This window comes from Pleurodeles waltl, chromosome 9 (genome assembly GCF_031143425.1).
Source record: "Pleurodeles waltl isolate 20211129_DDA chromosome 9, aPleWal1.hap1.20221129, whole genome shotgun sequence".
NCBI classification, from domain to species: domain Eukaryota; kingdom Metazoa; phylum Chordata; class Amphibia; order Caudata; family Salamandridae; genus Pleurodeles; species Pleurodeles waltl.
The window spans coordinates 623,520,978-623,664,240 of record NC_090448.1 but is presented as its reverse complement, the minus strand read 5'-3'; positions in this window follow the sequence as shown (position 1 = coordinate 623,664,240).

Sequence of the window (143,263 nt, the reverse complement as noted above, 5' to 3'; positions counted from 1 at the left end):
TTTGCAAAAAACACCTCTGTTTTCTGTCAAAAAATGGGATTTGTCCACATTGTGTTTTGGGGCATTTCCTGTCACGGGCGCTAGGCCAACCTACGCAAGTGAGGTATCATTTTTATCGGGAGACTTGGGGGAAAGCTGGGTGGAAGGAAATTTGTGGCTCCTCTCAGATTCCAGAACTTTCTGACACCGAAATGTGAGGAAAACATGTTTTGTTAGCCAAATTTTGAGGTTTGCAAAGGATTCTGGGTAACAGAACCTGGTGAGAGCCCCACAAGTTAGCTCATCTTGGATTCCCCTAGGTCTCTAGTTTCCAAAAATGCACAGGTTTGGTAGGTTTCCCTAGGTGCCGGCTGAGCTAGAGTCCAAAATCCACAGGTAGGCAGTTTGCAAAAAACACCTCTGTTTTCTTTGAGAAAATGTGATATGTCCACTTTGTGTTTTGGGGCATTTCCTGTCGCAGGCACTAGGCCTACCAACACAAGTGAGGTATCATTTTTATCGGGACACTTGGGGGAACGCTTGGTGGAAGGAAGATTGTGGCTCCTCTCAGATTCCAGAACTCTCTGTCACCTAAATGTGATGAAAAAGTGTTGTTTTAGTCAAATTTTGAGGTATGCAAAGGATTCTGGGTAACAGAACCTGGTGAGAGCCCCACAAGTCACCCCATATTGGGTTCCCCTAGGTCTCCAGTTTTCAAAAATGCACAGGTTTGGTAGGGTTCCCTAGGTGCCGGCTGAGCTAGAGGCTAAAATCCACAGGTAGGCACTTTGCAAAAAACACCTCTGTTTTCTTTGAGAAAATGTGATGCGTCCACGTTGTGTTTTGGGGCATTTCCCCACAAGTGAGGTACCATTTTTATCGGGAGACTTGGGGGAACATAGAATAGCAAAACAAGTGTTATTGCCCCTTGTCTTTCTCTAAATGTTTTCCTTCCAAATATAAAAGAGTGTGTAAAAAATACATCTATTTGAAAAATGCCCTGTAATTCACATGCTAATATGGGCACCCCAGAATTCAGAGATGTGCAAATAACCACTGCTCCTCAACACCTTATCTTGAGCCCATTTTGGAAATACAAAGGTTTTCTTGATACCTATTTTTCACTCTTTATATTTCAGCAAATGAATTGCTGTATACCCAGTATAGATTGAAAACCCACTGCAGGGTGCAGCTCATTTATTGGCTCTGGGTACCTAGGGTTCTTGATGACCCTACAAGCCCTATATATCCCCGCAACCAGAAGAGTCCAGCAGACATAACGGTATATTGCTTTCAAAAATCTGAAATCGCAGGAAAAAGTTACAGAGTAAAACATAAAGAAAAATGGCTGTTGTTTTCAGCTCAATTTCAATTTTTTTTTTTATTTCAACTGTTATTTTCTGTAGGAAAACCTTGTAGGATCTACACAAATGAACCTTTGCTGAATTCAGAATTTTGTTTATTTTTCAAAAATAGTTAGCTTTCCGGGATCCAGCATTGGTTTCACACCCATTTCTGTCACTAAGTGGAAGGAGGCTGAAAGCACAAAAAATAGTAAAAATGGGGTATGTCTCAGAAAAATGCCAAAATTGTGTGAAAAATGTGGTTTTCTGATTCAAGTCTGCCTTTTCCTGAAAGATGGGAAGATGATGATTTTAGCACAGCAAACCCTTTTTTGTTGCCATTTTCAGGGGACAAACCACAAGCCTTCTTCGGCAGCCCTTTTTTTCATTTTTTTTTAAAAGAAACTAAATGTTTGCTCTATTTTGGCTAATTTCTTGGTCTCCTCCAGGGGAAACCACAAACTCCGGGTACCTTTAGAATCCCTAGGATGTTGGAAAAAAAGGATGCAAATCTGGCATGGATAGCTTATGTGGACAAAAAGTTATGAAGGCCTAAGCGCAAACTACCCCAAATAGCTAAAAAAAAAAAAAGGGCTCAGCACTGGGGTGGGGTGGGTGGTGGGGGGGGGGGAACAGCCCAGCAGCTAAGAGGTTAACATCTATTTGAAAGTAAAATATTGATGTTTAAATTCCGCAATTTATAAAAAAACAAAAAGGGCAGGGCGGTGGATGCACATTTGTTATTTCTGCTCAAAACCTAGCCACATTTGGGCAAGTGTTGGACTTTAAAGACATGTAAACTTTTACCATTCAAACCATAACAAAGATAAGACAATAAGTATATAAAAATGTTAAAATAATCAATTTCATAACTTGAAACAATTCAACATTTTCATATTAATTTAATTAGATACAAATGTTAAACACAATTATTAAACAACAACAAAATAAACAATTTATTGCAGAGTTGAAATAATATTAACACCACCCACATCCATAACCATAATATATGTAATCTATGGATAATTACATTAAATAACAACAAAATAACTTTAGAATTAGAAAAAAACGATGATACTATTCATTTAACTAATCCAAATGTATAATTTATAAATTAACAATCTCAAATATATAGCAGAAATAAATCAATTAATCGATTGAAATAAAAATATTATTACTATCTGGAAACAGTAAATACATTTAAAATAAAAAAGGAAAAATAAAGCATCAACTAAATGTTTTAATGAATTGATGCACTATATCAAGTAACTGTAGGAAGTTGAGATAGTGTGCACAGAGTCCAAGGGTTCCCCTTAGAGGTTGATCGTGGCAAAATTAGATAATACTAATGCTCTATTTTGTGGTAGTGTGGTCGAGCAGTAGGCTTATCAGAGAGTAGTGTTAAGCATTTGTTGTACACACACACACAGGCAATAAATGAGAACACACACTCAAAGACTTAAATCCAGGACAATAGGTTTTTATATAGAAAAATATGATTTTCTTAATTTATTTTAAAAATACAAGATTCATAAATTGTAAGGTACTTGGCATAGGTAAATATGGAACTCTGAATTAAAACAGTAATGTACACAGTTTTGGCAAAAACGTCAATAAGCTATTTTAAAGCGGACACTGCAAAAATCAACAGTTCCTGGGGGAGGTATGTAGTGGTTAGTTTTTCAGGTAAGTAAAGCACCTACAAGTTCAGTCTCCAGAGCTTAGGCAGCCCACCATTGGAGGTTCAAGTCAACCCCAAACACCCAGCACCTGCAACACATGGCCGATCAGGTGCAGAGGCAAAAGATTAAGGGTGCTCCGGTTCCAGTCTGCTAGCAGGTAAGTACCTGCGTCCTCAGGGAGCAGACCAGGGAAGTTTTGTAGAGCACTGGGGTATCACAAATAGGCACACAAAATACATCCTCAATGGCACAGGGGCGGCTGGGTGCAGTGTGTGAAGTAGGTGTCGGGTTTTAGGTAGAAATCAATGGAGAAGACCAGGGGGTCATTCTGGCGATGCAGGCAGAGCACGTGGGGGCTTCTCAGGCCAGCCACCGACTGGGCAAGTATGAGGGCTGCCTGTTGGTCACTCCTGCACCGGTATTTGGTTTCTCTTGGGCCTGGGGGCTGCGGGTGCAGTGCTTCTTTCAGGTGTCGGGATCTTTGTTACCGGGCAGTCGCGGTCAGGGGAATCCTCTGGATTATCTCTGCAGGCGTTGCTGTGGTGATGCGGGGAGGTCGTCTCAGGGTGTCCACGTTGTGGGAGTTGCCTGGGGGGTCCTCTCTGCAGTGTTGGTTCTTCTGGACACGAGCTGGGAGTGTCGGGTGCAGAGTGTCTGCGACTCACGCTTCCGCAGTGAGGCTGGAGTCCCTTTAAAGATGGTTTCTTTGTAGTTGTTTGAACAGAGCCGCTGTCCATGGGAGTTTCTTGGTCCTTTGGTTGCAGGGCAGTCCTCTGAGTCCTTAGAGGTCGCTGGTCCTACTGCATGCGGGGCTGTGCAGGTTCTTTGAGTCTGGAGAGAGGCTGGTAGGGCTGGGGCCAAGTCAGCTGTCGTGTCCCTCGTCTCTGGGGGCTTTCAGGTCAGCAGTCCTTCTTCTTGTGGCAGGTCGTCAGGAATCTGATTTCCTGGGTTCAGGGTCGCCCCTAAATACTCAATTTAGGGGTGTGTTTAGATCTGGGGGACAGCAGCTAAAGGCTACTGTCCTTGAGGGTGGCAACACCCTTTTGTGCCTCCTCCCTGTGGGCAGGGGGGCACATCCCTAATCCTATTGGGGGAATCCCCCAAAGCAAGATGAAGGATTTCCTAAGGCAGAGGTCACCTCAGCTCAGGACACCTTAGGGGCCGTCCTGGCTGGAGGGTGACTCCTTGTTTTTCTCATAACTCCTCCGGACTTGCCGCCAAAAGTGGGGGCTGTGTCTGGGGGCGGGCACCTCCACTAGCTGGAGTGCCCTGGGGCGCTGTAACACCAGGCTTGAGCCTTTGAGGCTCACTGCCAGGTGTTACAGTTCCTGCAGGTGGAGGTGTTAAGCACTGCCACCCAGTACAGGCTTTGTTCCTGGCCACAGAGTGACAAAGGCACTCACCCCATGTGGCCAGAAACCCGTCTGGATGTGGCAGGCTGGCAGAAACTGGTCAGCCTAGCAATAGTAGTTGGACAAGTATACAGGGGGTATATCTAAGATGCCCTCTGTATTCATTTCTCAATAAATTCCACACTGGCATCAGTGTGGATTTATTGTGCTGAGAAGTTTGATACCAAACTTCCAAGTATTCAGTGTAGCCATTATGGAACTGTGGAGTTCCTGTTTGACAAACTCCCAGACCATATACTCTTTTTGGCTACCCTACACTTACAATGTCTAAGAATTGGCTTAGACACTGTCCTCACCTGTGGGATAGTGCACCCTGCCTTAGGGCTGTAAGGCCTGCTAGAGAGGTGACTTACTTTTGCCACAGGCAGTGGGTTGTCGGCATGGCACTCTGAGAGGAGTGCCATGCCGACTTAGTCTTTTTCTCCCCACCAGCACACACAAGATGTGAGGCAGTGCATGTGCTGAGTGAGGGGTCCCCAGGGTGGCATAATACATGCTTCAGCCCTTAGAGACCTTCCCTGGCCACAGGGCCCTTGGTACCAGGGGTACCATTTACAAGGGATATATCTGTTTGCCAGGGCTGTGCCAATTGTGGAGACAAAGGGAGTCTTCAATTTCTAAGTGGAAGAACCTGGAAAGGCCAACTGCATTGGCATGGGCAGTCTCAGGTCTGTGTTCCACCAAAAAGTCAATTCCCTGTAGGGATATGGACCACCTCAACAGTTTAGGGTTCTCTCCTTTCATTTGCATAATTCATCTGAGAGGTCTGTGGTCAGTTTGAACTGTGAAATGAGTACCAAGCAGGTATGGTCTCAACTTCTTCAGGGACCAAACCACAGCAAAGGCTTCCCTCTCAATGGCACTTCAACATTGCTCCCTGTGGGGAGTAACCTCCTGCTAATAAAAGCAACAGGCTGATCAAGGCCATCATCATTGGTTTGGGATAGAACTGCTCCTATCCCATGCTCAGAGGCATCAGTCTGCACAATGAACTACTTAGAATAATCTGGACCTTTCAAAACTGGTGCTGAGCACATAGCTTCTTTCAGGGTGTCAAAGTCCTTTTCACAATCCAAGGTCCAGTTAACCTTTCTGGCCATTTTCTTGGAGGTAAGTTCTGTGAGCGATGTCCCTTCACAATCCTCCTATAGTAGCCAGTCAAGTCAAGGAATTCCCTGACTTGAGTCTAGGGGTTTGGAGCTTCCCAGTCCAGAATAGTCTGGATCTTGGGTTGTAATGGCTGAACCTGGCCTCCACCTACAAGGTGTCCCAAGTATACCACTTTGCCCTGCCCTATCTGACATTTGGATCCCTTGATAGAGAGGCCTGCTGCTTACAGGGCCTGCAAAACCTTCTTCAGGTGGACCAGGTGATCCTGCCAGTTGGAGCTAAAGACAGTAATATCCTCAAGATATGCTGTACTAAAGGACTCCAAGCCATGAAGGACTTGATTTGCCAACATTTGGAAGGTGGCAGGGGCATTCTTCAAGCCAAAGGGCATAACAGTAAACTGATAATGCCCATCAGGTGTAGAGAATGCTGTCTTTTCTTTTGCTCCAGGTGCTATTTTTATTTGCCAGTACCCTGCTGTCAAGTCAAAGGTACTTCAGAATTTGGCAGCACCTAATTTATCATTCAACTCATCTGCCATTGGTATGGGGTGAGCATCTGTCTTGGTGACAGAGTTGAGCCCTCTGTAGTCCACACAAAACCTCATCTCTCTCTTTCCATCCTTGGTGTGAGGTTTGGGGACCAAGACCACTGGGCTAGCCCAGGGACTGCCAGACTGCTCTATCACTCCCAATTCCAACATCTTGTGGACTTCCACTTTGATGCTTTCCTTGACTTGGTCAGACTATCTGAATATTTTATTGTTGACAGGTAAACTTTCTCCTATGTCCACATCATGGGTACACAGGTGTATCTGACCAGGGGTCAAAGAAAAGAGCTCAGCAAACTGCTGGAGGACGTGCCTGCAGTCAGCTTGCTGTTGGCCAGAGATGGTGTCTGAGTAGGCAACTCCATCTACTGAGCCATCTTTAGGGTAGGTTGAGAGGAGGCCAGGGAGAGGTTCACTCTCTGCTTCCTGATCCTCATCAGTAACCATCAGCATGGCTAAGTCTGCCCTATCATTATAGAGTTTAAGGCGGTTAACATGGATCGCCCTCTTGGGTGTCCTGCTAGTGCCCAGGTCCACCAAGTAAGTGACCTGACTCTTCTTTTTTAGCACTGGGTAAGGGCCACTCCATCTGTCTTAAAGTGCCCTGGGAGCCACATGCTCCAGAAGCCAGACTTTCTGCCCTGGCTGAAACTGAACCATTGCAGACTTTTGCTCATATCACAGCTTCTGGAGTTGTTGGCTGGCCTCAAGGTTTTTGCTTGCCTTTTCCATGTACTCTGCCATCCTGGAGCGGAGGCCTAGTACATAGTCCACTACATCTTGCATAGCCTCATGGAGAGGTCTCTTCCAGCCTTCTTTTACAAGTGCCAGTAGTCCCCTTACAGGATGGCCAAACATAAGCTCAAAGGGGGAAAACCCTACTCCCTTCTGTGGCACCTCTCAGTAGGCGAAAAACAGACATGGCAAGAGGACATCCCATCTTCTTTTGAGCTTTTCAGGGAGCCCCATGATCATGCCTTTCAATGTCTTGTTAAATCTTTCTACAAGACCATTGGTTTGTGGATGGTAGGGTGTGGTGAATTTGTAAGTCACCCCACACTCATTCCACATGTGCTTCAGGTATGCTGACATGAAGTTGGTACCCCTGTCAGACACCACCTCCTTAGGAAATCCCACTCTTGTAAAGATACCAATGAGTGCTTTAGCAACTGCAGGGGCAGTAGTGGACCTAAGGGGAATTGCTTCAAGGTATCTAGTAGCATGATCCACTACTACTAGTATGTATTGCTTCCCTGAGGCTGTGGGAGGTTCAAGTGGACCCACTATGTCCACACCCACTCTTTCAAAGGGGACCCCCACCACTGGAAGTGGAATGAGAGGGGCCTTTGGCTGTCCACCTGTCTTACCACTGGCTTGACAGGTGGCACAGGAGACACAAAACTCCTTTACCTTCTGGGACATGTTGGGCCAATAGAAATGGTTAACTAACCTTTCCCAAGTCTTGGTTTGTCCCAAATGCACAGCAAGTGGAATATCATGAGCTAAGGTCAGAATTAACTTCCTAAACTCCTGAGGCACTGCCACTCTCCTAGTGGCACCAGGTTTGGGATCTCTTGCCTCAGTGTAAAGGAGTCCATCTTCCCAATAGACCCTGTGGATTTCTCTGACATTACCTTTTTCATGCTCAGCCGCTTGCTGTCTTAGGCCTTCAAGAGTGGGACAAGTCTTTTGTCCCTGACACAGCTGTTCCCTTGAGGGTCCCCCTGGGCCCACGAGCTCTACCTGATAAGGTGCCAGCTCCATGGACTCAGTTCCCTCAGGGGATAGAACATCTTCCTGAGAAGAGAGGTTCTGTTTCTTGTGCTGTGAAGAAGCTGGTCCCCCAGTCTTCTTTCCTTTCCTCTTGTAAGGTTAGGCCATTTTTCGAGACTCCAACACTTCTTTATCACCCTGTGCTCTGCATTGTGCTCATGTCTTGACACACACCAGTTCAGGGATACCCAGCATGGCTGCATGGGTCTTGAGCTCTACCTCAGCCCATGCTGAGGACTCCAGATCATTCCCTAGCAGACACTCTACTGGAATTACAGAGGAGACTACCACCTGTTTCAGGCTAGTGACCCCTCCCCATTCTAAAGTTACCATTGCCACGGGATGGGCTTTAGTTTCATTGTCAGCATTTGTGACTGGTTATGTCTGTCCAGCCAGGTACTGTCTTCGGGAAACCAGGTTGTCTGTCATCATGGTGACACTGACACCTCTATCCCTCAGGTCTTCTACCTTATTTCCAATTATCAAGAGTTGCTTCCTGTAATTTTGCATGTTAGGCGGCCAGGCAGCAAGTGTGGCTAAATCCACCCCACCCTCTGAGACTAAATTAGCTTCAGTGTGGACCCTGATTTGCTCTGGGCACACTGTTGATCCCACCTGGAGACTGGCTATTCCAGTACTAACTGAATAGTAGTTGTGGGACTGTTCTTGGGACAGGCCTTGTCTCCAGTTTGGTGCCCATGCTGTCTACAGTTGTGACACCAGGCCTTCTTGGGATCAACGTTTGTACCCTTATACCCATTTGTGGACTGTGAAGAGTCTAGGGGCCCACACTCCTGATCAGGTTTTTGGGGTGCTATAGAAGAATCTTTGTTTCTGTCCTTGGAGGTCTCATCACCCTTCCCCTGGGGAGGCTTTGTGACCCCTTTCTTTTGGTCACCCCCCTGTGGAAGTCTTGGTCACTGTTGTCTTGATCCAGTGGTCTGCCTTCTTTCCCAATTCTTGGGGAGACATTGGGCCTAGCTCTACCAGATGTTGATGCAGTTTGTCATTGAAGCAATTACTTAACAGATGTTCTTTCATAAATATATTATAAAGTCCATCATAATCACTTACACCACTGCAAGTTATCCAACCATCTAGTGTTTTGATTGAGTAGTCAACAAAATCAACCCAGGTCTGGCTCAAGGATTTGTAAGCCCCCCTCAAGCTAATCCTGTACTCCTCAGTTGAGAATCCAAAGCCCTCAATCAGGGTAGCGTTCATAAGGTCATAGGATTCTGCATCCTTACCAGGGAGTGTGAGGAGTCTATCCCTACACTTTCCAGTGAACATTTCCCAGAAGAGAGCTCCCAAGTGAAATCTGCTTACTTTTCTGGTTGCACAAGCCCTCTCCAAAGCTGTGAACCATTTGGTGATGTCATCACCTTCTTCATATTTAGTTAAATCCCTTTGGGGATTTTTAGGATGTCAGCATTCTCCCTGACCCTATTTAAATTGCTGCCACCATTTATGTGAGTTAAACCCATTTCTTTTCTTTCCCTTCTATGGCTAGGAGCTGCTTCTTCAAAGCCAATCTCTTTGCCATCCTTGCTAAAAGGATGTCCTTTTCATTGAGGCTGCCCTCAAAGCTTACAGAGGTACTGTTCTCCCCTGTGGAAAAACCAGGTTATCTGACTATGATTTGAAGAGACAGGGTTCTAGGAGCCCTGTTCTCCCTAATTAGGGCAGGAGGGGTAAGTCTCAGGGTGTCCACATCGTGGGAGTCACCTGGGGGTCCCCTCTGCAGTGTTGAGTCGTCTGGACTCGAGCCGGGAGCGTCGGTTGCAGAGTGTTAGGGAGTCACGCTTCTGGAGTGAGGCTGGAGTCCCTTTAAAGATTATTTATTTGTTGTTGTTAGGACAGAGCCGCTGTCCACAGGAGTTTCTTGGTCCTTTGGTTGCAGGGCAGTCCTCTGAGTCCTCAGAGGTCACAGGTTCTGCTGGAGGCGTCGCTGTGCAGGTTCTTTGAGTCTGGAGACAGGCTGGTAGGGCCGGGTCCAAGTCAGTTATCGGTTCTGTTGCCTCTGCGGGGCTTTGAGGTCATCAGTCTTTCTTTTTGTGGGTCATCAAGAATCTGATTTCCTTGGTTCAGGGTCACCCCTAGATACTCAATTTAGGGGGGTGTTTAGGTCTGGGGGAAGTAGGCAATGGCTACTCTCCTTGAGGATGGTTATACCCTCTTTGTGCCTCCTCCCTGTGGGGAAGGGGAGCACATCCCTAATCCTATTGGGGGGAATCCTCCAAAGCAAAATGGGGGATTTCCTAAGGCATGTGTCACCTCAGCTCAAGACACCTTAGGGGCTGTCCTGGCTGGAGGGTGTGTGGCAGGCTGAACGGTATACACCAGACAGAGATCCGATATTCTGGTAAATAAAAATTTATTGTATAGACGTTAACTTTTGTTAATTCAAGTTTATATCATGAAATATGGCGTAGCCCAGTTAAATGTCTCTTCTTTAACTTGGTCTTCTTTCTCTCTCTTTTCTTCCTTTATCAGGTTTCTCGAGTGACGTGGTAAGGTTCCAGGGAGGTACCGACAAGAAAACAAAAGAAGACTTGGGTAAGTATATAGGTATTCACTGGGGCTCTTCCTAGTGGAGAACGAAGAGGGAGTGGGTAAGTAGGGGAATAGAAGGCAAAGTGCGTTCACCCGTGAATTGTGCTAAAGCATAATTCCTTCTGTGCTTCAGATAAGTCATAAGGTGCACCCGAGAGGTTTTTGGTAATTGTTTAGTTAGACTGTGCCCTTTTCTTTCTCCCTCTCCCCTCTTACCCCTGTTACCCCTCCCCACTCCCCTTTTCCTAGCGTAGTTTTAGGGTTCCTGCCCCTTGCCCCTAGGAGGGACCGTACCTTTGTGAGCCACGACCCTCCTGGGTCGTGGCTAGGCTCCTTCGTCTGTTTGTCCTGCTCTTCGGGGATCTTCGGCTCCTGGTGCCTGGTGTTCTGATCCTTCGCGTCCTCACTGGCCTCCGTCCTCCTCTCACTCCCGGCATCCTGCTCTCCGTCGTGGGTCTCTCCCTGTGGCCGATCCGCGGCTGTTTTCATTATGAGCGTTTCCCCGGAAACGAGGAAACGCAGCTGTGGCGCGTTGCGCGTCCCCATGGTTACATGGGGACGCGGAAATGACGTATCGGGTTCGCCCGACACGTCATTTCCTACGGCTGCTGTCACCGTGATCGGGTTCGCCCGATCACAGGGTGATTCCTAGTTGTTTTTCTCATTATCTCCTCTGGACTTGCTGTCAAAAGTGGGGGCTGTGTCCGGGCGGTGGGCATCTCCACTAGCTGGAGTACCCTAGGGCGCTGTAACACCAGGCTTGAGCCTTTGAGGCTCACCGCCAGGTGGTACAGTTGCAGCCTAGTACTAGTAGTTGGACTGGTATACAGGGGGCATCTCTAAGATGCCCTCTGTGTGCATTTCTCAATAAACCCCACACTGGCATCAGTGTGGATTTATTGTGCTGAGAAATTTGATACCAAACTTCTCAGTATTCAGTGTAGTCATTATGGAACTGTGGAGTTCGTGTTTGTGAACCCTGCCTTAGGGCTGTAAGGCCAGCTAGAGGGGTGACTTACCTATGCCACAGGCAGTGGGTTGTGGGCATGGCACTCTGAGGGGAGTGCCATGTTGACTTAGTCTTTTTCTCCCCACCAGCACACACAAGCTGTGAGGCAGTGTGCATGTGCTGAGTGAGGGGTCCCCAGGGTGCATAATACATGCTGCAGCCCTTAGGGACCATCCCTGGCCATAGGGCCCTTGGTACCAGGGGTACCAATTACAAGGGACCTATCTGTGTGCCACGGCTGTGCCAATTGTGGAGACAAATGTACAGTTTAGGGAAAGAACACTGGTGCTGGGGTCTGGTTAGCAGGGTCCCAGAACACTTTCAATCATAACTAGCATCGACAAAAGGCAAAAAGTTAGGGGGTAACCGTGCCAACAGAGTCATTTTCCTACAGCAACCACCTATTAATTTATCCCAAAACCATTTATAAGTGGGTGAGTGTATTATACTTCCTATCATTCTTCCCCATTAGTCCAACATCCTGGCCCAAAAACTATAATAAAAAACCTGTATAATTAGATGCTATAAAATAAATATTACAGGTCAAAGTAGGTGTGATAAATGTGTACACAATAAATAAACCAAAAAGTATAGAAATACGCTGAGAACAGAAAAAAAAGTATATATATAGCATTACCTAAGCAATAAATATTACTTACATCAATAAGTTCTTCTAAGTAAAGAAAAAATATGGTTTTACCTACTATACTAAGTTCAATAATATTCTTGAGATCATGATATTTCTTCCATGATATTATCAACCTATGATTTGAGTCATCATGAAGTTAGAATACCAGTACAACTACTCTCCAGATATGTCTCTCCTCTGTTCTTTTCGTAGCTTTCCTCCAGTGTGAAATTAAGCTTTTGAGGGCAGTCTCATCCAGGTCTACATATGTGAGTCACTCAGAGCTGGCTTTTGCTAATTTTTCTTCAAATTGTGTTTTTATGTGGTCTTGTTTGAGGATAGTTTCTAAAACAGTATCCATGGGTCACTACAGTCAATCACAATGCATTGTACTGCAAGTGCACGTCATTGTCACTATTTGTCTGCTCGTTTGGACATGATGATAATTCACTTTCTTTCATTACCATGCTGTACACCGACAATTGTCTTCAAATGTTGGAAGTGTTTGAGTCGTGGTAATATCTTTTGAGTACCATTGTAAGGAAGGTCTCAAAATCTTAAGTAGTACCGTACTCAACTCAATGCAAGCCCCCTATCTCCAGTACTACCCTCATTCTCCTTGCAAAAGTTTGTGAGTCCGAGGCAGGTCCAAGTGGTAGGCAGTAGATCATGCATTCCTTTATTCCACACCTGGCAATGATTCCATCCGAAAAACAGCCTATCACTTGTTCAAATATTCTTACTTGATCAGCCTTTATGGTGCTACTTCTTTAAGATATAGGCCCTCATTATGAGATCTGACCACCGGGCGGCCGCACTCCCGCCGCAGTCATTATGAGATCCCTGCTGGGCCGCAACATAGGAGCCGGCAACCACAGTTGCACCCGTTGCGCTTTTCACTGTCTGCTATGCAGACAGTGAAAAGCTGCATGGGGCCCTGTCTGGGGGCCCGCGACTCCCCGTAACGCCAGCCTTTTCCTGGCTGTTCAAACCACCAGGAAAAGGCTGGCGGTCGGGGACTCGTAATCCCCTGGGCAGCGCTGCAAGCAGCGCTGCACAGGCAGATTATCACCACTGGGGCAAATGTGGCGGGAAACTTCTGCCGCGGTCATAGTTCCCTGGATTGCACCGCCAGCCTGTTGGCGGTGCAATCGCCACAACAGCCATGGCGCCAGGGTTGTAGTGACCCCCATAATGCTACTTTCCTCCAAATCTGATGTACCAGATCAGATCCTTCTCACAAAACAAAGAGAGTGGTTTGAAATATCTTTAGTACTCTTCCATTGTGTTTCTATACTCTAACCAGAGATTAATGTTTCCTGATCTTTCATAGATTTTGCATGCTTTCTACTCATGCTGGGACTTTCACATCAAATCTTATGTAGAGCAGTATTAAATACTTCAGTACCGTTTTCACTTCTGTGCTTAGATTTGCATACGTGCAATTGAGGTGGATACTCTGTAATTGAACCCACACTCCAAAAGAGGCCACCATGTGTGACGTAATATCTCATGAGCGAGCTTTAGAATTTTGTGACTTTTCAAGCATTTTGGTATGTCAATAGCTGGTATTTTTTGTGTTGCAGAAGATATTTGTGTCTCCCTTGTAGAACTTCCCAAATTGTTGTGGACCGGAAGGCATGTCATAGGTTGAGTTGCAGTGGTAGCGATAGCCTTTGCAGGAAAAACTACCGTAAAAAGGAGGTCTCAGAGTCAATGTCTGGTAATGTCTGGTTTGGTGTGTACAAACACTATAGCATTAAGTGGGTCATTAGGAGTTTTTCTGATGGAAACATCCGTCCGCCAAACTCCAGACGAGGAGACCACCACGGTGCTGGCGGTCTCCCCATGGCCCCATTACAACTTTCTCACTAGGCTGACCGACAGAAATCAAGATATCCGCTGGTCAGCCCAATGGGAATGGTACAGCAGCATTGTTCCTGGCTCATAATTGAGCTGGCGGCAATGCTGCCACACACAGCGTGCACCGGCACCCTGGAAATGTACATGGTCTGCACAGCATTTTAAGGGTGCTGGGCAGGGAGACCCCTGCACTGCGAATGCCATCGGGATGGGCCCACCTGGGGCCCGTGTACTTGTTCTCCACCAGCCTTTTCATGGTAGTCAGACTACCATGAAAAGACTGGCAGAGAACAAGGTTGTAATCAGCACAGCGGCGCTGACTTCAGCACCACCATGGCTGATTGCAACCACAACCGCTGTCACCCCGTCAGGATCACTGATCCTGGTGGAGACAGTGGTCTTTTGACAGTCCAACCGCCAAACTCTTAACTTGATGGTCAGGCCGCGGCAGTCCGGACTGCCACCGTGAGTCTGGTGGTCTAGTGACTGCCAGACTCGTAATTAAGCCCTAAATGTATGTGTTAGGGAATTATATAACATTTTACTGGGTGGTCTGTTTGTTTAAACTATGTGACTCTACAGAAGGTCAGTTCAGGGCAATTGTGAAAATCTGTATAGAGTTTAAATTATTTTTCGCTCCTGATCTTGTTCTTCTAATGAAAACCCTCTATATGAGTTGTTTGTCAGCATAGCCTCTAACCATAGTCTGTTTTTATTGATAGCCTATATCTCCAGCCCAATATCATGCAGGCATGATGTCACATAACATCCCTGCCAGAGAGACTTTTGGTAGAAGTTATTTACCTTGCCCATACAAACAAACATCATGTGTACAAGTTCCTACCAACACTTTTCAAACTGAAGAAGAGGTTCATTGATTGGCTTAACAATGTATTCATAAATAATAAATGGGGTGTTTATTGTTTGTTATTTGTCATTTGAAGGATGCTGTCCCTTGTATATGTATAGAGGTCTATTATCCAAACTCTGTAAGTAAGATCAGCTTGAACATGCCTGCTCCATCCACAGCCAAGTGTGTGTGTTCCTTGGTTTAGCATTCTTTCCAAAATTTATAGACCGTGACACCAATCCTCATCCATCTGAAATGTTACTTAGCTTTCTTTATTGGGCCAGTGTGTCTTTTCTTTTCACTTGGGGATTTATGACCCAGTGACCACACAGGTACCAGTTCAGTAGGGTAATAAAACCTTTTCGGAGGCCCCCTACAAGAAATGAAGAGGGGGGGGCCATAAAGCCCACATTTTCTCAGTCCCAAACCACTCTGTAAAAGTACTTCATCTTTGCTGCCTGCCTCCGCATGACATCAGCAGTAGTTTCCATGATACATTTAGCGGCAAAGAGAAATAAGCATTGGCAAAGCCAATAGGTCTCGTCAATACGAGAGCTATTTGCTTTGCGAACGTGTTTTAGCCATGTTGTAAACCAGCGTGGCATCTGTTCAACATGGCTAAAGATTTGGGGCATAGAGGAGACTGGCATGGCATAGAGTGGCGTGTCATAGAGTGGCACAGTGTGTTGTAGTGTGGCATAGAGTAGAGTGGAATGCTGTAGAGTGGAGTGGCATAGTGTGTCATGGAGGGAGTGAAGTGGAGTAGCATGGGACGGTGTAGAGTGTCAGAGTGGAGTAGTGTAGAGTAGAGAGGAGAAGTGTTTTGCAGAGTGGAGTAATGTGTTGTAGAGTGGTGTGGCAAAGAATGTTGAAGGTAGAGTGGAGTGTTGTAAAAGGAGTTGTGTACAATGGAAAATAGTGTTGTGACGTGGAGTTGAGTAGAGTGGATTGTCATAGAGTGGCATTGAGTGGCGTAGAGCAAAGTATCGTGGAGTGGAGTGGGATAGTGTTGTAGAGTGGAGTGGCATAGTGTTATTGAGTGGAGGGGCGTAGAGAGATGTGTCATGGAGGGAGTAGAGTGTCCTGGAGGGGCATGTTTTAGAGTGGAATGTTATAGAGTGTTGTAGAGCTGAGTGGAGTGGCATAGACTGGAGTAAAGTGGCATGGACTGGTGTAGGGGGATTTGCATAGATTGGAGTACAGTGTTGTGGAGTAGATTGGCAAAGACTGGAATAGATTGTCATTGAGTGAAGTGTTGTAGAGTGAAGTGTTGTTGAGTGGAGTTGAGTAGATTGTTGTAGAGTGCAGTGGGGTAGAGTGTCATAGAGTGGAGTGGCATAGAGTGTCATGGAGTGGTAAAGAGTGTTGTGAAGTGCCGTGGAGTTGAGTAGAGTGAAGTGTCATGGAGTGGCATAGAGTGGAGTACAGCAAAGTGTCGTGGAGTGGGATAGTGTTGGAGAGTGAAGTGACAGAGGAGGTCATTATGACCCCAGCAGTCGGTGATAATGTGGCGGTAGTACTGCCAACAGACTGGCGGTACATGCAGCCACATTATGACATAGGCGGGTTGGCTGCAGCCAACCCACCAATTTACCACTCTGACCACCATGGTGGTAGCAGCCGTCGCGCCGGAGATAACAATCTCCAGCCCGACGGCCGCTAGTGTTCTGCCTGCGGTATTTTGACCCTGCCTACCACCATGGTTTGGTAGGCCCTACAAGTGACATGGAATTCCCTCCCTGTCACTGGTAGGAGGCTCACCCCCCCTAAACACTCCCCAGATGCCCCCAACCTCCCCTCCATCCACGCTCTCCCCTTCAAATCCCCCACCCCTATTCACACACACTCACAGACAAGCACCACACATACACACACTCACACAGGCATATATTCACTCATGCATCCATTCACTCTTGCACGCATCCGTACACACATTCACACTGACACGCAGACATGCATTCACATTTCCATTCATGCACACATACACCAATGCACACAACACTACACACACATTCGCATTCACGAACACACTCACACATTCATGCACACACCCTCACACACAAAAACCCCCACCCGCCACCTGTTTGAAACGTGACTTACCTGCATCCAGTGGGTTTTCGGCAGGGACGGGACGGGGCGCTGCTACCGCCAGTAGCACCCGCCAGCAGAACACCGCAAGGTCCGTATTATTTGTCATAATACAACTGGCGGCGGTCTACTGGCATGGCGCTGCTGGTGGTAGCAGCGCCACCTTAACACCATCCACCAGTATGGCCACAGCCGGATTTCTACCCTTCTTGTGGTGGAAATCCAGCTGTGGTCATAATTAGGCGGACAGATGTTAGCCGCGGAAGCGGCCTTTTGGCGGCCATCGCCATGGCGCTAGGCGACATTTACTGACATTCTTATAAAGAAGGCCATAGTGTTATAGAGTGGAGGGGCGTAGAGTGGAGTGTCATGGAGGGAGTAGAGTGGAGCACAGTGGAACTGCATAGAGTGGAGTAGATTTTCGTGGAGGGGCATGGCATAGAGAGGAGTGGAGTGTCATAGAGTGTAGTAGAGCTGAGTGGAGTGGCATAGAGTGGGTAAAGTGGCATGGACTGGTGTAGAGGGAGTTGCATAGAGTGGAGTTGTGGAGCAGAGTGGCGAAGAGTGGAGTAGATTGTCATTAAGTGAAGTGTTGTATAGTGAAGTGTCATTGAGTGGAGTGTTGTAGAGTTGAGTAGATTGTTGTAGAGTGCAGTGGGGTAGAGTGTCATAGAGTGGAGTGGCACAGAGTGTCGTAGATTGGAGTGGCGTAGGGTGGAGTGGTGTAGTGGAATAGAGTGGAGTAGTCTGTCTTAGAGTAGAGTGGAGTGGCATAGAGGGTGTTGCATAGAATGTCATATAGTGGAATGAGTGTCGTAGAGCAGCATAGAGTGTTGTGGTGTAGAGGGGAGGGGTAGAGTGTACATGGGAGTAGCGTGTGGTAGAGTGGAATGGCATATATTGGAGTAAAGTGTTGTAAAGTGGAGTAGAGTTGAGTGTCATAGTTTAGAATGGGGTAAAGTGTCATGGAGTGGAGTGGCATAGAGTGGGTGCTTAAGGGCTTAAACCTGAGGGGCCCAGGTCGAAGTAAATGGGTGATGGTTTCCTCGTCACTCAGGGGAGGGCCTTGAGGCACCTTTGGTGAGCCGAGGAGGTCACACCCATAGGAGCTGTGACCTCCTCAGCCCAGCAAAGTTCAGCTCAGGCAGCCAGGAGTATGCGCAAATCACGCATGTCTGCTCCTGGCTGCCTGACCTGAACATGAAGAGTGTCTGTCAGGCTGACCTTTGTTTAGCCTGACAGACACTCTTCATGAGGGGCAAAAGGAGGGGGGGTTGGCCCCTCCGCCCTAAAGGATGGGCCGCGCCTGATATATATATATATATATATATATATACATATATATATATATATATATATATATATATAGACATACAAAGCCACATTTAAACATTCTAAGCAAATATGTACGTGGGTATATCTAGAAAGATAGATAGACATGCACAGATACTTGTATTTTATTGTCCCAGCGAAACAAAAAAATAGAAAGCCATATATTTTTCCCCTTATCAGAACATACTTTAATACAGTTAATGTAAGAATAAAACACTTTGAAATGTGCACAAGAGCTGCCTTAATGACTCAATTGATAATTTAATAAAAAAACAGAGGTCATATTAAAATAAATACAGACAATTTCATATACTAACGCTCTTTGTATATTTTCCGTATTACTGCAAGGACTCTATATCTTTATGAAAACAGAGTTCGCAGCATGACTAACCCCACAATGCCTAGTGGTGATGCGGGAATGGCTAAATTCCTGAAGTTACTGAAGGCACTTTTAATCCTGGCATTCCTGTCTCCCTTGGCTTCTGCTCTGAGATGTACATTCTGGTTGGATGACACTGTATGTAGGGCTCCGCCTTGGTGTCTACCGCTGCCCTGATGGAGTGAACCATACTCATGTGATCAGGCAGTCTATGGTGTGGACTCATATCCCTCTCACTGGGCTGATGCAGGGCCACGAAAGCAGAGTCTAGTAAGGGTGTGCCAAGACATACACTTGGCATAGGGCAAGTGGACCTCTCCACCCACCCATATGCCCTGCCTCGCAGTACACCCCAGACAGAGACATCTGATTTAGTTCCACCTCAATGTTTGGACTTTAGAAAGAGACCCTGTTTGTGAGCCTGCAGATTCCTGTGGCAATGACAGACTCTGGCCTGCCCATACCTGACTTATTACTTGGGCCATTGCAAACACTGCAAGAATGCAGTCATCGGTCTTGGCTGACTAAATCCGAGGTGGGAGGGCTGCACTGACAGCATGGGGCAAAGACTGCCACAGATTACAACATGACACATTGGTGGGCCCCTATGATGAACCCCACATACCCTCACTGCAGCAGCACAAGTGATCAAGTGATGTGCTTCTGCTATCCTATATATCAGTGGTATTCAAACTTTTTAATGTCATGCCCCTCCCAGAGGAAAAAAATCATTGTGCCCCTCCGAATTTTTCACTATTGTTCTATTAAATTGTGAATGTTTAAATATAGCTACACTTATTTTTAAACATTGCAGTTAAGTTCTGCTGCTGTTTTAAAAATGCAATGAAATACATAATGCCAAACACAATTCTGGTCAGGCACATGCCCCCAGCTTGGATGTAAATGACAAAACAGGTTAGTGATGGTGGTTTACTGCTGCTCAGTTTTTTTCTTTCACTTTAAAACAAAGTCCTTTTATTAGCATAATGCTGCTTTTGGCCAGAGCCTGCCCCCCCTACCCCGGATCACTTGAGGCCCCCCAGTTTGAAGACCCCTGGTATATAATCTCAACGGTTCTGATATCTTGCAGTTGCATGAAGAAAATAACGCAAGAATGTTTTAATGCTTCACTAAACATCAAATCTATTCACAGTGGCTGCGCCATTTGGAAAAACACTTGCTAAAGACATTTGAGTAGGAAGTTAGACACAAAAATCATACTTTTGATTCAAGTGCAACAGATCTTTCAGGTCTGGTGCCTAATTAGGCAGTTTAAAACATGTTTATTCTTTGCATTCAGGGAGTCCTAGTCCTAAATTTAGAATAAGATAACCAGAACCACATGTCCCAGAATGCAACTAAACTAGGTAATGGAATTAGAGACTCCCACATGGAACTAGGAAACCAGAGCTCAAATGTCACTCATAGGCAAACTAGAAAGCCATAAATATCACTCATATTTATTCTTTGACCTTGACAGCTATGTACACAGTTTTACTTAAATATTATGTTGGGGCCTTTTCAGAACATTAAAACGTGTACAGACAGCAGCTGTTTTTCTCTGGGAAAGGTGACAACCTTTATTACCTCTGCATTAGTCTGTTCTGTGCTGCCTCTTCCCCTCTCAGAGGAGCAGTGCCCTGTAGAAGACGCTCTCTGTGAGGAAGCCCAACATCCCCTTGTAAAGTGCCTGCTATGCGGGGATTGAAAAGAAACAAATACATTGCTATTTTGTTTCCCTTCATGTCAGGGTCAGTGCGAGTCAGCTCTGAGCATGCTGCACACAACAGCTGCTTTAGAGAGACACACAGCACTGCATAAACAAGCTGAGTGGACCACCCTTCATTTACAGAAGACTGGGGGCTCCCCCGCATCATAGGGGCTACGGAGGTGTCCAGTACGGCCCTGCTGCCGACATCTTTCGCTACGCTACTTTTTTAAGTTGCATTTTTCAAATTTGTATTATTTAAATTATTTGCAACTGGTCTGCCGGAGCTGTGGAGTTAGGGAGCTCCCATGCACTGCGGAGGCCTCCATTATACTCCTGTTGTAGAGACCTGTTTACAAGCAAAATACACCAAAGAGACTGGAAGCGGAGTCTTTAAGCTTCTACTATGACTATTACATTGCTATACATGAAAGCTCAGCTTGAGTCATTTATTCATATTAATGCACTCAACGCATACTTCAGAAAGATTTGGCATTAAACAGACACACGAAACTGGTGATAAATAAATGTAATATGTAATAGATTACGTCCTATTTACAGCATGAATCACCTGAATTCTCCTGAATGCAATGGTTACTTCACTCATTTTTCCAGTCACACTGACAGTCGTTTGATCTTTCCTTAGCAGTTTTCATTATGGCAGCTTGTCAAGTCACCAATTAATGTAAACCTAAATCTTACATTCTAATGGATAAGCATCAACTTTTCACTCAGCCTGCTTAATATTATAGAATGGGCTTCATTATTTATTTTTAATTTTTATTCCTCATATTGATGCCACCATTAAGCTCCAACTACTTGTGAGCTCATGAAAGACACGTACCTCTAGGTCAGGGGATGGAATAGATTTCCAGCCTAGCCAGTCAGGGGCGACTAATCATCGTACCAGAAAGCACTTTGAACACATAAAAACTTTAGAAGGTCCCAGAATCCTTTATCATTCCGCTTTACTTCTCTTTTGTATACTTCTCTAAAGAAAAACACAATATCTTTTCCATGCATGCCAACTAGGTGCATTGGCTTGAACCTAACTTATACAAATTTCTCTCCTTGCAAGTAATATCAGGTAAAACACCCGGCCTCTATGGTGTGGATTGGGGGGGGGGGCAACCAATTTTCAGAGGCAAAATCCCAATCATAATTAAACGGGGGCTCACCTCAATTATACAGTCCAAGGAATCAGAGATTGTCTTACCCACCACAATCCAAAATCCCTCTAGTTTCAGACAAGAGGCGAACATATGAACGTGGTCCACCTTGCTGCTACCACACCTCGCTGCTACCACACCTCTTACATTGGGAGATTGCACTTCCTCTTATCTTTGCCAGTTTTAGAGGCCTCCAATACGCTCTACTGTGAGTTAAAAAATAATTTCTTCTTAAGGTGGCAGACTTAACCACTAAATATAATATAGCTAAGAATACTTGTCATAACTGCTCCTGCTCCTCATCAGACAGGTATCCACTCCACCTGGAATAGAGTGCTTGCATTGAGTTCACCACTGCTGTTAAAAGATACTGGTTCCATGTGCGACTTCCTTCTTTATGGCCCAGAGTGTCTGTAGATCTAGCTTCATTTGAGTTTGTTCAGGGCCCAGAACCCCCTGGCTCCTAAGCCATCCATTGACCTGGAAAATCCTAAACGTAGATATAGGCGGTCATTATGAACATGGCGGGAAAGACCGCCAACAGGCGTGTTGGCGGTGACCAGAATCCCGCCGTTGGCGGCGACTGGAAACCCGCCATATAATGATTGAAAAACCCAACCCTGCCAAAAATTCCCAGACCACCACTGTAGGAAGTTGGCTCTGTATGTACTATTTCAAAGTAAGAAATAGCATGCACAGAGTCCAAGGGTTCCCCTTAGAGATAAGATAGTGGCAAAAAGAGAAATGTTAAGCATTTGTTGTACACACACAGGCAATAAATGAGGAACACACACTCAGAGACAATTCCAGGCCCATAGGTTTTTGTATAGAAAAATATATTTTCTTAGTTTATTTTAAGAACCACAGGTTCAAGATTTAAAAGTAATACTTCAAATGAAAGGTATTTCAGGTAGGTACTTTAGGAACTTTGAATTACCAAATAGCATATACAGTTTTCACATAAATGACATATAGCTATTTTAAAACTAGACAGTGCAATTTTCAACAGTTCCTGGGGGAGGTAAGTATTTGTTAGTTTTTGCAGGTAAGTAAACCACCTACGGGGTTCAAGTTTGGGTCCAAGGTAGCCCACCGTTGGGGGTTCAGAGCAATCCCAAAGTTACCACACCAGCTGCTCAGGGCCAGTCAGGTGCAGAGGTCAAAGTGGTGCCCAAAACGCATAGGCTTCAATGGAGAAGGGGGTGCCCCGGTTCTAGTCTGCCAGCAGCTAAGTACCCGCGTCTTCAGAGGGCAGGTTTTGTAGGGTACCGGGGGGGACACAAGTCCACACAGAAAGTACACCCTCAGCGGCACAGGGTCTTTGAAGCAGGCAGTCGCGGTCAGGGGGAGCCTCAGGGGGGTCAACTCTGGCTACTCACGGTCTCGCAGTCGCCGGGGAGTCCTGCCTGAAGTGATTATTCTCCACAAGTCGAGCCAGGGGCGTCGGGTGCAGAGTGCCAAGTCTCACTCTTCCGGCGGGAAACGCGTCTTGTTTCAAAGTTGCTTCTTTGTTGCAAAGTTGCAGTCTTTAGTGAACAGAGCCGCTGTCCTCTGAAGTTCTTGGTCCTTCTAGATGCAGGGCAGTCCTCTGAGGCTTCAGAGGTCGCTGGTCCCTGTGGAAAGCATCGCTGGAGCAGTGTCTTTAGAAGTGGGGAGACAGGCCGGTAGAGCTGGGGCCAAAGCAGTTGGTGTCTCCGTCTTCTCTGCAGGTTTTTTTCAGCTCAGCAGTCCTCTTCTCCTTAGGTTGCAGGATTCTGAGTTCCTATGTTCTGGGGAGCCCCTAAATGCTGAATTTAGGGGTGTGTTTAGGTCTGGGTGGTTAGTAGCCAATGGATGCTAGCCCTGAGGGTGGCTACACCCTCTTTGTGCCTCCTCCCTGAGGGGAGGGGGCACATCCCTAATCATATTGGGGGAATCCTCCATGTGCAAGATGGAGGATTTCTAAAAGTTAGAGTCACCTCAGCTCAGGACACCTTAGGGGCTGTCCTGACTGGCCAGTGACTCCTCCTTGTTTTTCTCATTATCTCCTCCGGCCTTGCCGCCAAAAATGGGGCCGTGGCCGGAGGGGGCGGGCAACTCCACTAGCTGGAGTGCCCTGGGGTGCTATAACAAAGGGGGTGAGCCTTTGAGGCTCACCGCCAGGTGTTACAGTTCCTGCAGGGGGAGGTGTGAAGCACCTCCACCCAGTACAGGCTTTGTTACTAGCCACAGAGTGACAAAGGCACTCTCCCCATGTGGCCAGCAACATGTCTGGTGTGTGGCAGGCTGCTAAAACCAGTCATCCTACATGGGTTGTCCGTTAAGGTTTCAGGGGGCACCTCGAAGGTGCCCTCTGGGGTGTATGTTACAATAAAATGTACACTGGCATCAGTGTGCATTTATTGTGCTGAGAAGTTTGGTACCAAACTTCACAGTTTTCAGTGTAGCCATTATGGTGCTGTGGAGTTCGTGCATGACAGACTCCCAGACCATATACTCTTATGGTTACCCTGCACTTACAATGTCTAAGGTTTTGCTTAGACACTGTAGGGGCATAGTGCTCATGCACTTATGCCCTCACCTATGGTATAGTGCATCCTGCCTTAGGGCTGTAAGGCCTGCTAGAGGGGTGACTTATCTATACTCTATAGGCAGTGTGAGGTTGGCATGGCACCCTGAGGGGAGTGCCATGTCGACTTAGTCGTTTTATCCCCACTAGCACACACAAGCTGGCAAGCAGTGTGTCTGTGCTGAGTGAGGGGTCCCCAGGGTGGCATAAGATATACTGCAGCCCTAGAGACCTTCCCTGGCATCAGGGCCCTTGGTACCAGGGGTACCAGTTACAAGGGACTTACCTGGATGCCAGGGTGTGCCAATTGTGGAAACAAAAGTACAGGTTAGGGAAAGAACACTGGTGCTGGGGCCTGGTTAGCAGGCCTCAGCACACTTTCAAATCAAAACTTAGCATCAGCAAAGGCAAAAAGTCAGGGGGTAACCATGCCAAGGAGGCATTTCCTTACAACCACTCCCTGCCAGGACTCTGTCGGTGGGAATCCCGGCCCACCCGCCACCGCCAAGCACACCCACATCCTGCCCTCCAAATAATGATGCACAAATCACCTCGGCGGACAGTGGAGGCCAGGCGAACATTGCCGGCTGCGACCGCCACGGGCGGCAAGTGGACACAACAGCAGCAAGTGCACACATTGGATAGGCGTATCACCCACACATTCAGAACCCCATAAAACACCCCCAGACACACCCCACAATACCTTGCAATGAAACCAGGACCAGAAGACTGAGAGCACCAGAGCCAGACAGCGAACACCATTATACAGAAGACGCATATCGACCCACACAGGAGCACCCATACCCCGTCCCTAGTCCAGACGCCACCCACCACACTCACCATGTCTGCCCCCCGAAAAAAAAATCCTCACCGAAAGGGAGCTAAGGACCATGGTGGACGAGATCCTGAAGGTTGAGCTACAAATATTCAGCTCCGAGGTGCAGCACACACCCATCGCGAGGAAATTGGAGCTGTGGCAGACCATTGTCAACAGGGTGAATGCAGTGGGACACCATCCACGCACCAGGGACGACATCTGAAAGAGATGGAATGACCTGCGGGGGAAGGTCAGGGCCATGGCATCTAGGCACCACCTCGCAGTGCAGAAGACTGGGGGAGGACTGCCACCAAGACCACCCAACTACACTGACTGGGAGGAGAAGGTACTCGCCATCCTGCACCCAGAGGGACTCACTGGACTCTCTGGAGGAATGGACTCGGGTAAGTCATCTACAATTACCCCATAAACAACCTATCTGCAATGCATGCACCACCACACCCCACCCACACCCACCTGGACCTACACCCCACCCAGCCATTACTCACCACATCCGCCACCTGGCATCACCTACAACCCACTAACAGGCCCACATCACTTCTGGTGTGCACAGCCACCCACCCCTGCATGTACCCACAATGGAATAATACCCCCCACCACAATGAAACCCCACCTCTGCCACTAAATGCAATGTCTACCTCACAAAGGCACCCTGGAAGGCCACTGAAAGTAACACCAGCCCAAAATAGCCCAGTTCTGTACACCTCAAACCTTCAGGCATATGTAACAGACATGTCTATGTGCCCCAACAGGCATCACCATCCATGCAACCCTAATGGAGGGGACAAGGAGTGCCACAGCCCTCCAGGGAGACAGAGGCACATCACAAGACCTTGGCGAAGGATCCCTGGACACTGATGAGCAGGCAGGCCCCTCACACAGTCCTGGATTCTCACCATGCAGCAGCCCCACCCAGGAAACCACTGTCACCCCTAACACCCAGTCAAGACCAGCAGGCCAGGTGAGGCGTACCCACACCAGTGTACCCAGGGCACAGACTGGTGGAACACAGCTACAGGGGCCACAGTCTCCCTCTCCCAACATGCAGGAAGGCGAGGGCCCCAGTAGAAGTGTCATGTCCAGACCTGTGCAGGGGACACAGGCACAGGGGGCTACGGCAAGTTCAAGTGTCCCAGTGGGTCAGGGGGTAGGGCACCGGATGGATGCAGCAGCCCAGGACGTTATTGAAGAGGTATTGGGGGCCTACCAACATGCAAAGACAGGTTGGCACAGGTTGTGTCTACCCTGGAGCAAAGTCAGAGGATGCAGCTGGAACAACACCAACAGGCCATTGAGCAGTGGAAAGAGCACAATGCCACAATAGCCACCATTGCTGGAGCACTGCTGCAGTTGGTAAAAAAACAGTCTGACACCCACACTGGACAAGAGGCCCCCACAACAGCCCAGGACAACCAGCAACAGATGACCTAAGCAGCAGAAACAGCACAGGAAATACCCTCCCAGGAAACACAAGAGCCAAACATGACACCACAAGTAGCTCTACAGCAGGCACCCAAACGTAGTCCTAGGCCAAGATATGGCACTGGAAACCCAGCTAAGAACAAGCCCCCTTCCAACAATTGACATTGCTACTAATGCAAAGCAACCATCCCACCCATTCACCAACAACACTTAGCTGAGGGCAAATTGAAGTACTGTTCTAAAAAATTGACCCATCTAAGACATCCAACAGGGCTGCCACCAAGTAGGTTTTGAGCACACCCAACCCGTATGACTCCCATCATTGTATATAACACAATTCACTCTATTCTACCAATAAAACACATTTCACACCTGTAACACTGTCCCCTGTCTTCAATGTTGAACAAAGTGGAGTATGGATGCAACTGGCAGAGAACAACTTTATTATCAATTAGTGCTTGATGGTGGTACTGTGTGTTTAAAATTAGGCAAGGAGGGAATGCATATATTTTAGTCAGTACCATGCAGAAGTGGTCCAAGTATCGACTATCATGACCAATCCCCCCTATGTGACAGAGCACACTGACAGTATTAGTCACTAACCCAATGACAGGCTTAAGTCCCACACAGTTATTGGAAGTAGAGTTGTATCAGTTGGTTCCTGGAATGGACATCTTCCCTTCCTCATCCTCACCATCACTCTCCTCACCTATCTGAGGTAGCTGATCAGGACCTATAGCACCCTCCAACTCCAAAAGGGGAATAGAATGTCTCACTGCCACCTTGTGCAGAATGCAGGAAGCCACCACTATTCTACACACCTTATCATGCCCATAGGCCAGGGAACCCCCAGAGATATGTAGACACCGGAATCTAGCCTTCAGGAGACCTATAGTACACTCTATGACCCTCCTAGTACGTCCATGGGCCTCATTGTATTTCCTCTCTGCATCCGTCCTGGGATTCCTCACTGGGGTCAGGAGCCAACGCAAGTTTGGATAGCCAGAATCACCTAGAAAATGGTTCAATACAGAGTCGTCATTGTAATGTTCCTTAGGCAAACTTACCTATGATCCACCCTCTGTACTCTTGTAGTTGTTCCATCTTCTGTGGCACACTACTGTTACTCAACACAAATGAATCATGGACTGAACCCGGAAACATGGCATTCACATGGGAAATGTACTGGTCTGCAGTACACACCAATTGGTTGTTCATGGAGTGAAAGTTCTTCCTGTTTCTGTACACCTGTTCACTCACTCTTAGGGGGATGATGGGTACGTGTGTACCATCAATGGCACCTATGACATGGGGAATGTTTGCAAAGGCATAGAAGTCAGACTTGATGGCAGGAAGGTCAGTACTTTGGGGAAGTCGCACATAGGATTGCAGATGTTGTACAAATGCATTCAGAAATCTTGTCAGTACCTGGCTGAACATTGGCTGTGAGAAACCAGCACCCATGCCCACTGTCACTTGAAAAGAGCCTGTGGCCAGGAAATGGAGTGCGGAGAACACCTGCACCTCAGTTGGAATGGCATGCTGATTATGAATTCCCGGAGTTAGTGAAGGATCCAGTAATGCACAAAGGTCCTGAATAGTTGCACATGTGAGTCTGTAAGTGATAATGATCTGATGCTCCACCATGGTTTCCATATCCACAAGTGGTCTGTACACCGATGGTGCCCTTCCTCGCCACAAGGGTCGGTACCTACAAGAGGTTACAAAAATGAGTGATGTGCACACATACATAGGCAAAATTTGCAAAATTCATGCACTGCATTGTTCATAGTAGTGTCTGTACAATAACTGCTACCTGACAGATGTACATGTACATCACTAGAAGGGAACAGAGTAATTCATGTGTTCTACTATACGGAATGGATAGAGGCCTAGGTGCTACATGTGGCTAGTAGGCATTGGATTGTGAGTAGTAGGAATTTCAAGATGCGTAGGGGATGCCAAAATGTCTGCCCACTGTAGATCTGCCCCTTCGTTCTGGAAGTGACCTCATACCGCTAGCGGCTGACGTTACAGCGTACAGCAGTGTTGACCGCTGTTCGCACCCTCAATGGCTAACATGGATGCCAATGGGCAATCCTGGCGTATCATGATCGCCGCCGGCAGTGATGGTGCATACTGCCACGGAACGTACACAAGTTCATCATCGTTTGATCACTTGACTCCCTGATCTCTTGCGGACAGGTACTCCGCTCTGTACTGCTGTGGCCTGCCTCTGGCTATGGATGTTCCACGTGGTGCAGGGGAAGGGGCCCCGGCATTCACCCAGGAAGAACTGGAGAAGCTAGTGGAATGGGTCCTGCCCCTGTACGGCAGACTCTACAGACGGCCCGAGGTACAGGTGAGTATGGGTTTGGGGGCACTGTGTGAGTAATGGATGGTGTGGATTGCACATATGTGTGCTCCTCTGAGCCTGGATGGGCCATGGTGCATGGAATGCTGCGTGTCACTGTCCTGTATGTCTGAGAGTACTGTCAGTCCTATGTTGGACAATTTGCCAGCTGTTCCTATCGTGCAAGTGCCTGACCTATGTGTTCCATTTCTGTGTCACCCTTGGAGGTCAGCACCCACCAGAAGAGGGCACATTGGCTTGCAATCACTAAGGAGGTGTGGACCCTGGGGGTCTACAACCGTCAGAGCACCCACAGTCGAAAGAGTTGGGAAGACCTGCGGCGCTGGGCACAAAAGATCATTGAGGCCCAGCTGGGGAGGTCCTCCCAACTTGGAAGGGGTGCCCGTCGGGCACTGACCCCCCTCATGCGACGGATCCTGGCGGTGTTGTTAATCTGTTTCTGTGATTTAAATTCTACTTAAAAATTGTCTCCCTGTTTTTTTTGCCTTTAAACAAGCCCGATTTCAGAGTGCATGCCCAGCAGTATTCCAGTGTTTGTTTCTTAAACAATCTCTCCCTTACCTGGAAAGTAGACTATGCTAGCTAGGAAGTGTGGATTTAGCCTGTCTGTATCCAAGGAGATTCTGAATCAAGCAGCAATTGCCTTTGCCCCTGACCACAGGGACTGGACTTAGCTGATTGGCTCCCTGAGTCCCTGTTGCACCTGAGGCCCGCCCCCACACCTGCTTTGGCCCCTTAAGTTTGTGGAGGAAAGCCCAAGACAGCCACCTCCATTTTGTGAGCCTCTACATCTCCCCTGTGTCCTGATACAGCTCAGTGTTCAAGGATTGCAAAAAGACCTAGGTAAGGAGCCCTGAGATTTTTCAGGGTAAATAGTATTATTTGTTCAAAAGTGTTTATTTTAGCTACCTGTGTCTGTTTTACTGTGGACTCTCTGTGTTTCAGGCAGCCTGGCCTCTTTTAAAGTGGTGTTTTTTGTTTTTATTGTTTTTGCGGTGACTGTGTGAATTGCCTTGCTAGTTTGTGGCACATAAGCCCCCCTTTTTTTCGCTCAAGTAAAAAGGCTACATACATCTTGCAGAGTGTGTTTTTAGGAGACTGTTTTAATCAGTTTCTGTGATTTAAATTGTGCTTAAAAACTGCCTGCCCCCTTGTTTTTTGCCTTTAAAAAAGCCCGATTTCAGAGTGCGCGCCCAGCAGTATTCCAGTGTTTGTTTCTTAAACAATCTCTCCCTTACCTGGAAAGTAGACTCTGCTAGCTTGGAAGTGTGGATTCAGCCTGTCTGTATCCAAGGAGAATCTGAATAGAGCAGCAGTTGCCTTTCCCCCTGACCACAGGGACTGGACTTAGCTGATTGGCTCCCTGAGTCCCTGTTGCACCTGAGGCCTGCCCCCCCACACCTGCTTTGGCCCCTTAAGTTTGTGGAGGAAAGCCCAAGACAGCCACCTCCATTTTGTGAGCCTCTACATCTCCCCTGTGTCCTGATACAGCTCAGTGTTCAAGGATTGCAAAAAGACCTAGGTAAGGAGCCCTGAGATTTTTCAGGGTAAATAGTATTATTTGTTCAAAAGTGTTTATTTTAGCTACCTGTGTCTGTTTTACTGTGGACTCTCTGTGTTTCAGGCAGCCTGGCCTCTTTTAAAGTGGTGTTTTTTTTTTTAATTGTTTTTGCGGTGACTGTGTGAATTGCCTTGCTAGTTTGTGGCACATAAGCCCCCCTTTTTTTCGCTCAAGTAAAAAGGCTACATACATCTTGCAGAGTGTGTTTTTAGAAGACTGTTTTAATCAGTTTCTGTGATTTAAATTGTGCTTAAAAACTGCCTGCCCCCTTGTTTTTTGCCTTTAAAAAAGCCTGATTTCAGAGTGCGCGCCCAGCAGTATTCCAGTGTTTGTTTCTTAAACAATCTCTCCCTTACCTGGAAAGTAGACTCTGCTAGCTTGGAAGTGTGGATTCAGCCTGTCTGTATCCAAGGAGAATCTGAATAGAGCAGCAGTTGCCTTTCCCCCTGACCACAGGGACTGGACTTAGCTGATTGGCTCCCTGAGTCCCTGTTGCACCTGAGGCCTGCCCCCCCACACCTGCTCTGGCCCCTTAAGTTTGTGGAGGGAAGCCCAAGACAGCTACCTCCATTTTGTGAGCCTCTACATCTTCCCTGTGTCCTGATATAGCCTAGTGTTCAAGGATTGCAAAAAGACCTAGGTAAGGAGCCCTGAGATTTTTCTGGGTAAATAGTATTATTTGTTCAAAAGTGTTTATTTCAGCTACCTGTGTCTGTTTTACTGTGGACTCTCTGTGTTTCAGGCAGCCTGGCCTCTTTGAAAGTGGTGTTTTTTTTTTTTAAATCGTTTTTGCCATGACTGTGTGAATTGCATTATTAGTTTGTGCCACATAAGCCCCCCCTTTTTTTTCTCCTCTAAGTGAAAATGCTACATACGTCATGCAGAGTGTGGTTTTTGGAGAATGTTTTAATCTGTTTCTGTGATTTAAAATGTGCTTAAAACTGTCTGCCCCCCTGTTTTTTTGCCTCTTAAAAACCCTGATTTCAGAGTGCGCGCCCAGCAGTATTGCAGTGTTTGTTTCTTAAACAATCTCTCCCTTACCTGGAAAGTAGACTCTGCTAGCTTGGAAGTGTGGATTCACGCTGTCTGTATCCATGGAGATTCTGAATAGGTCAGCAGTTGCCTTTCCCCCTGACCACAGGGACTGGACTTAGCTGATTGGCTCCCTGAGACCCTGTTGCACCTGAGGCCCGCCCCCCCCCCCCACACACCTGCTCTGGCCCCTTAAGTTTCTGGAGGGAAGCCCAAAACAGCTACCTCCATTTTGTGAGCCTCTATATCTCCCCTGTGTCCTGATACAGCCCAGTGTTCAAGGATTACAAAATGACCTAGGTAAGGAGCCCTGAGATTTTTATGGGTAAATAGTATTATTTGTTCAAAAGTGTTTATTTCAGCTACCTGTGTCTGTTTCACTGTGGACTCTCTGTGTTTCAGGCAGCCTGGCCTCTTTTAAAGTGGTGTTTTAAAAAAAAAACATTTTTGCCGTGACTGTGTGAATTGCCTTGCTAGTTTGTGGCACATAAGCCCCCCTTTTTTTCTGCTCAAGTAAAAAGGCTACATACATCTTGCAGAGTGTGTTTTTAGGAGACTGTTTTAATCAGTTTCTGTGATTTAAATTGTGCTTAAAAACTGCCTGCCCCCTTGTTTTTTGCCTTTAAAAAAGCCCGATTTCAGAGTGCGCGCCCAGCAGTATTCCAGTGTTTGTTTCTTAAACAATCTCTCCCTTACCTGGAAAGTAGACTCTGCTAGCTTGGAAGTGTGGATTCAGCCTGTCTGTATCCAAGGAGAATCTGAATAGAGCAGCAGTTGCCTTTCCCTTTGACCACAGGGACTGGACTTAGCTGATTGGCTCCCTGAGTCCCTGTTGCACCTGAGGCCTGCCCCCCACACGTGCTCTGGCCCCTTAAGTTTGTGGAGGGAAGCCCAAGACAGCTACCTCCATTTTGTGAGCCTCTACATCTTCCCTGTGTCCTGATACAGCCTAGTGTTCAAGGATTGCAAAAAGACCTAGGTAAGGAGCCCTGAGATTTTTCTGGGTAAATAGTATTATTTGTTCAAAAGTGTTTATTTCAGCTACCTGTGTCTGTTTTACTGTGGACTCTCTGTGTTTCAGGCAGCCTGGCCTCTTTGAAAGTGGTGTTTTTTTTTTTTTTAATCGTTTTTGCTGTGACTGTGTGAATTGCTTTGCTAGTTTGTGGCACATAGGCCCCCCCTTTTTTTTCTCCTCTAAGTAAAAAGGCTACATGCATCATGCAGAGTGTGTTTTTAGGAGAATGTTTTAATCTGTTTCTGTGATTTAAATTGTGCTTAAAAACTGCCTGCCCCCCTGTTTTTTTGCCTTTAAAAAATCCTGATTTGAGAGTGCGCACCCAGCAGTATTCCACTTTTTGTTTCTTAAACAATCTCTCCCTTACCTGGAAAGTAGACTCTGCTAGCTTGGAAGTGTGGATTCAGCCTGTCTGTATCCAAGGAGATTCTGAATCAAGCAGCAGCTGCCTTTCCCCCTGACCACAGGGACTGGACTTAGCTGTTTTGCCCCTTGAGTCCCTGTTGCACCTGAGGCCTGCCCCCACACCTGCTCTGGCACCTTACGTTTGTGGAGGGAAGCCCAAGAAAGCCATCTCCATTTTGTGAGCCTCTACATCTCCCCTGTGTCCTGATACAGCCCAGTGTTCAAGGATTGCAAAAAGACCTAGGTAAGGAGCCCTGAGATTTTTCTGGGTAAATAGTATTATTTGTTCAAAAGTGTTTATTTCAGCTACCTATGTCCCTTCTACTGTGGAGTCTCTGTGTTTCAGGCATCCTGGCCTCTTTGAAAGTGGTGTTTAAAAAAAAAACATTTTTGCCGTGACTGTGTGAATTGCCTTGCTAGTTTATGGCACATAAGCCCCCCCCTTTTTTTTCTCCTCTAAGTGAAAATGCTACATACGTCATGCAGAGTGTGGTTTTTGGAGAATGTTTTAATATGTTTCTGTGATTTAAAATGTACTTAAAACTGTCTGCCCCCCTGTTTTTTTGCCTTTTAAAAACCCCGATTTCAGAGTGCGCGCCCAGCAGTATTGCAGTGTTTGGTTCTTAAACAATCTCTCCCTTACCTGGAAAGTAGACTCTGCTAGCTTGGAAGTGTGGATTCACGCTGTCTGTATCCATGGAGATTTCGAATAGAGCAGCAGTTGCCTTTCCCTTTGACCACAGGGACTGGACTTAGCTGATTGGCTCCCTGAGTCCCTGTTGCACCTGAGGCCTGCCCCCCACACCTGCTCTGGCCCCTTAAGTTTGTGGAGGGAAGCCCAAGACAGCTACCTCCATTTTGTGAGCCTCTACATCTTCCCTGTGTCCTGATACAGCCTAGTGTTCAAGGATTGCAAAAAGACCTAGGTAAGGAGCCCTGAGATTTTTCTGGGTAAATAGTATTATTTGTTCAAAAGTGTTTATTTCAGCTACCTGTGTCTGTTTTACTGTGGACTCTCTGTGTTTCAGGCAGCCTGGCCTCTTTGAAAGTGGTGTTTTTTTTTTTTTAAATCGTTTTTGCTGTGACTGTGTGAATTGCTTTGCTAGTTTGTGGCACATAGGCCCCCCCTTTTTTTTCTCCTCTAAGTAAAAAGGCTACATGCATCATGCAGAGTGTGTTTTTAGGAGAATGTTTTAATCTGTTTCTGTGATTTAAATTGTGCTTAAAAACTGCCTGCCCCCCTGTTTTTTTGCCTTTAAAAAATCCTGATTTGAGAGTGCGCACCCAGCAGTATTCCACTTTTTGTTTCTTAAACAATCTCTCCCTTACCTGGAAAGTAGACTCTGCTAGCTTGGAAGTGTGGATTCAGCCTGTCTGTATCCAAGGAGATTCTGAATCAAGCAGCAGCTGCCTTTCCCCCTGACCACAGGGACTGGACTTAGCTGTTTTGCCCCTTGAGTCCCTGTTGCACCTGAGGCCTGCCCCCACACCTGCTCTGGCACCTTACGTTTGTGGAGGGAAGCCCAAGAAAGCCATCTCCATTTTGTGAGCCTCTACATCTCCCCTGTGTCCTGATACAGCCCAGTGTTCAAGGATTGCAAAAAGACCTAGGTAAGGAGCCCTGAGATTTTTCTGGGTAAATAGTATTATTTGTTCAAAAGTGTTTATTTCAGCTACCTATGTCCCTTCTACTGTGGAGTCTCTGTGTTTCAGGCATCCTGGCCTCTTTGAAAGTGGTGTTTAAAAAAAAAACATTTTTGCCGTGACTGTGTGAATTGCCTTGCTAGTTTGTGGCACATAAGCCCCCCCCTTTTTTTTTCTCCTCTAAGTGAAAATGCTACATACGTCATGCAGAGTGTGGTTTTTGGAGAATGTTTTAATATGTTTCTGTGATTTAAAATGTACTTAAAACTGTCTGCCCCCCTGTTTTTTTGCCTTTTAAAAACCCCGATTTCAGAGTGCGCGCCCAGCAGTATTGCAGTGTTTGGTTCTTAAACAATCTCTCCCTTACCTGGAAAGTAGACTCTGCTAGCTTGGAAGTGTGGATTCACGCTGTCTGTATCCATGGAGATTCTGAATAGGGCAGCAGTTGCCTTTCCCCCCGACCACAGGGACTGGACTTAGCTGATTGGCTCCCTGAGACCCTGTTGCACCTGAGCCCGCCCCCCCCCCCCACACACCTGCTCTGGCCCCTTAAGTTTCTGGAGGGAAGCCCAAAACAGCTACCTCCATTTTGTGAGCCTCTACATCTCCCCTGTGTCCTGATACAGCCCAGTGTTCAAGGATTACAAAATGACCTAGGTAAGGAGCCCTGAGATTTTTCTGGGTAAATAGTATTATTTGTTCAAAAGTGTTTATTTCAGCTACCTGTGTCTGTTTCACTGTGGACTCTCTGTGTTTCAGGCAGCCTGGCCTCTTTTAAAGTGGTGTTTTACAAAAAAAATCATTTTTGCCGTGACTGTGTGAATTGCCTTGCTAGTTTGTGGCACAAAAGCCTCCCCTCCCCCTTTTTTTTCTACTCTTGGTAAAAAGGCTACATACATCTTGTAGAGTTTGTTTTTAGGAGACTGTTTTCATCTGTTTCTATGATTTAAATTGTGCTTAAAAACTGTCTGCCCCCCTGTTTTTATGCCTTTAAAAAATCCCGATTTCAGAGTGCGCGCCCAGCAGTATTCCAGTGTTTCTTTCTTCAACAATCTCTCCCTTACATGGAAAGTAGACTCTGCTAGCTTGGAAGTGTGGATTCAGCCTGTCTGTATCCAAAGAGATTCTGAATAGAGCAGCAGTTGCCTTTCCCCCTGACCACAGGGACTGGACTTAGCTGGTTGGCTCACTGAGACCCTGTTGCATCTGAGGCCCACCTCCCCACACCTGCTCTGGCCCCTTAAGTTTGTGGAGGGAAGCCCAAGAAAGCCACCTCCATTTTGTGAGCCTAAACATCTCCCCTGTGTCCTGATACAGCCCAGTGTTCAAGGATTGCAAAAAGACCTAGGTAAGGAGCCCTGAGATTTTTCAGGGTAAATAGTATTATTTGTTCAAAAGTGTTTATTTCAGCTACCTGTGTCCCTTCTACTGTGGAGTCTCTGTGTTTCAGGCATCCTGGCCTCTTTGAAAGTGATGTTGCTAAAAAAAACATTTTTGCCGTGACTGTGTGAATTGCCTTGCTAGTTTGTGGCACATGAGCCCCCCCTTTTTTTTCTCCTCTAAGTGAAAATGCTACATACGTCATGCAGAGTGTGGTTTTTGGAGAATGTTTTAATCTGTTTCTGTGATTTAAAATGTGCTTAAAACTGTCTGCCCCCCTGTTTTTTTGCCTCTTAAAAACCCTGATTTCAGAGTGCTCGCCCAGCAGTATTGCAGTGTTTGTTTCTTAAACAATCTCTCCCTTACCTGGAAAGTAGACTCTGCTAGCTTGGAAGTGTGGATTCACGCTGTCTGTATCCATGGAGATTCTGAATAGGGCAGCAGTTGCCTTTCCCCCTGACCACAGGGACTGGACTTAGCTGATTGGCTCCCTGAGACCCTGTTGCACCTAAGGCCCGCCCCCCCCCCACACACCTGCTCTGGCCTCTTAAGTTTCTGGAGGGAAGCCCAAAACAGCTACCTCCATTTTGTGAGCCTCTACATCTCCCCTGTGTCCTGATACAGCCCAGTGTTCAAGGATTACAAAATGACCTAGGTAAGGAGCCCTGAGATTTTTCTGGGTAAATAGTATTATTTGTTCAAAAGTGTTTATTTCAGCTACCTGTGTCTGTTTCACTGTGGACTCTCTGTGTTTCAGGCAGCCTGGCCTCTTTTAAATTGGTGTTTTAAAAAAAAATCATTTTTGCCGTGACTGTGTGAATTGCCTTGCTAGTTTGTGGCACATAAGCCCCCCTTTTTTTCTGCTCAAGTAAAAAGGCTACATACATCTTGCAGAGTGTGTTTTTAGGAGACTGTTTTAATCAGTTTCTGTGATTTAAATTGTGCTTAAAAACTGCCTGCCCCCTTGTTTTTTGCCTTTAAAAAAGCCCGATTTTAGAGTGCGCGACCAGCAGTATTCCAGTGTTTGTTTTTTAAACAATCTCTCCCTTACCTGGAAAGTAGACTCTGCTAGCTTGGAAGTGTGGATTAAGCCTGTCTGTATCCAAGGAGAATCTGAATAGAGCAGCAGTTGCCTTTCCCTTTGACCACAGGGACTGGACTTAGCTGATTGGCTCCCTGAGTCCCTGTTGCACCTGAGGCCTGCCCCCCCCCACACCTGCTGTGGCCCCTTAAGTTTGTGGATGGAAGGCCAAGACAGCTACCTCCATTTTGTGAGCCTCTACATCTTCCCTGTGTCCTGATACAGCCTAGTGTTCAAGGATTGCAAAAAGACCTAGGTAAGGAGCCCTGAGATTTTTCTGGGTAAATAGTATTATTTGTTCAAAAGCGTTTATTTCAGCTACCTGTGTCTGTTTTACTGTGGACTCTCTGTGTTTCAGGCAGCCTGGCCTCTTTGAAAGTGGTGTTTTTTTTTAAAAATCGTTTTTGCTGTGACTGTGTGAATTGCTTTGCTAGTTTGTGGCACATAGGCCCCCCCTTTTTTTTCTCCTCTAAGTAAAAAGGCTACATACATCATGCAGAGTGTGTTTTTAGGAGAATGTTTTAATCTGTTTCTGTGATTTAAATTGTGCTTAAAAACTGCCTGTCCCCCTGTTTTTTTGCCTTTAAAAAATCCTGATTTGAGAGTGCGCACCCAGCAGTATTCCACTTTTTGTTTCTTAAACAATCTCTCCCTTACCTGGAAAGTAGACTCTGCTAGCTTGGAAGTGTGGATTCAGCCTGTCTGTATCCAAGGAGATTCTGAATCAAGCAAGCAGCTTCCTTTCCCCCTGACCACAGGGACTGGACTTAGCTGATTTGCCCCTTGAGTCCCTGTTGCACCTGAGGCCTGCCCCCACACCTGCTCTGGCACCTTACGTTTGTGGAGGGAAGCCCAAGAAAGCCATCTCCATTTTGTGAGCCTCTACATCTCCCCTGTGTCCTGATACAGCCCAGTGTTCAAGGATTGCAAAAAGACCTAGGTAAGGAGCCCTGAGATTTTTCTGGGTAAATAGTATTATTTATTCAAAAGTGTTTATTTCAGCTACCTGTGTCCCTTCTACTGTGGAGTCTCTGTGTTTCAGGCATCCTGGCCTCTTTGAAAGTGGTGTTTTAAAAAAAAATTTTTTTGCCGTGACTGTGTGAATTGCCTTGCTAGTTTGTGGCACATAAGTCCCCCCCTTTTTTTTCTCCTCTAAGTGAAAATGCTACATACGTCATGCAGAGTGTGGTTTTTGGAGAATGTTTTAATCTGTTTCTGTGATTTAAAATGTGCTTAAAACTGTCTGCCCCCCTGTTTTTTTGCCTTTTAAAAACCCCGATTTCAGAGTGCGCGCCCAGCAGTATTGCAGTGTTTGTTTCTTAAACAATCTCTCCCATACCTGGAAAGTAGACTCTGCTAGCTTGGAAGTGTGGATTCACGCTGTCTGTATCCATGGAGATTCTGAATAGGGCAGCAGTTGCCTTTCCCCCCGACCACAGGGACTGGACTTAGCTGATTGGCTCCCTGAGACCCTGTTGCACCTGAGGCCCGCCCCCCCCCCACACACCTGCTCTGGCCCCTTAAGTTTCTGGAGGGAAGCCCAAAACAGCTACCTCCATTTTGTGAGCCTCTACATCTCCCCTGTGTCCTGATACAGCCCAGTGTTCAAGGATTACAAAATGACCTAGGTAAGGAGCCCTGAGATTTTTCTGGGTAAATAGTATTATTTGTTCAAAAGTGTTTATTTCAGCTACCTGTGTCTGTTTCACTGTGGACTCTCTGTGTTTCAGGCAGCCTGGCCTCTTTTAAAGTGGTGTTTTAAAAAAAAATCATTTTTGCCGTGACTGTGTGAATTGCCTTGCTAGTTTGTGGCACAAAAGCCTCCCCACCCCCTTTTTTTTCTACTCTAGGTAAAAAGGCTACATACATCTTGTAGAGTTTGTTTTTAGGAGACTGTTTTCATCTGTTTCTGTGATTTAAATTGTGCTTAAAAACTGTCTGCCCCCCTGTTTTTATGCCTTTAAAAAATCCCAATTTCAGAGTGCGCGCCCAGCAGTATTCCAGTGTTTCTTTCTTCAACAATCTCTCCCTTACCTGGAAAGTAGACTCTGCTAGCTTGGAAGAGTGGATTCAGCCTGTCTGTATCCCAAGAGATTCTGAATAGAGCAGCAGTTGCCTTTCCCCCTGACCACAGGGACTGGACTTAGCTGGTTGGCTCACTGAGACCCTGTTGCATCTGAGGCCCACCTCTCCACACCTGCTCTGGCCCCTTAAGTTTGTGGAGGGAAGCCCAAGAAAGCCTCCTCCATTTTGTGAGCCTCTACATCTTCCCTGTGTCCTGATACAGCCCAGTGTTCAAGGATTGCAAAAATACCTAGGTAAGGAGCCCTGATATTTTTCTGGGTAAATAGTTTTATTTGTTCAAAAGTGTTTATTTCACCTACCTGTGTCTGTTTTACTGTGGACTCTCTGTGTTTCAGGCAGCCTGGCTTCTTTGAAAGTGTTGTTGTTTTTTAAAATCGTTTTTGCCATGACTGTGTTCATTTCCTTGCTAGTTTGTGGCACATAACTCCCCCCCCCCCTTTTTTCTTCTAAGTAAAAAGGCTACATACATCTTGCAGAGTGTGTTTTTAGGGGACTGTTTTAATCTGTTTCTGTGATTTAAATTGTGTTTAAAAACTGTCTGCCTTTAAAAAAGCACGATTTCAGAGTGCACGCCCAGCAGTATTCCAGTGTTTTTCATTTATAAACACATTTTTATTGTTTTTCAGACATATATAGAAAAGGAAGGAAAAAACAGGTTGAAGAACAAGGCAAGGACGCATGGAATTTGGACATCTTATCATTGTTTTAGTATCGTTGTTAGCCATCAACAATAATGGGTTGTGGTGCTATCAACAGATCTAGCCATCGTAGTGTCCCCTTGAAACATTAAGTATCCTATTACGTATCTGGTTTGTGTCATCAATTCTAGCCATCGTCCCCATATCTTTTCGAATTTCTGTGGGCACCCTCTAGACTCAAATACCAGTTTCTCCTGATTGGCACACCAATCCACCCCCTTCCTCCATTTCTGGATCAACTGGCCTTCTGGGGACATCCACGCTGCAGCGATATCTCTATTAGCGACTAATAATGCCGTAGCTGTCAGTGTTAGTTTAGCACATGTTCCTCCCATTTCTTCCTTTACCTCCAATATGATTAGCTTAGCTGATTTTTGTATTTCTTGACCCAATGCCTTTCCTATATCTCGGATCACCCCTTCCCAGTACTTTTGTATTTTTTGACAGGTCCATACCATATGAAAGAAGTCTGATGGTTCATTCGGGCATCTTGGGCATTTGGCAGAAGGGCGGGCTCCCATTTTGTGTAGTTTGGATTGTGTCAGATAGGCCCCATATAAATAATAGAATTGTATCATGCGGAACCTTGCTGATATTGCCAATACCTTGGGCGCCATCAAGGGTTCCCTCCTTTCCATTTCTTCTAGGGGTCCGAGCCATGATTCCCTCTCAGTCCTAAAAATGACTAAGTTATCAGGAGTGTTGTTGATTAGTGTTTTGTAAAGTTGAGAAATGCCTTTCCCCTCCATATTTCCCATGAGTATTTTGGCTTCCAGTGGGTTAAAGTCCGGTATAGGGCTTGTGGTGGGCAGATGGGTTCGCAGTGCGTGTCTTAGTTGAAGGTATCTAAAGAACTGTGTCTGGTTTAATTGAAATTCTGCTTGTAGGTCTTGGAACGATTTCATGGCCCTCCCTTTCCATATGTCCCCAACCAGGGAAATGCCTATTAGGTCCCATGTTGCGAATCCCTCTAGCGTGGCCGAGGCATACATCCATTTCCTTCTCCATAGCGGAGTCTGGAGGGTGATAACGGTATTCCAGTGAGTGTGGCGTAACGCGGCTCGCCATGCCAGGAAGACCACTTTGGTTGTTTCCTCCATGTCACGAGGAAGCGATGCTCCATACAGCATGTCAAGAACCTGTGGAATCCCCAGGAGTGTCAATTCTGTCCTATACGCCGGGTCTTCCCAGACCCCATTAAACCAGTCATGGACAACTATCAATTGGGTAGCCAGGTAATACAGATAGGGATCTGACGCACCCAAACCTCCATCATACAATCCTCTCCGGCAATGTTGTATCGCTACTCGATGTCTATTACCTCTCCATAGAAATCTTCCGGTGATGCTTTCGAGATTTTGGAACCAGGAGTGGGGGATGAGGATGGGAACATTTTGGAATATGGATAGGAGTCTTGGCAAGATCATCATTTTGTATAGGGCCACCCGCCCCATCACATTCAAGGGGAGGGTTTGCCATCTCTGCATGTCCGTTTTGATTCTTGTTAGCAGAGGAGATAGATTTTTGGCCCATGTTGATTCGGGCAAAAGGGTTACCCAGATCCCTAGGTATTTAAAACTTAATTTGCATATGGGTATGGTATTTTGCCAATCGAAGCAATCACGTGTGTTTGCTAGCGGCATCAGGATTGATTTGGTGGAGTTCATCCTGAGACCTGAGATTAGTTCGTATTTCCTTAGAAGGCTAAGGCTCCTTGGACCCGTTATACTGGGTTCCTCCAAATATAACAGAACATCATCTGCATATAGAGCTATCCTGTCTTCATGAGATGGACCCCATTTCTATCCTCTGTATACTGAGCCCGCTCTGATCATCTGGGCTAGCGGCTCAATGGCCAGGGTAAACAAAAGAGGGGATAGATAGGGGACATCCCTCTCGAGTACCTCTGCGGATGTCGAACCTGTGGGATATGGTCCCATTAACCTGTACACAGGCCGAAGGGTTGGTGTATAATGCTTTAATTAAGTGCTAAAATTGTTTTTCTCTGCCTGCCCGTCGGAGCACCAGTAGAAGGAAACCCCCAGTTAACCGAATCAAAAGCCTTTTCAAAATGTATGAGCAAGAGGGCCAGGCTTTGGGGCGACTGGCGTCTCTCCACCAAGGCTACGTGTAACCGGCGGATACAGTGTTGTGTACTGCGGGTTGCCATAAACCACACATTGGTCAGGATGGATTAGCTGCGGCAGGACCCTTTTGATGCGAGTGGCACGGACAGAGGCGAAAATTTTAATATCTGTATTAATCGATGATATTGGTCTGTAATCCGTGCAGTGAGGCGAAGGGGGCTGGGTTTTGGGAGGCACCACGATCATTGCTGTATCTAGTTCAGGAGGAAAGGATCCACCCTTTCCCATTTCTGCGAAAAGGCGTACGAGACGTGGGGTCAGGTCTTCTCTAAACACGTTATAATATTCTGGGGGGAACCCATCGGGACCAGTCGTCTTGCCAGCGTTTAATGACGAGATTGCCGCCCCAATTTCTTCCTCTCTAATGGGTTCCTTCCTCTAAAAGCTGTGCTTCTATCATAGGTAACTGTGGGAGGGGGATCTCGTCAAGTAGTTGACGTGTTTGATGTGAATCTATTTGTGTAGATGCTTGGTAAAGTGTATGATAATAGTTGTCAAAAGCATTTGCAATTTCGGTGTGGCCCGTAACTAGGGCCCCATCCCCGTCATAAATTTCAGGGACGATCTTGGAGGCGTGATCGCGGGAGATCAACCAGTACAGCATCTTCCCGGTCTTGTGCCCCCAGCCATATATCGTTCCAGTGCTGGCCCTCCATAAATGATTTACGGCCTCCAGGGATTGACCCCATATCTCCTCTCAGATTAGGAGTTGTCGCGTCAGTTTCTCGCTTGGGATTATTACATTGTCTCTTTCGAGGTTTATTGTTCGGAGCTCTAGCTGTGTGATATGTAGCGTTATGGCACGTTCCTGATGATGTATCAGATTTTTAGCCATACCTCTTAATACCGCCTTCCCTGCCGCCCATAGAGTGCCCTCTGAGGTTACCGAGCCTTCGTTTAGGTGGAAGTATTCTGCTTGTGCCTGACGTAATTGTTCCTTAAAGTGTTCATCTTGGAGATACCATGCATGTAGCCGCCACATGGGGCGACGCCGGGGGCGGGCCGGGCCTAGTATGAGCCGGAGAGGGGCATGGTCAGAGATACCTCTGGCTAGAATCTTGATTTGTGAGAGGGTTGTACAATCTGTGCTCGGAAGAAGCATCAGGTCTATTCTGGATTGGGAGCCATGGGTTGCTGAGGTGTGGGTGAATTGTCTCTGCCTCGGATGCCATATCCGCCAGGCGTCACATAGTCCATGGCAGATAACCACCCCTTAATTTTGGTTGCCAGTGTACGTCTATATGTGGTGAGTGGGCCGTCTACATCTAAGGTTGGGTCCAAGGTTGCGTTGAAGTCGCCACCTAGTATAGTCTGCCCAGGGGGTAGGTCAGAGAGAAGTTTTGTGAGTGGCTGGAGGGTTGAGCTGACCATGGAGGGAGGGGTGAAGATACTTATTATATTAAAAGTGATTCCTTCTACCTTACCGGTAATGGCTACAAACCGCACCTGTTGGTCTCTCCGTACTTGGGTGTGTGTCATAGGGAAGGTACGATGCAATAATATGGCTACTCCTTGTGACCCATGTGTGTATCCTGCATGGTACACTCTATCAAATCCTCGATGAGTCAGGAATTGGTATTTATCCCCCAAAAGGTGGGTTTCCTGCAACATGAGTATTTCTGGATGGTATCTATGTATGAAGGTGAATACTGCAGTACGTTTAATTTTATCTAGGAGCCCGTTGATGTTCCATGACATAATTTGTACTTGATTCATGGGGGGTGTGTGATTGTAGGTGGAATTTTGCATTTGTTGAGCCAACCTTTAGCTACTAGTTTGTGCGACTCTGAAGGACTTATCTTTCTATCTTCCTGCTGCCGATTCTCAGACTCTGTTATATCTGTTGAGTCATTAAGCATCCTGCCCTGTGCCTCAATTAAAAAAAAATATGAATCTTGCCTTCGCATACAAATTCTAACATTGGCCTTTAGAACGAGGCCGGAACCCCCTTGCCCCCCAACTCCCTCCCCACCCCATACTTTCCCCCAGAAGCATCTGTCGCCCATATACATAGCCCCTCACTTCTAAAACTGGTGAGATGGCTTTCGAGTGGTAAGGCTGTGGTATTGGTGGCAGTGGACCCCTCCCTAGTATCGGATCATGCATAAATGTATAATACTCGATGTGTGATAAAGTTAGGCATAACGCTTCTATTTCTGTGTTCATTGTCTTAAGTCTTTCCCAGAATAAGTTCCACCTATGCAGTCACAGGATTGGACTACTGGATAAGTCAGAGTCTTCTTGTGTCTCTAGCTGGATCTTGGTTGGGTCCTGTGGTTTCAGGCTTGTCAGGGTGGCTCTGGAACTCTCTTTTGATTGTGGGTGTCTGGGTTCCGATCGATGAGCCCCGGGAGGGGAGTCCGAACTGGATCTATGTCTTCCTCTTCGTTTCCAAGAGCGTGTGCGCTGACTGTGCATCGGTTGTTGCCCCCTTGGGTGAGCTGGTGTTGTCTTAAGTGGTGGCCGTGATCCTGTTCTGTGCATATCTAGTGGAGTTTCTTCCGTTAGCCAGGTCCATGCCGCGGTTGGCTGCTCAAAGAAGTAGGTTTTATTATTATAGATCACCTGGAGGCTGGCTGGAAACAGGAGACTATACTGCATGTCCATTGATCTAAGCTTTTGTTTCACTTTCATGAACGAGCGGCGTTGTTGTTGTACCTCTTATGTGTAATCCGGGAAAAGGAGTACTTTTGTTCCATCGCAGAGGAGGTCTCCCCTGGAGCGAGCCTCCCGCAGGACCAGGTCTCTGTCTTTGGAGTTGAAGAGGCAGGTTATTACTGGTCTGGGTGGGGAGCCGGGCGGAGGCCTTGCGCACAGCGACCTATGGGCTTGTTCGATTGTGAACCATGGCGTGAGGTGGTCTGCTGGCAACCAGGACCAGAACCACTCCTCTAGGACTGTATCCAATGATGATTCTGCAGTGGCCTCGGGAAGATCCACTAGGCGAAGATTGTTACGTCGAGATCTGTTTTCGGAGTCTTCAGCCCTCCTGTGTAGATCTGAGGTGCGTTTGGTCAGCATTGAGATTTGGGTTTTTAGAGTTGTTATTTCATCTTCTGCCGTGGAGATTCTCGACTCGTCCTCTGTGATTCGGGATACTGCATTGCGGAGATCTTGCTGGATCAGGGCGACATCCACTCTGACCTCCCCTATTTTTGATTCAACTGCTGTCTGGGAGGCCTGAATCGCCTGCAGGATTGCTGCCAGCTCGCTGGACGATGTTTGTGGGTAATTACCGCCATTTGTGGTTGGGCCTTCCGACCGTGGGCCCACTGTACCAGTGGTGAATTGGTCCATACGAGTTTGTGCCATTGTTTGTTTGATCGCTTTGTCTTTGCCCATGATGTTGGGTGTGGTTCTAACCTCTCTAGGGTTGCAGTGATCGGTCAATTTTGTTCTGCCCTACTGTAGGGACCGATGGGAGATCCCTGGGGATTTAATCTGACTCCCCCTGTGGTATATCCTAATTTATGAATCTATTAGCTAGTTCCAGGGATATTGGGGGAACACGGTGTTGCAGAGTTTATTTCATCTTACTGTTTCGTTTTGTTATTGTCCAATCCCCTTCTATGTCCTCTACCCTGGCGGCATTTTTATTCACTCAATATGGTCCCGGGACTCCTACTTGTCCAGCCGGTAAGGATGCCTGGCGTCCGGAGGAGGGGCAGTCAGAGAATAAGGAAAGGGTGAAAAGGGAGGCACTACTTGTAATCCCTAACGTGTCACCTTCAGACTGCACCCCACCGTGGTCCGAAGGACGGAGATCGGGCCCCTCTCTGCTCACGGGGCCCAAAGGTCCAGATTCACCTCTCGGTATCCCAGTGTTTGTCCCAGCTCACGTTTGTGGTTGATGCTTGTTACTGTTACTTAACTTCTTCTTTCTCCTCTCCCGGGAGACCAGTGGGGAGCGTGTCACCGCAACACGATCCGTAGTTGGCCGCCCTCGAGGCGATGTAATGTCTAGGCCCCGGACTGCAGCCAGCCCTGGTCTCCAAAACCCTCTCCCGGGCTCCAGCCGGGGGGCCCCTCGCTGCCACGGAGTCTCTTATCTTGTGGGGGAGGGGGGGTAACGAGCCCGCTGGTTCGGTCCTCCGGCTCATCACACCCCTGGTTGGCCCTCCATCCTGGCCCCACGTCCCGGCTTATAGCAGCATCAGTAGGTATCCCCGTGCCCCGGTGAGCACCCGTCCACTCAGGCGGCCCTCCCAGCGGTCTGCAGGTCTTCCTCCTAATATCGGGCTTTGGGCCTGGCAGGGCCCCACACAATTCGGGGCCGAGCACCCCGGCCTCCGGCCCAAGGAATGCACCCCTTCCCAGGCCTCAGTCACCATGGGAAGGGAGGGAATAAATCAGGGGGACAAGTTAATCATGGTGCCTGCTGGCCCGGGGCCTACCTTGATTTCTCCCAGTCACAGCAGCCCGGGCCGCGACCCGCTACTTCTCTGGCTCGGGGTCCGCAGCCCTGCCTCCAGGCCGTCCGGGCTGCCGCCGCAGCGGGCCGCGCCTCAGGTCCGTCCCTCAGCCGCCATCTTGATCAGGGGAAACAGTGGTCGAACGCTGGGCAGCCAAAACCTCGGTCTCACGGGGCCGGGAGGGCCGGGAACCCGCCACACGAGACGGGGCACAATTAAGGAACCCCGATGAATCGTTCAGGGTGTTGATGTGTACGGATAGTGATTTTATGAGAGGCGGATGACGGAGTGGTCCTGAGCACTACAAAAGTGCGACCGCCATCTTGACGCCCTGAACACGCCCCCTCTAGTGTTTGTTTTTTAAACAATCTCTCCCTTATGTGGAAAGTAGACTCTGCTAGCTTGGAAGTGTGGATTCAGCCTGTCTTTATCCAAGGAGATTCTGAATAGAGCAGCAGCTGCCTTTCCCCCTGCCCACAGGGACTGGACTTAGTTTATTTCAGCTACCAGTGTCTGTTTTACTGTGGACTCTCTAAAAGAGGCCAGGCTGCCTGAAACACAAAGTGGTGGTTTTTTTTAATTTGTTTTTGCCGTGACTGTGTGAATTGCCTTGCTAGTTTGTGGCACATAACAGCCCCCCTTTTTTCTCCTAATTAAAAAAGCTACTTGCATCTTGGAGAGTGTGTTTTTAGGAGGCTGTTTTATTCTGTTTCTGACATTTAAATTGTGTTTAGAAACTGTCTGCCCCCCTGTTTTCTGCCTTTAAAAAAGCCTGATTTCAGAGTGCGCACCTAGCAGTATTCCAGTGTTTTTTTTTTAAACAATCTCTCCCTGACATAGAAAGTAGACTCTGCTAGCTTGGAAGTGTGGATTCATTCTGTCTGTATCCAAGGAGATTCTGAATAGAGCAGCAGCTGCCTTTCCCCCTGCCCACAGGGACTGGACTTAGCTGATTGGCTCTCTGAGTCCCTGTTGCACCTGAGCCCCGCCCCCCAGACCTGCTTTGGCCCCTTAAGTTTGTGGAGGGAAGCCCAAGACAGCCGCCTCCAGTTTGTGAGCCTCAGCATCTTCCCTGTGTCCTGATACAGCCCAGTGTTCAAGGTTTGCAAAAAGACCTAGGTAAGGAGCCCTGAGATTTTTCTGGGTAAATAGTATTATTTGTTCAAAAGTATTTATTTCAGCTACCTGTGTCTGTTTTACTGTGGACTCTCTGTGGTTCAGGCAGCCTGGCCTCTTTTAAAGTGGTGTTTTTTTTTAATCTGTTTTTTTTTATCTGTTTTTGCCATGACTGTGTGAATTGCCTTGCTAGTTTGTAGCACATAACCCCCCCCTTTCTTCTTCTAAGTAAAAAGGCTACATACATCTTGCAGAGTGTGTTTTTAGGAGACTGTTTTAATCTGTTTCTGTTATTTGAATTGTGTTTAAAAACTGTTTGCCCCCCTGTTTTTTGCCTTTAAAAATGCTCGATTTCAGAGTGTGCGCCCAGCAGTATTCCAGTGTTTGTTTTTTAAACAATCTCTCCCTTAACTGGAAAGTAGACTCTGCTAGCTTGGAAGTATGGATTCAGCCTGTCTCTATCCAATGAGATTCTGAATAGAGCAGCAGCTGCCTTTCCCCCTGCCCACAGGGACTGGACTTCGCTGATTGGTCTCTCTGAGTCCCTGTTGCACCTGAGCTCCGGCCCCTTAAGTTTGTGGACGGAAGCCCAAGACAGCCACCTCCATTTTATGAGCCGCAGCATCTTCCCTGTGTCCTGATACAGCCCAGTGTTCAAGGATTGCAAAAATACCTACGTAAGGAGCCCTGAGATTTTTCTGGGTAAATAGCATTATTTGTTCAAATGTGTTTATTTCAGCTACCTGTGTCTGTTTTACTGTAGACTCTGTGTTTCAAGCAGACTGGCCTCTTTTAACCCCTTCTGTGCCGCGGACGTAGTGGTTACGTCCTGCGACACAGTGCTGCTGTGCCGAGGACGTAACCACTATGTCCTCGGCACACAGCCCAGAGGGAGCGCTCTCGCTCCCTCTGTGTGCTTCCCCCCACCCCCCAAAGTCAGGGATGGAAGGGGAAGCCCTTCCCCTTCCACCCCCGACACCCCCCACCCCCCTATAATGACGTCAGCGCGCGATCGCGCGCTGACTTCATTATGGGGATATCGCCGCCCCCAGGAAGCCATTTGCTTCCTGTGCGGCGTGGAGTGAAGAGGTGAGTTCCTCTTCCCGGTGGGTGGGGGGTTTGGGCTAAAGAGGCACCGGGGGAAAGGAAAGGCTTTTCCTTTCCCCCGGTGTCTCTTTGAGCATTCCTGCTGCCCGATCGCATTGCGATCGGGCAGCAGGAATGCCCACTAGACACCAGGGATTGTTTTTTTTAAATTTATTTGGCGATTTTGGCTTGCGGGGAGCGGCCCCTTGGGCAAGGGTCGCTCCACTTTAGGGGGCAATTACTTAGGCCATTTCTGCCCCCCTTGGGGGCAGATTGGCTACTTTTTAGCCAGATCTGCCCCCAAGGGGGCAGAAAACACTAGATCAACAGGGATTTATATTTGTATGTGCATTTATGTGTGAGGGGGTGCACCCTTGGGCAAGGGGCGCCCCCCCGAGGGGGCAGAGAACTGTTGGCCTTTTCTGCCCCCCTTGGGGGCAGATCGGCCTATTATTTTTAGGTCCATCGGCTCCCAAGGGGGGCAGAAGCCACTTAGGCACCAGGGATTGTGTGTGTAGTGGATGGGGGGGCGCCCCCTTGGGCAAGGGTCGCTCCCCTTTGGGGGGCATGCATTTTAGGGCCATTTCTGCTCCCCTTGAGGGCAGATCAGCCTATTATTTTTAGGCTGATCTGCCCCAAGGGGGGCAGAAACCACTAGAAAGCCAGGGATTTTTTTTAATGTGTTTATTTTTGTGGGGGGGCGTCCCCTTGGGCACGGGGCGCCCCCCCAAGGTGGGCATTGACCTGTTGGCCATTTCTGCCCCCCCTGGGGGCAGATGGGCCTATTTTTGTAGGCCCACCTGCCCCCAAGGGGGGCAGAAGCCACTTAGACACCAGGGATAGTGTGTGTGTGTGTGTGTTAGTGGATGGGGGGGGCCTTGGGCAAGGGTCGCCCCCCACTTTGGGGGCACATGCACCCCTTGGAGACAGATCAGCCTATTATTTTTTTATTTGTTTATTTTTGTGGGGGGGCGTCCCCTTGGTCACGGGGCGCCCCCCCAAGGGGGGCATTGACCTGTTGGCCATTTCTACACCCCTTGGGGGCAGATGGGCCTATTTTGTTAAGCCCACCTGCCCCGAAGGGGGGCAGAAGCCACTTAGACACCAGGGATATTGTGTGTGTGTGTTAGTGGATGGGGGGGGCCTTGGGCAAGGGTCGCCCCCCACTTTGGGGGCACATGTACCCAGGCCATTTCTGCACCCCTTGGAGACAGATCAGCCTATTATTTTTAGGCTGGTCTGCCCCCAAGGGGGGCAGAAACCACTAGAACGCCAGGGATTTTTTTTTATTTGTTTATTTTTGTGGGGGGGCGTCCCCTTGGTCACGGGGCGCCCCCCCAAGGGGGGCATTGACCTGTTGGCCATTTCTACACCCCCTGGGGGCAGATGGGCCTATTTTGTTAGGCCCACCTGCCCCCAAGGGGGGCAGAAGCCACTTAGTCACCAGGGATAGTGTGTGTGTGTGTGTGTGTGTGTGTGTGTGTGTTAGTGGATGGGGGGGGCCTTGGGCAAGGGTCGCCCCCCCACTTTGGGGGCACATGTACCCAGGCCATTTCTGCACCCCTTGGAGACAGATCAGCCTATTATTTTTAGGCTGGTCTGCCCCCAAGGGGGGCAGAAACCACTAGAACGCCAGGGATTTTTTTTTATTTGTTTATTTTTGTGGGGGGGCATCCCCTTGGTCACGGGGCGCCCCTCCAAGGGGGGCATTGACCTGTTGGCCATTTCTACACCCCCTGGCGGCAGATGGGCCTATTTTTTTAGGCCCACCTGCCCCCAAGGGGGGCAGAAGCCATGTAGACACCAGGGATAGTGTGTGCGTGTTTTTTTGTTTTTTTTTTTGTTTGAGGGCTGTCCCCTTTGGCAAGGGTCGCTCTCCATGGGGACACACTAATAAAGGTATTTTCTGGCTTCCTTGGGGCAGACAGGCCTATTTTTGTAGTAGGCCCATCTGCCCCTATGGCAGAATCCACTTAGGCACCAATTTCTAAATGTTTGATGGTGGGGTGTTTGTCAACTGAAGAAGTCTTTGCATTTGTGATAAAAAATGTTTTCCTCCTTTTTGTTCTAGTTCAAAGCTTTTGCTTTATTTGCTGTGTCTCCTTGCGGTTTTGGCGGTGGTTGACCTGCAGTTTGCACAGTTGCATGTTTTAGGTAAGTAAAAACAATTTACTCCAAAGGAGTATTGTTGCCATGCATGAATGACATGTTTGTAGGGGGTGTACTAAATGCAGGATTGTGTGTGAAATTGTCCTTAGGTTTGTGCACAATGATATTTGTTTTGTCTTATTTCTAATTTGCCTTTCTTCTTTATTTTTAGTGGGATATCATTGGTGATTGCTGTGTAGTTGCTGGTGAATCAAGCTTTTTCAGACAAGTGAGCGGTATAGTTTTTGAGTTTATAACTCTTACTAACAGAGCTACACTTTGTTACTTGTCTTACACAGTGCTGGTTGTTGGTGGTGAATTTGTCCAGTTAATTTTAGCAGGAGAGATCATGGCTAGCCGCAGGATGACCGCTCAGCAGGTGGTTGGTATGCTTTTTGAGTCACAGTCTGATCATGACTGTGAGACAGACTCTGCATCTGAGGCAGAGGAGGAAGTCAGAGATTCTGGCAGTGATGTTTCTGTTGGAGGGGAATCTTCTGATGATGAAGCCACACTCAGTGCAGATGAAGGGCCAGTTTTAGAGGAGGACATTGATGTGCCAATAGTGCAGCAACCTGGGGCTAAAAGGTTTCCCGTTATAAGACCTGATGTCTGGGTTGCCCCAAACATAGAGCAGCCAGAATTGCCTGCCTTTACTGGTCTCCCTGGGTGTAACGCCAATACAGAGAACTTTATGCCTATCAATTTCTTTGAGTTATTCATGGATGATATGTTTTTGGAAGAGATTGTTGAGCAGACTAATTTGTATGCGGAGCAGCATTTGAGGGACAACGCTGCTAGACTTAGGCCACACTCTAGAGCTGCCCAGTGGATTCCCACAAATTTGGAGGAGTTAAAAAAGTTTTTGGGTTTGACTTTTTTGATGGGGTTGATAAGGAAGCCGTCACTGGCTTCTTATTGGTCTACTAGTCCCTTGATGGCAACAGCTATATTTCCAGCGACCATGAGTCGTAATCGGTATTTGCTTCTTCTTAGGATGCTGCATTTTGTTGACAATGCATTAGCCTTGCCACGAGATCACCCAGATTCTGACCGTCTTTTTAAGATTAGGCCTGTCCTTGATCATTTTGTAGATTGGTTTTCGGAGGTCTATGTTCCAGGCAAAGAGTTAAGTGTGGACGAGTCTTTGGTCCTCCTCAAGGGTCGTTTGGTTTTTAGGCAGTACATTCCTAGCAAAAGGGCACGATATGGAATTAAATTGTATATGCTGTCTGAAAGTAGGACAGGATATGTGTATAGTTTCCGTGTGTACACTGGTAGGGATTCTAATATTGACCCCCCTGGTTGTCCTCCCACTTTTGGAGTTACTGAGAAAATTGTGTGGGATCTTGGTAGACGACTGTTCAACAAAGGTCACATTTGTATGTAGATAACTTCTACACTGGTGTGCAATTGTTCAAGGAATTGTTTAGAGTGGACACAGTTGCTTGTGGCACAATCCGTTCTAACCGGAAAGGCTATCCAAGGGAGCTTGTCTGTAAAAAACTTGAGAGAGGACAGTGCTGTGCCTTGCGGAACGAGGAGCTGCTAGCTTTGAAATTTTCAGACAAGAGGGATGTCTACATGCTAAGTACCATCCATGATGAGAGTACTTCCCCTGTGACTGTTTGGGGCCAGGTTGCGGAAGTGCGCAAACCTGTGTGCATTTTAGATTATAATAAGCACATGGGAGGTGTAGATAGAGTTGACCAGAGGTTCGAACCTTATACTGCTATTCGTAAGTCTTACGTTTGGTATAAGAAGTTAGCACTTCACCTCTTCCACTTAGCAACCTTCAATGCTTTTATTGTGTTTAGGGATAGGTCTCCAGAGTCAAAGATGACATTTGTGAAATTTCAGGAGTCAGTGATAGAGAGCCTTATTGTGGTGGAACAGGCCAGAGTTCCTAGAGAAGCAGTGGTGGAGGATGTGGCTAGATTGAAAGATCGCCACTTTGCTGAGCACATTCCTCCCACACCCAAAAAAGACTTTCCAGCTAAGAAATGTAGAGTGTGTTTTCGAAGAGGTATCCGGAGGGAGACTCGAATGTACTGCCCAGATTGTCCTTCAAAGCCTGGGCTGTGTGTCGGTGCTTGTTTTAAGAATTACCACACCCAGAAGAATTTATGGGAACAACCATGAGTGTAAACTCATGTCTGTTTTGTATTTTCATGTGTTTAGTTTCATGGTTAGCATTTCTGTCATGTTCTTAGTTAGAGCTTTTGTGTTTGGAGTTTTGTACTTCTTTCTACTTAGTTAGGGGTTCCTCTGTTTAATTTTTTTTTTTTTTTAAATGATGCCATTGTGTGTGGAGTGGGGCTTGGCTGAGAGTGTACATATTGACTTGCTGTTGGCTACTGCAACACACTGCCAGCCAAACACCAGTCCACACACTCCCATCAGCTGGTGTGATTGTTGTATCAGGCATGTGGGCGTATGTAAGGGATGGGCCCTTGAGTGGCGCTGTCTGTCGATGTGAGTGTTGTAATGTGCTGGGCCCGTGGCAGGCGGTGTGAATGGCCTTGTGTGTGTCATGTATGAAAGTTGTGTGAATGGACTGTAAAGCGGTTGGTGCCTTGTCACGGCTTTACAGCTCACGAGCTGTGAGTCATTGGTTCAGTTTTTTGCCTTTCAGTTACTAACAGTGCATTTCATTTTTGTGAAAGCTCTTGTTAGTAAAATTTGATCCACTGAACCATCACTCACCCTTGTGCCAAATCCAACCAGTATGGGTGGTAAAAATGACAAAACCTGCTCCGCTGTAATCAGGCGTCGCAGCACACCTGTGACACGCTAGGTGCCTCAGGTGGGACCCCGATGATGAAGCATGCCACCAACTTGGTTGGTGGGTGAGGGGTCTTTTTCACATAACCTAAGTGTGTTTCTTTTCAAAATTGTTGTGTTTGGCACATCACGGATGTATGTGGGCACATCAAAACGATATATTACAAAACTACCTGTGTTTGGGGGGGAGAGGGCACCTATGTTTTTGGTCCTGTGTGCGGCCTTCATCTAGGGAAACCTACCAAACCCAGACATTTTTTAAAACTAGACACCCCAAGGAGTCCAGGGAGGTGTGGCTTGCTTTGATCCCCCAACATTTTCTTACCCAGACTCCTCTGTAAACCTCAAAATGTGCTTAAAAAAGCATATTTTCCTTACTTTTCTTCGTAGGATCACCACTCCAGCACAAAATTCCTACTCCCCAGTGTTCCCCTCAGTCTCCCAAGTAAAATGACACCTCACTTATGTGGGTCCCCAAAGCAGAGTCAGTCTAAAGATGTATAAAAGAATATGTCCTTATAAACTTGCTGTGCTATCCCCTCTATCTCTACAAGTTTTGGGCCTTATTCTGTTGCAGGCACCTGGCCCACCCACACAAGCGAGGTATCATTTTTATCGGGAGACTTGGGGGAACGCTGGGTGGAAGGAAATTTGTGGCTCCACTCAGATTCCAGAACTTTCTGTCACCGAAATGTGTGGAAAATGCATTTTTTTAGACAGAATTTGAGGTTTGCAAAGGATTCTGGGTAACAGAACCTGGTCAGAGCCCCGCAAGTCACCCCATCTTGGATTCCCCTAGGTCTCTAGTTTTCAAAAATGCACAGGTTTGGTAGGTTTCCCTAGGTGCCGGCTGAGCTAGAGGCCAAAATCTACAGGTAGGCACTATTTTCAATGAAAAAATGAGATGTGTCCACGTTGCGTTTTGGGGTGTCTCCTGTCGCGGGCGCTAGGCCTACCCACACAAGTGAGGTATCATTTTTATCGGGAGACGTGGGGGAACACTGGGTGGAAGGACATTTGTGGTTCCTCTCAGATTCCAGAACTTTCTGCCACAGAAATGTGAGGAACATGTGTTTTTTTAGCCAAATTGTGAGGTTTGCAAAGGATTCTGGGTAACAGAACCTGGTCCGAGCCACACAAGTCACCCCATCTTGGATTCCCCTAGGTCTCTAGTTTTCAGAAATGCACAGGTTTGGTAGGTTTCCCTAGGTGGCGGCTGAGCTACAAGCCAAAATCTACAGGTAGGCACTTTGCAAAAATACACCTCTGTTTTCCTTCAAAAATTTGGATGTGTCCACGTTGCGCTTTGGGGCGTTTCCTGTCGCGGGCGCTAGGCCTACCCACACAAGTGAGGTATCATTTTTATCGGGAGACGTGGGGGAACGCTGGGTGGAAGGAAATTGGTGGCTCCTCTCAGATTCCAGAACTTTCTGCCACAGAAATGTGAGGAACATGTGTTTTTTTAGCCACATTTTGAGGTTTGCAAAGGATTCTGGGTAACAGAACCTGGTCCGAGCCACACAAGTCACCCCATCTTGGATTCCCCTAGGTCTCTAGTTTTCAGAAATGTACAGGTTTGGTAGGTTTCCCTAGGTGGCGGCTGAGCTACAAGCCAAAATCTAAAGGTTGGCACTTTGCAAAAAACACCTCTGTTTTCCTTCAAAAATTTGGATGTGTCCATGTTGCGCTTTGGGGCGTTTCCTGTCGCGGGCGCTAGGCCTACCCACACAAGTGAGGTATCATTTTTATCGGGAGACGTGGGGGAACGCTGGGTGGAAGGAAATTTGTGGCTCCTCTCAGATTCCAGAACTTTCTGCCACAGAAATGTGAGGAACATGTGTTTTTTAAGCCAAATTTTGAGGTTTGCAAAGGATTCTGGGTAACAGAACCTGGTCTGAGCCACACAAGTCACCCTATCTTGGATTCCCCTAGGTCTCTAGTTTTCAGAAATGCACAGGTTTGGTAGGTTTCCCTAGGTGGCGGCTGAGCTACAAGCCAAAATCTACAGGTAGGCACTTTGCAAAAAACACCTCTGTTTTTCTTCAAAAATTTGGATGTGTCCACGTTGCGCTTTGGGGCGTTTCCTGTCGCGGGCGCTAGGCCTACCCACACAAGTGAGGTATCATTTTTATCGGGAGACGTGGGGGAACGCTGGGTGAAAAGAAATTTGTGGCTCCTCTCAGATTCCAGAACTTTCTGCCACAGAAATGTGAGGAACAAGTGTTTTTTTAGCCAAATTTTGAGGTTTGCAAAGGATTCTGGGTAAGAGAACCTGGTCCAAGCCACACAAGTCACCCCATCTTGGATTCCCCTAGGTCTCTAGTTTTGAGAAATGCACAGGTTTGGTAGGTTTCCCTAGGTGGCGGCTGAGCTACAAGCCAAAATCTACAGGTAGGCACTTTGCAAAAAACACCTCTGTTTTCCTTCAAAAATTTGGATGTGTCCACGTTGCGCTTTGGGGCGTTTCCAGTCGCGGGCGCTAGGCCTACCCACACAAGTGAGGTATCATTTTTATCGGGAGACGTGGGGGAACAATGGGTGGAAGGAAATTTGTGGCTCCTCTCAGATTCCAGAACTTTCTGCCACAGAAATGTGAGGAACATGTGTTTTTTTAGCCTAATTTTGAGGTTTGCAAAGGATTCTGGGTAACAGAACCTGGTCTGAGCCACACAAGTCACCCCATCTTGGATTCCCCTAGGTCTCTAGTTTTCAGAAATGCACAGGTTTGGTAGGTTTCCCTAGGTGGCGGCTGAGCTACAAGCCAAAATCTACATGTAGGCACTTTGCAAAAAACACCTCTGTTTTCCTTCAAAAATTTGGATGTGTCCACGTTGCGCTTTGGGGCGTTTCCTGTCGCGGGCGCTAGGCCTACCCACACAAGTGAGGTATCATTTTTATCGGGAGACGTGGGGGAACGCTGGGTGGAAGGAAATTTGTGGCTCCTCTCAGATTCCAGAACTTTATGCCACAGAAATGTGAGGAACAAGTGTTTTTTTAGCCAAATTTTGAGGTTTGCAAAGGATTCTGGGTAACAGAACCTGGTCCGAGCCACACAAGTCACCCCATCTTGGATTCCCCTAGGTCTCTAGTTTTCAGAAATGCACAGGTTTGGTAGGTTTCCCTAGGTGGCGGCTGAGCTACAAGCCAAAATCTACAGGTAGGCACTTTGCAAAAAACACCTCTGTTTTCCTTCAAAAATTTGGATGTGTCCACGTTGCGCTTTGGGGCGTTTCCTGTCGCGGGCGCTAGGCCTACCCACACAAGTGAGGTATCATTTTTATCGGGAGACGTGGGGGAACGCTGGGTGGAAGGAAATTTGTGGCTCCTCTCAGATTCCAGAACTTTCTGCCACAGAAATGTGAGGAACAAGTGTTTTTTTAGCCAAATTGTGAGGTTTGCAAAGGATTCTGGGTAAGAGAACCTGGTCCAAGCCACACAAGTCACCTCATCTTGGATTCCCCTAGGTCTCTAGTTTTGAGAAATGCACAGGTTTGGTAGGTTTCCCTAGGTGGCGGCTGAGCTACAAGCCAAAATCTACAGGTAGGAACTTTGCAAAAAACACCTCTGTTTTCCTTCAAAAATTTGGATGTGTCCACGTTGCGCTTTGGGGCGTTTCCAGTCGCGGGCGCTAGGCCTACCCACACAAGTGAGGAATCATTTTTATCGGGAGACGTGGGGGAACAATGGGTGGAAGGAAATTTGTGGCTCCTCTCAGATTCCAGAACTTTCTGCCACAGAAATGTGAGGAACATGTGTTTTTTTAGCCTAATTTTGAGGTTTGCAAAGGATTCTGGGTAACAGAACCTGGTCTGAGCCACACAAGTCACCCCATCTTGGATTCCCCTAGGTCTCTAGTTTTCAGAAATGCACAGGTTTGGTAGGTTTCCCTAGGTGGCGGCTGAGCTACAAGCCAAAATCTACAGGTAGGCACTTTGCAAAAAACACCTCTGTTTTCCTTCAAAAATTTGGATGTGTCCACGTTGCGCTTTGGGGCGTTTCCTGTCGCGGGCGCTAGGCCTACCCACACAAGTGAGGTATCATTTTTATCGGGAGACGTGGGGGAACGCTGGGTGGAAGGAAATTTGTGGCTCCTCTCAGATTCCAGAACTTTCTGCCACAGAAATGTGAGGAACAAGTGTTTTTTTAGCCAAATTTTGAGGTTTGCAAAGGATTCTGGGTAACAGAACCTGGTCCGAGCCACACAAGTCACCCCATCTTGGATTCCCCTAGGTCTCTAGTTTTCAGAAATGCACAGGTTTGGTAGGTTTCCCTAGGTGGCGGCTGAGCTACAAGCCAAAATCTACAGGTAGGCACTTTGCAAAAAACACCTCTGTTTTCCTTCAAAAATTTGGATGTGTCCACGTTGCGCTTTGGGGCGTTTCCTGTCGCGGGCGCTAGGCCTACCCACACAAGTGAGGTATCATTTTTATCGGGAGACGTGGGGGAACGCTGGGTGGAAGGAAATTTGTGGCTCCTCTCAGATTCCAGAACTTTCTGCCACAGAAATGTGAGGAACAAGTGTTTTTTTAGCCAAATTGTGAGGTTTGCAAAGGATTCTGGGTAACAGAACCTGGTCCAAGCCACACAAGTCACCCCATCTTGGATTCCCCTAGGTCTCTAGTTTTCAGAAATGCACAGGTTTGGTAGGTTTCCCTAGGTGGCGGCTGAGCTACAAGCCAAAATCTACAGGTAGGCACTTTGCAAAAAACACCTCTGTTTTCCTTAAAAAATTTGGATGTGTCCACGTTGCGCTTTGGGGCGTTTCCTGTCGCGGGCGCTAGGCCTACGCACACAAGTGAGGTATCAGTTTTATCGGGAGACGTGGGGGAACGCTGGGTGGAAGGAAATTTGTGGCTCCTCTCAGATTCCAGAACTTTCTGCCTCAGAAATGTGAGGAACAAGTGTTTTTTTAGCCAAATGTTGAGGTTTGCAAAGGATTCTGGGTTACAGAACCTGGTCCGAGCCACACAAGTCACCCCATCTTGGATTCCCCTAGGTCTCTAGTTTTCAGAAATGCACAGGTTTGGTAGGTTTCCCTAGGTGGCGGCTGAGCTACAAGCCAAAATCTACAGGTAGGCACTTTGCAAAAAACACCTCTGTATTCCTTCAAAAATTTGGATGTGTCCACGTTGCACTTTGGGGCGTTTCCTGTCGCGGGCGCTAGGCCTACCCACACAAGTGAGGTATCATTTTTATCGGGAGACGTGGGGGAACGCTGGGTGGAAGGAAATTTGTGGCTCCTCTCAGATTCCAGAACTTTCTGCCACAGAAATGTGAGGAACATGTGTTTTTTTAGCCAAATTTTGAGGTTTGCAAAGGATTCTGGGTAACAGAACCTGGTCCGAGACACACAAGTCACCCCATCTTGGATTCCCCTAGGTCTCTAGTTTTCAGAAATGCACAGGTTTTGTAGGTTTCCCTAGGTGGCGGCTGAGCTACAAGCCAAAATCTACAGGTAGGCACTTTGCAAAAAACACCTCTGTTTTCCTTCAAAAATTTGGATGTGTCCACGTTGCGCTTTGGGGCGATTCCTGTCGCGGGCGCTAGGCCTACCCACACAAGTGAGGTATCAGTTTTATCGGGAGACGTGGGGGAACGCTGGGTGGAAGGAAATTTGTGGCTCCTCTCAGATTCCAGAACTTTCTGCCACAGAAATGTGAGGAACAAGTGTTTTTTTAGCCAAATTTTGAGGTTTGCAAAGGATTCTGGGTAATAGAACTTGGTCCGAGCCACACAAGTCACCCCATCTTGGATTCCCCTAGGTCTCTAGTTTTCAGAAATGCACAGGTTTGGTAGGTTTCCCTAGGTGGCAGCTGAGCTACAAGCCAAAATCTACAGGTAGGCACTTTGCAAAAAAACACCTCTGTTTTCCTTGAAAAATTTGGATATGTCCACGTTGCGCTTTGGGGCGTTTCCTTTCGCAGGCGCTAGGCCTACCCACACAAGTGAGGTATCATTTTTATCGGGAGACGTGGGGAACGCTGGGTGGAAGGAAATTTGTGGCTCCTCTCAGATTCCAGAACTTTCTGCCACAGAAATGTGAGGAACATGTGTTTTTTTAGCCAAATTTTGAGGTTTGCAAAGGATTCTGGGTAACAGAACCTGGTCCGAGCCACACAAGTCACCCCATCTTGGATTCCCCTAGGTCTCTAGTTTTCCGAAATGCACAGGTTTGGTAGGTTTCCCTAGGTGGCGGCTGAGCTACAAGCCAAAATCTACAGGTAGGCACTTTGCAAAAAACACCTCTGTTTTCCTTCACAAATTTGGATGTGTCCACGTTGCGCCTTGGGGCGTTTTCTGTCGCAGGCGCTAGGCCTACCCACACAAGTGAGGTATCATTTTTATCGGGAGACGTGGGGGAACGCTGGGTGGAAGGAAATTTGTGGCTCTTCTCAGGTTCCAGAACTTTCTGCCACAGAAATGTTAGGAACATGTGTTTTTTTAGCCAAATTTTGAGGTTTGCAAAGGATTCTGGGTAACAGAACCTGGTCCGAGCCACACAAGTCACCCCATCTTGGATTCCCCTAGGTCTCTAGTTTTCAGAAATGTACAGGTTTGATAGGTTTCCCTAGGTGGCGGCTGAGCTACAGGCCAAAATCTACAGGTAGGCACTTTGCAAAAAACACCTCTGTTTTCCTTCAAAAATTTGGCATGTGTCCACGTTGCGCTTTGGGGCATTTCCTGTCACAGGCGCTAGGCCTACCCACACAAGTGAGGTATCATTTTTATCGGGAGACGTGGGGGAACGCTGGGTGGAAGGAAATTGGTGGCTCCTCTAAGATTCCAGAACTTTCTGCCACAGAAATATGAGGAACATGTGTTTTTTTAGCCAAATTTTGAGGCTTGCAAAGGATTCTGGGTAACAGAACCTGGTCCGAGCCACACAAGTAACCCCATCTTGGATTCCCCTTGGTCTCTAGTTTTCAGAAATGCATAGGTTTGGTAGGTTTCCCTTGGTGGCGGCTGAGCTAGAGGCCAAAATCTACAGGTAGGCACTTTGCTAAAAACAGCTCTGTTTTCTGTGATGTGTCTACGTTGTGTTTTGGGGCATATCCTGTCGCGGGCGCTAGGCCTACCCACACAAGTGAGGTATCATTTTTATCGGGAGACTTAGGGGAACATAGTATAGCAAAACAAGTGTTATTGCGCCTTGTCTTTCTCTACATTTTTTCCTTCCAAACGTAAGACAGTGTGTAAAAAAGACATCTATTTGAGAAATGCCCTGTAATTCACATGCTAGTATGGGCACCCCGGAATTCAGAGATGTGCAAATAAACACTGCTTCTCAACACCTTATCTTGTGCCCATTTTGGAAATACAAAGGTTTTCTTGATAGCTATTTTTTACTCTGTATATTTCAGCAAATGAATTGCTGTATACCCGGCATAGATTGAAAACCCACTGCAGTGTGCAAGCATTTATTGGCTCTCGGTATCTAGAGTTCTTGATGAACCTATAAGCCCTATATATCCCCGCAACCAGAAGAGTCCAGCAGATGTAACGGTATATTGCTTTCGAAAATCTGACATTGCTGGAAAAAGTTACAGAGCAAAACGTAGAGAAAAATTGATGTTTTTTTCACCTCAATTTCAATATTTTTCTTTTTCAGTTGTTATTTTCTGTAGGAAACCCTTGTAGGATCTACACAAATTACCCCTTGCTAAATTCAGATTTTTGTCTACTTTTCAAAAATGTTGCGGTTTCTGGGATCCAGCGTTGGTTTCATGCCCATTTCTGTCACTAACTGGAAGGAGGCTGAAAGCACAAAAAATCATAAAAATGGGGTATGTTCCAGTAAAATGCCAAAATTGTGTTGAAAAATTGGGTTTTCTGATTCAAGTCTGCCTGTTTCTGAAAGCTGGGAAGCTGGTGATTTTATCACGGCAAACCCTTTGTTGATGCCCTTTTCAGGTAAAAAACCACAAGCCTTCTTCTACAGCCCTTTTTTCCAATTTTTTTTAAAAAAACGAAATTTTCACTGTTTTTTGGCTAATTTTTTGGCCTCCTTCTGGGGAACCCACAAAGTCTGGGTACCTCTAGAATCCCTAGGATGTTGAAAAAAAGGACGCAAATTTGGCGTGGGTAGCTTATGTGAACAAAAAGTTATGAGGGCCTAAGCGCGAACTGCTCCAAATAGCCAAAAAAAGGATCGGCACAGGAGGGGGAAAAGGCCTGGCAGCGAAGGGGTTAAAGTGGTATTTTTGTTTAAATTATTTTTTCCTGTGACTGTGTGAATTGCCTTGCTAGTTTGTGGCACATACGCCCCGTTTTTTCTTCTAAGTAAAAAGGCTACATACATCTTGCAGAATGTGTTTTTAGGAGACTGTTTTAATCTGTTTCTGTGATTTATATTGTGTTTAAAAACTGTCTGCCCCCTTGTTTTTTGCACTTAAAAAATCCCAATTACAGAGTGCACGCCCAGCAGTATTCCAGTGTTTGTTTTGTAAACAATATCTCTCTTACCTGGAAAGTAGACTCTGCTAGCTTGGAAGTGTGGATTCAGCCAGTCTGCATCCAAGGCGAGACTGAATAGTGCAGCAGCTGCCTTTCCCCCTGCCCACAGGGACTGGACTTAGCTGATTGGCTCTCTGAGTCCCTGTTGCACCTGAGGCCCGCCACCACCCACACACCTGGTTTGGCCCCTTAAGTTTGTGGGGGGAAGCCCAAGACAGCCACCTCCATTTTGTGAGCCTCAGCATATACCCTGTGTCCTGATACAGCCTAGTGTTCAAGGATTGCAAAAAGACCTAGGTAAGTAGCCCTGAGATTTGTTTGGTTAAATAGTATTATTTGTTCAAAACTGTTTATTTCAGCTACCTGTGTCTGTTTAACTGTAGACTCTCTGTGTTTCAGGCAGTCTGGTCTCTTTTAAAGTGGTGTTTTCTTTAAATTTGTTTTTGCAGTGACTGTGTAAATTGCTTTGCTAGTTTGTGGCACATAACCCCCCCCTTTTTTCATACATACATACATACATCTTCCAGAGTGTCTTTTTAGGAGACTGTTTTAATCTGTTTCTGTGATTTAAATTGTGTTTAGAAACTGTCTGCCCCCCTGCATTTTGCCTTTAAAAAAGCCTGATTTCAGAGTGCGCGCCCAGCAGTATTCCAGTGTTTGTTTTTAATCAATCTCTCCCTTATCTGGAAAGTAGACTCTGCTAGCTTGGAAGGGTGGGTTCAGCCTGTCTGTATCCAAGGAGATTCTGAATAGAGGAGCAGCTGCCTTTCCCCGTGCCCACAGGGACTGGATTTAGCTGATTGGCTCTCTGAGTCACTGTTGCACCTGAGCACCGCCGTCCCACACCTGCTCTGGCCCCTTAAGTTTCTGGAGGGAAGCCCAAGACAGCCACCTCCATTTTGTGAGCTTCCGCATCTTCCCTGTGTCCTGATACAGCCCAGTGTTCAAGGATTGCAAAAAGACCTAGGTAAGAAGCACTGAGATTTTTCTGGGAAAATAGTATTATTTGTTCAAAAGTGTTTATTTCAGCTAACTGTGTCTGCTTAACTGTGGACTCTCTTTGTTTCAGGCAGCCTGGTCTCTTTTAAAGTGTTGTGTTTCTTTTTAAATTTGTTTTTGCCGTGACTGGGTGAATTGCCTTGCTAGTTTGTGGCACATAACTCCCCTCCCCTTTTTTCTTCAAAGTAAAAAGGCTACATACATCTAACAGAGTATGTTTTTAGGAGACTGTTTTAATCTATTTCTGTGATTTAGATTGTGTTTAAAAACTGTCTACCCCCTGTTTCTTGCTTTTAAAAAGGCCCAATTTCAGAGTGCGCGCTCAGCAGTATTTCAGTGTTTGTTTTTTAAACAATCTCTCCCTTACCTGAAAAGTAGACTCTGCTAACTTGGAAGTGTGGATTCAGACTGTCTGTATCCAAGGCGATTCTGAATAGAGCAGCAGCTGCCTTTCCCTCTACCCACAATGACTGGACTAAGTTGATTGGCTCTCTGAGCCCCTGTTGCACCTGAGGCCCGCCCCACCCCCACACCTGGTTTGGCCCCTTAAGTTTGTTGGGGGAAGCCCAAGACAGCCACCTCCATTTTGTGAGCCTCAGCATCTTCCCTGTGTCCTGATACAGCCCAGTGTTCAAGGATTGCAAAAAGACCTAGGTAAGGAGCCCTGAGATTTTTGTTGGTGAATAGTATTATTTGTTCAAAAGTGTTTATTTCAGCTACCTGTTTTTGTTTTACTGTGGAGTCTCTGTGTTTCAGGCAGCCTGGCCTCTTTTAAAGTAGAGTTTTTTTTAATTTGTTTTTGCCGTGACTGTGTGAATTGCCTTGCTAGTTTGTGGCACCTTACTCCCCCCCCCTTTTTTCTTCAAAGTAAAAAAGCTACATACATCTTGCAGTGTGTGTTTTTAGGAGACTGTTTTAATCTGTTTCTGTGATTTATATTGTGTTTAAAAACTGTCTGCCCCCTGATTTTTGCCTTTAACAAAAACCTGATTTCAGAATGCGCGCCCAGCAGTATTCCAGTGTCTGTTTTTTAAACAATCTCTCACTTACCTGGAAAGTAGACTCTGCTAGCTTGAAGTGTGGATTCAGCCTGTCTGTATCCAATGAGATTCTGAATAGGGCAGCAGCTGCCTTTCCCCCTGCCCACAGAGACTGGACTAAGCTTATTGGCTCTCTGAGTCCCTGTTGCACCTGAGGCCCGCCCCCACCCCCACACATAGTTTGGCCCCTTAAGTTTGTGGAGGGAAGCCCAAGACAGCAACCTCCATTTTGTGAGCCTCAACATCTTCCCTGTGTCCTGATACAGCCTAGTGTTCAAGGATTCCAAAAAGACCTAGGTAAGGAGCCCTGGGATTTTCTGGGTAAATAGTATTATTTGTTCAAAAGTGTTTATCTCAGCTACCTGTGTCTGTTTTACTGTGGACTCTCTGTGTTTCAGGCAGCTGGCCTCTTTTACAGTGGTGTTTTTTTTTTATTTGTTTTTGCAGTGACTGTGTGAATTGCCTTGCTAGTCTGTGGCACATAACCCCCCCTTTTTTCTTCTAAGTAAAAAGGCTACATACATCTTGCAGAGTGTGTTTTTAGGAGACTGTTTTAATCTGTTTCTGTGATTTCAATTGTGTTTAAAAACTGTTTGCCCCTCTGTTTTTTGTCTTTAAAAAAGCCTGATTTCAGAGTGCGCACCCAGCAGTATTCCAGTGTTTGTTTTTTAAACAATCTCTCCCTTACCTGAAAAGTAGACTCTGCTAGCTTGGAAGTGAGGATTTAGCCTGTCTGTATCCAAGGAGATTCTGAATAGAGATGCAGCTGCATTTCCCTCTGACCACAGGGACTGGACTTAGCTGATTGGCTCTCTGAGAACCTGTGGCACCTGAGCCCTGCCCCTCCCACACCTGCTTTGGCCCCTTAAGTTTGTGGAGGGAAGCCCAAGACAGCTACCTCCATTTTGGGAGCCTCAGCATCTTCCCTGTGTTCTGATACAGCCCAGTGTTCAAGGATTGCAAAAAAGACCTAAGAAAGGAGCGCTGAGATTTTTCTGGGTAAATAGTATTATTTGTTCAAAAGTGTTTATTTCATCTACCTGTGTCTGTTTTACTGTGGACTCTCTGTGTTTCAGGCAGCCTGGCCTCTTTTAAAGTTGTGTTTTTTTTTTATTTGTTTTTGCTGTGACTGTGTGAATTGCCTTGCTAGTTTGTGGCACATAACACCCTCCCCCTTTCATCTTCTAAGTAAAAAGGCTACATACATCGTGCAGAGTGTGTTTTTAGGAGACTTTTTTAATCTGTTTCTGTGATTTAAATTGTGTTTAAAAACAGTTTGCCCCCCTGTTTTTTGTCTTTAAAAAAGCCTGATTTCAGAGTGCGCACCCAGCAGTATTCCAGTGTTTGTTTCTTAAATAATCTCTCCCTTACCTGAAAAGTAGACTCTGCTAACTTGGAAGTGTGGATTCAGCCTGTCTGTATCCAAGGAGATTCTGAATAGAGCAGCAGCTGCCTTTCCCTCTTCCCACAGGGACTGGACTTAGCTGATTGGCCTTCTGAGTCCCTGTTGCAGCTGAGCCCCGCCCCCCCCACACCTGCTTTGGCCCTTTAAGTTTGTGTGGGAAGCACAAAACAGCGACCTCCATTTTTTGTGCCTCAGCATCTTCACTGTGTCCTGATGCAGGCAGCCCAGTGTTCAAGGATTGCAAAAACACCTAGGTAAGGAGCCCGGAGATTTTTCTGGGTGAATAGTATTATTTGTTCAAAAGTGTTTATTTCAGCTACCTGTTTCTGTTTTACTGTGGAGTCTCTGTGTTTGAGGCAGCCTGGCCTCTTTTAAAGTGGTGTTTTTTTTTAAATTGTTTTGCTGTGACCGTGTGAATAGCCTTGCTAGTTTGTGGCACATAACCCCCCCCCCCCTTTTCTTCTAAGTAAAAAGGCTACAAACATCTTGCAGAGTGTGTTTTTAGGAGACTGTTTTAATCTGTTTCTGTGGTTTATATTGTGTTTAAAAACTGTCTGCCCCCTTGATCTTTGCCTTTAAAAATCCTCGATTTCAGAGTGCGTGCCCAGCAGTATTCCAGTGTTTGTATTTTAAACAATCTCTCCCTTACCTCTTAAGTAGAGTCTGCTTGCTTAGAAAGGTGGATTCAGCATGTCTGTAGCCAAGGATATTCTGAATAGAGCAGCAGCTGCCTTCCCCCTGCCCACATGGACTGGACTTAGCTGATTTGCTCTCTGAGTCCCTGTTGCACCTGAGCCCCGCCGTCCCACACCTGCTCTGGCCCCTTAAGTTTGTGGAGGGAAGCCCAAGACAGCCACCTCCATTTTGTGAGCCTCAGCATCTTCCCTGTGTCCTGATACAGCCCAGTGTTCAAGGATTGCAAAAACACCTAGGTAAGGAGCCCTGAGATTTGACTGGGTAAATAGTATTATTTGATCAAAAGTGTTTATTTCAGCTACATGTGTCTGTTTTACTGTGGACTCTCTGTGTTTCAGGCAGCCTGGTCTCTTTTAAAGTGGTGTTTTTTTTAATTCGTTTTTGGCGTGACTATGTGATTTTCTTTGCTAGTTTGTGGCACATAACACCCCCCTTTTCTTCTATGTAAAAAGGCTACATACATCTTGCATAGTTTGTTTTTAGGAGGCTGTTTTATTCTGTTTCTGTGATTTATAATGTGTTTAAAAACTGTCTGCCCCTTGTTTTTTGCCTTTAAAAAAGCCTGATTTCAGAGTGCGCGTCCAGCAGTATTCCAGTGTTTGCTTTTTAAACAATCTCTCCCTTACCTGGAAAGTAGACTCTGCTAGCTTGGAAGTGTAGATTCAGGCTGTCTGTATCCAAGGAGATTCTGAATAGACCAGCAGCTGCCTTTGTCCCTGCCCACAGGGACTGGACTTAGCTGATTGGTTCTCTGAGTCCCTGTTGCACCTTAGCCCGGTTCCCCCACACCTGCTCTGGCCCCTTAAGTTTGTGGAGGGAAGCCCAAGACAGCCATCTCCATTTTGTGAGCCTCAGCATCTTCCCTGTGTCCTGATACAGCCCATTGTTCAAGGATTGCAAAAAGACCTAGGTAAGGAGCCCTGAGATTTTTCTGGGAAAGTGGTATTATTTGTTCAAAAGTGTTTATTTCAGCTACCTGTGTCTGTTTTACTATGGAATCTCTGTGTTTCAGGTAGCCTGGTCTCTTTTAAAGTGGTGTTTTTTTCAAATTTATTTATGTCGTGACTGTGTGAATTGCCTTACTAATTTGTGGCACATAACCCCCCCTTTTCTTCTATGTAAAAAGGCTACATAAATCGTGTGTTTTTAAGAGACTGTTTTATTTGGTTTCTGTGATTTAAATTGTGTTTAAAAACTGTTTGACCCCCTGTTTTTTGCCTTTAAAAAAGCACGATTTAAGAGTGCGCCCCCAGCAGTATTCCAGTGTTTGTTTTTAAACAATCTCTCACTTACCTGGAAGGTAGATTCTGCTAGCTTGGAAGTCTGGATTCAGCCTGTCTGTATCCAAGGAGATTCTGAGTAGAGCAGTAGCTGCCTTTCCCCCTGCCCACAGGGAGGGGACTGAGCTGATTGGCTCTCTGAGTCCTTGTTGCACCTGAGCCCCACCCTCAACACCTGCTCAGGCCCCTTAAGTTTGTGGAAGGAAGCCCAAGACAGCCACCTCTATTTTGTGAGCCTCAGCATCTTCCCTGTGTCATGATACAGTCTAGTGTTCAAGGATTGCAAAATGACCTAGGTAAGGAGCCCTGAGATTTTTCTGGGTAAATAGTAGTATTTGTTCAAAAGTGCTTATTTCAGCTACCTGTGTCTGTTTTACTGTGGACTCTCTGTGTTTCAGGCAGCCTGGCCTCTTTTAAAGTGGTGTTTTTTTTCAATTTGTTTTTGCTGTGACTGTGTGAATTGCCTTGCTAGTTTGTGGCACATAAGTCCCCCCCCCCCTTTTTTTTCTTCTAAGTAAAAAGGCTACATACATCTTGCAGAGTTTGTTTTTAGGAGACAGGTTTAATCTATTTCTTCGATTTAAATTGTGTTTAAAATCTGTCTGCCCCCCTGTTTTTTGCCCTTAAAAAAGCCCAATTTCAGAGTGCGTGCCCAGCAGTATTCCAGTGTTTTTTTTTATAAACAAATGTTTATTGTTTTTCAGACATATATAGAAAAGGAAGGAAAAAACAGGTTCAAGTACAAGGCAAGGACGCATGGAATTTGTGCGTCTTATCATTGTTTTAGTATCGTTGTTAGTCATCAACAATATTGGGTTGTGGTGCTATCAGCAGATCTAGCCACCGTAGTGTCCCCTTGAAACATTAAGGGGGTCATTCTGACCCCGGCGGGTGGCGGGAACCGCCGAATGACCGCACCGCGGTCAAAAGACCGCGGCGGGCATTCTGCCTTTCCCGCTGGGCCGGCGGGCAACCGCCAGAAGGCCGCCTGCCGGCCCAGCGGGAAACCCCCTGCAACAATGAAGCCGGCTCCGAATGGAGCCGGCGGAGTTGTAGGGGTGCGACGGGTGCAGTGGCACCCGTCGCGATTTTCAGTGTCTGCAAAGCAGACACTGAAAATCTTTATGGGGTCCTGTTAGGGGGCCCCTGCACTGCCCATGCCAGTGGCATGGGCAGTGCAGGGGCCCCCAGGGGCCCCACGACACCCGTTCCCGCCATCCTGTTCCTGGCGGTAAAAACCACCAGGAACAGGATGGCGGGAAGGGGGTCGGAATCCACATGGCGGCGCTGCAAGCAGCGCCGCCATGGAGGATTCCCTGGGCCATGGGTAAACCGGCGGGAATCCGCCCGGTTGCCCTTTTCTGACCACGGCGTCAGAATGGCCCAGGAAGCACCGCCAGCCTGTTGGCGGTGCTTCCGCGGTCCCCGGCCCTGGCGGTCATGGACCGCCAGGGTCGGAATGACCCCCTAAGTATCTTATTACGTATCTGGTTTATGTCATCATTCTAGCCATTGTCCCCATATCTTTTCGAATTTGTGTGGGCACCCTCTAGACTCAAATAACAGTTTCTCCTGATTGGCACACCAATCCACACCCTTCCTCCATTTCTGGATGAACTGGCATTCTGGGGACATCCACGCTGCAGCGATATCTCTATTAGCGACTAATAATGCCATAGCTGTCAGTGTTAGTTTAGCATGTGTTCCTCCCATTTCTTCCTTTACCTCCAATATGATTAGCTTAGCTGATTTTTGTATTTCTTGACCCAGTGCCCTTCCTATATCTTGGATCACCCCTTCCCAGTACTTTTGTATTTTTTGACAGGTCAATACCATATGAAAGAAGTCTGCTGGTTCATTCGGGCATCTTGGGCATTTGGCAGAAGGGCGGGCTCCCATTTTGTGTAGTTTGGATGGTGTCAGATAGGCCCCATATAAATATTAGAATTGTATCATGGGGAACCTTGCCGATATTGCCAATACCTTGGGCGCCATCAAGGCTTCCCTCCATTCCGTTTCTTCTAGGGGTCCGAGTCATGATTCCCACTTAGTCCTAAATATGACTAAGTTATCAGGAGTGTTGTTGATTAGCGTTTTGTAAAATTGAGAAATGCCTCTCCCCTCCATATTTCCCATGAGTATTTTGGCTTCCAGTGGGTTAAAGTCCGGTATAGGGCTTGTGGTGGGCAGATGGGTTTGCAGTGCGTGTCTTAGTTGAAGGTATCTAAAGAACTGTGTCTGGTTTAATTGAAATTCTGCTTGTAGGTCTTGGAACAATTTCATGGCTCTCCCTTTCCATATGTCCCCAACCAGGGAAATGACTACTAGGTCACATGTTGTGAAGCCCTCCAGTGTGGCGGAGGCATACATCCATTTCTTTCTCCATACTGGAGTCTGGACGGTGATAACGGTATTCCAGTGAGTGTGACGTAACGCGGCTCGCCATTCCAGGAAGACCACTTTGGTTGTTTCCTCCATGTCACGAGGAAGCGATGCTCCATACAGCATGTCAAGAACCTGTGGAAACCCCAGGATTGTCAATTCTGTCTTATACGCCGGGTTTTCCCAGCCCCCATTAAACCAGTCAATGGACCATTATCAATTGGGTAGCCAGGTAATGTAGATAGGGATCTGACGCACCCAAACCTCCATCATACATTCCTCTCCGGCAAAGTTGTATCGCTACTCAATGTCTATTACCTCTCCATAGAAATCTTCCAGTGATGGTTTCGAGATTTTTGAACCAGGAGTGGGGGATGAGGATGGGAACATTTTGGAATATGTATAGGAGTCTTGGCAAGATCATCATTTTGTATAGGGCCACCCGCCCCATCACATTCAAGGGGAGGGTTTGCCATCTCTGCATGTCCGTTTTGATTTTTGTTAGCAGAGGAGGTAGATTTTTGGCCCATGTTAATTCGGGAAAAAGGGTTACCCAGATCCTTAGGTATTTAAAACTTAATTTGCGTATTGGTCATCTGCATATAGAGCTACCCTGTCTTCATGAGATGGACCCCATTTCCACCCTCGATATACTGAGCCTGCTCTGATCATCTGGGCTACAGGCCGTAGGGTTAGTGTATAATGCTTTAATTAGGTGGCAAAATTGTTTTTCTATGCCTGCCTGTCGGAGCACCAGTAGAAGGAATCCCCAGTCACCCGAATCAAAAGCCTTTTTAAAATCTATGAGCAAGAGGGCCAGGCTTTGGGGCAACCGGCGTCTCTCCTCCAAGGCTACGTGTAGCCGGCGGATACAGTGTTGTGTACTGCGGGTTGCCATAAACCACACATTGGACAGGATTGAATAGCTGCGGCAGGACCCTTTTGATGCGAGTGGCAAGGATAGAGGCGAAATTTTTTAATATCTGTGTTAATCGATGATATTGGTCTGTAATCCACACAGTGAGGTGAAGGGGGCTGGGTTTTGGGGAGCACCACGATCATGGCTGTATCTAGTTCAGGAGGAAAGGATCCACCTTTTCCTATTTCTGCAAAAAGGCTTAGGAGACGTGGGGTCAGGTCTTCTCTAAACACCTAATAATATTCTGGGGGGAACCCATCGGGTTCAGGCGTCTTGCCAACGTTTAATGTCAAGATTGCCACCCCAGTTTCTTCCTCTCTAATGGGTTCCTTCCTTTAAAAGCTGTGCTTCTATCATAGGTAACTGTGGGAGGGGGATCTTGTCAAGTAGTTGACGTCTTTGATGTGAATCTATTTGTGTAGATGCTTGGTACAGTGTATGATAATAGTTGGCAAAAGCATTCGCAATTTCGGTATGACCCGTAACCAGGGCCCTATCCCGTCATAAATTTCAGGGACGATCTTGGAGGCGTGATCGCGAGAGATCAACCAATACAGCATCTTCCCGGTCTTGTTCCCCCAGCGATATATCCTTCCAGTGCTGGTCCTCCTTAAATGTTTCGCGGCCTCCTGGGATTGACCTCATCCCTCTTCTCAGATTAGGAGGAGTTGTCGCGTCAGTTTCTCGCTTGGGTTTATTACGTTGTCTCTTTCGAGGTTTATTGCTCAGAGCTCTAGCTGTTTGATATGTAGCGTTTTGGCACGTTCCTGATTACGTATCAGATTTTTAGCCATACCTCTTAATACCGCCTTCCCTGCCGCCCATAGAGTGCCCTCTGAGGTTACCGAGCCTTCGTTTAGGTGGAAGTATTCTGCTTGTGCCTGACGTAATTGTTCCTTAAAGTGTTCATCTTGAAGATACCATGCGTTTAGCTGCCACATGGGGCGACGCCGGGGGCGGGCCGGGCCTAGTATGAGCCGGAGAGGGGCATGGTCAGAGATTCCTCTGGCTAGAATCTTGATGTGTGAGAGGGTTGTACAATCTCTGCTCGGAAGAAGCATCAGGTCTAGTTTGGATTGGGAGCCATGGGTTGCTGAGGTATGGGTGAATTGTCTCTGCCTCGGATGCCATATCCGCCAGGCGTCACATAATCCTGTGGCAGATAACCACCCTTTAATTTTGGTTGCCAGTGTACGTCTATATGTGGTGAGTGGGCCGTCTACATCTAAGGTCGGGTCCGGGGTTGCGTTGAAGTCGCCACCTAGTATAGTGTGCCCCGGGGGTAGGTCAGAGAGAAGTTTTGTGAGTGCCTGGAGGGTTGAGCTGACCAGGGAGGGAGGGGCGTAGATAATTATTATATTAAATGTGATCCCTTCTACCTTACCGGTAATGGCTACAAACCGCCCCTGTTGGTCTCTCCGTACTTGGATGTGTGTCATAGGGAAGGTACGATGCAATAATATGGCTACTCCTTGTGACCCACGTGTGTATCCCGCATGGTACACTCTATCAAATCCTCGACGAGTCAGGAATGGGTATTTATCCCCCAAAAGGTGGGTTTCCTGCAGCGTGAGTATTTCTGGATTGTATCTATGTATCAAGGTGAATACTGCAGTACGTTTCATTTTGTCTAGGAGCTCGTTGATGTTCCATGACATAATTTGTTCTTGATTCATGGGGGGGTGGTGATTGTAGGTGGGAATTTACAGTTGTTGAGCCAACCTTTAGCTACTAGTTTGTGCAACTCTGAAGGACTTCTCTTTCTATCTTCCTTCTGCCGATTCTCACACTCTATTATATCTGTTGAGTCATTAAGCATCCTGCCCTGTGCCTCAATTAAAAAAAAAATATGAATCTTGCCTTTGCATACAAATTCTAACATTGACCTTTAGAATGAGGCCGGAACCCCCTTGCCCCCCAACTCACTCCCCACCCCGAGAAGCACCTGTCGCCCATATACATAGCCCCTCACTTCTAAAACTGGTGAGATGGCTTTTGAGTGGTAAGGCTGTGGTATTGGTGGCGGTGGACCCCTCCCTAGTATCGGATCATGCATAAATGTATAATACTCGATGTGTGATAAAGTTAGGCATAACGCTTCTATTTATGTGTTCATTGTCTTAAGTCTTTCCCAGAATAAGTTCCACCTATGCAGTCACAGGATTGGACTACGGGACAAGTCAGAGTCTTCTTGTGTCTCTAGCTGGATCTCAGTTGTGTACTGTGGTTTCAGGTATGTCAGGGTGGCTCTGGAATTCTCTTTCGATTGTGGGTGTCTGGGTTCCGATCAATAAGCCCCGGGAGGGGAGTCTGACCTGCATCTATGTCTTCCTCTTCATTTCCGAGAGCGTGTGCGCTGACTGCGCATTGGTTGTTGCCCCCTTGGGTGAGCTGGTGTTGTCTTAAGCGGTGGGTGTGATCCTGTTCTGTGCATATCTAGTGGGGTTTCTTCCGTTAGCCAGGTCCGTGCCGCGGTCGGCCGCTTAAAGAAGTAGGTTTTATTATTATAGATCACCCGGAGGCTGGCTGGCTGGAAACAGGAGACTATAGTGGATGTCCATTGATCTAAGCTTTTGCTTCACTTTCATGAACGAGCAGCGTTGTTGCTGTACCTCTAATGTGTAATCTGGGAAAAGGAGTACTTTTGCTCCATTGCAGAGGAGGTCTACCCTGGTGCGAGCCTCCCGCAGGACCAGGTCTCTGTCTTTGGAGTTGAAGAGGCAGATTATTACTGGCTTGGGTGGGGAGCCGGGCAGAGGCCTTGCGCGCAGCGACCTATGGGCTTGTTCGATTGTGAACCATGGCGTGAGGTGGTCTGCCGGCAACCAGGACCAGAACCAATCCTCTAGGAATGTATCCAATGATGATTCTGCAGTGGCCTCGGGAAGACCCATTAGGCGAAGATTGGTACGTCGAGATCTGTTTTTGGCGTCTTCAGCCCTCCTGTGTAGATTTGAGGTGTGTTTGGTAAGCTTTGAGATTTGGGTTTTTAGAGTTGTTATTTCATCTTCTGCCGTGGAGATTCTCGACTCGGCCTCTGTGATTCGGGATATTGCATTGCGGAGATCTTGCCGGATCAGGGCGACTTCCACTCCGACCTCCCCTATTTTTGATTCGACTTCTGTCTGGGAGGCCTGAATCGCCGCCAGGTCGCTGCACGATGTTTGTGGGTTATTACCGCCATTTGTGGTTGGGCCTTCCTACCGTGGGCTCACTGTCCCTGTGGTGAATTGGTCCATACAAGTTTGTTCCGTTGTTTGTTTGATCGCTTTGTCTTTGCCCATGATGTTGGATGTGGTTCTAACCTCTCTAGGGTTGCAGTGATCGGTCAATTTTGTTCTGCCCTACTGTAGGGCCTGATGGGAGATCCCTGGGGATCTAATCTGATTCCCCCTGTGGTATATCCTAATTTATGAATCTATTAGATAGTTCTAGGGGTGTTAGGGGAACACGGTGTTGCAGAGTTTATTTCATCTTACTGTTTTGTTTTGTTATTGTCCTATCCCCTTCTATGTCCTTTACCCCGGCCGCATTTTTACTCACTCGATATGGTCACGGACTCCTCCCTTGTCCAGTCGGTAAGGATGCCTGGTTTCCGGAGGAGACGCGGTCAGAGAATAAGGAAAGGGTGAAAAGGGAGGCTCTACTTGTAATCCCTAACATGTCACCTTCAGACTGCACCCCACTGTGGTCCAAAGGACGGAGATCGGGCCCCTCTCTGCTCACGGGGCCTGAAGGTCTAGATTCACCTCTCGGTATCCCAGTGTTTGTCCCAGCTCACGTTTGTGGTTGCTGCTTGTTACTGTTACTTAATTTCTTCTTTCCCCTCTCCTGGGGAGACCAGTGGGGATAGCGTCACCGCAGCACGGTCCGTAGTTGGCTGCCCTCGATGTGATGTAATGTCTAGGCCCTGGACTGCAGCCAGCCCTGGGCTCCAAAACCCTCTCCCGGGCTCCAGCTGGGGGGCCCCTCGCTGCCACGGAGTCTCTTATCTTGGGGGGCGGAGAGGGGGCAACGAGCCCGCCGGTTTGGTCCTCCGGCTGATCACACCCCTGGTAGGCCCTCCATCCCGGCCCGCGTCCCAGCCTATAGCAGCATAAGTAGGGGGGTGCCCGTGCCCCTGCGAGCACCAGTCCGCTCAGGCGGCCCTCCCAGCGGTCTGCAGGTCTTCCTCCTAACGTCGGGCTCTGGGCCTGCCAGGGCCCTACACAATTCGCGGCCGAGTACCCCGACCTCCGGCCCACGGAACGCCCCCCTTCCCAGCCCTCGCTCACCACGGGAAGGGGGGGAAAAAATCAGGGGGACCAGAGAATTGCGGTGCTGCCGCCCCGGGACCTACCTTGATTTCTCCCAGTCACAGCGGCCGTGACCCTCAACTTCTCTGGCTCGGGGTCCGCAGCCCTGCCTCCAGGCCGTCCGGGCTGCCGCAACCTTTCAGCCGCCTTTCCGCCGCAGCGGGCCGCGCCTCAGGTCTGTCCCTCAGCCACCATCTTGATCAGGGGAAACAGTGGTCGAACGCTGGGCAGCCAAAACCTCGGTCTCACAGGGCGGTGAGGGCCGGGAAGCCGCCACTTAAGACAGGGCACAATAAAGGAACCCCGATGAAGCGTTCACGGTGTTGATGTTTACCGATAGTGATTTTATGAGAGGCGGATGACGGAGTGGTCCTGAGCACTACAAAAGAGCGACCGCCATCTTGACGCCCAGAACACGCCCCCTCCAGTGTTTGTTTTTTAAACAATCTCTCCCTTACCTGGAAAGTAGACTTTGCTAGCTTGGAAGGGTGGATTCAGCCTGTCTGTATCCAAGGAGACTCTGAATAGAGCAGGAGCTCCGTTTCCCCGTGCCCACAGGAGCTGGACTTAGCTGATTGGCTCTCTGAGTCCCTGTTGCACCTGAACCCCACCCCCAACACCTGCTCTGGCCCCTTAAGTTTGTGGAGGGAAGCCCAAGACAGTCACCTCTATTTTGTGAGCCTCAGCATCTTCCCTGTGTCATGATACAGCCCAGTGTTCAAGGATTGCAAAAAGACCTAGGTAAGGAGCCCTGAGATTTTTCTGGGTAAATAGTATTATTTGTTCAAAAGTGTTTTTTTCAGCTACCTGTGTCTGTTTTACTGTGGACTATCAGTGTTTCCGGCAGACTGGCCTCTTTTAAAGTGGTGTTTTTTTCAAATTTGTTTTTGCCGTGACTGTGTGAATTGCCTTGCTAGTTTGTGGCACATAACTCCCCCCCTTTACTTCTAAGTAAAAAGGCTACATGCATCTTGCAGAGTGTGTTTTTAGGAGACTGTATTAATCTGTTTCTGGGATTTAAATTGTGTTTAGAAACTGTCTGCCCCCCTTTTTTTGCCTTTAAAAAAGCCCAATTTCAGACTGCACGCCAAGCAGTATTCCAGTGTTTGTTTTTTAAACAATCTCTCCCTTACCTCGAAAGTAGACTCTGCTATCTTGGAAGTGTGGATTCAGCCTGTCTGTATCCAAGGAGATTCTGAATAGAGCAGCAGCTGCCTTTCCCCCTGCCACAGGGACTGGACTTAGCTGATTAGCTCTGTGAGTCCCTGTTGTACCTGAGCCCCGCCGTCCCACACCTGCTCTGGCCCCTTAAGTTTGTGGAGGGAATCTCAAGACAGCCACCTCCATTTTGTGAGCCTCAGCATCTTCCCTGTGTCCTGATACAGCCCAGTGTTCAAGGATTGCAAAAAGACCTAGGTAAGGAGCCCTGCGATTTTTCTGGGTAAATAGTATTATTTGTCAAAAGTGTTTATTTCAGCTACCTGTGTCTGTTTAACTGCGGAGTCTCTGTGTTTCAGGCAGCCTGGTCTCTTTTAAAGTGGTGTTTTTTTTTAAATTCGATTTTTGCAGTGACTGTGTGAATTGCCTTGCTAGTTTGTGGCACATACCCCCACCTTTTTTCTTCTAAGTAAAAAGGTTATATACATCTTGCAGAGTGTGTTTTTAGGGCACTGTTTTAATCTGTTTCTGTGATTGAAATTGTGTTTAAAAACTGTCTGCCACCCTGATCTTTGCCTTTAAAAATCCCTGATTTCAGAGTGCGCGTTCAGCAGTATTCCACTGTTTGTTTTTGAAACAATCTCTCCCTTACTTGGAAAGTAAACTCTGCTTGCTTGGAAGTGTGGATTCAGCTTGTTTGTATTCAAGGAGATTCTGAATAGAGCAGCAGCTGCCTTTCCCCCTGCCCACAGGGACTGGACTTAGCTGATTGGCTCTGAGTCCCTGTTGCACCTGAGCCCCGTCCCCCCGCAACTGCTCTGGCCCCTGAAGTTTGTGGAGGGAAGCCCAAGACAGCCACCTCCATTTTGTGAGCCGCAGCATCTTCCCTGTGTGCTGATACAGCCCAGTGTTCAAGGATTGCAAAAAGACCTACGTAAGGAGCCCTGAGATTTTTCTGGGTGAATAGTATTATTTGTTCAAAAGTGTTTATTTCAGCTACCTGTGTCTATTTTACTGTGGACTCTCTGTGTTTCAGGCAGCCTGGCCTCTTTTGAAGTGTGTTTTTTTAATTTGTTTTTGCTGTGACTGTGTGAATTGCCTTGCTAGTTTGTGGCACATAACCCCCCCCCCCATATTTTCTTCTAAGTAAAAAGGCTACGTACATCTTGCAGAGTGTGTTTTTAGGACACAGTTTTAATCTATTTCTTTGCATTAATTGTGTTTAAAAGCTGTCTGCCCCCTGTTCTTTGCCTTTAAAAAAGCCCTATTTCAGAGTGCGCGCCCAGCCATATATAGAAAAGGAAGGAAAAAAAAGGTTGAAGAACAAGGCAAGGATGCATGGAATTTTTGTAGTTTGGATGGTGTCAGATAGGCCCCATATAAATAATAGAATTGTATAATGGCGAATCTTGCGATATTGCCAATACCTTGGGCGCCATCAAGGCATCCCTCCATTCCGTTTCTTCTAGGGGTCCGAGCCATGATTCCCACTTAGTCCTAAAAATGACTAAGTTATCAGGTGTGTTGTTGATTAGTGTTTTGTAAAGTTGAGAAATGCCTTTCCCCTCCATATTTCCCATGAGTATTTTGGCTTCCAGTGGGTTAAAGTCCGGTATAGGGCTTGTGGTGGGCAGATGGGTTCGCAGTGCATGTCTTAGTTGAAGGTATCCAAAGAACTGTGTGTGGTTTAATGGAAATTCTCCTTGTAGGTCTTGGAACGATTTCATGGCCCTCCCTTTGCAAATGTCCCCAACCAGAGAAATGCCTATTAGGTCCCATGTTGTGAATCCCTCCAGCGTGGCGGAGGCATACATCCATTTCCTTCTCCATAGCGGAGTCTGGAGGGTGATAACAGTATTCCAGTGAGTGTGGCGTAACGCGGCTCGCCATGCCAGGAAGACCACTTTGGTTGTTTCCTCCATGTCACGAGGAAGCGATGCTCCATACAGCATGTCAAGAACCTGTGGAAACCCCAGAAGTGTCAATTCTGTCTTATACGCCGGGTCTTCCCAGCCCCCATTAAACCAGTCATGGACCACTATCAATTGTGTAGCCAGGTAATACAGATAGGGATCTGACGCACCCAAACCTCCATCATACATTCCTCTCCGGCAATGTTGTATCACTACTCAATGTCTGTTACCTCTCCATAGAAATCTTCCGGTGATGCTTTCGAGATTTTTGAACCAGGAGTGGGGGATGAGGATGGGAACATTTTGGAATATGTATAGGAGTCTTGGCAAGATCATCATTTTGTATAGGGCCACCCACCCCATCACATTCAAGGGGAGGGTTTGCCATCTCTGCATGTCCATTTTGATTCTTGTTAGCAGAGGAGATAGATTTTTGGCAGAAAGGTTACCCAGATCCCTAGATATTTAAAACTTAATTTGCGTATGGGTCATCTGCATATAGAGCTATCCTGTCTTCATGAGATGGACCCCATTTCCACCCTCGATATACTGAGCCTGCTCTGATCATCTGGCCTAGAGGCTCAAAGCCAGGGTTAACAAAAGAGAGGATAGGGGACATCCCTGTTGAGTACCTCTGCGGTTGTCGAACCTGTGGGATATGGTCCCATTAACCTGTACACAGACCGAAGGGTTAGTGTATAATATAGTGTATAGAGAAGCAGCTGCCTTACCCAGTGCCCACAGGGAATTGACTTAGCTGATTGGCTCTCTGACTCCTTGTTGCACCTGAGCCTCTCCGTCCCACACCTGCTCTGGCCCCTTAAGTTTGTGGAGGGAAGCCCAAGACAGCCACCTCCATTTTGTGAGCCTCAGCATCTTCCCTGTGTCCTGATACAGCCCAGTGTTCAAGGATTTGAAAAAGACCTAGGTAAGGAGCCCTGAGATTTTTCTGGGTAAATAGTATTATTTGTTCTAAAGTGTTTATTTCAGCTACCTGTGTCTGTTTAACTGTGGGCTCTCTGTGTTTCAGGCTGCCTGGTCTCTTTTAAAGTGGTGTTTTTTCAAATTTGTTTTTGCCGTGACTGTGTGAATTGCCTTGCTAGTTTTTGCACCTAACCCCCCCTTTTTTCTTCTAAGTAAAAAGGCTATATACATCTTGCAGAGTGTGTTTTTAAGAGACTGTTTTAATCTGTTTCTGTGATTTAAATTGTATTTAGGACCTGTCTGCCCCCCTGTTTTTTGCATTTAAAAAAGCCCTATTTTAGAGTGCGCGCCCAGCAGTATTCCAGTGTTTGTTTTTTAAACAATCTCTCCCTTACCTGGAAAGTAGACTCTGCTAGCTTGGAAGGGTGGATTCAGCCTGTCTGTATCCATGAAGATTCTGAATAGAGCAGCTGCTGCCTTTCCCCGTGCCCACAGGAACTGGACTTAGCTGATTGGCTCTCTGAGTCCCTGTTGCACCTGAGCCCCGCCGTCCCACACCTGCTCTGGCCCCTTAAGTTTGTGGAGGGAAGCCCAAGACAGCCACTTCCATTTGTGAGCCTCAGCATCATCCTTGTGTCCTGATACAGCCCAGTGTTCAAGGATTTCAAAAAGACCTAGGAAAGGAGCCCTGAGATTTTTCTGGGTAAATAGTATTATTTGTTCAAAACTGTTTATTTCAGCTACCTGTGTATGTTTAACTGTGGACTCTCTGTGTTTCAGGCAGCCTGGTCTCTTTTAAAGTGGTGTGTTTTTCAAATTTGTTTTTGCTCTGACTGTGTGAATTGCCTTGCTAGTTTTTGCACCTAACCCGCCCCCCACTTTTTTCTTCTAAGTAAAAAGGCTACATAAATCTTGCAGAGTGTGTTTTTAGGAGACTGTTTTAATCTGTTTCTGTGATTTAAATTGTGTTTAGAAACTGTCAGCCCCCCTGTTTTCTGCCTTTAAAAAAGCCTGATTTTAGAGTGCGCGCCCAGCAGTAGTCCAGTGTTTGTTTTTTAAACAATCTCTCACTTACCTGAAAAGTAGACTCTGCTGGCTTGGAAGTGTGGATTCAGCCTGTCTGTATCCAAGGAGATTCTGAATAGAGCAGCAGCTGCCTTTGCCCCTGCCCACAGGGACTGGACTTAGCTGATTGGCTCTCTGAGTCCCTGTTGCACCTCAGCCCTGCCCCCCACACCTGCTCTGGCCCCTTAAGTTTGTGGAAAGAAGCCCAAGACAGCCACCCCCAGTTTGTGAGCCTCAGCATCTTCCCTGTGTTCTGATACAGCCCAGTTTTCAAGGATTGCAAAAAGACCTAGGTAAGGAGCCCTGAGATTTTTCTGGGAAAATAGTATTATTTGTTCTAAAGTGTTTATTTCAGCTACCTGTGTCTGTTTAACTGTGGGCTCTCTGTGTTTCAGGCAGCCTGGTCTCTTTTAATGTGGTGTTTTTTTCAAATTTGTTTTTGCCGTGACTGTGTGAATTGCCTTGCTAGTTTTTGCACCTAACCCCCCCTTTTTTCTTCTAAGTAAAAAGGCTATATACATCTTGCAAAGTGTGTTTTTAAGAGACTGTTTTAATCTGTTTCTGTGATTTAAATTGTATTTAGGAACTGTCTGCCCCCCTGTTTTTTGCATTTAAAAAAGCCCTATTTTAGAGGTGCGCGCCCAGGAGTATTCCAGTGTTTGTTTTTTAAACAATCTCTCCCTTACCTGGAAAGTAGACTCTGCTAGCTTGGAAGGGTGGATTCAGCCTGTCTGTATCCAAGAAGATTCTGAATAGAGCAGCTGCTGCCTTTCCCTGTGCCCACAGGAACTGGACTTAGCTGATTGGCTCTCTGAGTCCCTGTTGCACCTGAGCCCCGCCGTCCCACACCTGCTCTGGCCCCTTAAGTTTGTGGAGGGAAGCCCAAGACAGCCACTTCCATTTGTGAGCCTCAGCATCATCCTTGTGTCCTGATACAGCCCAGTGTTCAAGGATTGCAAAAAGACCTAGGTAAGGAGCCCTGAGATTTTCTGGGTAAATAGTATTATTTGTTCAAAAGAGTTTCTTTCAGCTACCTGTGTCTGTTTAACTGTGGACTCTCTGTGTTTCAGGCAGCCTTGTCTCTTTTAAAGTGGTGTTTTTTTTTAATTAGTTTTTGCCGTGACTGTGTGAATTGCCTTGCTGGTTTGTGGCACATACCCCCCCTTTTTTCTTCTAAGTAAAAAGGCTACATACATCTTGCAGAGTGTGTTTTTAGGAGACTCTTTAATCTGTTTCCGTGATTTAAATTGTGTTTAAAAACTGTCTGCCCCCCTGTTTTCTGCCTTTAACAAAGCCCGATTTCAGAGTGCGCGCCCAGCAGTATTCCAGTGTTTGTTTTTGAAACGATCGCTCTTTTACCTGGAAAGTAGATTCTGCTAGCTTGGAAGTGTGGTTTCAGCCTGTCTTTATCCAAGGAGATTCCGAATAGAGCAGCAGCTGCCTTTCCCCCTGCCCACAGGGACTGGACTTAGCTGATTGGCTTTCGGAGTCCCTGTTTCACCTGTGCCCCGCCCCCCCACACCTGCTCTGGACCCTTAAGTTTGTGGAGGGAAGCCCAAGACAGCCACCTCCATTTTGTGAGCCTCAGCACTTTCCCTGTGTCCTGATACAGCTCAGTGTTCAAGGACTGCAAAAAGACCTAGGTAAGGAGCCCTGAAATGTTTCTGGGTAAATAGTATTATTTGTTCAAAAGTGTTTATTTCAGCTACCTGTGTCTGTTTTACTGTGGACTGCCTGTATTTCCGGCAGCCTGGCCTCTTTTAAAGTGGTGTGTTTTTTTTTTAATTTGTTTTTGCCGTGACTGTGTGAATTGACTTGTTAGTTTGTGGCACATAACCCCCCTCCCCCTTTTTTCTTTGAAGTAAAAAGGCTACATAAATCTTGCAGAGTGTGTTTTTAGGAGACTGTTTTAATCTGTTTCTTTGATTTAAATTGTGTTTAAAAATTGTCTGCCCCCCTGTTTTTTGCCTTTAAAAATGCCCGATTTCAGAGTGTGTGCCCAGCAGTATTCCAGTGTTTGTTTTTTAAACAATCTCTCCCTTACCTGAAAAGTACACTCTGCCTGCTTGGAAGTGTGGATTCATCCTGTCTGAATCCAAGGAGATTCTGATTAGAGCAGCAGGTGCCTTTCCCTCGGCCCACAGGGACTGGACTTAGCTGATTGGCTCTCTGAGTCCCTGTTGCTCCTGAGCCCCGCCCCCCACACCAGCTTTGGCCCCTTAAGTTTGTGGAGGGAAGCACAAGACAGCTGCCTTCAGTTTGTGAGCCTCAGCATCTTCCCTGTGTCCTGATACAGCCCAGTGTTCAAGGATTTGAAAAAGACCTAGGTAAGGAGCCCTGAGATTTTTCTGGGTAAATAGTATTATTTGTTCTAAAGTGTTTATTTCAGCTACCTGTGTCTGTTTAACTGTGGGCTCTCTGTGTTTCAGGCAGCCTGGCTTCATTTAAAGTGGTGTTTTTTTTTTATTTGTTTTTACCGTTACTGTGTGAATTGCTTTGCTAGTTTGTGGCACATAACCCCCCCCCCCCTTTTTATTCTAAATAAAAAGGCAACATAAATCTTGCAGAGTGTGTTTTTAGGAGACTGTTTTAGTCTGTTTCTGTTATTTATATTGTGTTTAAAAACTGTCTGCCCCCCTGTTTTTTGCAATTAAAAAAGCCCGATTTCAGAGTGCGCGCTCAGCAGTATTCCAGTGTTCGGTTTTTTAAACAATCTCTCCCTTACCTGGAAAGTAGACTCTGCTAGCTTGGAAGTGTGGATTCAGCCTGTCTGTATCCAATGAGATTCTGAATAGAGCAGCAGCTGCCTTTCCCCCTGCCCACAGGGACTGGACTTAGCTGATTGGCTCTCTGAGTGCCTGTTGCACCTGTGCCCCGCCCCCCCTACACCTGCTCTGGACCCTTAAGTTTGTTGAGGGAAGCCCAAGACAGCCACCTCCATTTTGTGAGCCTCAGCATCTTCCCTGTGTCCTCTTACAGCCCAGTGTTCAAGGATTGCAAAAAGACCTAGGAAAGGAGCCCTGAGATTTTCTGGGTAAATAGTATTATTTGTTCAAAAGTGTTTCTTTCAGCTACCTGTTTATGTTTTACTGTGGACTCTCTGTGTATCAGGCAGCCTGGCCTCTTTTAAAGTGGTGATTTAAAAAAAAATAGTTTTTGCTGTGACTGTGTGAATTGCCTTGCTAGTTTGTGGCACATCCCCCCCCCCCCCCCTTTCTTCTAAATAAAAAGGCTACACACATCTTGCAGAGTGTGTTTTTAGGAGACTGTTTCAATCTGTTTCTGTGATTTAAATTGTTTTTAAAAACTGTCTGCCCCCCTGTGTTTTGCCTTTAAAAAAGCCTAATTTCAGAGTGGCGCCCAGCGGTATTCCAGTGTTTGTTTTTTAAACAATCTCTCCCTTACCTGGAAAGTAGACCCTGCTAGCTTGGAAGTGTTGATTCAGCCTGTCTGTATCCTAGGAGATTCTGAATAGAGCAGCAGCTGCCTTTCCCCCTGCCTACAGAGACTGGACTTAGCTGATTGGCTCTCTGAGTCCCTGTTGCACCTGAGCCCCTCCCCCCAAACCTGCTTTGGCCCCTTAAGTTTGTGGGTGAAGCCCAAGACAGCCACCTCCATTTTGTGAGCCTCAGCATCTTCACTCTGTCCTGATACAGCCCAGTGTTCAAGGATTGCAAAAAGACCTAGGTAAGGAGCCCTGAGAATTTTCTGGGTGAATAGTATTATTTGTTCAAAAGTGTTTATTTCAGCTACCTGCTGCTGTTTTACTCTGGTCTCTCTGTGTTTCAGGCAGCCTGGTCTCTTTTAAAGAGGGTTTTTTAAAAATGTGTTTTTGCCGTGACTGTGTAAATTGTCTTGCTACTTTGTAGCACCTAACCCCCCTCTTTTTTTTCTAAGTAAAATGGCTACATACATCTTGCAGAGTGTGTTTTTAGGAGACTTTTTTAATCTGTTTCTGTGATTTAAATTGTGTTTAAAAACTCTCTTCCCCCCTGTTTTCTACCTTTAAAAAAGCCCAATTTCAGAGTGCTGCCCAGTAGTATTCCTGTGTTTGTTTGTTTTTTAAACAATCTCTCCCTTACCTGGAAAGTAGACTCTACTAGGTTGGAATTGTGGATTCAGACTGTCTGTATCCAAGGAGATTCTGAATAGAGCAGCAGCTGCCTTTCCCCCTGCCCACAGGGACTGGACTTAGCTGATTGGCTCTCTGACTCCTTGTTGCACCTGAGCCTCTCCGTCCCACACCTGCTCTGGCCCCTTAAGTTTGTGGAGGGAAGCCCAAGACAGCCACCTCCATTTTGTGAGCCTCAGCATCTTCCCTGTGTCCTGATACAGCCCAGTGTTCAAGGATTGCAAAAAGACCTAGGTAAGGAGCTTTGAGATTTTTCGGTGTAAATAGTATTATTTGTTCAAAAGTGTTAATTTCAGCTACCTGTGTCTGTTTTACGGTGGGCTCTCTGTGTTTCAGGCAACCTGGGCTCTTTTAAAGTGGTGTTTGTTTTAATTTGTTTTTGTCATGACTGTGTGAATGGCATTGATAGTTTGTGGCAAATAACCCACCCCCTTTTTTCTTGTAAGTAAAAAGGCTACATACATCTTGCAGAGTGTGTTTTTAGGAGACTGTTTAAATCTGTTTCTGTGATTTAAATTGTGTTTAAAAACTGTCTGCCCCCCTGTTTTTTGCCTTTAAAAAAACACGATTTAAAAGTGCTCGCCCAGCAGTCTTCCAGTGTTTGTTTTCTAAACAATCTCTCCATTACTTGGAAATAAGACTCTGCTAGCTTGGAAGTGTGGATTCAGCCTGTCTGTATTCAAGGAGATTCTGAATAGAGCAGCAGCTGCCTTTCCCCCTGCCCACAGGGACTGGACTTAGCTGATTGGCTCTCTGAGTCCCTGTTGCACCTGAGCCCCGCCCGCGCCCACACCTTCTCTGGCCCCTTAAGTTTGTGGAGGGAAGCCCAAAACAGCAACCTCTATCTTGTGAGCCTCAGCATCTTCCCTGTGTCCTGATATAGCCCAGTGTTCAAGGATTGCAAAAAGACTTGGGTAAGGAGCCCTGAGATTTTCTGGGTAAATAGTATTATTTGTTCAAAAGAGTTTCTTTCAGCTACCTGTGTCTGTTTAACTGTGGACTTTCTGTGTTTCAGGCAGCCTTGTCTCTTTTAAAGTGGTGTTTTTTTTAAATTAGTTTTTGCCGTGACTGTGTGAATTGCCTTGCTGGTTTGTGGCACATACCCCCCCCTTTTTTCTTCTAAGTAAAAAGGCTACATACATCTTGCAGAGTGTGTTTTTAGGAGACTCTTTAATCTGTTTCTGTGATTTAAATTGTGTTTAAAAACTGTCTGCCCCCCTGTTTTCTGCCTTTAACAAAGCCCGATTTCAGAGTGCGCGCCCAGCAGTATTCCAGTGTTTGTTTTTGAAACGATCGCTCTTTTACCTGGAAAGTAGACTCTGCTAGCTTGGAAGTGTGGTTTCAGCCTGTCTGTATCCAAGGAGATTCCGAATAGAGCAGCAGCTGCCTTTCCCCCTGCCCACAGGGACTGGACTTAGCTGATTGGCTTTCGGAGTCCCTGTTGCACCTGTGCCCCACCCCCCCGCACCTGCTCTGGACCCTTAAGTTTGTGGAGGGAAGCCCAAGACAGCCACCTCCATTTTGTGAGCCTCAGCATTTTCCCTGTGTCCTGATACAGCTCAGTGTTCAAGGACTGCAAAAAGACCTAGGTAAGGAGCCCTGAAATGTTTCTGGGTGAATAGCATTATTTGTTCAAAAGTGTTTATTTCAGCTACCTGCTTCTGTTTTACTGTGGACTCTCTGTGTTTCAGGCAGCCTGGTCTCTGTTAAAGTGGTGTTTTTTTTTAATTCCTTTTTGCCGTGACTGTGTGAATTGTCTTGCTACTTTGTGGCATCTAACCCCCCTTTTTTTTTTCTCTAAGTAAAATGGCTACATACATCTTGCAGAGTGTGTTTTAGGAGACTGTTTTAATCTGTTTCTGTGATTTAAATTGTGTTTAAAAACTCTCTTCCCCCCTGTTTTCTACCTTTAAAAAAGCCCGATTTCAGAGTGCGCGCCCAGTAGTATTCCTGTGTTTGTTTGTTTTTTAAACAATCTCTCCCTTACCTGGAAAGTAGACTCTGTTAGGTTGGAATTGTGGATTAGCCTGTCTGTATCCAAGGAGATTCTGAATAGAGCAGCAGCTGCCTTTCCCCCTGCCCACAGGGACTGGACTTAGCTGATTGGCTCTCTGAGTCCCTGTTGCACCTGAGCCCCGACCCCATACCTGCTGTGGCCCCTTAAGTTTGTGGTGGTAAGGCCACGACAATCACCTCCATTTTGTGGGCCGCAGCATCTTCCCTATGTCCTGATACAGCCCAGTGTACAAGGATTGCAAAAAGACCTAGGTAAGGAGCCCTGAGATTATTCTGGGTAAATAGTATTATTTGTTTAAAAGTGTTTATTTCAGCTACCTGTGTCTGTTTTATTGTGGACTCTCTGTGTTTCAGGCAGCCTGGCCTCTTTTAAAGTGGTGGTTTTTTTTAAATTTGTTTTTGACGTGACTCTGTGAATTGCCTTGCTAGTTTGTGGCACATAACCACCCCTCCCCTTTTTTCTTCTAAGTAAAAAGGCAACATAAATCTTGCAGAGTGTGTTTTTAGGAGACTGTTTTAATCTGTTTCTGTCATTTAAATTGTGTTTAAAAACTGTCTGCCCCCCTGTTTTTTCCCTTTAAAAAAGCACGATTTAAGAGTGCGTGCCCAGCAGTATTCCAGTGTTTGTTTTTTAAACAATCTCGCCCTTACCTGGAAAGTAGACTCTGCTAGCTTGGAAGTGTGGATTCAGCCTGTCTGTATCCAAGGAGATTCTGAATAGAGCAGCAGCTGCCTTTCCCCCTGCCCACAGGGAATGGACTTAGCTGATTGGCTCTCTGAGTCCCTGTTGCACCTGAGCCCCGCCCGTCCCCACCTGCTCTGGCCCCTTAAGTTTGTGGAGGGAAGCCCAAGACAGCCACCTCCATTTTGTGAGCCTCAGCATCTTCCCTGTGTCCTGATACAGCCCAGTGTTCAAGAATTGCAATAAGACCTAGGTATAGAGCCCTGAGATTTCTCTGGGTAAATAGATTTGTTTGTTTGAAAGTGTTTATTTAAGCTACCTGTGTCTGTTTTACTGTGGACTCTCTACCTTTCTGGCAGCCTGGCCTCTTTTAAAGAAGTGTTTTTTATTTATTTGTTTTTACTGTGACTGTGTTAATTGCCTTGCTAGTTTGTGGCACATAACCCCCCCCCATTTTTTCTTCTAGGTAAAAAGGCTACATACATCTTGCAGAGTGTGTTTTTAGGAGACAGGTTTAATCTATTTCTTCGATTTAAATTGTGTTTAAAATCTGTCTGCCCCCCTGTTTTTTGCTTTTAAAAAAGCCCAATTTCAGAGTGCGCGCCCAGCAGTATTCCAGTGTTTTTCTTTTTTTATAAACACATTTTTATTGTTTTTCAGACATATATAGAAAATGAAGGAAAAAACAGGTTCAAGTAGAAGGCAAGGACGCATGGGATTTGTATATCTTATCATTGCTTTAGTATCGTTGTTAGCCATCAACAATAATGGGTTGTGGTGCTATCAGCAGATCTAGCCACCTTAGTGTCCCCTTGAAACATTAAGTATCTTATTACGTATCTGGTTTATGTCATCAATTCTAGCCATCGTCCCCATATCTTTTCGAATTTGTGTGGGCACCCTCTAGGCTCAAATACCAGTTTCTCCTGATTTGCACACCAATCCACACCCTTCCTCCATTTCTGGATCAACTGGCCTTATGGGGACGTCCACGCTGCAGCGATATCTGTATTAGTGACTAATAATGCCATAGCTGTCAGTGTTAGTTTAGCATGTGTTCCTCCCATTTCTTCCTTTACCTCCAATAGGATTAGCTTAGCTGATGTTTGTATTTCTTGACCCAGTGCCCTTCCTATATCTTGGATCACCCATTCCCAGTACTTTTGTATTTTTTGACAGGTCCATACCATGTGAAAGAAGTCTGCTGGTTCATTCGGGCATCTTGGGCATTTGGGAGAAGGGCGGGCTCCCATTTTGTGTAGTTTCGATGGTGTCAGATAGGCCCCATATAAATAATAGAATACCTTGGGCGCCATCAAGGCTTCCATCCATTCCGTTTCTTCTAGGGGTCCGAGTCATGATCCCCACTTAGTCCTAAAAATGACTAAGTTATCAGGAGTGTTGTTGATTAGTGTTTTGTAAAGTTGAGAAATGCCTCTCCCCTCCATATTTCCCATGAGTATTTTGGCTTTCAGTTGGTTAAAGTCCAGTATAGGGCTTGTGGTGGGCAAATGGGTTTGCAGTGCGTGTCTTAGTTGAAGGTATCTAAAGAACTGTGTCTGGTTTAATTGAAATTCTGCTTGTAGGTCTTGGAACGATTTCATGGCCCTCCCTTTCCATATGTCCCCAACCAGGGAAATGCCTACTAGGTCCCATGTTGCGAATCCCTCCAGCGTGGCGGAGGCATACATCCATTTCCTTCTCCATAGCGGAGTCTGGACGGTGATAACGGTGTTCCAGTGAGTGTGGCGTAACGCGGCTCGCCATGCCAGGAAAACCACTTTGGTTGTTTCCTCCATGTCACGAGGAAGCGATGCTCCATACAGCATGTCAAGAACCTGTGGAAACCCCAGGAGTGTCAATTCTGTCTTATACGCCGGGTCTTCCCAGCCCCAATTAAACCATTCATGGACCACTATAAATTGGGTAGCCAGGTAATGTAGATAGGGATCTGACGCACCCAAACCTCCATCATACATTCCTCTCCGGCAATGTTGTATCGCTACTCAATGTCTATTACATCTCCATAGAAATCTTCCGGTGATGGTTTCGAGATTTTTGAACCAGGAGTGGGGGATGAGGATGGGAACATTTTGGAATATGTATAGGAGTCTTGGCAAGATCATCATTTTGTATAGGGCCACCCGCCCCATCAAAATCAAGGGGAGGGTTTGGCATCTCTGCATGTCTGTTTTTATTCTTGTTAGCAGAGGAGATAGATTTTTGGCCCATGTTAATTCGGACAAAAGTGTTACCCAGATCCCTAGGTATTTAAAACTTTATTTGCGTATGGGTATGGTATTTTGCCAGTCGAAGCAATCACATGTGTTTGCTAGGGGGATCATGATTGATTTGGTGGAGTTCAACCTGAGATTAGTTTGTATTTCCTTAGAAGGCAAAGGCTCCTTGGACCCGTTATACTGGGTTCCTCCAAATATAGCAGAACATCATCTGCATATAGAGCTATCCTGTCTTCATGAGATGGACCCCATTTCCATCCTCGGTATACTGAGCCCGCTCTGATCATCTGAGCTAGAGGCTCAATGGCCAGGGTAAACGAAAGAGGGAATAGGGGACATCCCTGTGGAGTACCTCTGCGGATGTCGAACCTGTGGGATATGGTCCCATTAACCTGTACACAGGCCGGAGGGTTAGTGTATAATGCTTTAATTAGGTTGCAAAGTTGTTTTTCTATGCCTGCCCGTCGGAGCACCAGTAGAAGGAATCCCCAGTCAACCGAATCAAAAGCCTTTTCAAAATCTGTGAGCAAGAGGGCCAGGATTTGGGGCAACCGGCGTCTCTCCGCCAAGGCTACGTGTAGCCGGCGGATACAGTGTTGTGTACTGCGGGTTGCCATAAACCCACATTGGTCAGGATGGATTCACTGCGGCAGGACCCTTTTGATGCGAGTGACAAGGATAGAGGCGAACATTTTAATTTCTGTGTTAATCGATGATATTGGTCTGTAATCTGCGCAGTGAGGAGAAGGGGGCTGGGTTTTGGGGAGCACCACAATCATGGCTGTATCTAGTTCAGGAGGAAAGGATCCACCTTTTCCTTTTTCTGCGAAATGGCGTAGGAGACGTGGGGTCAGGTCTTCTCACACCTTATAATATTCTGGGGGGAACCCACCGGGACCAGGCGTCTTGCCAGCGGTAATGTCGAGATTGCCACCCCAATTTCTTCCCCTCTAATGGGTTCCTCTAAAAGCTGTGCTTCTATCATAGGTAACTGTGGGAGGGGGATCTCCTGAAGTAGTTGATGTGTTTGATGTGAATCTATTTGTGTGAACGCTTGGTACAGTGTATGATAATAATTGGCAAAAGCATTCACAATTTCGGTATGACCCGTAAACAGGGCCCCATCCCCGTCATAAATTTCAGGGACGATCTTGGAGGCCTGCTTGCGGGAGATCAACCAACACAGCATCTTCCCGGTCTTGTCCCCCCAGCCATATATCCTTCCAGTGCTGGACCTCCATAAATGTTTTGCGGCCTCCAGGGATTGACCCCGTATCTCCTCTCAGATTAGGAGGAGTTGTCGCATTAGTTTCTCGCTTGGGTTTATTACGCTGTCTCTTTCGAGGTTTATTGCTCGGAGCTCTAGCTGTGTGATATGTAGCGCTTTGGCACTTTCCTGATTACTTATCAGATTTTTAGCCATACCTCTCAATACTGCTTTCCCTGCCACCCATAGAGCGCCCTCCGAGGTTACTGAGCCTTCGTTTAAGTGGAAGTATTCTGCTTGTGCCTGACGTAATTGTTCCTTAAAGTGTTCATCTTGGAGATACCATGCATTTAGCCGCCACATGGGGCGATGCCGGGGGCGGGCCGGGCCTAGTATGACCTGGAGTGGGTCATGGTCAGAGACTCCTCTGGCTAGAATATTGACGTGTGAGAGGGTTGTACAATCTGTGCTCGGAAGAAACATCAGGTCTATTCTGGATTGGGAGCCATGGGCTGCTGAGGTGTGTCTCTGCCTCGGATGCCATATCCGCCAGGCGTCACATAATCCCGTGGCAGATAACCACCCTTTAATTTTGGTTGCCAGTGTACGTCTATATGTGGTGAGTGGGCCGTCTACATCTAAGGTCAGGTCCGGGGTTGCGTTGAAGTCGCCACCTAGTATAGTGTGCCCAGGTGTTAGGTCAGAGAGAAGTTTTGTGAGTGCCTGGAGGGTTGAGCTGACCAGGGAAAGAGGGGTGTAGATACTTATTATATTAAACGTGAACCTTACTACCTTACCGGTAATGGCTACAAACCGCCCCTGTTGGTCTCTCCGTACTTGGATGTGTGTCATAGGGAATGTACAATGCAATAATATGGCTACTCCTCGTGACCCACTTTTGTATCCCGAATGGTACACTCTATCAAATCGTCGACGAATCAGGAATGGGTATTTATCCCCCAAAAGGTGTGTTTCCTGCAACATGAGTATTTCTGGATGGTATCTATGTATGAAGGTGAATACTGCAGTACGTTTAATTTTGTCTAGAAGCCCGTTGATGTTCCATGACAAAATTTGTACTTGATTAATGGGGGTGTGTGATTGTAGGTGGAATTTTACAGTTGTTGAGCCAACATTTTGCTCCTAGTTTATGCGACTCTGAAGGACTTATCTTTCTATCTTCCTGCTGCCGATTCTCAGACTCTATTATATCTGTTGAGTCATTAAGCATCCTGCCCTGTGCCTCAATTAAAAAAAAATATGAATCTTGCCTTCGCATACAAATTCTAACATTGTCCTTTAGAACGAGGCCGGAACCTCCTTGCCCCCCAACTCCCTCCCCACCCCATACTTCGCCCCAGAAGCATCTGTCGCCCATATACATAGCCCCTCACTTCTAAAACTGGTGAGATGGCTTTTGAGTGGTAAGGCTGTGGTATTGTGGCGGTGGACCCCTCCCTAGTATCGGATCATGCATAAATGTATAATACTCAATGTGTGATCAAGTTAGGCATAACTGTTCTATTTCTGTGTTCATTGTCTTAAGTCTTTCCCAGAATAAGTTCCACCTATGCAGTCACAGGATTGGACTACGGGAGAAGTCAGAGTCTTCTTGTGTCTCTAGCTGCATCTTGGTTGTGTCCTGTGGTTTCAGGTTTGTCAGGGTGGCTCTGGAATTCTCTTTCGATTGTGGGTGTCTGGGTTCCGATCGATGAGCCCCGAGAGGGGAGTCCGAGCTGGATCCATGTCTTCCTCTTCGTTTCCGAGAGCATGTGCACTGAGTGCACATCGGTAGTTGCCCCCTTGGGTGAGCTGGCGTTGTCTTAAGCGGTGGCCGTGATCCTGTTCTGTGCATATCTAGTGGGGTTTCTTCCGCTAGCCAGGTCCATGCCGCGGTCGGCTGGTCAAAGAAGTAGGTTTAATTATTATAGATCACCCGGAGTCTGGCTGGTACAGGAGATGATACTGGATGTCCATTGATATAAGCTTTTTTTTCACTTCCATGAACGAGCGGCGTTGTTGCTGTACCTCTAATGTGTAATCCGGGAAAAGGAGTACTTTCGTTCCATTGCAGAGGAGGTCTCCCCAGGAGCGAGCCTCCCGCAGGACCAGGTCTCTGTCTTTGGAGTTGAAGAGGCAGATTATTACTGGCATTGGTGGGAAGCCGGGCGGAGGCCTTGCGCACAGCGACCTATGGGCTCGTTTGATTGTGAACCATGGCGTGAGGTGGTCTGCAGGCAACCAGGACCGGAACCACTCCTCTAGGAACGTATCCAATGATGATTCTGCGGTGGCCTTGGGAAGATCCACTAGGCAAAGATTGTTACGTCGAGATCTGTTTTCGGCGTCTTCAGCCCCCCGTGTAGATCTGAGGTGCGTTTGGTCAGCATTGAGATTTGGGTTTTTAGAGTTGTTATTTCATCTTCTGCCGGGGAGATTCTCGACTTGGCCTCTGTGATTCGGGATACTGCATTGCAGAGATCTTGCTGGATCAGGGCGACATCCACTCCGACCTCCCCTATTTTTGATTCGACTGCTGTTTGGGAGGCCTGAATCGCCTGAAGGATCGCCGCCAGGTCGCTGGACGATGTTTGTGGGTTAATACCGCCATTTGTGGTTGGGCCTTCTGACCGTGGGCCCACTGTACCTGTGGTGAATTGGTCCATACGAGTTTGTGCCGTTGTTTGTTTGATCGCTTTGTCTTTGCCCATGATGTTGGGTGCAGTTCGAACCTCTCTAGAGTTGCAGTGATCGTCATTTTCGTTCTGCCCTACTGTAGGGCCTGATGGGAGATCCCTGGGGATCTAATCTGATTCCCCCTGTGGTATATCCTAATTTATGAATCTATTAGTTATTCCAGGGGTAATGGGGGAACACGGTGTTGCAGAGTTTATTTCATCTTATTGTTTCGTTTTGTTATTGTCCTATCCCGTTCTATGTCCTTTACCCCGGAGGCGTTTTTATTCACTCAATATGGTCCCGGGACTCCTCCCCTGTCCAGCCAGAAAGGATGCCTGGCGTCCGGAGGAGGGGCGGACAGCTAATAAGGAAAGGTTGAAAAGGGAGGCACTCCTTGTAATCCCCAACGTGTCACCTTCAGACTGCACCCACTTTGGTCCGAATGACGGAGATGGGTCCCCTCTCTTCACACGGGGCCCAAAGGTCCAGATTCACCTCTCGGTATCCCAGTGTTTGTCCCAGCTCACGTTTGTGGTTGCTGCTTGTAACTTCTTCTTTCCCCTCTCCCGGGGAGACCAGTGGGGAGCGCGTCACCGCAACACAGTCCGTAGTTTGCCGCTATTGAGGTGATATAATGTCTAAGCCCCGGACTGCAGCCAGCCCCGGGCTCCAAAACCCTTTCCCTGGCTCCAGCCAGGGGGCCATTCGCAGCCACGGAGTCTCTTATCTCGGGAGGAAGGGGGGCCACGAGCCCGCTGGTTTGGTCCTCTGGCTGATCGCACCCATGGTCGGCCCTCCATCGAGGCCCCGCCTCCCAGCCTATAGCAGCAAAAGCAGGGGTCCACGTGCCCCGGCGAGCACCCGTCCGCTCAGACGGCCCTCCCAGCAGTCTGCAGGACCTCCTCCTAATAGCGGGCTCTGGGCCTGCCAGGCCCCGCACAATTTGCGGCCGAACACCCAGGCCTCCGGCCCTCGGAGCACCTACTACCCCCTTCCCAGCCCTCGGTCACACGGGAAGGGGGGGGAAAATCAGGGGGACCAGAGAATCGCGGTGCTGCCAGCCTGGGGCCTACCTTGATTTCTCCCAGTCACAGCGGCCACGGCCGCGACCCTCACCTTCTCTGGCTCGGGGTCCGCAGCCCTGTCTCCAGGCCGTCCAGGCTGCCGACGCCTTTCCGCCGCAGCGGGCCGCACCTCAGGTCTGTCCCTCAGCCACCATCTTGAACGGGGGAAGCAGCGGTCGAATGCTGGGCAGCCAAAACCTCTGTCTCACGGGGCCGGGAGGGCCGGGAACCCGCCACTCGAGACGGGGCAGGATAAAGGAACCCCGATGAAGCTTTCATGGTGTTGATGTGTACGGATAGTGATTTTATGAGAGGCGGATGACGAAGGGGTCCTGAGCACTACGAAAGTGCGACCGCCATCTTGACGCCCTGCTCACGCCCCCTCCAGTGTTTGTTTTTTAAACAATCTCTCCATTACGTGGAAAGTAGACTCTGCTAGCTTGGAAGTGTGGATTCAGCATGTCTGTATCCAAGGAGATTCTGAATAGAGCAGCAGCTGCCTTTCCCCCTGCCCACAGGGACTGGACTTAGCTGATTGGCTCTCTGAGTCCCTGTTGCACCTGAGCCCCTCCCCCCAAACCTGCTTTGGCCCCTTAAGTTTGTGGGTGAAGCCCAAGACAGCCACCTCCATTTTGTGAGCCTCAGCATCTTCACTTTGTCCTGATACAGCCCAGTGTTCAAGGATTGCAAAAAGACCTAGGTAAGGAGCCCTGAGATTTTTCTGGGTGAATAGTATTATTTGTTCAAAAGTGTTTATTTCAGCTACCTGCTGCTGTTTTACTCTGGTCTCTCTGTGTTTCAGGCAGCCTGGTCTCTTTTAAAGTGGTTTTTTTTAAAAATGTGTTTTTGCCGTGACTGTGTAAATTGTCTTGCTACTTTGTAGCACCTAACCCCCCTCTTTTTTTTCTAAGTAAAATGGCTACATACATCTTGCAGAGTGTGTTTTTGGGAGACTTTTTTAATCTGTTTCTGTGATTTAAATTGTGTTTAAAAACTCTCTTCCCCCCTGTTTTCTACCTTTAAAAAAGCCAGATTTCAGAGTGCTGCCCAGTGGTATTCCTGTGTTTGTTTGTTTTTTAAACAATCTCTCCCTTACCTGGAAAGTAGACTCTACTAGGTTGGAATTGTGGATTCAGACTGTCTGTATCCAAGGAGATTCTGAATAGAGCAGCAGCTGCCTTTCCCCCTGCCCACAGGGACTGGACTTAGCTGATTGGCTCTCTGACTCCTTGTTGCACCTGAGCCCCTCCGTCCCACACCTGCTCTGGCCCCTTAAGTTTGTGGAGGGAAGCCCAAGATAGCCACCTCCATTTTGTGAGCCTCAGCATCTTCCCTGTGTCCTGATACAGCCCAGTGTTCAAGGATTGCAAAAAGACCTAGGTAAGGAGCTTTGAGATTTTTCGGTGTAAATAGAATTATTTGTTCAAAAGTGTTCATTTCAGCTACCTGTGTCTGTGTTACGGTGGGCTCTCTGTGTTTCAGGCAACCTGGGCTCTTTTAAAGTGGTGTTTGTTTTAATTTGTTTTTGTCGTGACTGTGTGAATGGCATTGATAGTTTGTGGCACATAACCCACCCCCTTTTTTCTTGTAAGTAAAAAGGCTACATACATCTTGCAGAGTGTGTTTTTAGGAGACTGTTTAAATCTGTTTATGTGATTTAAATTGTGTTTAAAAACTGTCTGCCCCCCTGTTTTTTGCCTTTAAAAAAACACGATTTAAAAGTGCGCGCCCAGCAGTCTTCCAGTGTTTGTTTTCTAAACAATCTCTCCATTACTTGGAAATAAGACTCTGCTAGCTTGGAAGTGTGGATTCAGCCTGTCTGTATTCAAGGAGATTCTGAATAGAGCAGCAGCTGCCTTTCCCCCTGCCCACAGGGACTGGACTTAGCTGATTGGCTCTCTGAGTCCCTGTTGCACCTGAGCCCCGCCCACGCCCACACCTTCTCTGGCCCCTTAAGTTTGTGGAGGGAAGCCCAAAACAGCAACCTCTATCTTGTGAGCCTCAGCATCTTCCCTGTGTCCTGATACAGCCCAGTGTTCAAGGATTGCAAAAAGATTGAGGTAAGGAGCCCTGAGATTTTCTGGGTAAATAGTATTATTTGTTCAAAAGAGTTTCTTTCAGCTTCCTGTGTCTGTTTAACTGTGGACTCTCTGTGTTTCAGGCAGCCTTGTCTCTTTTAAAGTGGTGTTTTTTTTAAATTAGTTTTTGCCGTGACTGTGTGAATTGCCTTGCTGGTTTGTGGCACATACCCCCCCTTTTTTCTTCTAAGTAAAAAGGCTACATACATCTTGCAGAGTGTGTTTTTAGGAGACTCTTTAATCTGTGATTTAAATTGTGTTTAAAAACTGTCTGCCCCCCTGTTTTCTGCCTTTAACAAAGCCCGATTTCAGAGTGCGCGCCCAGCAGTATTCCAGTGTTTGTTTTTGAAACGATCGCTCTTTTACCTGGAAAGTAGATTCTGCTAGCTTGGAAGTGTGGTTTCAGCCTGTCTGTATCCAAGGAGATTCCGAATAGAGCAGCAGCTGCCTTTCCCCCTGCCCACAGGGACTGGACTTAGCTGATTGGCTTTCGGAGTCCCTGTTTCACCTGTGCCCCGCCCCCCCACACCTGCTCTGGACCCTTAAGTTTGTGGAGGGAAGCCCAAGACAGCCACCTCCATTTTGTGAGCCTCAGCATTTTCCCTGTGTCCTGATACAGCTCAGTGTTCAAGGACTGCAAAAAGACCTAGGTAAGGAGCCCTGAAATGTTTCTGGGTAAATAGTATTATTTGTTCAAAAGTGTTTATTTCAGCTACCTGTGTCTGTTTTACTGTGGGCTGCCTGTATTTCCGGCAGCCTGGCCTCTTTTAAAGTGGTGTGTTTTTTTTTTTATTTGTTTTTGCCGTGACTGTGTGAATTGACTTGTTAGTTTGTGGCACATAACCCCCCTCCCCCTTTTTTCTTTGAAGTAAAAAGGCTACATAAATCTTGCAGAGTGTGTTTTTAGGAGACTGTTTTAATCTGTTTCTTTGATTTAAATTGTGTTTAAAAATTGTCTGCCCCCCTGTTTTTGCCTTTAAAAATGCCCGATTTCAGAGTGCGTGCCCAGCAGTATTCCAGTGTTTGTTTTTTAAACAATCTCTCCCTTACCTGAAAAGTACACTCTGCCTGCTTGGAAGTGTGGATTCATCCTGTCTGAATCCAAGGAGATTCTGATTAGAGCAGCAGGTGCCTTTCCCTCGGCCCACAGGGACTGGACTTAGCTGATTGGCTCTCTGAGTCCCTGTTGCTCCTGAGCCCCGCCTCCCACACCAGCTTTGGCCCCTTAAGTTTGTGGAGGGAAGCACAAGACAGCCGCCTTCAGTTTGTGAGCCTCAGCATCTTCCCTGTGTCCTGATACAGCCCAGTGTTCAAGGATTGCAAAAAGACCTAGGAAAGGAGCCCTGAGATTTTTCGGGGTAAATAGTATTATTTGTTCAAAAGTATTTATTTCAGCTACCTGTGTCTGTTTTACTGTGGACTTTCTGTGTTTCAGGCAGCCTGGCTTCATTTAAAGTGGTGTTTTTTTTTATTTGTTTTTACCGTTACTGTGTGAATTGCTTTGCTAGTTTGTGGCACATAACCCCCCCCCCCTTTTTATTCTAAATAAAAAGGCAACATAAATCTTGCAGAGTGTGTTTTTAGGAGACTGTTTTAGTCTGTTTCTGTTATTTATATTTTGTTTAAAAACTGTCTGCCCCCCTGTTTTTTGCAATTAAAAAAGCCCGATTTCAGAGTGCGTGCTCAGCAGTATTCCAGTGTTCGGTTTTTTAAACAATCTCTCCCTTACCTGGAAAGTAGACTCTGCTAGCTTGGAAGTGTGGATTCAGCCTGTCTGTATCCAATGAGATTCTGAATAGAGCAGCAGCTGCCTTTCCCCCTGCCCACAGGGACTGGACTTAGCTGATTGGCTCTCTGAGTGCCTGTTGCACCTGTGCCCCGCCCCCCCTACACCTGCTCTGGACCCTTAAGTTTGTTGAGGGAAGCCCAAGACAGCCACCTCCATTTTGTGAGCCTCAGCATCTTCCCTGTGTCCTCATACAGCCCAGTGTTCAAGGATTGCAAAAAGACCTAGGTAAGGAGCCCTGAGATTTTCTGGGTAAATAGTATTATTTGTTCAAAAGTGTTTCTTTCAGCTACCTGTTTATGTTTTACTGTGGACTCTCTGTGTATCAGGCAGCCTGGCCTCTTTTAAAGTGGTGATTTAAAAAAAAAAATAGTTTTTGCTGTGACTGTGTGAATTGCCTTGCTAGTTTGTGGCACATACCCCCCCCTCCTTTCTTCTAAATAAAAAGGCTACACACATCTTGCAGAGTGTGTTTTTAGGAGACTGTTTCAATCTGTTTCTGTGATTTAAATTGTTTTTAAAAACTGTCTGCCCCCCTGTGTTTTGCCTTTAAAAAAGCCTAATTTCAGAGTGGCGCCCAGCGGTATTCCAGTGTTTGTTTTTTAAACAATCTCTCCCATACCTGGAAAGTAGACCCTGCTAGCTTGGAAGTGTTGATTCAGCCTGTCTGTATCCTAGGAGATTCTGAATAGAGCAGCAGCTGCCTTTCTCCCTGCCTACAGAGACTGGACTTAGCTGATTGGCTCTCTGAGTCCCTGTTGCACCTGAGCCCCTCCCCCCAAACCTGCTTTGGCCCCTTAAGTTTGTGGGGGAAGCCCAAGACAGCCACCTCCATTTTGTGAGCCTCAGCATCTTCAATCTGTCCTGATACAGCCCAGTGTTCAAGGATTGCAAAAAGACCTAGGTAAGGAGCCCTGAGAATTTTCTGGGTGAATAGTATTATTTGTTCAAAAGTGTTTATTTCAGCTACCTGCTGCTGTTTTACTCTGGTCTCTCTGTGTTTCAGGCAGCCTGGTCTCTTTTAAAGAGGTTTTTTTTTTTAATTTGTTTTTGCCGTGACTGTGTAAATTGTCTTGCTACTTTGTAGCACCTAACCCCCCTCTTTTTTTTCTAAGTAAAATGGCTACATACATCTTGCAGAGTGTGTTTTTAGGAGACTTTTTTAATCTGTTTCTGTGATTTAAATTGTGTTTAAAAACTCTCTTCCCCCCTGTTTTCTACCTTTAAAAAAGCCCGATTTCAGAGTGCTGCCCAGTAGTATTCCTGTGTTTGTTTGTTTTTTAAACAATCTCTCCCTTACCTGGAAAGTAGACTCTACTAGGTTGGAATTGTGGATTCAGACTGTCTGTATCCAAGGAGATTCTGAATAGAGCAGCAGCTGCCTTTCCACCTGCCCACAGGGACTGGACTTAGCTGATTGGCTCTCTGAGTCCCTGTTGCACCTGAGCCCCACCCGCGCCCACACCTTCTCTGGCCACTTAAGTTTGTGGAGGGAAGCCCAAAACAGCAACCTCTATCTTGTGAGCCTCAGCATCTTCCCTGTGTCCTGATACAGCCCAGTGTTCAAGGATTGCAAAAAGACTTGGGTAAGGAGCCCTGAGATTTTCTGGGTAAATAGTATTATTTGTTCAATAGAGTTTCTTTCAGCTACCTGTGTCTGTTTAACTGTGGACTTTCTGTGTTTCAGGCAGCCTTGTCTCTTTTAAAGTGGTGTTTTTTTTAAATTAGTTTTTGCCGTGACTGTGTGAATTGCCTTGCTGGTTTGTGGCACATACCCCCCCATTTTTTCTTCTAAGTAAAAAGTCTACATACATCTTGCAGAGTGTGTTTTTAGGAGACTCTTTAATCTGTTTCTGTGATTTAAATTGTGTTTAAAAACTGTCTGCCCCCCTGTTTTCTGCCTTTAACAAAGCCCGATTTCAGAGTGCGCGCCCAGCAGTATTCCAGTGTTTGTTTTTGAAACGATCGCTCTTTTACCTGGAAAGTAGACTCTGCTAGCTTGGAAGTGTGGTTTCAGCCTGTCTGTATCCAAGGAGATTCCGAATAGAGCAGCAGCTGCCTTTCCCCCTGCCCACAGGGACTGGACTTAGCTGATTGGCTTTCGGAGTCCCTGTTGCACTTGTGCCCCACCCCCCCGCACCTGCTCTGGACCCTTAAGTTTGTGGAGGGAAGCCCAAGACAGCCACCTCCATTTTGTGAGCCTCAGCATTTTCCCTGTGTCCTGATACAGCTCAGTGTTCAAGGACTGCAAAAAGACCTAGGTAAGAAGCCCTGAAATGTTTTTGGGTGAATAGCATTATTTGTTCAAAAGTGTTTATTTCAGCTACCTGCTTCTGTTTTACTGTGGACTCTCTGTGTTTCAGGCAGCCTGGTCTCTGTTAAAGTGGTGTTTTTTTTTTATTCCTTTTTGCCGTGACTGTGTGAATTGTCTTGCTACTTTGTGGCATCTAATCCCCCTTTTTTTTTTCTCTAAGTAAAATGGCTACATACATCTTGCAGAGTGTGTTTTAGGAGACTGTTTTAATCTGTTTCTGTGATTTAAATTGTGTTTAAAAACTCTCTTCCCCCCTGTTTTCTACCTTTAAAAAAGCCCGATTTCAGAGTGCGCGCCCAGTAGTATTCCTGTGTTTGTTTGTTTTTTAAACAATCTCTCCCTTACCTGGAAAGTAGACTCTGTTAGGTTGGAATTGTGGATTAGCCTGTCTGTATCCAAGGAGATTCTGAATAGAGCAGCAGCTGCCTTTCCCCCTGCCCACAGGGACTGGACTTAGCTGATTGGCTCTCTGAGTCCCTGTTGCACCTGAGCCCCGACCCCATACCTGCTGTGGCCCCTTAAGTTTGTGGTGGTAAGGCCACGACAATCACCTCCATTTTGTGGGCCGCAGCATCTTCCCTATGTCCTGATACAGCCCAGTGTACAAGGATTGCAAAAAGACCTAGGTAAGGAGCCCTGAGATTATTCTGGGTAAATAGTATTATTTGTTTAAAAGTGTTTATTTCAGCTACCTGTGTCTGTTTTATTGTGGACTCTCTGTGTTTCAGGCAGCCTGGCCTCTTTTAAAGTGGTGTTTTTTTTTTTATTTGTTTTTGACGTGACTCTGTGAATTGCCTTGCTAGTTTGTGGCACATAACCACCCCTCCCCTTTTTTCTTCTAAGTAAAAAGGCAACATAAATCTTGCAGAGTGTGTTTTTAGGAGACTGTTTTAATCTGTTTCTGTGATTTAAATTGTGTTTAAAAACTGTCTGCCCCCCTGTTTTTTCCCTTTAAAAAAGCACGATTTAAGAGTGCGTGCCCAGCAGTATTCCAGTGTTTGTTTTTTAAACAATCTCGCCCTTACCTGGAAAGTAGACTCTGCTAGCTTGGAAGTGTGGATTCAGCCTGTCTGTATCCAAGGAGATTCTGAATAGAGCAGCAGCTGCCTTTCCCCCTGCCCACAGGGAATGGACTTAGCTGATTGGCTCTCTGAGTCCCTGTTGCACCTGAGCCCCGCCCGTCCCCACCTGCTCTGGCCCCTTAAGTTTGTGGAGGGAAGCCCAAGACAGCCACCTCCATTTTGTGAGCCTCAGCATCTTCCCTGTGTCCTGATACAGCCCAGTGTTCAAGAATTGCAAAAAGACCTAGGTATAGAGCCCTGAGATTTCTCTGGGTAAATAGATTTATTTGTTTGAAAGTGTTTATTTAAGCTACCTGTGTCTGTTTTACTGTGGACTCTCTACCTTTCTGGCAGCCTGGCCTCTTTTAAAGTAGTGTTTTTTATTTATTTGTTTTTGCTGTGACTGTGTTAATTGCCTTGCTAGTTTGTGGCACATAACCCCCCCCCCCATTTTTTCTTCTAGGTAAAAAGGCTACATACATCTTGCAGAGTGTGTTTTTAGGAGACAGGTTTAATCTATTTCTTCGATTTAAATTGTGTTTAAAATCTGTCTGCCCCCCCTGTTTTTTGCTTTTAAAAAAGCCCAATTTCAGAGTGCGCGCCCAGCAGTATTCCAGTGTTTTTCTTTTTTTATAAACACATTTTTATTGTTTTTCAGACATATATAGAAAATGAAGGAAAAAACAGGTTCAAGTAGAAGGCAAGGACGCATGGGATTTGTATATCTTATCATTGCTTTAGTATCGTTGTTAGCCATCAACAATAATGGGTTGTGGTGCTATCAGCAGATCTAGCCACCTTAGTGTCCCCTTGAAACATTAAGTATCTTATTACGTATCTGGTTTATGTCATCAATTCTAGCCATCGTCCCCATATCTTTTCGAATTTGTGTGGGCACCCTCTAGGCTCAAATACCAGTTTCTCCTGATTTGCACACCAATCCACACCCTTCCTCCATTTCTGGATCAACTGGCCTTATGGGGACGTCCACGCTGCAGCGATATCTCTATTAGTGACTAATAATGCCATAGCTGTCAGTGTTAGTTTAGCATGTGTTCCTCCCATTTCTTCCTTTACCTCCAATAGGATTAGCTTAGCTGATGTTTGTATTTCTTGACCCAGTGCGCTTCCTATATCTTGGATCACCCATTCCCAGTACTTTTGTATTTTTTGACAGGTCCATACCATGTGAAAGAAGTCTGCTGGTTCATTCGGGCATCTTGGGCATTTGGGAGAAGGGGGGGCTCCCATTTTGTGTAGTTTCGATGGTGTCAGATAGGCCCCATATAAATAATAGAATACCTTGGGCGCCATCAAGGCTTCCATCCATTCCGTTTCTTCTAGGGGTCCGAGTCATGATCCCCACTTAGTCCTAAAAATGACTAAGTTATCAGGAGTGTAGTTGATTAGTGTTTTGTAAAGTTGAGAAATGCCTCTCCCCTCCATATTTCCCATGAGTATTTTGGCTTTCAGTTGGTTAAAGTCCAGTATAGGGCTTGTGGTGGGCAAATGGGTTTGCAGTGCGTGTCTTAGTTGAAGGTATCTAAAGAACTGTGTCTGGTTTAATTGAAATTCTGCTTGTAGGTCTTGGAACGATTTCATGGCCCTCCCTTTCCATATGTCCCCAACCAGGGAAATGCCTACTAGGTCCCATGTTGCGAATCCCTCCAGCGTGGCGGAGGCATACATCCATTTCCTTCTCCATAGCGGAGTCTGGACGGTGATAACGGTGTTCCAGTGAGTGTGGCGTAACGCGGCTCGCCATGCCAGGAAAACCACTTTGGTTGTTTCCTCCATGTCACGAGGAAGCGATGCTCCATACAGCATGTCAAGAACCTGTGGAAACCCCAGGAGTGTCAATTCTGTCTTATACGCCGGGTCTTCCCAGCCCCAATTAAACCATTCATGGACCACTATAAATTGGGTAGCCAGGTAATGTAGATAGGGATCTGACGCACCCAAACCTCCATCATACATTCCTCTCCGGCAATGTTGTATCGCTACTCAATGTCTATTACATCTCCATAGAAATCTTCCGGTGATGGTTTCGAGATTTTTGAACCAGGAGTGGGGGATGAGGATGGGAACATTTTGGAATATGTATAGGAGTCTTGGCAAGATCATCATTTTGTATAGGGCCACCCGCCCCATCAAAATCAAGGGGAGGGTTTGGCATCTCTGCATGTCTGTTTTGATTCTTGTTAGCAGAGGAGATAGATTTTTGGCCCATGTTAATTCGGACAAAAGTGTTACCCAGATCCCTAGGTATTTAAAACTTTATTTGCGTATGGGTATGGTATTTTGCCAGTCGAAGCAATCACATGTGTTTGCTAGGGGGATCATGATTGATTTGGTGGAGTTCAACCTGAGATTAGTTTGTATTTCCTTAGAAGGCAAAGGCTCCTTGGACCCGTTATACTGGGTTCCTCCAAATATAGCAGAACATCATCTGCATATAGAGCTATCCTGTCTTCATGAGATGGACCCCATTTCCATCCTCGGTATACTGAGCCCGCTCTGATCATCTGAGCTAGAGGCTCAATGGCCAGGGTAAACGAAAGAGGGAATAGGGGACATCCCTGTGGAGTACCTCTGCGGATGTCGAACCTGTGGGATATGGTCCCATTAACCTGTACACAGGCCGGAGGGTTAGTGTATAATGCTTTAATTAGGTGGCAAAGTTGTTTTTCTATGCCTGCCCGTCGGAGCACCAGTAGAAGGAATCCCCAGTCAACCGAATCAAAAGCCTTTTCAAAATCTGTGAGCAAGAGGGCCAGGATTTGGGGCAACCGGCGTCTCTCCGCCAAGGCTACGTGTAGCCGGCGGATACAGTGTTGTGTACTGCGGGTTGCCATAAACCCACATTGGTCAGGATGGATTCACTGCGGCAGGACCCTTTTGATGCGAGTGACAAGGATAGAGGCGAACATTTTAATTTCTGTGTTAATCGATGATATTGGTCTGTAATCTGCGCAGTGAGGAGAAGGGGGCTGGGTTTTGGGGAGCACCACAATCATGGCTGTATCTAGTTCAGGAGGAAAGGATCCACCTTTTCCTTTTTCTGCGAAATGGCGTAGGAGACGTGGGGTCAGGTCTTCTCACACCTTATAATATTCTGGGGGGAACCCACCGGGACCAGGCGTCTTGCCAGCGGTAATGTCGAGATTGCCACCCCAATTTCTTCCCCTCTAATGGGTTCCTCTAAAAGCTGTGCTTCTATCATAGGTAACTGTGGGAGGGGGATCTCCTGAAGTAGTTGATGTGTTTGATGTGAATCTATTTGTGTGAACGCTTGGTACAGTGTATGATAATAATTGGCAAAAGCATTCACAATTTCGGTATGACCCGTAACCAGGGCCCCATCCCCGTCATAAATTTCAGGGACGATCTTGGAGGCCTGATTGCGGGAGATCAACCAACACAGCATCTTCCCGGTCTTGTCCCCCCAGCCATATATCCTTCCAGTGCTGGACCTCCATAAATGTTTTGCGGCCTCCAGGGATTGACCCCGTATCTCCTCTCAGATTAGGAGGAGTTGTCGCATTAGTTTCTCGCTTGGGTTTATTACGCTGTCTCTTTCGAGGTTTATTGCTCGGAGCTCTAGCTGTGTGATATGTAGCGCTTTGGCACTTTCCTGATTACTTATCAGATTTTTAGCCATACCTCTCAATACTGCTTTCCCTGCCACCCATAGAGCACCCTCCGAGGTTACTGAGCCTTCGTTTAAGTGGAAGTATTCTGCTTGTGCCTGACGTAATTGTTCCTTAAAGTGTTCATCTTGGAGATACCATGCATTTAGCCGCCACATGGGGCGATGCCGGGGGCGGGCCGGGTCTAGTATGACCTGGAGTGGGTCATGGTCAGAGACTCCTCTGGCTAGAATATTGACGTGTGAGAGGGTTGTACAATCTGTGCTCGGAAGAAGCATCAGGTCTATTCTGGATTGGGAGCCATGGGATGCTGAGGTGTGTCTCTGCCTCGGATGCCATATCCGCCAGGCGTCACATAATCCCGTGGCAGATAACCACCCTTTAATTTTGGTTGCCAGTGTACGTCTATATGTGGTGAGTGGGCCGTCTACATCTAAGGTCAGGTCCGGGGTTGCGTTGAAGTCGCCACCTAGTATAGTGTGCCCAGGTGTTAGGTCAGAGAGAAGTTTTGTGAGTGCCTGGAGGGTTGAGCTGACCAGGGAGAGAGGGGTGTAGATACTTATTATATTAAACGTGAACCTTACTACCTTACCGGTAATGGCTACAAATCGCCCCTGTTGGTCTCTCCGTACTTGGATGTGTGTCATAGGGAATGTACAATGCAATAATATGGCTACTCCTCGTGACCCACTTTTGTATCCCGAATGGTACACTCTATCAAATCGTCGACGAATCAGGAATGGGTATTTATCCCCCAAAAGGTGTGTTTCCTGCAACATGAGTATTTCTGGATGGTATCTATGTATGAAGGTGAATACTGCAGTACGTTTAATTTTGTCTAGAAGCCCGTTGATGTTCCATGACAAAATTTGTACTTGATTAATGGGGGTGTGTGATTGTAGGTGGAATTTTACAGTTGTTGAGCCAACATTTTGCTCCTAGTTTATGCGACTCTGAAGGACTTATCTTTCTATCTTCCTGCTGCCGATTCTCAGACTCTATTATATCTGTTGAGTCATTAAGCATCCTTCCCTGTGCCTCAATTAAAAAAAAATATGAATCTTGCCTTCGCATACAAATTCTAACATTGGCCTTTAGAACGAGGCTGGAACCTCCTTGCCCCCCAACTCCCTCCCCACCCCATACTTCGCCCCAGAAGCATCTGTCGCCCATATACATAGCCCCTCACTTCTAAAACTGGTGAGATGGCTTTTGAGTGGTAAGGCTGTGGTATTGTGGCGGTGGACCCCTCCCTAGTATCGGATCATGCATAAATGTATAATACTCAATGTGTGATCAAGTTAGGCATAACTGTTCTATTTCTGTGTTCATTGTCTTAAGTCTTTCCCAGAATAAGTTCCACCTATGCAGTCACAGGATTGGACTACGGGAGAAGTCAGAGTCTTCTTGTGTCTCTAGCTGCATCTTGGTTGTGTCCTGTGGTTTCAGGTTTGTCAGGGTGGCTCTGGAATTCTCTTTCGATTGTGGGTGTCTGGGTTCCGATCGATGAGCCCCGAGAGGGGAGTCCGAGCTGGATCCATGTCTTCCTCTTCGTTTCCGAGAGCATGTGCACTGAGTGCACATCGGTAGTTGCCCCCTTGGGTGAGCTGGCGTTGTCTTAAGCGGTGGCCGTGATCCTGTTCTGTGCATATTTAGTGGGGTTTCTTCCGCTAGCCAGGTCCATGCCGCGGTCGGCTGGTCAAAGAAGTAGGTTTAATTATTATAGATCACCCGGAGTCTGGCTGGTACAGGAGATGATACTGGATGTCCATTGATCTAAGCTTTTTTTTCACTTCCATGAACGAGCGGCGTTGTTGCTGTACCTCTAATGTGTAATCCGGGAAAAGGAGTACTTTCGTTCCATTGCAGAGGAGGTCTCCCCAGGAGCGAGCCTCCCGCAGGACCAGGTCTCTGTCTTTGGAGTTGAAGAGGCAGATTATTACTGGCATTGGTGGGAAGCCGGGCGGAGGCCTTGCGCACAGCGACCTATGGGCTCGTTTGATTGTGAACCATGGCGTGAGGTGGTCTGCAGGCAACCAGGACCGGAACCACTCCTCTAGGAACGTATCCAATGATGATTCTGCGGTGGCCTTGGGAAGATCCACTAGGCAAAGATTGTTACGTCGAGATCTGTTTTCGGCGTCTTCAGCCCCCCTGTGTAGATCTGAGGTGCGTTTGGTCAGCATTGAGATTTGGGTTTTTAGAGTTGTTATTTCATCTTCTGCCGGGGAGATTCTCGACTTGGCCTCTGTGATTCGGGATACTGCATTGCAGAGATCTTGCTGGATCAGGGCGACATCCACTCCGACCTCCCCTATTTTTGATTCGACTGCTGTTTGGGAGGCCTGAATCGCCTGAAGGATCGCCGCCAGGTCGCTGGACGATGTTTGTGGGTTAATACCGCCACTTGTGGTTGGGCCTTCTGACCGTGGGCCCACTGTACCTGTGGTGAATTGGTCCATACGAGTTTGTGCCGTTGTTTGTTTGATCGCTTTGTCTTTGCCCATGATGTTGGGTGCAGTTCGAACCTCTCTAGAGTTGCAGTGATCGGTCATTTTCGTTCTGCCCTACAGTAGGGCCTGATGGGAGATCCCTGGGGATCTAATCTGATTCCCCCTGTGGTATATCCTAATTTATGAATCTATTAGTTATTCCAGGGGTAATGGGGGAACACGGTGTTGCAGAGTTTATTTCATCTTATTGTTTCGTTTTGTTATTGTCCTATCCCGTTCTATGTCCTTTACCCCGGAGGCGTTTTTATTCACTCAATATGGTCCCGGGACTCCTCCCCTGTCCAGCCAGAAAGGATGCCTGGCGTCCGGAGGAGGGGCGGCCAGCTAATAAGGAAAGGTTGAAAAGGGAGGCACTCCTTGTAATCCCCAACGTGTCACCTTCAGACTGCACCCACTTTGGTCCGAATGACGGAGATGGGGCCCCTCTCTTCACACGGGGCCCAAAGGTCCAGATTCACCTCTCGGTATCCCAGTGTTTGTCCCAGCTCACGTTTGTGGTTGCTGCTTGTAACTTCTTCTTTCCCCTCTCCCAGGGAGACCAGTGGGGAGCGCGTCACCGCAACACAGTCCGTAGTTTGCCGCTATTGAGGTGATATAATGTCTAAGCCCCGGACTGCAGCCAGCCCCGGGCTCCAAAACCCTTTCCCTGGCTCCAGCCAGGGGGCCACTCGCAGCCACGGAGTCTCTTATCTCGGGAGGAAGGGGGGCCACGAGCCCGCTGGTTTGGTCCTCTGGCTGATCGCACCCATGGTCGGCCCTCCATCGAGGCCCCGCCTCCCAGCCTATAGCAGCAAAAGCAGGGGTCCACGTGCCCCGGCGAGCACCCGTCCGCTCAGACGGCCCTCCCAGCAGTCTGCAGGACCTCCTCCTAATAGCGGGCTCTGGGCCTGCCAGGCCCCGCACAATTTGCGGCCGAACACCCAGGCCTCCGGCCCTCGGAGCACCCACTACCCCCTTCCCAGCCCTCGGTCACACGGGAAGGGGGGGGAAAATCAGGGGGACCAGAGAATCGCGGTGCTGCCAGCCTGGGGCCTACCTTGATTTCTCCCAGTCACAGCGGCCACGGCCGCGACCCTCACCTTCTCTGGCTTTGGGTCCGCAGCCCTGTCTCCAGGCCGTCCGGGCTGCCGACGCCTTTCCGCCGCAGCGGGCCGCACCTCAGGTCTGTCCCTCAGCCACCATCTTGAACGGGGGAAGCAGCGGTCGAATGCTGGGCAGCCAAAACCTCTGTCTCACGGGGCCGGGAGGGCCGGGAACCCGCCACTCGAGACGGGGCAGGATAAAGGAACCCCGATGAAGCTTTCATGGTGTTGATGTGTACGGATAGTGATTTTATGAGAGGCGGATGACGAAGGGGTCCTGAGCACTACGAAAGTGCGACCGCCATCTTGACGCCCTGCTCACGCCCCCTCCAGTGTTTGTTTTTTAAACAATCTCTCCATTACGTGGAAAGTAGACTCTGCTAGCTTGGAAGTGTGGATTTAGCATGTCTGTATCCAAGGAGATTCTGAATAGAGCAGCAGCTGCCTTTCCCCCTGCCCACAGGGACTGGACTTAGCTGATTGGTTCTCTGAGTCCCTGTTGCACCTGAGCCCGGTCCCCCCACACCAGCTCTGGCCCCTTAAGTTTGTGGAGGGAGGCCAAGACAGCCACCTCCATTTTGTGAGCTTCAGCATCTTCCCTGTGTCCTGAAACACCCAGTGTTCAAGGATTGCAAAAAGACCTAGGTAAGGAGCCCTGAGATTTTTCTGGGAAAGTAGTATTATTTGTTTAAAAGTGTTTATTTCAGCTACCTGTGTCTGTTTTACTGTGGACTCTCTGTGTTTCAGGCAGCCTGGCCTCTTTTAAAGTGGTGTTTTTTTTTAATTCATTTTTGCTGTGACTGTGTGAATTGCCTTGAAAGTTTGTGGCTCATAGCTCCCCTCCACTTTTTTCTTCTAAGTAAAAAGGCTACATACATCTTGTAGAGTGTGTTTTTAGGAGACTTTTTTAATCTGTTTCTGTGATTTAAATTGGGCTTAAAAACTGTCTGCCCCCCCTATTTTTTGCCTTTAAAAAAGCAGGATTTAAGAGTGCGCGCACAGCAGTATTCCAGTGTTTGTTTTTTAAACAATCTCTCCCTTACCTGGAAAGTAGACTCTGCTAGCTTGGAAGTGTGGATTCAGCCTGTCTGTATTCAAGGAGATTCTGAACAGAGCAGCAGCTGCCTTTCCCTCTGCCCACAGGGACTGGACTTAGCTGATTGGCTCTCTGAGTCCCTGTTGCACCTGAGCTCCGTCCCACAACTGCTCTGGCCCCTTAAGTTTGTGCAGGGAAGCCCAAGACAGTCACCTCCATTTTGTGAGCCTCAACATCTTCCGTGTGTCCTGATACAGCCCAGTGTTCAAGGATTGCAAAAAGACCTAGGTAAGGAGCCCTGGTATTTTTCTGGGTGAATAGTATTATTTGTTCAAAAGTGTTTATTTCAGCTACCTGTTTCTGTTTTACTGTGGACTCTCTGTGTTTCAGGCAGCCTGGCATCTTTTAAAGTGGTGTTTTTTTTAATTCATTGTTGCTGTGACTGTTTGAATTGCCTTGCTAGTTTGTGGCACATGACTCCACCCCTTTTTTCTTCTAAGTTAAAAGGCTACATACATCTTGAAGATTGTGTTTTTTAGGAGACTGTTTAATCTGTTTCTGTGATTTAAATTGTGTTTAAAAACTGTCTGCCCCCGTTTACTGCCTTTCACAAAACCCGATTTCAGAGTGCGCTCCCAGCAGTATTCCAGTGTTTGTTTTTTAAACAATCTCTCTCTTACCTGGAAAGTAGACTCTGCTAGCTTGGAAGTGTGGATTCAGCCTTTCTGTATCCAAGGAGATTCTGAAAAGAGCAGCAGCTACCTTTGCCCCTGCCCATAGGGACTGGACGTAGATGATTGTCTCTCTGAGTCCCTGTTGCACCTGACCCCTGCCCCCCACACCTGCTCTGGCCCCTTAAGTTTGTGAAGGGAAGAACAAGACAGCCACCTCCATTTTGTGAGCCTCAGCATCTTCCCTGTGTCCTAATACAGCCCAGTGATCAAGGATTGCAAAAAGACCTAGGTAAGGAGCCCTGAGATTTTTCTCGGTAAATAGTATTATTTGTTCAAAAGTGTTCATTTCAGCTACCTTTGTCTGTTTTACTGTGGACTCTCTGTGTTTCAGGCAGACTGGCCTCTTTTTTAAGTGGTGTTTTTTTTTTATTCATTTTTGCTGTGAATGTGTGAATTGCCTTGATAGTTTGTGGCACAATGCTCCCCCCTCCTTTTTTCTTCTAAGTAAAAAGGCTACATATATCTTGCAGAGTGTGTTTTTAAGAGACTGTTTTAATCTGTTTCTGTGATTTGAATTGTGTTTATAAACTGTCTGCCCCCCCGATCTTTGCCTTTAAAAGTGCCCGATTTCAGAGTGCGCGCCCAGCAGTATTCCAGTGTTTGTTTTTTAAACAATCTCTCCCTTACCTGAAAAGTACACTCTGCCTGCATGGAAGTGTGGATTCAGCCTGTCTGAATCCAAGGAGATTCTGATTAGAGCAGCAACTGTTTTTCCCTCGGCCCAGAGGGACTGGACTTAGTGATTGGCTCTCTGAGTCCCTGTTGCACCTGAGCCTCGCCCCCCACACCTGCTTTGGCCCCTTAAGTTTGTGGATGGAAGCACAAGACAGCCACCTCCAGTTTGTGAGCCTCAGCATCTTCCCTGTGTCCTGATACAGCCCAATGTTTAACAATTGCAAAAAGAACTAGGTAAGGAGCCCAGAGATTTTTCTGGGTAAATAGTATAATTTGTTCAAAAGTGTTTCTTTCAGCTACCTGTGTCTGTTTTACTGTGGACTCTCTGTGTTTCAGGCAGCCTGGCCTCTTTTAAAGTGTTGTTTTTTTAAAAATTTGTTTTTGCTGTGACTGTGTGAATTGCCTTGCTAGTTAATGGCACACATCCCCCCCCTTTTTTTCTTCTAAGTAAAAAGGCTACATACATCTTGCAGAGTGTGTTTTTAGGAGACTGTTTTAATCTGTTTCTGTGATTTAAATTGTGTTTAAAAACTGTCTGCCCCCCTGTTTTTTGCCTTTAAAAATGCCCGATTTCAGAGTGCGTGCCCAGCAGTATTCCAGTGTTTGTTTTTTAAACAATCTCTCCCTTACCTGAAAAGTAGACTCTGCTAGCTTGGAAGTGTGGATTCAGCCTGTCTGTATCCAAGGAGATTTTGACTAGAGCAGCAGTTGCCTTTCCCCCAGCCCATGGGACTGGACATAGCTGATTGGCTCTGTGAGTCCCTGTTGCACCTGAGCCCCGCCCCCCCAAACCTGCTCTGGCCCCTTAAGTTTTTAGAGGGAAGCCCAAAACAGCCACCTCCATTTTGTGAGCCTCAGCATCTTCCCTGTGTCCTAATACAGCCCAGTGATCAAGGATTGCAAAAAGACCTAGGTAAGGATCCCTGAGATTTTTCTCGGTAAATAGTATTATTTGTTCAAAAGTGTTTATTTCAGCTACCTGTGTCTGTTTTACTGTGGACTCTCTGTGTTTCAGGCCGACTGGCCTTTTTTAAAGTGGTGTTTTTTTTAATTCACTTTTGCTGTGAATGTGTAAATTGCCTTGATAGTTTGTGGCACAAAGCTCCCCCCTCCTTTTTTCTTCTAAGTAAAATGGCTACATATATCTTGCAGAGTGTGTTTTTAGGAGACTGTTTTAATCTGTTTCTGTGATTTAAATTGTGTTTAAAAACTGTCTGCCCCCCTGATCATTGCCTTTAAAAGTGCCCGATTTCAGAGTGCGGCCCAGCAGTATTCCAGTGTTTGTTTTTTAAACAATCTCTCCCTTACCTGAAAAGTAGACTCTGCTAGCTTGGAAGTGTGGATTCAGCCTGTCTGTATCCAAGGAGATTTTGACTAGAGCAGCAGTTGCCTTTCCCCCAGCCCACAGGGACTGGACGTAGCTGATTGGCTCTGTGAGTCCCTGTTGCACCTGAGCTCCGCCCCCCACACCTGCTTTGGCCCCTTACGTTTGTGGAGGGAAACCCAAGACAGCCACCTCCAGTTTGTGGGCCTCAGCATCTTCCCTGTGTCCTGACACAGCCTAGTGTTCAAGGATTGCAAAAAGACCTAGGTAAGGAGCCCTATGATTTTTCTGGGTAAATAGTATTATTTGTTCAAAAGTGTTTATTTCAGCTACCTGTGTCTGTTTTACTGTGTAGTCACTGTGTTTCAGGCAGCCTGGCCTCTTTTAAGGTGTTTTTTTCTAAATGTGTTTTTGCTGTGACTGTGTGAATTGCCTTGCTAGTTTGTGGCACATGACCCACCCACCTTTACTTCTAAGTAAAAAGGCTACATACATCTTGCAGAGTGTGTTTTTAGGAGACTGTTTTAATCTGTTTCTGTGATTTATATTGTGTTTAAAAGCTGTCTGCCCCCTGTTTTTTGCCTTTAAAAAAGCCTAATTTCAGAGTGCGCGCCCAGCAGTATTCCAGTGGGTTTTTTTTTATCAACAAATTTTTATTGTTTTTCAGACATATATGGAAAAGGAAGGAAAAAACACAGGTTCCAGTACAAGGCAAGGACGCATGGAATTTGTACATCTTATCATTGTTTTAGAATTGTTGTTAGCCATCAACAATAATGGGTTGGGTTGCTATCAGCAGATCTTGCCATCGTAGTGTCCCCTTGAAACATTAAGTATCTTATTACGTATCTGGTTTATGTCATCAATTCTAGCCATCGTCCCCCTATCTTTTCGAATTTGTGTGGGCACCCTCTAGACTCAAATACCAGTTTCTCCTGATTGGCACACCAATCCACCCCCTTCCTCTATTTCTGGATCAACGGGCCTTCTGGGGACATCCACGCTGCAGCGATATCTCTATTAGCGACTAATAATGCCGTAGCTTTCAGTGTTCATTTAGCACATGTTCCTACCATTTCTTCCTTTACCCCCAATAGGATTAGCTTGGCTGATTTTTGTATTTCTTGACCCAGTGCCATTCCTATATCTCGGATCATCCCTTCCCAGTACTTTTGTATTTTCTGACAGGTCCATACCATGTGAAAGAAGTCTGCTGGTTCATTCGGGCATCTTGGGCATTTGGCAGAAGGGCGGGCTCCCATTTTGTGTAGTTTGGATGGTGTCAGATAGGCCCCATATAAATAATAGAATTGTATCATGCAGAATTTTGCGATATTGCCAATACCTTGGGCGCCATCAAGGCTTCCCTCCATTCCGTTTCTTCTAGGGGTCCGAGCCATGATTCCCACTTAGTCCTAAAAATGACTAAGTTATCAGGAGTGTTGTTGATTAGTGTTTTGTAAAGTTGAGAAATGCCTTTCCCCTCCAAATTTCCCATGAGTATTTTGGTTTCCAGTGGGTTAAAGTCCGGTATAGGGCTTTTGGTGGGCAGATGGGTTCGCAGTGCGTGTCTTAGTTGAAGGTATCCAAAGAACTGTGTCTGGTTTAATTGAAATTCTGCTTGTAGGTCTTGGAACAATTTCATGGCCCTCCCTTTCCATATGTCCCCAACCAGGGAAATGCCAATTAGGTCCCATGTTGCGAATCCCTTCAGTGTGACCGAGGCATACATCCATTTCATTCTCCATAGCGGAGTCTGGAGGGTGATAACAGTATTCCAGTGATTGCGGCGTAACGCGGCTCGCCATGCCAGATAGACCACTTTGGTTGTTTCCTCCATGTCACGTGGAAGTGATGCTCCATACAGCATGTCAAGAACTTGTGGAAATCCCAGGAGTGTCAGTTCTGTCTTATACGCTGGGTCTTCCCAGCCCCCATTAAACCAGTCATGGACCACTATCAATTGGGTAGCCAGGTAATACAGATAGGGATCTGACGCACCCAAACCTCCATCCTACATTCCTCTCCGGCAATGTTGTATCGCTACTCGATGTCTATTACCTCTCCAAAGAAATCTTCCGGTGATGCTTTCGAGATTTTTGAACCAGGAGTGGGGGATGAGGATGGGAACATTTTGGAATATGTATAGGAGTCTTGGCAAGATCATCATTTTGTATAGGGCCACCCGCCCCATCACTTTCAAGGGGAGGGTTTTCCATCTCTGCATGTCCGTTTTTATTCTTGTTAGCAGAGAAGATAGGTTTTTGGCCCATGTTTATTCGGGTAGAAAGGTTACCCAGATCCCTAGGTATTTAAAACTTAATTTGCGTATGGGTCATCTGCATATAGAGCTATCCTGTCTTCATGAGATGGACCCCATTTTCATCCTCTGTATACTGAGCCCGCTCTGATCATCTGGGCTAGAGGCTCAATGGAGAGGGTAAACAAAAGAGGGGAATGGAGACATCTCTCTCGAGTACCTTTGCGGATGTCGAACCTGTGGGATATGGTCCCATTAACCTGTACACAGGCTGAAGGGTTAGTGTATAATGCTTTAATTAGGTGGTACAATTGTTTTTCTATGCCTGCCCGTCGGCGCACTAGTAGAAGGAATCCCCAGTCAACCGAATCAAAAGCCTTTTCAAAATCTATGAGCAAGAGGGCCAGGCTTTGGGGAAACCGGAGTCTCTCCGTCAAGGCTACGTGTAGCCGGCGGATACAGTGTTGTGTACTGCGGTTTGCCATAAACCACACATTGGTCAGCATGGATTAGCTGCGGCAGGACCCTTTTGATGCGAGTGGCAAGGATAGAGGCAAAAATTTTAATATCTGTATTAATCGATGATATTGGTCTGTAATCCGTGCAGTGAGGCGAAAGGGGCTGGGTTTTGGGGAGCACCACGATCATGGCTGTATCTAGTTCAAGAGGAAAGGATCCACCTTTTCCTATTTCTGCGAAAAGGCGTAGGAGACGTGGAGTCAGGTCTTCTCTAAACACCTTATAATATTCTGGGGGGAACCCATCGGGATCAGGCGTCTTGCTGCGTTTAATGTTGAGATTGCCGCCCCAATTTCTTCCTCTCTAATGGGCTCCTTCCTTTAAAAGCTGTGCTTCTATCATAGGTAACTGTGGGAGTGGTATCTCGTCAAGTAGTTGACGTGTTTGATGTGAATCTATTTGTGTAGATGTTTGGTACAGTGTATGATAATAGTTTGCAAAAGAATTCACAATTTCGGTATGACCCGTAACCAGGGCCCCATCCCCGTCACAAATTTCAGGGAAGATCTTGGAGGCGGATTGCGGGAGATCAACCAGTACAGCATCTTCCCTGTCTTGTGCCCCCAGCCATATATCCTTCCAGTGCTGGCCCTCCATAAATGTTTTGCAGCCTCCAGGGATTGACCCCATATCTCCTCTCAGATTAGGAGGAGTTGTTGCATCAGTTTCTTGCTTGGGTTTATTACATTGTCTCTTTCGAGGTTTTTTGCTCGGAGCTCTAGCTGTGTGATATGTAGCGTTTTGCCACGTTCCTGATGATGTATCAGATTTTTAGCCATACCTCTTAATACCGCCTTCCCTGCCGCCCATAGAGTGCCCTCTGAGGTTACCGAGCCTTCGTTTAGGTGGAAGTATTCTGCTTGTGCCTGACGTAATTGTTCCTTAAAGTGTTCATCTTGGAGATACCATGCGTTTAGCCGCCACATGGGGGGATGCCGGGGACGGGCCGGGCCTAGTATGAGCCGGAGAGGGGCATGGTCAGAGATTCCTCTGGCTAGAATCTTGATGTGTGAGAGGGTTGTGCAATCTGTGTCGGAAGAAGCATCAGGTCTATTCTGGATTGGGATCCATGGGTTTACTGAGGTGTGAGTGAATTGTCTCTGCCTCGGATGCTATATCCGCCAGGCGTCACATAGTCCGTGGCAGATAACCACCCCTTAATTTTGGTTGCCAGTGTACGTCTATATGTGGTGAGTGGGCCGTCTACATCTAAGGTCGGGTCTAAGGTTGCGTTGAAGTCGCCACCTAGTATAGTCTGCCCTGGGGGTAGGTCAGAGAGAAGTTTTGTGAGTGCCTGGAGGGGTGAGCTGACCATGGAGGGAGGGGCGTAGATACTTATTATGTTAAATATGATTCCTTCTACCTTACCAGTAATGGCTACAAACCGCCCCTGTTGGTCTCTACGTACTTGGGTGTGTGTCATAGGGACGGTACGATGCAATAATATGGCTACTCCTCGTGACCCACTTGTGTATCCCGCATGGTACACTCTTTCAAATCGTCGACGAATCAGGAATGGGTATTTATCCCCCAAAAGGTGGGTTTCCTGCAACATGAGTATTTCTGGATGGTATCAATGTATGAAGGTGAATACTGCAGTACGTTTAATTTTGTCTAGGAGCCCGTTGATGTTCCATGACATAATTTGTACTTGATTCATGGGGGGTGTGTGATTGTAGGTGGAATTTTGCAGTTGTTGAGCCAACCTTTAGCTACTAGTTTGTGTGACTCTGAAGGACTTATCTTTCTATCTTCCTGCTGCCGATTCTCAGACTCTATTATATCTGTTGAGTCATTAAGCATCCTGCCCTGTGCCTCAATTAAAAAAAATATGTATTTTGCCTTTGCATACAAATTCTAACATTGGCCTTTAGAACGAGGCTGTAACCCCCTTGCAAACCAACTCCCTCCCCACCCCATACTTCCCCCCAGAAGCATCTGTCGCCCATATACATAGCCCCTCACTTCTAAAACTGGTGAGATGGCTTTTGAGTGGTAAGGCTGTGGTATTGTGGCGGTGGACCCCTCCCTAGTATCGGATCTTGCATAAATGTATAATACTCGATGTGTGATAACATTAGGCATAACGCTTCTATTTCTGTGTTCATTGTCTTAAGTCTTTCCCAGAATAAGTTCTACCTATGCAGTCACAGGATTGGGCTACTGGACAAGTCAGAGTCTTCTTGTGTCTCTAGCTGGATCTTGGTTGTGTCCTGTGGTTTCAGGCTTGTCAGGGTGGCTTTGGAATTCTCTTTTGATTGTGGGTGTCTGGGTTCCGATCGATGAGCCCCGGGAAGGGAGTCTGAGCTGGATCTATGTCTTCCTCTTTGTTTCCGAGAACGTGTGCGCTGACTGCGCAACGGTTGTTTCCCCCTTGGGTGAGCTGGTATTGTCTTAAGCGGTGGCTGTGATCCTGTTCTGTGCATATCTAGTGGGGTTTCGTCCGTTAGCCAGGTCCATGCCGCGGTCGGCTGCTCAAAGAAGTAGGTTTTATTATTATAGATCACCCGGAGGCTGGCTGGAAACAGGAGACTATACTGGATGTCCATTGATCTAAGCTTTTGTTTCACTTCCATGAACGAGCGGCGTTGTTGCTGTACCTCTAATGTGTAATCCGGGAAAAGGAGTACTTTTGTTCCATTGCAGAGGTCGTCTCCCCTGGAGCGAGCCTCCCGCAGGACCAGGTCCCCACACAATTCGCGGCCAAGCATCCCGGCCTCCGGCCCACGGAACGCCCCCCTTCCCAGCCCTCGGTCACCACGGGAAGGGGGGGGGAAATCAGGGGGACCAGAGAATCATGGTGCTACCGGCCCGGGGCCTACCTTGATTTCTCCCAGTCACAGCAGCCCTGGCCGCGACCCGCAACTTCTCTGGCTCAGGGGCCGCAGCCCTGCCTCCAGGCCATCCAGGCTGCCGCCGCCTTTTCGTCGCAGCAGGCCGTGTCTCAGGTCCGTCCCTCAGCCGTCATCTTGATCAGGGGAAACAGTGGTCGAACGCTTGGCAGCCAAAACCTCGGTTTCACCGGGCCGTGAGGGCCGGGAACCCGCCACACGAGACAGGGCACAATAAAGGAACCCCGATGAAGCGTTCACGGTGTTGATGTGTACGGATAGTGATTTTATGAGAGGCGGATGACGGAGTGGTCCTGAGCACTACAAAACTGCGGCCGCCATCTTGTCGCCCTGAACACGCCTCCTCTAGTGTTTATTTTTTAAACAATCTCTCCCTTATGTGGAAAGTAGACTCTGCTAGCTTGGAAGTGTGGATTCAGCCTGTCTGTATCCAAGGAGATTCTGAAAAGAGCCGCAGCTGCCTTTCCCCCTGTCCACAGGGACTCGACATAGTTTATTTCAGCTACCTGTGTCTGTTTTACTGTGGACTCTCTGTGTTTCAGGCAGCCTGGCCTTTTTTAAAGTGGTGTTTTTTTTCAAATCCGTTTTTGCTGTGACTGTGTGAATTGCCTTGCTAGTTTGTGGCACATAACGCCCCCCCCCTTTTTTCTTTTAAGTAAAAAGGCTACATACATCTTGCAGATTTTGTTTTAGGAGACTGTTTTAATCTGTTTTTTATATTTGAATTGTGTTTAAAAACTGTTTGCCCCTCTGTTTTTTGCCTTTAAAAAAGCCCAATTTCAGAGTGCGTGCCCAGCAGTATTCCAGTATTGCCTTTAAAAAAGCCCGATTTCAGAGTGCGCGCCCAGCAGTATTCCAGTGTTTGTTTTTTAAGCAATCTCTCCCTTACCTGAAAAGTAGACTCTGCCTGCTTGGAAGTGTGGATTCAGTCTGTCTGAATCCAAGGAGATTCTGAATATAGCAGCAGCGGCCTTTCCCTCTGCCCACAGGGACTGGACTTAGCTGATTGGCTCTCTGAGTCCCTGTTGCACCTGAGCCCCGTCCCCCCACAACTGCTCTGGCCCCTTAAGTTTGTGGAGGGAAGCCCAAGACAGCCACCTCCGTTTTGTGAGCCTCAGCATCTTCCCTGTGTCCTTTTACAGCCCAGTGTTCAAGGATTGCAAAAAGACCTAGGTAATGAGCCCTGAGATTTTTCTGGGTAAATAGTATTATTTGTTCAAAAGTGTTTAGTACAGCTACCTGTTTCTGTTTTATTGTTGACTCTCTGTGTTTCAGGCAGCCTGACCTCTTTTAAAGTTTTTTTTTTTAAATTCGTTTTTGCTGTGACTGTGTGAATTTCCTTGCTAGTTTGTGGCACATAAACCCCCCCTTTCTTCTTCTAAGTAAAAAGGCTACATACATCTTGCAGAGTGTGTTTTTAGGAGACTGTTTTAATCTGTTTCTGTGATTTGATTTGTGTTTAAAAACTGTTTGCCCCTCTGTTTTTTGCCTTTAAAAACCCCAAATTCAGAGTGCGCGCCCAGCAGTATTCCAGTGTTTGTTTTTTAAAAACAATCTCTCCCTTACTTGGAAAGTGGACTCTGCTAGCTTGAAAGTGTGGATTCAGTCTGTCTGTATCCAAGGAGATTCTGAATAGAGCAGCAGCTGCCTTTCCCCCTGCCTACAGGGACTGGACTTAGCTGATTGGCTCTCTGAGTCCCTGTTGCACCTAAGCCCAATCCCCCCACACCTGCTCTGGCCCCTTAAGTTTGTGGAGGGAAGTCAAAGACAACCACCTCCATGTTGTGAGCCTCAGCTTCTCCCCTGTGTCCTGATACAGCCCAGTGCTGAAGGTTTGAAAAAAGGCCTAGGAAAGCAGCCCTGAGATTTTTCTGAGTGAATAGTATTATTTGTTCAAAAGTGTTTATTTCAGCTACCTGTTTCTGTTTTATTGTGGACTCTCTGTGTTTCAGGCAGCCTGGCGTCTTTTAAAGTGCTTTTTTTTTAATGTAGTTTTTGCTGTGACTGTGTGAATTACCTTTCTAGTTTGTGGCACATAACCCCCACCCTTTCTTCTAAGTAAAAAGGCTACAAACATCTTGAGGAGTGTGTTTTTTGGAGACTGCTTTAATCTGTTTCTGTGATTTAAATTGTGTTTAAAATCTGTCTTCCCCCCTGTCTTTTGCCTTTAAAAAAGCCCAATTTCAGAGTGCACACCCAGCAGTATTATAGTGTTTGTTTTTTAAACAATCTCTCCCTTACCTGGAAAGTAGACCCTGCTAGCTTGGAAGTGTGGATTCAGCCTGTCTGTATCCAAGGAGATTCTGAATAGAGCAGCAGCTGCCTTTCCCCCTGCCCACAGGGACTGGACATAGCTGATTGGCTCTCTGAGTCCCTGTTGCACCTGAGCCCCGCCCCCCAACACCTGCTCTGGCCTCTTAAGTTTGTGGAGGGAAGCCAAAGACAGCAACCTCCATTTTGTGAGCCTCAGCATCTTCTCTGTGTCCTTATACAGGCCAGTGTTCAAAGATTGCAAAGAGACCTAGGTAAGGAGCCCTGAGATTTTTCTGGGAAAATAGTATTATTTGTTCAAAAGTGTTTCTTTCAGCTACCTGTGTCTGTTTAACTGTGGATGCTCTGTGTTTCAGGCAGCCTGGTCTCTTTTAAAGTGTTTTTTTTTTTATTTGTTTTTGCTGTGACTGTGTGAATTGCCTTGCTATTTTGTAGCACATAACCCCCCCTTTTCTACTAAGAAAAAAGGCTACATACATCTTGCAGTATGTGTTTTTAGGAGACTGTTTGAATCCGTTTCTGTGATTTTAATTGTGTTTAGAAACTGCCTGCCCCACTGATCTTTGCCTTTAAAATTAACCGATTACAGAGTGCGCGCCCAGCAGTCTTCCACTGTTTGTTTTTGAAACAATCTCTCCCTTACGTGGAAAGTAGACTCTGCTAGCTTGGAAGTGTGGAGTCTGTCTGTCTGTATTCAAGGAGATTCTGAATAGAGCATCAGCTGCATTTCCCCCTGCCCACAGGGACTAGACTTAGCTGATTGGCTCTCTGAGTCCCTGTTGCTCCTGAGCCCTGTCCCCCCACACCTGCTCTGGCCCCTTAAGTTTGTGGAGGGAAGCCCAAGACAGCCACCTCCGTTTTGTGAGCCTCAGCATCTTCCCTGTGTCCTTTTACAGCCCAGTGTTCAAGGATTGCCAAAAGACCTAGGTAAGGAGCCCTGAGAATTTTCTGGGTAAATAGTATTATTTGTTCAAAAGTGTTTAGTATTTCAACAGTGTTTCTGTTTTACTGTTGACTCTCTGTGTTTCAGGCAGCCTGGCCGATTTTAAAGTGGTGTTTTTTTTAATTTGTTTTTGCTGTGACTGTGTGAATTGCCTTGCTAGTTTGAGGCACATAACCCCCCCCCTTTTTCTTCTAAGTAAAACGGCTACATACATCCTGCAGAGTGTGTTTTTAGGATATTGTTTTAATATGTTTCTGTGATTTAAATTGTGTTTAAAAACTGTTTGCCCCCCTGTTTTTTGCCTTTACAAAAGCCAGATTTCAGAGTGCGCGCCCAGCAGTATTCCAGTGTTTGTTTTTTAAAGAATCTCTCCCTTACCTGGAAATTAGACTCTGCTAGCTTGGAAGTGTGGATTCAGCCTGTCTGAATCCAAGGATTTTCTGAATAGAGCAGCAGTTTCCTTTCACCCTGCCACAGGGACTGGACGTATCTGATTGGCTCCCTGAGTCCCGGTTGCACCTGAGTCCCGCCCCCCCCTCATCTACTCTGGCCCCTTAAGTTTGTGGAGGGAAGCCCAAGACAGCCACCTCCATTTTGTGAGCCTCAGCATCTTCCCTGTGTCCTGATACAGCCCAGTGTTCAAGGATTGCAAAAAGACCTAGGTAAGGGGCCCTAAGATTTTTCTGGGTATATAGTATAATTTGTTCAAAAGTGTTTATATCAGCTACCTGTGTCTGTTTAACTGTGGACTCTCCGTGTTTCAGGCAGCCTGGTCTCTTTTAAAGTGGTGTTTTTTTTAAATGTGTTTTTGCCGTGACTGTGTGAATTGGCTTGCTAGTTTTTGCACCTACCCCCCCTCCCTTTTTTCTTATAAGCAAAAAGGCTACATACATCTTGCAGAGTGTCTTTTTAGGAGACTGTTTTAATCTGTTTCTGTGATTTAAATTGTGTTTAACAACTGTCTGCCCCCCTTTTTTTGCCTTTAAAAAAGCCTGATTTCAGAGTGCGCGCCCAGCAGTATTCCAGTGTTTGTTTTTTAAACAATCTCTCCCTTACCTGGAAAGTAGACTCTGCTAGCTTGGAAGTGTGGATTCAGCCTGTCTGAATCCATGGAGTTTGTGAATAGAGCAGCAGTTTCCTTTCCCCCTGCCCACAGGGACTTGATGTAGCTGATTGGCTCCCTGAGTCCCGGTTGCACCTGAGTCCCGCCCCCCACATCTACTTTGGCCCCTTAAGTTTGTGGAGGGAAGCCCAAGACAGCCCTCTCCATTTTGTGAGCCTCAGCATCTTCCCTGTGTCCTGATACAGCCCAGTTTTCAAGGATTGCAAAAAGACCTAGGTAAGGAGCCCTGAGATTTTTCTGGGTAAATAGTATAATTTGTTCAAAAGTGTTTATTTCAGCTACCTGTGTCTGTTTAACTGTGGACTCTATGTTTCAGTCAGCCTGGTCTCTTTTAAAGTGGTGTTTTTTTTTAAATGTGTCTTTGCCGTGACTGTCTGAATTGCCTTGCTAGTTTTTGCACCTATCTCCCCTCCCTTTTTTCTTATAAGCAAAAAGGCTACATACATCTTGCAGAGTATGTTTTTAGGAGACTGTTTAAATCTGTTTCTGTGATTTAAATTGTGTTTAAAAACTGTCTGCCCCCCTGTTTTCTACCTTTAAAAAAGCCAGATTTCAGAGTGCACGCCCAGCAGTATTCCAGTGTTTGTTTTTTAAACAATCTCTCCCTTACCTGGAAAGTAGACTCTGATAGCTTGGAAGTGTGGATTCAGCCTGTCTGTATCCAAGGAGATTCTGAATAGAGCAGCAGATGCCTTTCCTCTTGCCCACAGGGACTGGACGTAGCTGATTAACTCTCTGAGTCCCTGCTGCACCTCAGCCCCGCCCCCCACAACTGCTCTGGCCCTTTAAGTTTGTGGAGGGAAGCCCAAGACAGCCATCTCCATTTTGTGAGCCTCAGCATCTTCCCTGTGTCCTGATATAGTCCAGTTTTCATGGATTGCAAAAAGACCTAGGTAAGCAGCCCTGAGATTTTCCTGGGTAAATAGTATTATTTCTCCAAACGTGTTTATTTCTGCTACTTGTGTCTGTTTTACTGTAGACTCTCTGTGCTTTAGGCAGACTGGCCTCTTTTAAAGTGGTGTTTATTTTTTTTATTCATTTTTGCTGTGACTGTGTGAATTGCATTGCTAGTTTGTGGCACATAACTCCCCCCCCCTTTTTTCTTATAAGTAAAAAGGCTATATACATCTTGCAGAGTGTGTTTTTAGGAGACTGTTTTAATCTGGTTCTGTGATTTAAATTCTGTTTAAAAACTGTCTGCCCACCTGATTTTTGCCTTTAAAATTCTCCGATTTCAGAGTGCGCGCCCAGAAGTATTCCATTGTTTGTTTTTGAAACAATCTCTCCGTTACTTGGAAAGTAGAACCTGCTAGCTTGGAAGTGTGGATTCAGCCTGTCTGTATCCTAGGAGATTCTGAATAGAGCAGCAGCTGCCTTTCCCCCTGCCCACAGGGACTGGACTTAGCTGATTGGCTCTGAGTCCCTGTTGCACCTGAGCCCCGTCCCCCCACAACTGCTCTGGCCCCTGAAGTTTGTGGAGGGAAGCCCAAGACAGCCACCTCCATTTTGTGAGCCGCAGCATCTTCCCTGTGTCCTGATACAGCCCAGTGTTCAAGGATTGCAAAAAGACCTAGGTAAGGAGCCCTGGGATTTTTCTGGGTGAATAGTATTATTTGTTCAAAAGTGTTTATTTCAGCTACCTGTTTCTGTTTTTCTGTGGACTCTCTGTGTTTCAGGCAGCCTGGCCTCTTTTAAAGTGGTGTTTTTTAAAATGTGTTTTTGCTGCAATTGTGTGAATTGCCTTGCTAGTTTGTGGCACATAACCCCCCCCCCTTTTCTTCTAAGTGAAAAGGCTACATACATCTTGCAGAGTGTGTTTTTAGGAAACTGTTTTAATCTGTTCCTGTGATTTAAATTGTGTTTAAAAACTGTCTACCCCCCTGTTTTTTGTCTTTAAAAAAGCCCAAATTCAGAGTGCGTGCCCAGCACTATTCCAGTGTTTGTTTTTTAAACAATCTCTCCCTTACCTGGAAAGTAGACTCTGCTAGCTTGGAAGTGTGGATTCAGCCTGTCTGAATCCATGGAGTTTGTGAATAGAGCAGCAGTTTCCTTTCCCCCTGCCCACAGGGACTGGACATAGCTGATTAACTCTCTGAGTCCCTGTTGCACCGATGCCCCGCCCCCCCCCAACTGCTCTGGCCCCTTAAGTTTGTGGAGGGAAGCCCAAGATGGCCTTCTCCATTTTGCGAGCCTCAGCATCTTCCCTGTGTACTGATACAGCCCAGTGTTCAAGGAGTGCAAAAAGACCTAGGTAAGGAGCCCTGAGATTTTTCTGGGTAAATAGTATTATTTGTTCAGTAGTGTTTCTTTCAGCTACCTGTGTCGGTTTTGCTGTGGACTCTCTGTGTTTCAGGCAGCCTGGCCTCTTTTAAAGTGGTGTTTTTTTCAAATTAGTTTTTGCCGTGACTGTGAATTGCCTTCCTAGTTTGTTGCACATACTTCCCCTTTTTTCTTCTAAGTAAAAAGGCTACATACATTTTGCAGGGTGTGTTTTTAGGAGACTGTTTTAATCTGTTTCTGTGATTTAAATTGTGTTTAAAAACTGTCTGCCCCCCTGTTTTCTACCTTTAAAAAACCCTATTTCAGAGTGCGCGCCCAGCAGTATTCCAGTGTTTGTTTTTTAAACAATCTCTCCCTTACCTGAAAAGTAGACTCTGCCAACTTGGAAGTGTGGATTCCGCCTGTCTGTATCCAAGGAGATTCTGAATAGAGCAGCAGCTGCCTTTCCGCCTGCCACAGGGACTGGACTTAGCTGATGGGCTCTCTGAGTCCCTGTTGTACCTGAGCCCCGCCGTCCCACACCTGCTCTGGCCCCTTAAGTTTGTGGAGGGAATCTCAAGACAGCCACCTCCATTTTGTGAGCCTCAGCATCTTCCCAGTGTCCTGATACAGCCCAGTGTTCAAGGATTGCAAAAAGACCTAGGTAAGGAGCCCTGCGATTTTTCTGGGTAAATAGTATTATTTGTCAAAAGTGTTTATTTCAGCTATCTGTGTCTGTTTAACTGTGGAGTCTCTGTGTTTCAGGCAGCCTGGTCTCTTTTAAAGTGGTGTTTTTTTTTTAATTCGATTTTTGCAGTGACTGTGTGAATTGCCTTGCTAGTTTGTGGCACATACCCCCACCTTTTTTCTTCTAAGTAAAAAGGTTATATACATCTTGCAGAGTGTGTTTTTAGGGCACTGTTTTAATCTGTTTCTGTGATTGAAATTGTGTTTAAAAACTGTCTGCCACCCTGATCTTTGCCTTTAAAAATCCCTGATTTCAGAGTGCGCGCCCAGCAGTATTCCATTGTTTGTTTTTGAAACAATCTCTCCCTTACTTGGAAAGTAGACTCTGCTTGCTTGGAAGTGTGGATTCAGCTTGTTTGTATTCAAGGAGATTCTGAATAGAGCAGCAGCTGCCTTTCCCTCTGCCCACAGGGACTGGACTTAGCTGATTGGCTCTGAGTCCCTGTTGCACCTGAGCCCCGTCCCCCCACAACTGCTCTGGCCCCTGAAGTTTGTGGAGGGAAGCCCAAGACAGCCACCTCCATTTTGTGAGCCGCATCATCTTCCCTGTGTCCTGATACAGCCCAGTGTTCAAGGATTGCAAAAAGACCTAGGTAAGGAGCCCTGGGATTTTTCTGGGTGAACAGTATTATTTGTTCAAAAGTGTTTATTTCAGCTACCTGTTTCTGTTTTGCAGTGGACTCTCTGTGTTTCAGTCAGCCTGGCCTCTTTTAAAGTGGTGTTTTTTAAAATGTGTTTTTGCTGAATCTGTGTGAATTGCCTTGCTAGTTTGTGGCACATAACCCCCCCCCTTTCCTTCTAAGTGAAAAGGCTACATACATCTTGCAGAGTGTGTTTTTAGGAAACTGTTTTAATCTGTTCCTGTGATTTAAATTGTGTTTAAAAACTGTCTACCCCCCTGTTTTTTGTCTTTAAAAAAGCCCAAATTCAGAGTGCGTGCCCAGCAGTATTCCAGTGTTTGTTTTTTAAACAATCTCTCCCTTACCTGGAAAGTAGACTCTGCTAGCTTGGAAGTGTGGATTCAGCCTGTCTGAATCCATGGAGTTTGTGAATAGAGCAGCAGTTTCCTTTCCCGCTGCCCACAGGGACTGGACGTAGCTGATTAACTCACTGAGTCCCTGTTGCACCGACGCCCCGCCCCCCCAACTGCTCTGGCCCCTTAAGTTTGTGGAGGGAAGCCCAAGATAGCCACCTCCATTTTGCGAGCCTCAGCATCTTCCCTGTGTCCTGATTCAGACCAGTGTTCAAGGATTGCAAAAAGACCTAGGTAAGTAGCCCTGAGATTTTTCTGGGTCAATAGTATTATTTGTTCAGTAGTGTTTCTTTCAGCTACCCGTGTCTGTTTTGCTGTGGACTCTCTGTGTTTCAGGCAGCCTGGCCTCTTTTAAAGTGGTGTTTTTTTCAAATTAGTTTTTGCTGTGACTGTGAATTGCCTTGCGAGTTTGTTGCACATACTTCCCCTTTTTTCTTCTAAGTAAAAAGGCTACATACATTTTGCAGGGTGTGTTTTTAGGAGACTGTTTTAATCTGTTTCTGTGATTTAAATTGTGTTTAAAAACTGTCTGCCCCCCTGTTTTCTACCTTTAAAAACCCCTATTTCAGAGTGCGCGCCCAGCAGTATTCCAGTGTTTGTTTTTTAAACAATCTCTCCCTTACCTGAAAAGTTGACTCTGCCAACTTGGAAGTGTGGATTCCGCCTGTCTGTATCGAAGGAGATTCTGAATAGAGCAGCAGCTGCCTTTCCTTCTGCCCACAGGGACTGGACTTAGCTGATTGGCTCTCTGAGTCCCTGTTGCACCTCAGCCCCACCCCCCCACACCGGCTTTGGCACCTTAAGTTTGTGGAGAGAAGGCCAAGACAGCCACCTCCAGTTTGTGATCCTAAGCATCTTCCCTGCTTCCTGATACAGCCCAGTGTTCAAGGATTGCAAAAAGACCTAGGTAAGGAGCCCTGATATTTTTCTGGGTAAATAGTATTATTTCTTCAAAAGTGTTTATTTCAGCTACCTGTTTCTGTTTTACTGTGGACTCTCTATGTTTCAGGCAGCCTGGCGTCTTTTAAAGTGGATTTATTTTTACAATTCGTTTTTGTTGTGACTGTGTGATTTGCCTTGCTAGTTTGTGCCACATAACCCCCCTGCCCTTTTTTTCTAAGTAAAAAGGCTACCTACATCTTGCAGAGTGTCTTTTTAAGAGACTGTTTACATCTGTTTCTGTGATTTAAATTGTTCTTAAAAACTGTCTGCCCCCCTGTTTTCTACCATTAAAAAAGCCAGATTTCAGAGTGCACCCCCAGCAGTATTCCAGTGTCTGTTTTTGAAACAATCTCTCCCTTACTTGGAAAGTAGACTTTGCTAGCTTGGAAGTGTGGATTCAGCCTGTCTGTATCCAAGCAGATTCTGAATAGAGCAGCAGCTGCCTTTTGCCCCTGCCTACAGGGACTGGACTTAGCTGATTGGCTCTCTGAGTCCCTGTTGCACCTTAGCCCCGTCCCCCCACACCTGCTCTGACCCCTTAAGTTTGCGGAGGAAAACCCAAGACCGCCACCTCCATTTTGTGAGCCTCAGCATCTTCCCTGTGTCCTGATACTGCCCAGTGTTCACTGATTGCAAAAAGATCTAGGTAAGGAGCCCTGAGATTTTTCTGGGTGAATAGTATTATTTGTTCAAAAGTGTTTATTTCGGCTACCTGTTTCTATTTTACTGTGGACTCTCTGTGCTTCAGGCAGCCTGGCCTCTTTTAAAGTGGTGTTTTTTTAAATTCATTTTTGTTGTGACTGTGTGAATTCCCTTGCTAGTTTGTGGCACATAACCGCCCCTCCCCCTTTTATCTTCTAAGTAAAAAGGCTACATACATCTTGCAGAGTGTGTTTTTAGGAGACTGTTTTAATCCGTTTCAGTGATTTAAATTGTGTTTAGAAACTGTCAGGCACCCTGTTTTTCCTTTAAAAAAGCCCGATTTCAGAGTGCGTGCCCAGCAGTATTCCTGTGTTTGTTTTTTAAACAATCTCTCCCTTACCTGGAAAGTAGACTCTGCTAGCTTGGAAGTGTGGATTCAGCCTGTCTGTATCCAAGGAGATTCTGAATGGAGCAGCAGCTGCCTTTCCCCCTGCCACAGGGACTGGACTTAGCTGATTGGCTCTCTGAGTCCCTGTTGCACCTGAGCCCCGCCGTCCCACACATGCTCTGGCCCCTTAAGTTTGTGGAGGGAATCTCAAGACAGCCACCTCCATTTTGTGAGCCTCAGCATCTTCCCTGTGTCCTGATACAGCCCAGTGTTCAAGGATTGCAAAAAGACCTAGGTAAGGAGCCCTGAGATTTTTCTGGGTAAATAGTACTATTTGTCAAAAGTGTTTATTTCAGCTACCTGTGTCTGTTTAACTGTGGAGTCTCTGTGTTTCAGGCAGCCTGGTCTCTTTTAAAGTGGTGTTTTTTTTTTTAATTTGATTTTTGCAGTGACTGTGTGAATTGCCTTGCTAGTTTGTGGCACATACCCCCACCTTTTTTCTTCTAAGTAAAAAGGTTATATACATCTTGCAGAGTGTGTTTTTAGGGCACTGTTTTAATCTGTTTCTGTGATTGAAATTGTGTTTAAAAACTGTCTGCCACCCTGATCTTTGCCTTTAAAAATCCCTGATTTCAGAGTGCGCGCCCAGCAGTATTCCATTGTTTCTTTTCGAACCAATCTCTCCCTTACTTGGAAAGTAGACTCTGCTTGCTTGGAAGTGTGGATTCAGCTTGTTTGTATTCAAGGAGATTCTGAATAGACTAGCAGTTGCCTTTCCCCCTGCCCACAGGGACTGGACTTAGCTGATTGGCTCTCTGAGTCCCTGTTGCACCTGAACCCCGCCCCCCCAGTCCTGGTCTGGCCCCTTAAGTTTGTGGAGGGAAGCCAAAGGCAGCAACCTCCATTTTGTGAGCCTCAGCATTTTCCCTGTGTCCTGATACAGCCCAGTGTTCAAGGATTGCAAAAAGACCTAGGTAAGGAGCCCTAAGATTTTTCTGGATAAATAGTATTATTTGTTCGAAAGTGTTTATTTAAGCTACCTGTGTCTGTTTTACTGTGGACTCTCTGCGTTTCTGGCAGCCTGGCCTCTTTTAAAGTGGTGTTTTTTATTTATTTGTTTTTATTGTGACTGTGTTAATTGCCTTGCTAGTTTGTGGCACATAACCCCCCCCCCCATTTTTTCTTCTACGTAAAAAGGCTACATACATCTTGCAGAGTGTGTTTTTAGAAAACCGGTTTAATCTATTTCTTCAAATTAAATTGTGTTCAAAATCTGTCTGCCCCCCTGTTTTTTGCCTTTAAAAAAGCCCAATTTCAGAGTGCGCACCCAGCAGTATTCCAATGTTTTTTTTTTTCTAAACAAATGTTTATTGTTTTTCAGACATATATAGAAAAGGAAGGAAAAAACAGGTTCAAGTACAAGGCAAGGACGCATAGAATTTGTACATCTTATCATTGTTTTAGTATCGTTGTTAGCCATCAACAATAATGGATTGTGGTGCTATCAGCAGATCTAGCCACCGTAGTGTCCCCTTGAAACATTAAGTATCTTATTACGTATCTGGTTTATGTCATCAATTCTAGCCATCGTCCCCATATCTTTTCAAATTTGTGTGGGCACCATCTAGGCTCAAATACCAGTTTCTCCTGATTGGCACACCAATCCACACCCTTCCTCCATTTCTGGATCAACTGGCCTTATGGGGACGTCCACGCTGCAGCAATATCTCTATTAGCGACTAATAATGCCATAGCTGTCAGTGTTAGTTTAGCATGTGTTCCTCCCATTTCTTCCTTTACCTCCAATAGGATTAGCTTAGCTGATGTTTGTATTTCTTGACCCAGTGCCCTTCCTAAATCTCGGATCACCCCTTCCCAGTACTTTTGTATTTTTTGACAGGTCCATACCATGTGAAAGAAGTCTGCTGGTTCATTCGGGCATCTTGGGCATTTGGCAGAAGGGCAGGCTCCCATTTTGTGTAGTTTCGATGGTGTCAGATAGGCCCCATATAAATAATAGAATTGTATCATGCGGAACCTCTCAGATATTGCCAATACCTTGGGCGCCATCAAGGCTTCCATCCATTCCGTTTCTTCTAGGGGTCCGAGTCATGATTCCCACTTAGTCCTAAAAATGACTAAGTTATCAGGAGTGTTTTGTAAAGTTGAGAAATTCCTTTCCCCTCCATATTTCCCATGAGTATTTTGGCTTCCAGTGGGTTAAAGTCCAGTATAGGGCTTGTGGTGGGCAGATGGGTTTGCAGTGCGTGTCTTAGTTGAAGGTATCTAAAGAACTGTGTCTGGTTTAATTGAAATTCTGCTTGTAGGTCTTGGAACGATTTCATGGACCTCCCTTTCCATATGTCCCCAACCAGGGAAATGCCTATTAGGTCCCATGTTGCAAATCCCTCCAGCGTGGTGGAGGCATACATCCATTTCCTTCTCCATAGCGGAGTCTGGAGGGTGATAACGGTATTCCAGTGAGTGTGGCGTAACGCGGCTCGCCATGCCAGGAAGACCACTTTGGTTGTTTCCTCCATGTCACGAGGATGCGAGGCTCCATACAGCATGTCAAGAACCTGTGGAAACCCCAGGAGTGTCAATTCTGTCTTATACGCCGGGTCTTCCCAGCCCCCATTAAACCAGTCATGGACCACTATCAATTGGGTAGCCAGGTAATGTAGATAGGGATCTGACGCACCCAAACCTCCATCATACATTCCTCTCCGGCAATGTTGTATCGCTACTCAATGTCTATTACCTCTCCATAGAAATCTTCTGGTGATGGTTTTGAGATTATTGAACCAGAAATGGGGGATGAGGATGGGAACATTTTGGAATATGTATAGGAGTCTTGGCAAGATCATCATTTTGTATATGGACACCCGCCCCATCACATTCAAGGGGAGGGTTTGCCATCTCAGCATGTCCGCTTTGATTCTTGTTAGCAGAGAAGATAGATTTTTGGCCCATGTTAATTCGGGCAAAAGGGTTACCCAGATCCCTAGGTATTTAAAACGTAATTTGCTTATGGGTATGGTATTTTGCCAGTCGAAGCAATCATGTGTGTTTGCTAGCGGGATCATGATTGATTTGGTGGAGTTCAACCTGAGATTAGTTCGTATTTCCTTAGAAGGCAAAGGCTCCTTGGACCCGTTATACTGGGTTCCTCCAAATATAGCAGAACATCATCTGCATATAGAGCTATCCTGTCTTCATGAGATGGACCCCATTTCCATCCTCGGTATACTGAGCCTGCTCTGATCATCTGGGCTAGAGGCTCAATGGACAGGGTAAACAAAAGAGGGGATAGGGGACATCCCTGTGGAGTATCTCTGCGGATGTCGAACCTGTGGGATATGGTCCCATTAACCTGTACACAGGCCGTAGGGTTAGTGTATAATGCTTTAATTAGGTGGCAAAGATGTTTTTCTATGCCTGCCCGTCGGAGCACCAGTAGAAGGAATCCCCAGTCAACCGAATCAAAAGCCTTTTCAAAATCTATGAGCAAGAGGGCCAGGATTTGGGGCAACCGGCGTCTCTCCGCCAAGGCTACGTGTAGCAGGCGGATACAGTGTTGTGTACTGCGGGTTGCCATAAACCCACATTGGTCAGGATGGATTAGCTGCGGCAGGACCCTTTTGATGCGAGTTGCAAGGATAGAGGTGAACATTTTAATTTCTGTGTTAATCGATGATATTGGTCTGTAATCTGCGCAGTGAGGCGAAGGGGGCTGGGTTTTGGGGAGCACCACAATCATGGCTGTATCTAGTTTAGGAGGAAAGGATCCACCTTTTCCTATTTCTGCTAAATGGAGTAGGAGACGGGGTCAGGTCTTCACTAAACACCTTATAATATTCTGGGGGGAACTCACCGGGACCAGGCGTCTTGCCAGCGTTTAATGTCGAGATTGCCGCCCCAATTTCTTCTCCTCTAATGGGTTCCTCTAAAAGCTGTGCTTCTATCATAGGTAATTGTGGGAGGGGTATCTCCTGAAGTAGTTGATGTGTTTGATGTGAATCTATTTGTGTAGACGCTTGGTACAGTGTATGATAATAATTGGCAAAAGCATTCACAATTTCGGTATGACCCGCAACCAGGGCCCCATCCCCGTCATAAATTTCAGGGACGATCTTGGAGGCCTGATTGCGGGAGATCAACCAATACAGCATCTTCCCGGTCTTGTCCCCCCAGCCATATATCCTTCCAGTGCTGGCCCTCCATAAATGTTTCGCGGCCTCCAGGGATTGACCCTATATCTCGTCTCAGATTAGGAGGAGTTGTCGCATCAGTTTCTCGCTTGGGTTTATTACGTTGTCTCTTTCGAGGTTTATTGCTCGGAGCTCTAGCTGTGTGATATGTAGTGCTTTGGCACGTTCCTGATTACATATCAGATTTTTAGCCATACCTCTTAATACCGCCTTCCCTGCCGCCCATAGAGCGCCCTCCGAGGTTACTGAGCCCTCGTTTAAGTGGAAGTATTCTGCTTGTGCCTGACGTAATTGTTCCTTAAAGTGTTCATCTTGGAGATACCATGCGTTTAGCCGCCACATGGAGCGACGCCAGGGGCGGGCCGGGCCTAGTATGACCTGGAGAGGGTCATGGTCAGAGACTCCTCTGGCTAGAATATTGACGTGTGAGAGGGTTGTACAATCTGTGCTCGGAAGAAGAATCAAGTCTATTCTGGATTTGGAGCCATGGGCTGCTGAGGTGTGGGTGAATTGTCTCTGCCTCTGATGCCATATCCGCCAGGCGTCACATAATCCTGTGGCAGATAACCACCCTTTAATTTTGGTTGCCAGTGTACGTCTATATGTGGTGAGTGGGCCTTCTACATCTAAGGTCGGGTCCAGGTTGCGTTGAAGTCGCCACCTAGTATAGTCTGCCCAGGGGGTAGGTCAGAGAGAAGTTTTGTGAGTGGCTGGAGGGTTGAGCTGACCAGGGAGGGAGGGGCGTAAATACTTATTATATTAAACGTGAACCTTTCTACCTTACCGGTAATGGCTACAAACCGCCCCTGTTGGTCTCTCCGTACTTGGATGTGTGTCATAGGGAAGGTACAATGCAATAATATGGCTACTCCTCGTGACCCACGTGTGTATCCCGCATGGTACACTCTATCAAATCATCGACGAATCAGGAATGGGTATTTATCCCCCAAAAGGTGGGTTTCCTGCAACATGAGTATTTCTGGATGGTATCTATGTATGAAGGTGAATACTGCAGTACGTTTAATTTTGTCTAGGAGCCCGTTGATGTTCCATGACATAATTTGTACTTGATTCATGGGGGGTGTGTGATTGTAGGTGGAATTTTACAGTTGTTGAGCCAACATTTTGCTCCTAGTTTTTGCGACTCTGAAGGACTTATCTTTCTATCTTCCTGCTGCCGATTCTCAGACTCTATTATATCTGTTGAGTCATTAAGCATCCTGCCCTGTGCTTCAATTAAAAAAAAATATGAATCTTGCCTTCGCACACAAATTCTAGCATTGGCCTTTAGAACGAGGCCGGAACCTCCTTGCCCCCCAACTCCCTCCCCACCCCATACTTCGCCCCAGAAGCATCTGTCGCCCATATACATAGCCCCTCACTTCTAAAACTGGTGAGATGGCTTTTGAGTGGTAAGGCTGTGGTATTGGTGGCGGTGGACCCCTCCCTAGTATCGGATCATGCATAAATGTATAATACTCGATGTGTGATCAAGTTAGGCATAACGGTTCTATTTCTGTGTTCATTGTCTTAAGTCTTTCCCAGAATAAGTTCCACCTATGCAGTCACAGGATTGGACTACGGGACAAGTCAGAGTTTTCTTTTGTCTCTAGCTGGATCTTGGTTGTGTCCTGTAGTTTCAGGCTTGTCAGGGTGGCTTTGGAATTCTCTTTTGATTGTGGGTGTCTGGGTTCCGATCGATGAGACCCGGGAGGGGAGTCCAAGCTTGATCTATGTCTTCCTCTTCGTTTCCGAGAGCGTGTGCGCTGACTGCGCATCTGTTGTTGCCCCCTTGGGTGAGCTGGTGTTGTCTTAAGCGTTGGCCGTGATCCTGTTCTGTGCATATCTAGTGAGGTTTCTCCCATTAGCCAGGTCCATGCCGCGGTCGGCTGCTCAAAGTAGTAGGTTTTATTATTATAGATCACCCGGAGTCTGGCTGGAAACAGGAGATGATACTGGATGTCCATTGATCCAAGCTTTTGTTTCACTTCCATGAACGTGCGCCGTTGTTGCTGTACCTCTAATGTGTAATCTGGGAAAAGGAGTACTTTCGTTCCATTGCAGAGGAGGTCTCCCCTGGAGCGAGCCTCCCTCAGGACCAGGTCTCTGTCTTTGAAGTTGAAGAGGCAGATTATTACTACCATGGGTGGGGAGCCGGGTGGAGACCTTGCGTGCAGCGACCTATGGGCTTGTTCGATTGTGAACCATGGCGTGAAGTGGTCTGCTGGCAACCAGGACCAGAACCACTCCTCTAGGAACTTATCCAATGATGATTCTGCAGTGAGCTTGGGAAGACCCACTAGGTGAAGATTGTTACGTCGAGATCTGTTTTTGGCGTCTTCAGCCTTTCTGTGTAGATCTGAGGTACGTTTGAGGTACGTTTGGTCAGCATTGAGATTTGGGTTTTTAGAGTTGTTATTTCATCTTCTGCCGTGAAGATTCTCGACTCGGCCTCTGTGATTCGGGATACTGCATTGCGGAGATCTTAACGGATCAGGGCGACATCCACTCCGACATCCCCTATTTTTGATTCGACTGCTGTCTGGGAGGCCTGAATCGCCTGAAGGATCTCCGCCAGGTCGCTGGACGATGTTCGTGAGTTGGGCCTTCCGACCGTGTGCCCACTGTACCTGTGGTGAATTGGTCCATACGACTTTGTGCCGTTGTTTGTTTGATCGCTTTGTCTTTGCCCATGATGTTGGGTGTGGTTCTAACCTGTCTAGGGTTGCAGTGATCGGTCAATTTCGTTTTGCCCTATTGTAGGGCCTGATGGGAGATCTCTGGGGATCTAATCTGATTCCCCCTGTGGTATATCCTAATTTATGAATCTATTAGATACTTCCAGGGGTATTGGGGGAACACGGTTTTGCAGAGTTTATTTCATCCTACTGTTTTGTTTTGTTATTGTCCTATCCCCTTCTATGTCCTTTACCCCGGCGGCATTATTATTCACTCGATATGGTCCCGGGACTCCTCCCCGGCCAGCCGGTAAGGATGCCTGACGTCCGGAAAAGGGGCGGTCAGAGAATAAGGAAAGGGTGAAAAGGGAGGCACTCCTTGTAATCCCTAATGTGTCACCTTCAGATTGCACCCCACTGTGGTCCGAAGGACGGAGATAGGGCCCCTCTCTGCTCACGTGGCCCGAAGGTCCAGATTCACATTTCGGTATCCCAGTGTTTGTCCCAGCTCACGTTAGTGGTTGCTGCTTGTTACTGCTACTTAATTTCTTCTTTCCTCTCTCCCGGGGAGACCAGTGGGGAGCGCGTCACTGCAACACGGTCCGTAGTTGGCCGCCCTCGAGGCGATGTAATGTCTAGGCCCCGGACTGCAGCCAGCCCCAGGATCCAAAACCCTCTCCCGGGCTCCAGCCGTGGGGCCTCTCGCTGCCATGGAGTCTCTTATCTCGGGGGGAAGGTGGGCAACGAGCCCACCGGTTCGGTCCTCCGGTTGATCACACCTGTGGTAGGCCTTCCATCCCGGCCCCGCGTCCCAGCCTATAGCAGCATCAGCAGGGGTCCCCGTGCCCCGGCGAGCACCTGTCCGCTCAGGCGGCCCTCCTAGCGGTCTGCAGGTCCTCCTCCTAATATCGGGCGCTGGGCCTGCCAGGCCCAGCACAATTCGCGGCTGAGCACCCAGGCCTCTGGCCCACGGAGCGCCCCGACCCCCTTACCAGCCCTCAGTCACCACAGGAAGGGGGGGGGGAAATCAGGGGGACCAGAGAATCACGGCACTGCCGTCCCGGGCCTACCTTGATTTCTCCCAGTCACAGCGGCCCCGGCCGCGACCCGCACCTTCTCTGGCTCGGAGTCCGCAGCCCTGCCTCCAGGCTGTCCGGGCCACCGCCACCTTTCCGCCGCAGCGGGCCACGCCTCAGGTCTGTCCCTCAGCCACCATCTTGATCGGGGGAAGCAGCGGTCGAACGCTGGGCAGCCAAAACCTCTGTCTCACGGGGCCGGGAGGGCCGGGAACCCGCTACTCGAGACAGGGCACGATAAAGGAACCCCGTTGAAGCTTTCACGGTGTTGATGTGAACGGATAGCGATTTTATGAGAGGCGGATGACGGAGGGGTCCTGAGCACTACAAAAGTGCGACCACCATCTTGACGCTCTGGCCACGCCCCCTTCAGTGTTTGTTTAAAAAACAATCTCTCCCTTACGTGGAAAGTAGACTCTGCTAGCTTGGAAGTGTGGATTCAGACTGTCTGTATCCAAGGAGATTCTGATTAGAGCAGCAGCTGCCTTTACCCCTGCCCACAGGGACTGGATTTAGCTGATTGGCTCTCTGAGTCCCTGTTGCACCGACGCCCCGCCCCCCCAACTGCTCTGGCCCCTTAAGTTTGTGGAGGGAAGCCCAAGATAGCCACCTCCATTTTGCGAGCCTCAGCATCTTCCCTGTGTCCTGATTCAGACCAGTGTTCAAGGATTGCAAAAAGACCTAGGTAAGTAGCCCTGAGATTTTTCTGGGTCAATAGTATTATTTGTTCAGTAGTGTTTCTTTCAGCTACCCGTGTCTGTTTTGCTGTGGACTCTCTGTGTTTCAGGCAGCCTGGCCTCTTTTAAAGTGGTGTTTTTTTCAAATTAGTTTTTGCTGTGACTGTGAATTGCCTTGCGAGTTTGTTGCACATACTTCCCCTTTTTTCTTCTAAGTAAAAAGGCTACATACATTTTGCAGGGTGTGTTTTTAGGAGACTGTTTTAATCTGTTTCTGTGATTTAAATTGTGTTTAAAAACTGTCTGCCCCCCTGTTTTCTACCTTTAAAAACCCCTATTTCAGAGTGCGTGCCCTGCAGTATTCCAGTGTTTGTTTTTTAAACAATCTCTCCCTTAACTGTAAAGTAGACTCTGCTAGCTTGGAAGTGTGGATTCAGCCTGTCTGTATCCAAGGAGATTCTGAATAGAGCAGCAGCTGCCTTTCCCCCTGCCCACAGGGACTGGACTTAGCTGATTGGCTCTCTGAGTCCCTGTTGCACCTGAGCCCCGGGCGCCCCCACACCTGCTCTGACCCCTTAAGTTTGAGGAGGGAAGCCCAAGACAGCCACCTCCATTTTGTGAGCCTCAGCATCCTCCCTGTGTCCTGATACAGCCCACTGTTCAAGGATTGCAAAAAGACCTAGTTAAGGAGCCCTGAGATTTGTCTGTGTAAATAGTATGATTTGTTCAAAAGTGTTTATTTCAGCTACCTGTGTCTGTTTTACCATGGACACTCTGTGTTTCAGGCAGCCTGGCCTCTTTTAAAGTGGTGTTTTTTTTTAAATTCATTTTTGCTGTGACTGTGTGAATTGCCTTGCTAGTTTGTGGCACATAACCCCCCTCCCCCTGTTATCTTCTAAGTAAGAAGGCTACATACATCTTGCAGAGTGTGTTTTTAGAAGACTGTTTTAATCTGCTTCTGTGATTTAAATTGTGTTTCAAAACTGTCTGCCCCCCGTTTTCTACCTTTAAAAACCCCGATTTCAGAGTACGCGCCCAGCAGTATTCCAGTGTTTGTTTTTTAAACAATCCCTCCCTTATCTGAAAAGTAGACTCTGCTAGCTTGGAAGTGTGGATTCCGCCTGTCTGTATCCAAGGAGATTCTGAATAGAGCAGCAGCTGCCTTTCCCTGTGCCCACAGGGACTGGACTTAGCTGATTAACTTGCACTCAGTCATCTTATCTTTGTCTGAATAAGAGGAATGGCTAAAGATGCCAAAATTTAAATGTACACCAGAAATTCTTTATTGTAAATCTTGTCAGTCATTTATGAAATAGCTGGAACTGTGTAAAAATTACATTACCTCTTGTTATGGTGATCATCCACAGCACAAGACACAGGTGCAGGATTAGCTTGTGAGACTTAGATAACCAAAGGGAGACCTGGAAATAGTGCTTGAATGTGGGACGGTGTGAGAATACTGCTGAACCTGCTGCCACCTCACCCTGGGATCCTGTCACTCCAGTTGGAGGACAACACCTGTACCACCAGTCAGTGAGCTCATGTTCCGGCACCTGAACAGTTGCCCAATGATATCATGCAGGAAGATCAAAGGTATAGCTATCAGTCTAGCTGAGTGCTTAGATATTGTGCCTGCTGTGGCAACAATGATTGAAGCCTGAGGCTGCTGAAAGAAATCCCTCCTCCTGTACCCTTGAAGTTGACCTGCTCTCAAGCTGTATTCTTGACACATCTGTCCACTCAAGTTAGGGGTTGCTTGCTGCAATCAAGCCCAGATAGGGGATAGCAGTGCAGAAGGACTGACAGGTGAATCACTAGTAGATGACAGCATTGTTCATGATGGCATGTAGAAGCAGGGCACTAGTATACATTCTATCCATTGACAACAGTATTCAGAGTGACAGCAGCAAAAGCTGACAGTATATAATAGCTGACAGTATACAATAGCTGACAGTATATAATGACGAACATGAGCTACAGGACATAGCAGGATTAAGACATACAGGCAATGAAAGTAAAACTAAGTTATAGCACAGGACTCCAGGCTATGAATAAGCAGGAGTTGTTGTAGGAAAATCTCCCTTTTTGATATGTCATCCCCACTTTTTGCCTAGCATTTGGTGCAATTTTGACTGAGTGCACCGAGTTCCTCAGGAACCTCTACATTTAGCACATGCAGGTTGTCGTTTTAAGATTGGAACCCACCTGTTGGTCCCTCCTGATGGAAACCCCAGTCCTCACCTGCAGCATCTTTTGGACTGGATCGATCACCACTGAGAACTTTACACCATACTATACCTCTGTACCCAGCCGCCCCAGTACCACCTGGCGTGACCTCTTGGTGTGGTCCGGAACCTTGCACAATACTTAACTAAAGTCCAGGAGATTGGCCTGGTAAGTCACTGTATTATACCTGAATGCAGTACTTTTTTCTCTCCATAGGATAACTGTGCAATTTTCAGATGCAGTAATGTCGACTTTTGAAATCTACAAATATTTTTTGCAAAAAGTTACTTACCAGAGTGTATTGGTTTTAGTGCCTAGACATATAAATATAATTATTGTAAATTGGTGTGGATCTCCTTCTTGACTCGTGTGTCATTTATTGACTGTTTGCTTATGGTAAATATCTACCACTTCTCTCTGATAAGCTTAAGGCTGCTCAACCACACTACCCCCAAGAGAGCACCTTGGGATTGCTAGAGCAAGCCCCCGTCCACTAGTAAAGGAACACCTGGCCTCTTTGCAAGATATATCCCATTTTGATATATAAAGAGCCAGCTTCCTACAGTTGTGGTAACAGCATGACTCAGTGTTGCCGCTTCAGAAGTTTTATTATATTTCAGAAGCATCTCTAACAGCATACTAAGTAAATGAGTGTGCATACACAACAATTGTCAGAATGCTACTGCAGTGAGAGGGGCAGTAGCACTCACAATTTCACCAATATACCCATTTCAAATGATTTAGCACCTGCTTCAAAGAACTTTTGTCAGCGATAAAAGTTTGCACTGGATTTCATGTTGAGCCTGTACTAAATGGATATTAGGATTGTACTGATGCTATCTACTATGAACAAGGGAAGCATAATGGTGCTGTGAAGAGCTACTTGTTCTATGAGGAAATAAAGCTGGCACTGGAGGGGACAATATTAAGTGAAACGTTTTTTGGTACCTGCAAGATCAACCAGAATTGGCGTCGCCCACACATGGAGACAGTCAGCTATCTGCTGAAAAATAGGGTAAAAATAATAGTCAAAATGTGCAGCAAAGTTTCCCTTAATATCACTGCTAGCTGCTGGTTTGCACATCACTCATTTTGCCATCTCCCATTTCACACACTCCTCTTTCCCATCTATCACATTCTCCTTTTAGTTCTTCCCCACACCTTTCTTTCCTCTATATTCACACCTTCTTGCTCTGTCACTATTCTCCGTCTTGTCTCTTTCTCCACAATACATTTTCTTGATCTCTCATCCTTCTCCAACCTTTTCCTCTGAGGTCCCTATCAAAGACAGGCCAGGTTAGAGAGGCCTGTGGTAATCCCACAGATTAAAAGCTGGTCTCTAGTATTTCCTTCCCCGCAAAAGTTTAGAATTTTGTTTTTACATTGTATTCAAATAATATTAATAGAGCTTAAGTCTGCCTTTGACCAGGCTCAATGCAGCAACTCGACTCATGCTCAGTTATGAGCCACATAGTGCAAGCGCAGACAGTGTGCACTTGCTCTGTGTGCCCATAACTGGGCTGCAGTGCGCACTCAGCCCAAAGAGGTCATGTCAGTGTGAAGCCACTGCACGGGGCTGCATCGGCATCTGCTATGGATCCAGGCCTCCCATCCTTAGCAGCCTGGGATAGAGCGGGGCAGAGAGCCAGGCCGCTGAAAATGAGGACCCAGGTAAGACCCTCATGTCAGCATCTCTTCTGTGTGCACACAGCAGGGGCAGGCCGGTGCACAAGAGGCCTGAAACAGCAGCTTTCTCTGCCTACGACCCTGACCATAGGCAGCAAAACCTGCGGTTTGAGGCCCCTTGGGCACCAGTCTGCCCCATGTGCATTGCACAAGGGACAAGATGGTGCACAAGAGGCCTGAAACTGCAGCTTTCGCTGTCTACAGCATGGGCCTGAAAGCACCTTCTCTGAAGTGCAAAGCGGGTTCAGACCTGGCTTAGTCTCAGTATCCGTTCATCCTCCTGTGATCCTAGGGAAATCACTTAATATCCCTGTGCATAAAAAAAAAAAAATGTATGTGACCTGGTGTAATGTAACTATTGCTCATGTAGAGCGCCCTATTACCTTCAGTCCAAGGTTGTGCTATATAAAACTGAAAATATATATATATATGTATCAACTTAGTCTGTGAATGACCTTTTTTCTTCAAGAAGATATTGACTGCGTGAGAGAGAGTGTCACTCTTTCTGGATGTGCTGGAACTAATTTACACAACGCAGGAATTCATTTATCTCTTCTAGGTATTAAGCCACATTTTGTGAGGTGCCACTGACTTCAGTTTTGGATTCTTATACTTAATCACACAAGCACTGAGATGTGGTTCTCGATCCTAGACAGTCTTCATATTTTGATTGCTATGTTTGCAGCAACCCTCTAAATATATCATATTTTGGCTGCCTTCACCTTGTCAAGTTCTAAGTAGGGGCCCTAGTTTTAAACTGGTGGGGATTGGGGGGTGGGATTTTTTTTGTGGGGGGGGAATCACAATTTCATGGGGATAGTGTAAGGAAATGTCTCCTTGGCATGGTTACCCCCTGACTTTTTGCCTTTGCTGATGCCAAGTTATGATTTGGAAGTGTGCTGAGACCCTGCTAACCAGGCCCCAGCACCAGTCTTCTTTCCCTAAACTGTACATCTGTCTCCACAATTGGCACAACCCTGGCATCCAGGTAAGTCCCTTGTAACTGGTACCAAGCGCCCTTATGCCAGGGAAGGTCTATAAGGGCTGCAGTATGTCTCATGCCACCCTATGGGCCCCTCACTAAGCACAGACACACTGCTCGCCAGCTTGTGTGTGCTGGTGGGGAGAAAATGACTGTCGACATGGCACTCCCCTCAGAGTGCCATGCCAACCTCACACTGCCTGTGGCATAGGTAAGTCACCCCTCTAGCAGGCCTTACAGCCCTAAGGCAGGGTGCACTATACCACAGGTGAGGGCATATATCATGTGCACTATGCTCCTACAGTATCTAAGCAAAACCATAGACACTAAGTGCAGGGTAGCCATAAGAGTATATGGTCTGGGAGTCTGTCAAACACGAACTCCACAGCACCATAATGGCTACACTGAAAACTGGGAAGTTTGGTATCAAACGTCTCAGCACAATCAATGCACACTGATGCCAGTGTGTGATTTATTGTAAAATACACCCAGAGGGCATCTTAGAGATGCCCCCTGAAAACATACCCGACTTCTAGTGTAGGCTGACCAGTTCCTGCCAGCCTGCCACACACCAGGCATGTTGCTGGCTACATGGGGAGGCGGCCTTTGTTACTATGTGGCCAGGAACAAAGCCTGTACTGGGTGAAGGTGCTTCTCACCTCCCCCTGTAGGAACTGTAACACCTGGCTGTGAGCCTCAAAGGCTCACCCCCTTTGTTACAGCGCCCAAGGCATCCCAGCTAGTGTAGCCACCCTCAAGAACAGTGGCCATTGGCTACTGCCCTCCCAGACCCAAACACACCCGTAAATTCAGTATTTAGGGGCTCCCCAGATCCCAGGAAATCAGATTCCTGCAACCTGAAGAAAGGACTGCTGACCTACAAGCTTGCAGAGAAGGAGGAAGACAACAGCTGATTTGGCCCCAGCCCTACCGGTCTGTCTCCAACTTCGAAAACCTGCTCCAGCGACATATCCAACAGGGACCAGTGACCTCTGAAGCCTCAGAGGACTGCCCTGACCCCCCAGAACCAAGAAACTCCAGTGAGCAGAGGCTCTGCTCAACAATCTGCAACAAACTTGCAACTATTCAACAACTTTAAAAACGTCACGTTTCCCGCTGGAAGCGTGAGACTTCCCACTCTGCACCCGACACCCCTGGCTCGGCCTGCAGAAAACCAACACTTCAGGGAGGACTTCCCGGCGACTGCGAGCCTGTGAGTAACCAGAGACGACCACCCTGAGCCCCCACAGCGACGCCTACAGAGAGAATCCTGAGTCTCCCCCTGACCGCCACTGCCTGTAACAAGGGACCCGACGCCTGGAACCAACACTGCACCCGCAGCCCCAGGACCTCAAGGAACCGAACTCCAGTGCAAGAGCGACCCTCTGCCTAGCCCAGGCAGTGGCTGCCCCAAGGAGCCCCCCTGTGCCTGCCTGCATCGTTGAAGTGACCCCTGGGTCTCTCCATTGTTTTCAATCTTAAACCCGACGCCTGTTTGCACTCTGCACCTGGCTGCCCCTGTGCCACTGAGGGTGTACTTTCTGTGCCTTCTTGTGTTCCCCCCCCCGGTGCTCTACAAAAACCCCTTGGTCTGCCCCCCAAGGACGCAAGTGCTTACCTGCTGGCAGACTGGAACCGGAGCACGCCTGTTCTCCATAGGCGCCTATGTGTTTTAGGCAACTCTTTGACCTCTGCACCTGACCGGCCCTGAGCTGCTGGTGTGATAACTTTGGGGTTG